The following is a 121,076-nucleotide window of genomic DNA, read 5'->3' as shown; positions in this document are numbered from 1 at the left end:
TTGCATAAGTAGCTATTCAAATCACACCCATATATGGCTTCCCAGTAGACAGGACCACCTGAAGACTAGAGGGGGTCGGGGAAGGGCAAGGGGATGGAAAAAATGAAGAGAAAGGAAATGAAAGAGTAAGACAGAGAACCAATATAGCAAGTGAAATCACAAGGGTGTGACATTTTACAAGCCCTGTGAAGACAACTGCAAAGCCCCTGAGTGAAAAATAGCCTAGATTCTAGGCCCTAGAGAAATGAGGCACACACGCCTCATTCCTCAGGGAAAAAGGAGGGGACAGCCGTCTGACCCATATGTTCCTAGAACTCAGAGGGGAAAGTCCAGCTATGTCCAATATTCCCCAAACCATAGAAGTAGGGACGAGATGACGCACAGGCTTGGGCCTTTAACCTCAGTGCCCAAGGTGTATGGGGGAGAGGCCCTGGGGGCTCCAGGACCTCAGCGACTGACACAGTCAGAGGTGGCAAGGGGAAGATGAAGGTGCTAGTGGGGTGAGGAAGGAAGGACAGATGGGCAGTGGGTGATACCTGTATCACAGACTGGCAGGAACACTAAATGAGGTCACGTGTGATCTCCTAGCGCAAAGCGTGACAGAGGTTTACGTCCCTTGGATGCCATTTTAACGCTTCCATCACAAACTCTTTTGGCCATAAAACCAAGGCTAGTCATGGTCATTATTCACCCCACTTAGCATGAACAGTCAACCGTCCTGCTGCAGAAATGCTGCACTGGACTGCGGTTACTACCCCAGCCCCGTGAAGGTGTCTTGTGGTGCTAGTTCCTTCCCCAAACCTGAAAACTTCTCAGTTCTAAAATTCACCTGACCCTGTTTCAGATCCTCAGTTCCTGTTCCCCTTCCTTCTCTGCATTGCTTATCTCTGTGAAAGAAATAAACTTATCCTCTGCGGAGAGGGGAGAAGGGACGTGCCAATTAGCTTGTACGCTGTGAACAGGGCCGGAATGTGGGCACCTTTGAGTACAAGTGTGTGAATGAGAGGCGGGTGGCTGCACGCTCAACGCTGTATAAAAGAGGCAGGCGTACATGGGTTACATTCTTCACGGGCACCAAGCAGAGACGGAAACGGAGAAGCTGCATGTTGGGGGGGAGGAGGGGGGTGACTTTGAAGAGCAGCAGGTCTTCTGACAGAGTTTGCCCTTTAACCACTCTCCCCAGCACCCAGCACGCAAAAAGGGTGGAGGAGTAAGAGGTTGCTGCTGTAAAGACAAACAAACAACAACAACAAAAAACAGTCACAGTAGAGCTTCAACTGCCACCAAAAGTTAGCTTGCCACCTGAAGCAGGACTACACGGAGACCCGCAGCTGCTGCCCGGGAGGTGCAAAGAGGAGGAAACGGCGCCCAGTGTAGAGGCCAGCAGTTAGCTTCCCGGGCAGGAGCCATGGCCTGGCCACCTTCCTGCTGGCTGTGGATTCTGGGGGCTCTGGCAGGGCTCTCAGCTACCCCAGCCCCCAATAGCTGCCCAGAGAAGCACTACCGGGCTCAGAAGGAACTGTGCTGCCAGATGTGTGAGCCAGGTAAGAGAGGACGCCTTGCCAGGGGCAGACTGATATGGGAGAGGACTGGGATTGGGGGGAAGAGAAGCAGAACGTGAGTCTGCACTCCAGCAGGGGGAGGAATCCTGCAGTGCCCCAGGCACCACCTTGCAGAGGGCAGAGAAGCAGCCTTGACCCTGGACCTCTGCTCACAGGAACGTTCCTCAAGAAGCACTGCGACCAGCAGAGAGCGGCCGCTCAGTGTGAACCGTGTATACCGGGGGTCTCCTTCTCACCAGACCACAACGCCCGGCCCCACTGCGAGAGCTGCCGGCACTGTCACTCTGGTGAGATGGGCAAGCATCCGGGGAGCAAGGTGGCAGAGCTGGGTGTGGAGGAGCAAAGAGGGGGTAGAGTTCAAGGCTAGGGCAAGGGAGCCAACGCTGGGGAAATGGGGCACCTGGGAGCGGGGAGCAGGGATGCTGATGTGATGAGAACTCGAGTGTTTAGGGGAAGAGTAGGCAAAATCCGAGGGACTGCTGAGAATGGGTCCATGGTTGGCATCAAGACACTAAAAAAAAGGAGGTGGCTCTAGAACCCCTGATTTCAGCCACACACACAAATGAAATTTCGTAATTTCTTTTATTTTTTTAAAGTAGGAAGTGTAATACCTGTGGCTGTGTTAGGAATCCTTTTATTATTCCTCCACAGTAGCTAGGATTTCAGGAATGAGGAGGTGCCAGTGCACAAGGAGTGGCAGGTTTTAACGGGGACCCTTTGAACAGGTGCCCTGCGGCATGACACTTGTGAGGACGGACTACTTAGCTGAGCTATTCCACTACTTGCCTTTGAAATGTGTTTGGTTTCACTGGGCTTTTAACACTGTGTTCTTTAAAAAAATAACTAAATAAAAAAGGTTTTGCCATTGCAAATCAAACAGCAACATCTTGCATACACAAGAAGCATTCCCCAGTCCAGGTAACTTAAAAATGTGACTGTTAACAGCCGTTTTTCTCTTCTTGACCGCAACACCAGCAGGGTTGGACTTTTAAAATTCAAAACCTGCCCCAGTCCCTCTGCAGGCCCCACCAGAAAGCCTTCTCCCAGCACTGAGCCAGCCTGTGTTCCCTTCGCTATGTTCCAGCCCAGCCCAATCCATGATCCTTCTCTCTATGAGACACAGGTATTCCCATCTGTAAGATGGAGAAGTACCAGATAGCCTAGAATTTTGTGCACATGTTACACATGGTGGGAAAAAAAACCTCCAGATTTCTGGATACTCATCACTGAAAACAATGGCATTTCATCCATTTTTACCCAATCCCAGCCCCTTCTTTTTTTTTAATATACATTTTTATTGATCTCAGAGAGGAAAAGAGAGAGAGAGAAACATCAATGATGAGAATCATTGATTGGCCGCCTCCTGCACATCCACAACCCGGGTATGTGCCCTCACAGGGAATTGAACTGTGATCTCCTGGTCCATAGGTGGATGTTGAACCGCTGAGCCAGGCCAGCAGGCCCAGCCCCTTCTTTAGCCCTTCCCTTCTTTTGAACAAACAGCTGCATGATCACCCCCTACTGGTCATCTTCTGTTTAACCTGCTGCTGGTGATACTTGTGAGACCAACTGGTACCAAACTTCTCTATACTACAATCCAATTGTAAAAATCTCAGACTTTTCCTACTCTTCATAGTGTCTCTTTCTGAATCATAAATTTTCTAAAAGGTCCAAGTTTTTTTTTCTTAATAACAATAATACTAATGGCAAAGGGACTGGGTGGTGGTGAGAGAGAGGCCAGCCTCTGTGCGGGTGGGGTGGGCCTGGGGGAGAGGATTAAGCAAGGGGGGTTTGCAGGTCTCTGAGGCCTGAGAGTCTTGTATTCCTCCCGCCTCCTCTGTCTCCAGGTCATCTCATTCGAAACTGCACCCCCACCGCCAATGCCGTGTGTACCTGCCCCACGGGCTGGGAGTGCAAGGACAAGGAGTGTACCGAGTGTGATCCTGCTAGAACCCCCACGCTGACCCCTCGTCTATCATCGGCCCCCGGCCCACAACCCACCCATTTACCTTACACCAAAAGTGAGTTCCAGGGAACTCTTTGTCCAGTTTGGGGTAAGGGTCACTCTCAAGTAGCACCCCTCTGAGCTCACCCCCCACATGAGTTGCCTGGTCGGCTTGTCTCTGCTTTTCCATCTCATCCAACTCCTCCCAGGCCCCTAGGCCTTCAGCCTGGTCTTTCCCTGCAGGCTCCCTGCTGTTGCTCACCCTGTGTCTGTTTTTTCCAGAGTTGCTGGAGGCCAAGACAGCCAGGCACGTGCAAACTCTGGCTGACCTCAGGCTGCCTGCCCCAGCTCTCTCGACTCAACGGCCAGGTGAGTTTTCTCCACATTCTCCACTCCAAGAGAATATATATGGGAGAGTCCAAGAGAGAAGCCAGCTCCTAGGAGTGGGGAGAAGAGGAGGAGGAGCAGAGTCTAGGGATGAAGAGAGGACTTGGTCCAATGATAGGGGGGAGGAGAGGAAGGCCGGGAGGAGAGAGGCAAAGATGAGGGGAGGGCTGGGGTGAGAGGAATCTAGGACTGGGCCCTTCTCCCAAACCCTGGTGTGGCCCCTGCCTATCACAGCCCAGAGGTTCCTATGCAACTCAGAGTGCATCAGAATCTTCGTGATCCTGTCTGGAATGTTCCTTGTTTTCACCATGGGCGGAGCCCTGTTCCTCCATCAACGAAGAAAAAATGGACTAAGTAAGAGACAAAATACAGGTCTCCAATCCTGTTTCTGACCCCACCCCACCTCCGCAGCCCTGCCACCCATGCCTGGGACGTCCTGGAAGCCTCCCTCGCTCCATCTGTATCCACCCTGGCTCCTGCCTCGTCTTCCTCTCCTCTTAGCTGAAGTCCTCCTGACAGCCCTCCCCAAGCTTTCCTTATCTCCTCTTCCTTCACCTCCTCCCCTGACCACTGGCCAAGAGTCATCTGTTTCTGCTTCTGCAGACAAAGGAGAAAGTCCGGCGGCGCCTGCTGAGCCTTGTCCCTACAGCTGTCCCAGGGAGGAGGAAGGCGAAGCCATCCCCGTCCAGGAGGATTACCGAAAGCCTGAGCCTGCTTCCTACCTCTGAGCCGGCACTCCCCAGAGGGGGCCCTCACTGCAGAAAAGGCCTGGCCTCCACCTCGGCCCACTGCCCAGCCAGAGGCAATGAGACCCAGCAACCGCAAATTCAGTGCCATGCCCTAGGAGGGCCCTTTCCTGTGTGCAGACTTGAGAAAGTACCTTTTGAGGCTGGCGTGACAAGGACAGTGGGAGGTGGGGGGTGGGAAGCGGGATGTGTCCTGGCCCAGCCAGCTTCACCTCCGTGCGGGACGAGGGCTGGGGTTCCAGCTGTAAAATACACTTAAGCCCAGGAAAGCCCCACGTGCTGTATTTAGAAACTCAGCAGAATAAAGTGACAGACTGACACATGCCGCCTCTCTGAAATTCCACTCACAGCGCAGGCCACTCCCAGCCTCATCTCCATCAGGGATCGGAGGGAGGAGCCTTCTCCCCTGCGGTCTGGTGTTGGGGCCTGCCCAGCAGGGGAGGGAGGAGGTGTGGCACCAACAGAAAATGAGAAAAGGTTCCCAGACTCAGGGGGTTCCTGCTTTTAGCTTCGGTATCTTCCTTCCTCCTCCCACCTCCCTTTCCCTACAGCTTCACTTTCTTGGGGCGGGTGGGGAGCAGAAGGGTGCACGCAGTGAAGTCAGGTCTTGAGATCGCCAGGGGATGACGGGGGTGGGCAGTGGGGCTGGAGAGGAGAACAGTGAACAGGACTCTGGCACCAGCAAGAAATGGCTTCACCCAGAGGCGAAGGCAGCCGCAGTGGCGCTTCCTCAAAGTGAAAGTGAAAGAGAAGTAGGCGGAGGACCGGAGAGAAACTCACAAGCCGTTGGCCACCAAGGAGTATTGAAAGGAGTGTTGAGAGACCCCTCTTCTCCAGCTGGGACCTTGCCAGCAGGGAGCCGGTGGAGACGGGCAGCGGAGGGGCCTGAGAGCAGCCCCCATGGGCACAGAGGGCTGGTGGCTGCTGCTCTGCTTGGCTCTGTCCGGAGCTGCCGTGGACACAGGTGAGTGGGCGCCGGCCGGAGAGAAGTGTGAGGCTAGGGAAGCTCCGAACAGCCACCCTCTGGATTACACAAGGGGAGAGGAGCCAATCGCTTCTAAGCCCAAGGGGAGAAAGGCTCAGTGGCTGACAACGGAACCAGTTGTGCTGGGGAGAGAGGCGGAGACCCGGGAGGAAAAGCCAAATGAAAAAGAGGGGCCTTCACGGTGAATGTGGTGGGAGCGCTGTCCTTGGGAGAGGGGACACCTTCGGAAGAGAAAGGGTCCCCAGCTAGGAAGTCACCAGGAAGGTGATCAGGAGGTGGGAGGGGAAGGCTGCATGTTGGGGCAGAAAGCAGAGCAGACCTGTTGCCGGCTGGCAAGTGGAGAAGATGGCTGCCAACACCCTGGGCTGCACGATGGCCTGTTGTCTCTCCCCCTGGCAATTCTGCTCACTTATTTGCTTTTGCTGAGAACTCCTTTGCCTGAAAATAGCTTTCATTCGATGGTTGGAAATGAAAGTAAAAGCATAAACCCTTCGGAGCAAGGCAAATCCAGGGCTTTAAATCACTCGCATCAAGAAGTACCTGGAAAGGCAGGTGCTTCCCAGAAAGCTGGTCTGGAGGGTGACAAGATAGGGACAGAGACAGCTGGGCCTCTGGAACACAACCTTTGCCCCTAGTGACTCCGCAGTTGGGGCAGGGAGTGGGCACAGAAGTAACTTTCTGGGCGGGAGGGTGTGGCTGCAGCCCACTCTTTTCCCTGCAGCAGAAAGACAGTGGCGGGCCGTGGACGTGGTCTTGGACTGCTTCTTGGTGGAGGAAGGCAAGCACCATGGAGGCTTTGCCAGCGAAAAGAACATGGTGAAGGCCCTGCTGGTGCTGAAGCAGGTGCCAGTGCTGGATGATGGCTCCCTGGAAGGCTTCACCGACTTCCAAGTGAGCACACTGTCCAAAGACAACCCACCTGTTACCTTTGAGGCCTCAGGTAAGAGCCTCCACCCCGTGTCCTGCTCTGCTCCCTCCACTGGGACAGCCCAGTTCCCAGTGCACCCACCTGCATCTGCTTCCCATGTCCTCAATCCAATCCACCCTGTGCCGTCCGCCCTTCTCCCCTAGTGAGTCCGGTGCAGATTCCCAACGCAGAGGCCTTGCTCCATGCTGACTGCAGCGAGAAGGAGGTGACCTGCGAGATCTCCCGCTATTTTCTCCAGGCCAGACAAGACGCGGCTGTTGAGACAGCAGCTTGGTTCATCACCAACTTGCAGGTCTCTGGAGGGGGACCCAGGGTCTCTATCCTGATGAAGACTCTCAGGGATGCTGAGAACAGGGCTGTCATGCCCCCCACACTGAACCTACCCCTGGGCCCCCAGGGGACTGTGCTGACTACAGGTAAGAAAATGAAAAGTAGCAGAAAGTTTTGTTTTAATATATTTTTATTGAGTTCAGAGAGGGAGAGATAGAATCAATGATGAGAATCATTGATCGGCTGCCTCCTGCAGGCCCCACACTGGGGATCAAGCCCACAACCCAGGCATGTGCCCTGATTGGGAATCAAACTGTGATCTCCCGGTTCACAGGTCAACGCTCAACCACTGAGCCACGCCGACTGGGCAAGAAATAGAAGAAGGGAGGGAACAAGTCCACCTCCATCCACATCAGTCATCTCAAGGTGTCCCCTCGACCTCAGTCCTTTCTTTCGAAAGGTCCAAAACGGGGATAACTTTCTCCTCACTGTTTTGCCTGAGGAAATGACATGTGGTGCTCTAGTCATGTATGCTGTTCGTAGTAGGCTTACTGGGCCAAGCACCAGTTTTCTCCCAATGAAAAGCCATCCTGGTCTGGTGTTTGATGAGAGCAAAGCACAGGGATTCAGAATTTGTTCCTTGTCCCTTATTAATAATATTAGTAAAACCCAGTTCCTGCCTTCTCCAGCACATCCCAGAGGGCGCAGGGAATTGAGAACATGAGGATAAGTTTCTCCAGAGTTCATTAAATGTACTATTTTACCTCCAAAAAGAGACACCCAAGTCCAAAGATTAGGGAGCTACCCACCTATCCTTAGAAAGCCCCAGAACATTCGACCTTTCTGTGGTCCAACCTAAGTGTATCCTGCTACAGCAGAAAAGAGGAGTCCTCATAGTCCTGGTATAGCTAGATAGTCCCTTTTTATTTTGGGATATTTTAAGCCTACAAAAGGTGAAAGAATAATGTAATGAACACCTGTATGTTGTATACCTAGGTCCCATCAACTGTTAGCATTCTCTTTATAGATATTCCTGAACAAATTGAGAGCTGCAGAAATCCCAGTACTTCACCCCAAATACTGACATGTATAACATGTGGTTTACAGCATTTGGTTTATAACCAAAGACAGGGATATTCTCCATCATCACAGAACCAGCACCTCAGCAAACCAAGGTGGGGTGGTCTACCATGGTGCAGACAATAAGGGGGAACAGTGTGTCAAGAATTTAAGAACATATTTGCCAGGGCAGTCCCCCTTGCTACACCACTGAGCATCATACTTAAGGTCAATACTTAAAAACTGATAACAATAATACTGTCGAGTATGAAGTCCAAATTCAAACTTCTCCAATTACCCCAATAATGTCCTTTGTAGCTCTCTGGCTCTTGTAGAGTCCAGGATTCAAGCAAGGACCACACACGCATTTAGCGCCTTTACTCCAGAACTGTCTTTCATAGCCCTGACGGCTTTGAAGAGCCCTAGGCCTTGTCTGGTAGCATATCCCACTGCCTGATTGTTCTCCTCATTAGATTTAGGTTTAGCATGTCTGGCACAAATACTAAGTAGTGTGCTTTTTATTTTAGTTTTTAATCCTCATGCTTAGAGAGGGAGCGAGAGAGAAACAGCGATGTGAGAGAGGAACACCGATCGGTTACCTCCCGTACATGCCCCGACCGGGGATTGAACCCACAACCCAGGAATGTGCCCCCACCAGGAATCGAACCGGCAACCGTGCACAGGACGATTCCCAACCAACTGAGCCACAGCGGCTGGGCGTACAGTGCGCTTTTTAAACTCTTACTCCTACTTAGACTTCACAGCAGCCTTGCCTTCGGCAGGTGAGCTTGGCAACACTAAGTGACTTGTCCAAGGCCACAGAGCGGCCACATGGAAGAATCAGGCTTCCAATATGTTTTATCTGCTCCAGTGGTTCTTACCCAAGAGCCAACAGTAACCCACAATTTTGCATGTGTATCTTCCTAGTGAGAGGCCAACAGCTTTCCTCAGATTATCCAGGGGCGACTCCAAAATTGTTAAGGTCACCTTGTGTGTCACACTGCCTTTCCAAGCCCATTTATTTTTTGTTGTTGTTTGTTTTGTTTTTTAATTAAATTTTATTGGAGTGACATTAGTCAACATGAACATATAGGTTTCATGTGTGGGTGACTAAATTACAAAATCTGCCTCTAGCACCATGTACCCACCACCCAAAGTCAAATCTTCTCCTGTCACCTCACATTAGGACTCCTTTTCCTCCCTCTGGCAACCACCACAATGCTGTTTGTGTTCGTAAGTTTCAGTTTTATATGCCACATGTGAGTGAAATCATGTGGTTCTAGAGCCCCATTTCTTTGTGGTTCCATCTGTTTGGAAAATGAGCCCAACTGCCCTCACTGTCCAAGAAAGGAGGGGCAGATGTGTACCCACAACATGCCCACGGCTCAGATCAGGTGGTCTCAAGCGGCAGCTGAGCACATCCCCCTCTTTCTCTCACCACAGTGGAGTTCCAGGTGACAACACATACCCCATCCCTGATTTTCCAGCGGGGGTCCTCAGCCTCCCTGCACTGCGGCTTCTCCATGACGCCAGGCTTGGACCTCGCCAGAGTGGAGTGGCGGCTGCAGCATAAAGGCAGCGGCCAGCTGGTGTACAGCTGGACCACAGGGCAGGGGCAGGCCAAGCGAGAGGGTGCTACCCTGGAGCCTGAGCAGCTTCTCATGGCCGGGGACGCCTCCCTCACGCTACCCAGCCTCACTCTGAAGGACGAGGGGACCTACATTTGCCAGATCACCACCTCTCTGTACCAAGCTCAACAAATCATCCAGCTCCATGTCCAAGGTGAGGCCAGAACTCACTTCTCTGGGGGAAAGGGAAAGGGATATGCTTATTGGGAGTGTTTTTCCATAGTGGAGTCCAAATACAAGGGCATTTCCTGAGAGGCAGACTGCATTCCCACAGCCTAAATGTCATCTGCACCCTAGAGGTGCAGAGGGCATCAGACTGCCTTCTGTTACACTTCGGAATAAATCCATCGAGAAACTTCCCAGCCCAGGATCCGGTTGCCCTGCCCTGCTGGCTGCCTCCAATCACACTCCCTAAAGGAGCAGAGCAAGCCCAGGAGGTGCAGTGAGAGTGGCCCTGATCGAGAAGAGGGTTTCATCACTGATACCCTTTCAAGTCACTGCTTATAGTGATGATAAGAAGCAAGCCAGCCGTTAGTTGGTTTTACTAGCGTCTTTCAATTACCTGTGGAAGATGTACCCCTTTATGGCCTGCATCCAGGGTGGACTCCTCACCGCCCCTTGGCACTCCACTGAGGATGAAACTTCAGCCTCCACATCCTAGCTCACTCTCAGCAGGAAGAGAAGGCTTTAGGCCTCTCTGTTGTCCCATTGACCCCTCTGGAATATTATTCTTTCTTCCAGCTTCTCCCAAAGTACGACTGGGCTTGGCAAATGAAGCTCTGCCACCCACTCTCATCTGCAACATCGTTGGCTATTATCCTCTGGACGTGACTGTGACGTGGACCCGAGAGGAACCGGGTGGAGCCCCAGTCCCAGTCGCTGATTCCTCCTTCTCCAGCCTCCGGCAAAGCGCAGAGGGCACCTACAGCATCTCCTCCTCCCTGACGGTGGAACCTGGCTCTGCTGGTGCCACTTACACCTGTCAGGTGACCCACATCTCCCTGGAGGAGCCCATTGTGACCAGCGCCTGGGCTGCCCCACCAGGTACTGGGGTGCCCACCTCTACCCTGGGCTTGTGGCTCTCCTACCTCCAGCTCATCTTTGGTCTTGTTCTGCTTCCCACCACGCTATGTTCATTCACAGTCTCAGCTTCTTTCCAGGGCAGCAGCCTCCATAGCTGCCACCACCATCCTGAGACTTTAGTACGCCCCAGGTGCCAGGGCACCAGGCGGTGTGCTGGAGATGAAGGCTGGATAACTCCGGACCCTGCCCTTAAGGAACTTAGTCCAGTTGGAGGGATCGACTACGCAGGCAGGGAAGATGACCGAGGAAGGGGGAGGGCATGAAAACCAAGTTAGCTAGCTCGAGGGGCAAGGAAACACCAAGACAGAAAGAACATGTATGAAGGCCGAGTATAACGCAGCCTAAGAGCACTCGGGGAACTGCACAGCTAGAGCCGAGAGTGTGTGGGAGAACTGGGAAGTGGCCTTAAGCTTGAGAAGTAATTGTATTGACTGAGCATTTACATGAATTGAGCACTATGCTAAGCACTTAGATGTATGATCACATGTCTTAGCATGACTCCCATTGTATTAATGAGTGAACTGGCACTTACAGATGTTAAGTAATTTGCCCAAGGTCACCGACCTAGTAAATGGTAAAGGGTGAAGTGTGAAAAAACAGGCAGCCTGATTACACTAGAACTCAAACCCTCCACTGCTATTAGTGGGCTGACACTTTTTCTTTTTCATCTGCACCTGAGGTGTGAAGATGTTTTTCCATTGATTTGTAGAGAGTGGAAAGGAGGGGTGAGAGCAAGGAGGAGAGAAGAGAGATTGGGGTTGCCTCCCACTCCCAACTGGAGCTGGGGAACAAACCTGCAACCGAGGTATGTGCCCTTGACAGCGAATTGAACCCATGACCCTCAGGTGTGCAGGCCAATGCTCTAACCATTGGGCACGCTGACCAGGGCTAGTGGGCTGATACTGATGGGCCTTCAAGCTGGAACTTCATCCTGAAGCCACAGAATATTATGTAAAATTTTTAAACAGGAAAGAATCAGTACTTAGAATGCAGACATCCAGGAGCACTGGGCATTATTATTTGAGACTGGGGTTTTGTCTCAGCTCACGTCATTCTCCAGCTATTTATAAAATCCTAGCTTAACTGCCAACCGCTATCTAACTTAAATTTCTCTTGCAAAGCAATAAAAAAAAAAATGTTGTCCTGAGGTGGGAAACGGTAGGAATTATGTGTGGAGAAACACACAAACATCCAACAACCTTGAGCAAGTACAAATGCTACTGTGTGCCCAGTTCCTGGGTGAGAGCAGAACTCTTGATATGAGCTCCCCACACAGGGACTCACACACTCACACACACTCCTTTGTCCTCCTGCGGGCGCGGGCTGAGCTAGTTCCTGCGCACTGATTCCTGCCTGCACTCTTCTCACCTACAGAGCAGAGAACTGTGGCCTTTGGAGTCCTTTTTGCCAGCACCCTCTTCCTCCTTGCACTACTGTACCTGGGACTTCAGAGATGGAAAGGTAAGAGTCCACTGCCCTCAGCTCTGCCTGACCCACCTCACTTACAGACCAGCCTCCGCTAACCACCTCCTCACCATCTCCCCACCCAGACCAGGGATGAAGCCCAAGCATCCCAGGTTCCAGCCAGTCCTCCCTACCCCCTCACCACAGCCCACAGCTTTGGGGGTTACCACAGCTGAAACCAACCTCACTCCCTCTTGTTCTCTCCTAGCTACCTCATCCAAGGTCTGCCAAGACTCCGAGGCCCTCTGGGAAACCACGCTCCTGCCTCCAAGTAAAAAGAAAGAGTAGTCACGCTCTCCCAGAAGGACTCTAAGCCAAGCCTCAAAGCTCAAAAATACCCCAAGAAAAGCATGAAGAAAGCACAGATCACTGGGGCACTGGCTCTGAACATGTGCAGGACTCTGCCTTCCTTCTGCGTCAGGGAGGAGATGCTGTAGGTGCCCTCTGGGCTTTGCCTCGGGTAAACAGGACAGAGGACATCAGGAAGGTCTGGGTGGAAGTTAAAACAAGAACCAGATTTGAGGTACAGTGGTAGGAACAGAAAATGGGAAGAAATTAAGAAAGGAGCAAGTGAGGGGCAGTGGGACAAAGGGATAGAGGTTGGGCCACCACACACAAATATTGAACTCTGTCCGAATAAAAGCCTCTTGGGTCCTTGGCGGCAAAGCTTTTCCACTTTCCTATCTTCCCCTGTGTTGGACCCAACTGAGCTGTGTCCCGGGCCTTGCTGCAAAGTGTTCAAGGTGTGAAATAAAGGCCCTCGAAGGCAGCCCCAGGGCCCGTCTCAATTGCTCTGTGTAACCTGGAGCTGTAATTAGGTTCTGCTCCTTAGACTGTTGCTGGTCACTTCAGGATACCTACAACTCCTCCTCACACGACTCAGCTGCCAGGGAGAGATTTTTTTATTCATTTCTCAAATCTGCTAGTCCATACAGTGGAACTCCGCAGGAAGGAAGGAGGTAGATAGGAAATGTCTGAGAAAACCTGCAGTTGTTTATCAGTGTGAGATCCTCACTCAACTTCCTGTTGTCACTTCCTCTCACTGGCACCTGAAGAGTTGGGTTGCGTCAGGCATGAATGCTGAGAGCAGAGACCACTTCCTTTGCCAACACAGAGCTTTAATCTCCGAAGACCATCTGACACACATAAGCCAGCCCTTCCGGCCTAAAGCAACATCAGACTACTAGAAAGAAGGAACACTCCCCGTCTCCCCCTCTCTGCTCAGTTACCCCAACCCAAACAACACCCAAGTCAGTGTAGTTAGGAATTTATATTTTTTGCGCCTTTGTTTAGAATACATGACATTGGTAAATATGCCACATGCCTTTGGTGAAGTACAATTATTATTCTATACACGTATGAGATTGAGGTTAGGGGAAAAGACAAAGAGGTGATGACAGACACACAGTGGAAACGCCACATCGTCTCATGGCAAACCGAAGGGGATCTGGGAAGCTCAGCTTCATTTGACTGCAAAGTCCCAGGGTTTAGTTGCACATTTGCTCATGCACATGGGTGGTGGGAGGGAAAGGGGACAGCAAAGACACAAAAGAGGGTACACAGTGGGATGAGAAAGAAAGTAGAAGGGCTGACATCTCCAAAAGAACAAAGCCAACTATATCTAGTGAGCCTCAGAGGGACAGACACCCAGGAAATAATTCCTGTGACGAGGCTGGGTGGGCTAAGAGGGCGAATTTGCTCCAGGCTTGGGACACATCGAGGACAGTGGTGGCTCTTCTCCAACGGTGACCCCCTGCATTAGGCAAAGAGGAGCCCAGAGGAGAGTGGAGACCTTTGGGAGGGTACACTGACTGCTTTCTTCCAGCTCTTCAGTCCCACCCTGGGGCAGGACAAAGGGAATGTGGGGAACAGGGGCAAAGGGAGAGGAAGGATGGTTTTGCGCAGAGAAATGCTGCTGCATGGAAAGTGAGCATCCAACCCGGCCCAGCCTGGCCCCAGCCTCTTCCTGCTTGTGGGCCAGAGGACAGAAGGAATACAAGCGCATGGGTGTTTCCCCTTCTGTTCCCAGCCTGCCCGCCTCCCCTCACCCCTGGGCCTACCCCACCCAATACCCTATCCTGAAGCCCAGCAGTGGCCCCTGCACAGGCTGAGTAGCTCCCATCCTTAGATTCCACTGTCTGTACCCACAAGCCATGCAAAGAGAAAAGGAAAGGAGGCAAAGTGGAATTCAGATGGGAACACGTGGTTTAGAAGGGGAGTACAATGCAGGAAGAACAGACAGGTGGCTCTAGGTGAAAGGGCCCCGTGATAACACAAACTCTACACTGTCCGCCTCCTACCCCAAGACTGAGTTGGTGGGTATACTGGGCTGTTCTAAAATATTCAGAATCGGCCAGGCCTCAGGAAGGACATCTTGCCTCATCCCTGTCTTTGGCAAGTACACAGGAGTGGTGCAGAGGAAGTCCCTGAAAGTCCAAGGACCCCTCACACTCCTTAATCAACAGGAAGGGAGGAGCAGGACCCTCCTTAACGAGAGGGCAAGAAGTGGCTTCCTCTGAGCTTGTTATTTTCAAATTAGGCCCTTCATTCACTGTTTCTCTCTAACTAATAGACATGCTCTCTGTATGCCAACAATGGAAACCAATCAAGAGCCCCAGACTTTGGCTAGATGAAGTGATTTGGTACTCTCATGAACAGTACAGAATGCCACAGAAAATGTGGACAAGGGACTACCCTTTCCGGTTATGAGCTTGTGGGACTGCTTCTAGGATGGCAATGAGAATTCTGGTATTTTCACAATTAATATGTGTTCTCCAGGTCACTGGAGAACAAAGTAAAAGGCTGTAAGATCCCTGAAGACGTAGAAAATCTTGGACTAACAGATTAGAAATAACTGCAAAAAACAGGTTTTACTCTCTAAGAGGGTATTGCACCAGGACCGAGTTGGACTTTGTGCCCACCCAGGATCCTCTTCAGGCCTGGCATAGGAGAAAAGCTCCAAGTGACCAGGGCAGCCCTGAGTGAGCCACCATTTTCGCAGGTGTTCATGGCCTCCTCCTGCCAGCGGCCTGGCTTTCCTGGAGGCACCACAGGCACTGATACCCTTCTCCTCCCCAAATCTTGACACTTTTGTGGACACATCACTACAGCTACACCCGTCCCCTTCCCTTGGCCTCCATCTCTTTTTGGCTTTGGAGGAATTTGCGAGTACATAAGAAGCAGGTAGGGAGGAGGTGCCAGCTGTTGCTCTTCAGATAGTTGCTTCAAATTGCGCCAGGAGCAGCATTTCCAGTGTTGAGGGACATAGTGCAAATGAAAGCAACAGCAGAGGAGGAATGAGCGATGGAGAAGCCTGGGCTGGGATGGAGGAAGGTGGATGGGGAAGTTCGTTGAGAGAGCAAACAAGGAGAGGAACATGAGTTTGGATGGCAATGGAGAACAGGGAAGGGGTGGCACGTTCTCAAGTAAAAAAGTAGACTGGACACAGGAATCAGGAAGTCCAAGATGGAGAAGAGAGAGAGACAAGAGAAAACAAGAGCACAAATGACATCAAGTTACTAGGCATTCGGGTCTTTCAGTTGTAGGTGTCCCATCCCCATGTCTCCCTCTGACCCACGACAGTGACAAACAGCAGAGGGAAGCCTTGTCCATCAAGGGAGTCCTTTGTCTTTGCCCTTCCTCCCTCCTGAGCCAGGTGACGATTCCACAACAGTGATCTCCATACCTCAGTCAGAGCAGCCCCACTCCTCAGGCAGGGAGGCAAGCAGGCAGGGCTGGGAGAAGACTCCAGGACCTCCCCACCTCTTCACCCCACCAGAAACCTCAGGAATACTTACTTGCAATAACTACCACGATGATGGCACAGATAACCCCCAGCATGATCATCATCTGAGGAGAAATTGACAAAAAATGGGTCCTTGGACTTGGGAAAGGAAAGAGCCAGGAAGAGAACTTACTCTGTCTTTGGGACAATGCAAGAAACACACATCACCCAGGAGATCTGCAGGCCTCTTGGCAAGGGCCCAGCCCCCACGCTCCCCATCAGACAATAACCCCTGCACCACAGGGGAAGCTCCTCAGAAACATCAGAGCGTTTGTAGCTGCTTCTTTTTCCTTAGGTCCTGTCGTGTTGAAAAGAACTGCAATGGATCTCCAGTCAGATGATTCATTTTTCAATGTGAAGTGTTCAGCTCATTCCTCAAAGCTGCATGTATTTAAATACATTTATCTACTCCAGTCATTGTGTCCATGTTGGGTGTTTGAGGAAGGGCCAGGTGAAAAATTTCCCAGGGGTCCTTTTGGCAAAGGCAGCTTGACTAACCATTTCCAAACTCCTCAGGGTGTCCCCGGTGAGTGGGTCTGAATACTCTAGCCTACCCTGGTGGCCAATTCTGGGTAATGCAGCTCAAGGAGGCTTTTAAGACTTCCCTCCCAAGAAGAGTTCTGCAGGGCAATGATCCTGTACCACTAAAGGGGAGGAATGTAAAGGGTGTCCCAAAATTCACTCAAGAAGTAATTTTGATAGAAAACACAGGTTTATAATTAAAAATTGTAAATTTTTTATTGATTCATAAAGTATACAGTATAGGGTTATGTATAGAATAGCATATCAGGTAAATGGCCTCCACGGCTTTGCTGGCACATGCGCACTCTTTTGTTGAAATTTTCCATGACCGAAATGCGGCTGCTCAGGCAATAACAGTTAATGGTGCTTGCTGCTATCGCAACATGATAATCCAGTTTTTTGTGCTGTGGAGGCCATTTACCCGATATGCTATTCCATACATAACCCTATATTGTATACTTTATGAATCAATAAAAAATTTACAATTTTTAATTATAAACCTGTGTTTTCTATCAAAATTACTTCTTGCATGAATTTTGGGACACCCTTTAGAACCGGAGGGATTTCTTGCCTTCTGTGAGTTGTGGCCCAGGAAAAAGAAGGGGGAAAGGACAAGAAAATTCACCTTGCAGTTTTTCCACCAATACTTCCTCTTTAGCTTGGCAGCGCTGCTCTCAAATTGTGACGCTCCCATCTGCAAGGCATCAGCTCGGTCATCTAGCTCTGACAGTATTTCGTCCCTCTTCAGGACCTTGTCCACATTTACGCGCATGATGTCCACCACCTGAGGGGGGCCAGAAACAAAGCTGCTAAGCTCTCCACCAGAGACACGGGAAAGAACAACAACCAGTGGATCACAGGGTTGCCCTGTGTAACTCCAACGGAAACCTTGCCTCCCAAAGCCTTTAGCTATCTCTCTATAACAGCGGTTCTCAACCTGTGGGTCGCGACCCCTTTGGCGGTCGAACGACCCTTTCACAGGGGTCGCCTAAGACCATCCTGCATATCAGATATTTACATTACGATTCATAACAGTAGCAAAATTAGTTATGAAGTAGCAACGAAAATAATTTTATGGTTGTGGGTCACCACAACATGAGGAACTGTATTAAAGGGCCAGAAGGTTGAGAACCACTGCTCTATAAGAAAGAAAAGTTCTAAACGCCTATGATTTGGAAACCCTCAGGGAAAAACGCTCCACCTACCTCCTCTACTTGCGCCTGGGTTTGCTGTAGTCTTCTGTTGCTGGTCGTATTAGGAGGAGGGCCAGGGGGACCCCCACCTGGGGCAGTCCCTTCTGCCCCTTCAGTGGGCGGCTGAGCTGGATCGGACCTGTAGAGAAAGTGGATGACTTGTAGGCATATATGCATAACGCATGGATGGACACAGACAATGGGGTGCTGAGGGCCTGGGGCAGGAGGGAGGATGGGAGTGGGCTGGAAGAGGTTAATGGGGGGAAAAGGAGGGCCTGAATAATACTTTCAACAATAAAGATTTTTTTAAAAGAAAATATAATAAAAAGAAAGAAAGGAAGAAAAGTGGACAGAGTACACAAAGTACCCAAAACAAGAAAGAAATCATGTGCATTCTCAACCCACACCATCAAATTCATGGCAATTAGGTTACGATATGTAATTAGAAGGGGTTCTAGCTCCTTGGCCATACGGAGGGAGATACAGCACAGTGACAAGAAGCAAAAGATAAAAGATGCAGGAAGCCACCCATTGTCTTCACTATCAGAGAAGTGTAAACAAGGATCCCGGAAAGCTGGTGAACCTTGAGCCCCTGGCAAGGGCCAGAGCTAAGCACCGACTGTTTAGTCCAGACAATGAGGGCTCAAGCTATTTCCTGACCAAATTGTCTCGGAGTAAATCCTTCTAATGTTTGCTGACCTTTAAGATAGTCTGTCTGTTAATGCAATTACCTTCCTGACTAAGAGCTAGATGTGTATCCAGAATTGAATAAAAGGTTGGCAAGGCCTGGGCACCCAGTGGAAGTCCTTTCCCTTGCACTGGGCTTTCTGCCTGGCTCCCAATATTTCCAAATTATTATTTCTTGTCTCGTCTCTTTCATTTGCATGCAACCCCTTCTCCAGATCCCAAACCCTGAATCACGCGGGACGTGGGATATTCACAAAAGATCCTGTAACAACATTTAGTGGGCGTCAAGGACGTCCAGGGTGGTATCAAGAGATCTTATTTGGGCCATCTTCTGACCCGAACTCACACACATCCTTTGACACAATGGTTCCAGGGACTAATGTGCCACCTTTGGCCTGAATGGCATTGCCCTGGCTGTCAGAGCCTTTCACATAAAGTCAAACTGGAAACCTCCAATCCAGGTTAGAAGAAATTTGTACACAAGACTAAACCCTCAGGATAAACCTATGGACTAAACAGCCCTTCTCCCCAAAGCCTAAATCTACAAAGAGCAAGCTGACAGATTCTGCTTAAGGGGATCCACTTACTGGTTATGTTTCATTCAGCAATTAGTATATTGGGGCTGTTGTAAGGACAACTTGGAGAATCACCAAAGGCAGAGCCTCTGTAGGTGGAGTGAGTCAGAACAGTTTGCTCCCTTTGTTTTTGGCAGAGAAGATGGGAATTTCACTTAGATAGAACTGGGGCCTAAAACAATTACATTAATTATGAAACTGTTCCAAGAGCATAGACAGGAGGCAAAATGAAGAGAAATGGGCCTCAGTGTACATGCATCTTTGACATTCTGTCCCTTCTTTTTCTAGATTTGGCAACAAATCTCAGGAAACTACCCTGTGTCCCAAAGAGACATGTGTCCCTATGTCCCAAAGAGAAATTTTGGTTTACACTACTACCCACAGTGATTGTCCTCATTCCCTCAGCCTTAGAAGGGATTAACCTGGTATGAGGTGTTCAAGACAAACTCTTTTTCATGAAGTCTAACCTACGGCATGAGATTTTCTCTCCCAAGGAAGACCCTACCCGCAGGAGGGAGGTCTCTCAAATCTGATGGAGAATAGAAATTACAATAAGAACTCCTCAAACAGAAGCTGAATCTCACAAAACATACCTCTTAGGAGCCGTCTAAGAATGAATGATAGAGGGATTAAACCATCACCAAGTCACCACGCAGGAAATGCCTTGACTACTCACAATAGACCTAATACCCAAAAGTTCCTCCTCCCTAAATGAATTTCTTTCAAGTCTAAAAAGATAAATAAGATCTCAGAAAGGAGACACTAGCAGATTACACCTGGCGTATCCCCATTCACTTATCACTTCCTCACTTCTAAGGCGTAAAGGCGCAAAGGGAAGATCCAAAGCCACGGAAGCCATGAGACTCTTGTGCTACCACTGAACTCGGCAGCAATCTAGTTTCTCTGAAGATGGAAAATCCAATGAGTGGGTAGGAGCCACTGTTTGGTCTTGGAAGCAGTCCAGGGTGGCGGCAGCAATGACAAGATTGATGTCAGAGGCCTTGTGATGCCCTGCTGGTCCCCACACTTTCTCCACCTCCTTCGGTGCATCCCACATGGGTGCTCCTGGGAACCAGTCAGCCGAGAAGGATCCTCCTTCCCCAAATGCAAACAAATGGGTTCCTAGGACTTGGCCAAGATGCACAGAATGTCACAGAGTAAAAGCTGCAGAAATCCAATTGAGAAACTGTGACATGGTTATAAAGCATGTGAAGGGACCATTCCACGTACGACTTGTTGGGAGTTGAGAGCACTCAGCAATAAAATATCCAGAACAGTTATAACCTTTATGTAGGATAAGTAAACCTTTTCCCGTTTTTTGTCTAGGACCAGGCCAGGACTCCAGGCAATGGCAAGGAAGAAAGACCTCTATCAAAGACAGTGGTCCTGACAGGGGAGTGCTTCACTTCTCTAGCCATGGTTCTCCCTCGGGTCTTAGGATGGGGGTGATGCTGAAGATGGTCCGAGACTAAATGTAATGCGCTGGGGAAGACGGGGATCCTCAGCTCTATTTCTCTTCCCAGCACTTGGCTGAGACTCAGTGAAGGGAAACACCTCAGGGTGGCCATGGGAGGAAGGCATTTTGGAATCATAGGGCACTGCCCCCTGAGTTCTGAGAACTGGCAGATAAGTTTCTGGAGCTCTGCTCACTGCCAAGGTGGGACGGAGGCAACACGTAACAGTTGGGGTGAGGGACATACAGAAATTACTAACTAGCAGATGCATCTATGACTGTCTTTCCAGAGGAACCAAGTACAGATTCGTTCAGACCCTACCCGATAACTCCATGCCCACCTACGCCCTCTCCCGGGCTCCGCTAGACCGAGACCTGCATGAGGCGCCCCTCGGGCGAGAAGAATGGGTGCAATGAATGTGGGACCCCTACGCCCCTGCCCCGCCCGTGGGGTGCTGGCTGTGGCTAGTGCAGGAGTGGAGTGCTGCCCTCCTCGCTGGGGGTGGTCAGGTCTGGGGGCTGCGCGCGGGGGTAGTTCCCCGCGTCGCTGCAGCTGCTGCAATGCGCCATTTCCATCCCGCAGAGTCTGACGCTGGCGGTGACAGTTGGCATGGAGGGTCGAGCTCCCCACACCAGAGTCAACTCACATTTCTCTGAGAAGTGAGGATCGGTCTCCTCTCCGGAGGCTGCGGCGAGACACCCGGCGAGGGGAACGCTGCGGCTGAAGTCCACGGAACTGCCGAGCTGCACGTCTAGTTGACCACCCGGAGCTCTAGCTGCGGTGGAACTTACTGCAGCTGCAGTTCGGATCCCGGTCTTTATTAGTGCCGGCCACGCCTCCCCAATAAGATTGAGAATCCCGCGGCCCAATCCCCGCCCGGGACAGGCGCAGTCCAGAAGGGAAGCCCGAGCAAATTGGCCAATCAAAGTAGTGGTTTCCTCATTCACTGACAAAGATGACTATAGTTGGCTAATCTGTAACTAAGCGACAGGGGGTTGTGGAAACACGCTTCCACCCTCTGGAGAGGCAACTCCAACATTTCGAGTTAAGCCTTTTCTGGTGCCTGCCAGCCAATTGCTGAACAGTTTCTGAAGCCTGGCCCCGCCTACGGTCCCAGCGCCGGCAGCTCCAGCCAATCGCGCCGCTCTCGCCGACAGCGGCCGAGTGTCCCGGGAGCTCACAGTGGCCGGGACTCTGGAGTCCCGGGGAAGTCGGTGGTTTGTCAGTCCACGCACAGCCCTGACGCCCAGATCTGTCCGGCGTCCCATCCACCTGCCCGCCTCTGACCAACAACTCCGCGGAGGCAGAGTCCGTTAAGGCAGAACGGCAGGCTCTCGGGCCCAAGTACCGGGCGGGGGTTCCGTCACCCCAAAGCAGATTCGCAGGCTTCGTTCATCCGTTTCCTTCCACGCTGCCGACAAGCGCCTCACGCCGGGTATCCGACACTGAACCTCCCGCCAAACCTGCTCCTCCCGTGCCTTCCAGGTACCTTACCCACCAGGTGGCCCAAACGGACACCACCCTGGACTTCCTCCCCGTTCATCCTTACCCCTCCTCTAATAATTCACCAAGTCGAGTCGATTTTTCCTTGTTAGTATTTCAAGAATTCTCTCCCCTTGTCTCACTGTTCTTATCCGTTGTAAAACTCAACATTATTTTAGCTCCCGCTAGGGAAAAAAGGTAGCAAATAAGCTGACTCGATGCTTCTTATCAACTGTTTTTATATTTATTGAAAGTATAGACTTATATAGAGATTTTTATATTTCACTCTGGTGCATATGTAAAAAAAGAAAATACAAAATAACATGGTAACAGTATTCCTAAAACGTCATATTGAGGCTCTTATGATTCATTTTTTTTGACTCAGTCTCAGATGTTCATAACTTTCCACACAATGTAGTAAGTCATCAAGAACTTCGGTGAGACAGCATTTCTCAGTGTTCCTCTTCTGTCTCTGAATTTTCTTCCAAGCCTCAGACACTCATTTGGCTAACGGTTATATTGAAACATCCTAATTTAGATGTTAAAATTTTTTAAAAGTGTATTTTAGAATTAGTGAAATATCTTTGTGTTTCTAGTCTTGCCCTCCCTCATATCCATCCTTTAAGGAACCACCAGAATGCTCTATGCAAATGTCACAACCCTGCTTAAAACTAATAAACAATTGCTCTTAGAAACATAATGTACTGATCATGTGTTTATCCCGTCTACCTCCTATAACCACACCAAAATGACAACTTGTAGGAACTGAAAACGAATCATAAACCCTCAAAGACAAAATTAATGGGAGGAATTATTTTTGGCAGCATGAACACCTAAGTATCCCCACCAACTTTCCCCTGAAAACTAAGTCACTTAATTTTTTTAAAAATTTAAATACTTTTAAAATTAAGAAAATAATACAGCCCTATAGCCCTTCACCTATAATATTAAAACCAGGAAATTGACATTGGTACAACCCACAGAGCTTATTCAGATTTTGCCATTTTTACATGCATTCTTGAGTATATGTGTGTGTGGGCCTGCATGTGTATATAGTTTTATAAAATAGTGTAGATTCCTTTTACCACAATCAGAGTACAGAACTATTACACAAGCACAAGACTCCCTGGAGCTGTCTCTTTATAGCCACACCCACCCCACCCCTAACCCTTAGCAACCACTAATTTTTTTGTAACACTGACTAGGACCTTTAGTACTAAGTTATAATGCAGCAGTAATAGTGGGCATCCTTGTCTTGTTGCTGATTTTTAAAGGGAATACATGTCCATAAATCTATGTTGTTCATCTCCAATATATAATCTTTATCAAATTAATGAAATTTCCCTCTGTTACTAGTTTAACAGGTTTTATTTTAATCATAAAAAGGAGCCCAGCCAGCGTGGCTCAGTGGTTGAGTGTCAACATATGAAACGGGAGGTCACAGTTCAATTCCTGGTCAGAGCACATAGTTAGGATGCAGGTTTGATCCCCAGTTGGGGTGTCTATGGGAGGCAACCAATCAATGTTTCTCTTTCTCTAAAATTGATATTTTTAAAAAGAGCCCATATATAAAGATATCTAATATGCCAGATATTCAACTACTGCAGCAATCAAATATGTACAAGACAGTCCCTACCTTCAGTGGGAATGAGGCTTAACTAATGGGGAAGACAGACACAGACACATTAAACCAAGCAAAATCAAACAGCAAAAATATTATGAGTTCAGAGACTCAGCCAAATCAAAGTAAAGGAACCCTAAAAAGCATTCCCTTGCCTTCTTCCATTTTCCAAAGCAGTGGTACTCGATCCTAATTTAGAACCTCTTGGGGGCTTTTAAAAACATGAATGCTTGGAACCCAGTCTCAGATTGATTTCACTGGTGTAGGATGGGTCCAAGTCTTCTTTTTTGTTGTTGTTTTTTGTTAAAGCCTCTGAGAAGTTTCTAACATGTAACCAGGATTGAACAGCTCTGGTCTACAGGGTTAAAAAAATCTAAGGTCTTCATCCTCGCTAGACTCCTGGTCATTTGGCGCTATTTTTCCTATCTAAAACTTATTTCCTATTATTAGAAAAATATTACTGATAATGTTAATGATCATTAACTTAATCCTATGGACCTGTGGCAGTAGTTGCCACCTTTGCTCACATGTCTATGTTCCCATGACAAGGCTATCCCCCAATCCCCTACCCACCTGAATTATTTCTTACTCATCAAAGCTGCTGCCCATATGTTACCGTTCATAGTTAACATTGATTTCCCATGTCCTTAAGCTGAAATTTTCCAAGACTTAGCTCAAATGTCATCTTTTCAACAAATACCTTTTCTGACTACCCACTCCCCCACCCCAGCCAAGAAAAAACTTAGAAGTCTCTAATTTTTCTATGCAATTACCATATTCAAATTCATATTGTTTACATATATATCTCTTAAGTAGAATGAAAGCTACTGAGAGTTAGGAATCAATCCTGACAGTGATTTATGTCCCTACAAATAACCTTGCACATATGATTCAGTGTTTATTGAATGAAAATGTTACATACTGTTTCACACCTAAAACAAGATTGTTCTGTCCTTGAAAACAAGACCTTTTATATTTTCACAGCAGGAAACATTTTATAAATGCTCACTGAACTGAACTATCAGTTTCCTCTTCACTAATAATCACATGTTCTACTAAAATATCCTATATAATAAAAAGCTAATATGCAAATCGACCAAATGGCAGAACAACCAGTCACTATGACATGCACTGACCACGAGGGGGCAGACGCTCAGCACAGGAACTGCCCCCTGGTGGCCAGTGTACTTCCACAGGGGGAGCACCGCTCAGCCAGAAGCTGGGCTCATGGCTGGCAAGCATAGCGGCGTGGCGGGAGCCTCTCTGGCCTCCCCCAGCAGCACTAAGAATGTCCAACTGCCGGCTTAGGCCTGCTCCCTATGTGAAAAGTTTAGGGTTTCAGAGAAATGGATATGGGTATGTGTGAACATAAATTACGATCCTGGGTCTTATGGAAATGTAGATATTATGTATCGGGGCTCATAATATGGGAGAGTGTTTTCAAAGTGATGGCTGGAGAAGAGCTGGATATAAGAATGGAGAGGTGGGTATGAAATATGAGTGGCTCTGGAATACCTTACATGATTTGGTGGGACTGGAGAGGAGACAATCAAATATTTGAGACTGCTAAGTGCAAGGTGTTCTGAAGAATATATATATATATATATATATATATATACACACACACACACACACACACACTAGAGCAGTGGTTCTCAACCTTCCTAATGCCGTAACCCTTTAATACAGTTCCTCATGTTGTGGTGACCCCCAATTTCATTGTTACAAATTGAACATAATTAAAGCATAGTGATTAATCACAAAACAATATGTAATTATATATGTATTTTCCGATGGTCTTAGGTGACCCCTGTGAAAGGGTCATTTGATCCCCAAAGGGGTCACGACCCACAGTTTGAGAACTGCTGCACTAGAGGCTGGTGCACAAAATTCATGCACTTGGGTGGGGGTCCCTCAGCCCAGCCTGCGCCCTCTCGCAGTCCAGGAGCCTCAGGGATGTCCAACCGCGGCTTAGGCCTGCTCCTTAGTGCTGCCAGAGGTGGGCTACTGTGCTTGCAAACCGTCAGCCCAGCTTGTGGCCAAGCGGCGCTCCCCCTGTGGAAGCGCACTGACCACCAGAGGGCAGCTCCTGCATTGAGCATCTGCCCCCTGGTGGTCAGTGCATGTTGTAGCGACCGGTCATTTGCTGTTCAGTCGATTTGCCTATTACCCTTTTATTATATAGGATAGGCTAGGATATCCCTAACTAGAAAAGCATATGCAGAGAGTAGGTCAAGGATATATTACACATTTTTGTTTCTCCTACAATTTTCTGCTCAGAAAAGGTAACCAATAGTTTTTATAAGAATAGTACAGAAATATAATGCCACTTTTCCATTACATTTCACTCCAGTGTGAATTTTTTAAAAACATATTTTTATTAATTTCAGAGAGGGAGAGAGAGGGAGATAGAAAAATCAATGATGAGAATCATTGATCAGCTGCCTCCTTCCTGCCCCCAACTGTGGACCAAGCCTGAAACCTGGGCTCCTGGTTTATAGGTTGATACTCAACCATTGAGCCACACCAGCCAGGCCCACTGTGGATTTTTTAAAATATATTTAACATTAAGAGGCAATTAAAAATTACCACTTTCAATACATGAAGCCCAAATGTCAAAAAATTCCAACAATAATTTTTCTTTTTTAAAGGCCATAGACATGGCTAGACTGCAAAAGGCAAGTGGTAAAGTCCAAATCTCAGACTCTAAGACTTAGGAATGAGTCAGACTTCATAGTCTATGCAAGTAAAAGTAGCATCTAGAGGAAAATAAAGTGTGTGGATAACAGATTCTAAAGAAGCCTCATTTTATTACAGAGAGCATACAAATTCCTTTCTTCATAGGGAAAAAAGTACTGTTTCCCTCCACCTGGATGTTAGATATGCCTCTTCCACAGTCCCCAGCTTACTCTTCTACCGGTACTTTCCACGTCGGTTAAAATGTTTGTAGAGATAGCTGATGCGTTTGTTAAGGTTGTGCAGGTCATCACTGAACATCCGATTTCCAACCATTCTCTTCTTTCGGATACAACGCTGCAATTCATTCCCCTTCCAGCCTCGAAGCCATTTGGGGCCCCTGATTAGTTCTTTGGGGTGCTTTTCAAAATTTCCTGTGTAATGTGAGAGAACATATTAGTTCCAAGACAACACAGCCTCGACCAGCTGCCAAGCCTTCCGCATACAGTTGCACCGTTCAGAGCAGCCCCTACAGACAAGACACATCACACTACAGTATCAAGAGCACAGACTTTGGAGCCAGACTGTTTGGGGTTCAAATTCTGACACTGCCATTTGCTAGTTTTGAAAAAATTACTTAGCCTCTTTATGCTTCAGTTTCCTCACCTGTAAAGTGAAAACGTTATTATGCGGATGAATGAGTTAATACATGTAGGACACTCAGAACAATGCCCAGTGTAACGTAACTAACCACATAAGTGTTTGCTCTTTGCTACTGAGCACGTTACCATTCCTACACAGTGGGGGGGGAGGGGGGGTGGAAAGGCCATTGTTACAACGTAATTGCCATTCTTAAATTCTGTGCAAGGGAGTCGAGTCTTACCCAGGATCCCGATGTTGTCATACACCCCAAACATGGCCCTCTTCTCGTTCCAACGATCAACCACTTTGGGGGGTGGGACGGTGTGCCTTACAAAATACAAGTCAGGAACACCTAGGGATGGAGAAGGAAGAGACTGAATCCTGGCCGCTTACTGAAAAGCAGTTCTCCGGGCGTCTCTCTCCATCCGCCACTTACCCAGAGAGAAACTTCTGCAGGCCTGGGGCACCCAGCTCCACAGGCGCCTTCCTGCGTCCGCAGCGAGGCACCCTGCCATTGTTCTCGTCTCTCCCCTACCACAGCATACAGCTATGGCAGAGTGCTGGCCAGACGTGAGCTTCAAGGAGATGGCAGGGACCGCTCGTGCTGCCCTCACGTCGGCACTAGGTGGAAGCAGCCATCTTGGGCCTTACCCAGGTAGCTCTGGGCGCAGCGAGCTCCTAAGCCCCTCCTTCCCCAGCCACAAGCCCCGCCTTCCGGGTTCGGGCGCACAGAGGCCCGGGTGTCTGTCACTCAGGCCCTGCCCCGCCTAGGCGCTTCCGTTCTGCGAGCCGGAAGTCTTGGAGCGGTAGTAGAGGTGAGGGAGTCTCTCCGCCGTGTGTCCCAAAACTGGATTTCAAAAAAATTCATTCTTTTGTTTTCTTGGCCGTCCCCCAGCTGCGAGGGAGATGGTCCAGACCCTGGAACCCAGAGCTTCCTTTTTCTATGCCTCACAGCAGTTTTGCGCTGTCGCTTTTTTTTTTTTTTACTACCTCTATTGTACAGGGGAGAAAATCGGGCTCCTGAGTGAAGTGACTTGCTGGACGTCACGTAGCAGAGGAAATGGCGGAACCCGGACTAGATCCTACACCTTCTCAATCCCGACCTGGACTTGGCTCCAGTCCTGGGTTTGACTGAGTGGGTCACTACTCCAGGGGCTCTACCACTGCCCAGCTAGGAACGCAGCATCCCTGGCGGACACTGCCGGGGCCTCCTCCCCACCGACTGAGGGCAGAGGACCAAGCAGGGAAGGCAGCAGCCGCAAGATTAGGGCGCTGGAGTCCAGATTCTGTAACGAGGCCCCGCCTCTCTCTAGGCGGCGCGGCCCGGCTTTCCGGATCCTGCGCTGTGATTGGTCGGCCTCTGCAGCGAGCGTCGCGATTGGTCCCCTTGCGGCCGTTGGGATTTGAACTCCACATTTGTGGCTTTGCCCGCGCGTCGCCTGGCTCAGAGGCAGGTTTTTGCCTCCGCCTGCTGGGGATTGGCCGGTTCCTCCATTTTTTGCACGCCCGGTTTTCTCCATTTCAGCTCCACTACCCGAGTCCCAGGAACGACCGGTGAGGTTCTCGGGTAAGGTGTGGTGGTAATGGAGAGCGGATGATGGAAAGACTGGGAAAATAGGGTACCGGGGGCACGGGTAATAGGACGCGGTGTTAGGCGGCCTGCGAGAGGCAGGGAGGTCTAGTGGGCATATCCTGGGGGTACGATGTGGTAGAAACAGGCTGATAGGTCTGCGGCAGAATTTGCGTGAGTCTCTTGCCTTCAGGCTTAAGCTTTCTTAGCCTCATTTTCATCGTCTGTTAATTGGGCTGTGTTATGTACTCCATGAGAGCGAGATCTGAAGAATTAAATCAGATATGATCTATTCATATAGCCTAATAGGACCTGGCATACAGTAAACATGTAATAAATATTAATGCTCTTCCATTCTGGAGCCAGGAAACCCACATGCCAGGCCATTGTTCTGGTCTCAGGCGAGACATTCTACTTAATAAGCTTTGTCCATAAAAACAAATAATAATGCAAACACAGGGGATTGATAGGCCGCTTTACAGTTCTTTACACACTTTAATACCCCTTGACTCAGAGCACCTATGTAAAGTGACCAGAAACTAGTAACCCCATTGTACATATGAGGTCCATGACATAACCAAGTGGCAGAGTCATGAGTGAAATGAGATCCTACTCCTGGGTTGATCTCATATCCTCTAAGATGTTACCTGCATGATGTAAGACTAAAAATCACTCTATATTGGGAGGGAGAGGAGAACTAGAAGAAAAGATAGGCCTTAGATATTTTCTGTTTGGTTTCCAGCCCTGTGAGCCAGTGGGAGAAGGATGTCTCCCCAACTGTGTGAGTTCCATCTGCCCTTAACCCCAGAGGAATTGTTGAAAAGTGGAGGGGTGAATCAGTATGTTGTGCAAGAGGTACTATCCGTCAGAAATCTTCCCTCACAGCTTAAAGGTAAGACTCCATAGCTGGCACTGTGCCTAGCACTTCACAACAACCATTCCACGTGTAATCAAATTGTCTGTTCCACTACACCACTAAGCTCCATAAGGGCAAGGAAACTTTCATTTTCCCTAATATTTCCTCAGCATTGCATGGGATGCATTACAGGAAGAATGCACTCATTGACCACCTTATCTCAGTTATTCAGTAAACATTCTTAGTGTATATGGGTGGGGGGGGGGGGGTATTTCAGGTCTTTACCTCTTTCCATATGCCGAAATAAGTAGATTTAAGGGTTACGGGAGAAGATAGCTTTCTCAGAGTGTCTGGGACTTTATCTGACCTGTTTCAAGTAAAACTTTTTTTAGAGTCTAGAACTCTTGTTTCCAAGAGTGTGCAATAATGGAAAAAAACTATTATGTATGTACAGCTGCAACACTACAATATATGTGCAATGCAGTTACCCATGGAAACCTATAGATGACCGAGAACAATATTTATGTATTATCAAGCAAGACCCATAGTGTCACTGGAAGTGGTTGTGCATCAGTTAGATTGCTTTGGAGAGGTTCACAAAGTAGAGATTCAGACTCTGGAGCCAAGTTGCCTGAATTTGAATCCTGGCTGTATCACTCTGACCTTGGACAAGTTACTTGGTCTCTCCATGCATCAGTTTTCCCCATGTGTAAAGATAAAAATAATAACCTACTTCACTTACTATCTTCTTCAACAGGAGGGTCAGTTAATGCAGCGTCTTGATAATCTGATAAACTCCAGCTTATCTCCTCTTAGCCATCCCATTTTAGTTGCCAGGTGGTAGCTCCTTCTTCTTTTTTCTTTTTCTTTTTTTAATATATTTTATTGATTTTTTACAGAGAGGAAGGGAGAGGGATAGAGAGTTAGAAACATCGATGAGAGGAGAAACATCGATCAGCTGCCTCCTGCACACTCCCTACTGGGGATGTGCCCCCAACCAAGGTACATGCTCTTGACCAGAATCGAACCTGGGACCCCTCAATCCGCAGGCCGACGCTCTATGCACTGAGCCAAACCGGTCAGGGCAGCACCTCCTTCTTCGAACGACCAGAAATAGAAAAGGGAATTTTCCATTTTGTGCCTTTTCTTTCTCTTTAAAAATTTTTACCAGAAACTTCCCAACAGATTTAGCCATAATTGGATCATGTGCTATTTCCCTAACTACTTACTAGTAAGAGAAATGGAATTACTAAAATTGGCTAAATTGATCAAGATTATTACCTAGGTTTGGTCTCCCTAAACCTGAACATATCGCATTTGATAAACAAGGAATAAGGTGGAGTGTGGAGGTCGACTGACTGATGGGCGGCCAATCAATAGTGTCACAGACTGTTCTGTCCTTATTGCGTAGATATATCTATCACCAATTGCACATGTTGCACACTATAGCAAACTGTTCTTCAGTTATTATAATGCATTATTGTTTTTAAATGGATGGCTACTCTCGTTAAGAGTCTTTAAATAACACTTGTATTGCTTTTGGTGTTTAAAATTCTCAATATAAGTTTTATAAATATCCAAAATCAGATCATTTGATTTGCTCAACAGGTATATACTAAGGACATGCTATGTGCCAGGCACTGTTCTAGGCAACACAATAGTAAACAAAACAGACAAGATGACAGTTTTCTCAAGGCTCTCAACAAGTAATCAGCAAATATGGAGTATGTCGGGTGGTTGTAAGTGCCAACAAGAAAAGTAAAGCAAGATAAAAAAGATAAGGTGTGCCATTGGCAGGGACTGGCATTTTTTGTTGGATGATCGGAGAAAGCCTGCTGATAGGTGACATTTGAGCAGAGACCTTAAAAGTGAGGGAGTGTGCCCTAACTGGTTTGGCTCAGTGGATAGAGCGTTGGCCCGCAGACTGAAGGGTCCGAGGTTCGATTCCGGTCAAGGGCATGTACCTTGGTTGCGGACACATCCCCAGTAGGGGGTGTGCAGGAGGCAGCTGATTCATCGATGTTTCTCTCTCATCAATCTTTCTAATTCTCTATCCCTCTCCCTTCCTCTCTGTAATAAATCAATAAAATATATATTTTTTTTTTTAAATGAGGGAGTCATCTATGCAGATCTCAAGGCAGGGCATTCCAAGCAGACAGAAAAGCCAGTGCATAGTGCGTCAGCCTGAGAACTAAAGAGTCAAGGATTCCATTTCCAGTCAAGGGCACTTAACTCTGTTGCACCTGCTCTGGTTAGTGAGCTTGTGGGAGGCAACCAATTGATGTGTCTCTCTCACATCGATGTTTCTCTCCTGCTCCCTTCCACTCTCTCTAAAAATCAATGGAAAAATATCCTTGGGTGAGGATTAACAAAACAAAAATTAAAAGGTTTACTCTGTTGAACAGAGACTCTCTGTAAAGGGCAAGGGAAGAAGCAGGGAGAGTAATAGGCTATTATAGTAATAACAGGTAGCTTGCCTGGGATGATAGCAGTGGAGGGGATCATAAAGGGTTAGATTCTGAATATTTTATGTGTGTGGTTTTGTTTTTTTTAATATTTTTTTTATTGATTAAGATATTACATATGTGTCCTTATACCCACGTTACCCCCTACCCCCCTCTCATGCCCTCACCCCTCCCGTTGTCCGTGTCCATTGGTTAGACCTATATGCTTTGTGTGTGTGTTTTTTTAATTGATTTTAGAGATAGAGAGGAAGGGAGAGAAACACTGATTTGTTGTTCTGTTCATTTATGCATTCATTGATTGGTTCTTATATGTGCCCTAACGGGATCGAACCCAAAACTTTGGTATATCAAGATGACACTCTAACCAACTGAGCTACCTGATCAGGGCCTGAGTATATTTTGAAAGTAGAGCCAATAGGATTATTGTTGGATCAGATTGGATTTATAGGGCTAGAAAAAAAGAAGGGATTGCAAGGCTTTTGACTTGAACAACTAGAAGAATGGAGTTGTCATTTATTGAGACCAGGATGTGAGAAGAGCAGATTTAGACTGTGGAATTCAGGGGAGAGGTTCCAACTAAAAATATTTGAGATTTAATTTTCAGCATGTAGAGGGCATTTAAAGTCGTGAGATTGGAGTGAAAGTAGATGGAGAGAAAAAACAATTTGAAGTCATAAGACCAGAGACAAGTCCAACATTTAAAGGCTGCAGAACCCGGCCATCATGGCTCAGTAATTGAGCATTGACCTATGAACCAGTAGATCACAGTTCACTTCCCTGTGAGGGCAAGTTGCAGGCTTGATCCCCAGTAGGGAGTGTGCAGAAGGCAGCCAATCAATGAATGATCTCTATCATCATTGATGTTTTTATCTCCCTCTCCCTTCCTCTCTGAAATCAATAAAAATATATTTAAAGGCTGGAGAGATGAGAAAGAACATGTAGAAGAAACTAAGGACCAATTATTGAAGCAGAAAGTGAATTAAGGCGCTAAGTGGGAGCTACATTAAGAGAACATTTCAAAAAGGAAAGGAGATCAACTGCAAATTGAGATTACTGGATTTAGCGATTTGGCAGTTGCTGGCAACTGTGATAAAAACTGTTTCAGAGAAATGGTGGTATAAGCTTATGAAAAAATGGGAGGAGAGAGATTAGAGATGGTGGTAAGTTTAGATAACTTTTTGTTTTGCTTTAAGGGGTATCAGAGAAATGGGATGGTAGCTAAAAGGGGAGGTAGAGTCAATGGGGGATATTTTTGGTAAGATGGGCAGCATTACATGTGTCTGTGCTGAATGGAAATGATCAGAGAGGGAAAAGCTAATGATGCAGAAGGGAGAGGAAACAATTATTGGAACAATATCTTTTAGTAGGTAAGAGTATGTGAGCTGGTACATAGGCGGGAAATGGTTTTATTAGAGCATGGACAGTTTATGTGCAGTAGCAAAAGAGAAGGAAGGCAGTCTATGAGCACAGATGCAGGTAGTGCGGTGAATACAGAGCTTGGGGCAGCTAGAAGTTCTCTTCTGTCCCAATTCTGTTTTCTCCGTGAGATGGGAAGTGATGCCTTTAACTGAGGGTGCGTTAGGAAAGGAGGTCTTGATGTCATAAGCAGAGGAAAGTGAAACATTGCCTAGAAGAAAGTGAGTAACCTTAGGGATTTGTAAAAGGCTTAAGAAATAATCCTATATAATAAAAGGCTAATATGCAAATTGTCCCTTCCACCAGGGGGCAGGGCAGGCCCGCCAACCACCCAGGCCCCTCCCCCCGGCTGATCAGCCAGATCCCGGTGGGCCAGCTGGATGGACGGACCCCACCTGTGCACGAATTCATGCACCAGGCCTCTAGTAAATCATAAGTTTAAAGTGAAAATAGCCAGCATGGTGGTGTGTTTGTTTGCTTGTGTTGTTTTGGTGGGGTTTTTTGTTTGCTTGTTTTTGTTAATCCTTCCCTGAGGGTATTTTTTCCATTGATTTTTAGAGAGAGGGAAAGATCAATGTGAGGGAGAACATCAATTGGTTGCCTCCCAAACTTGCCCCAGCCAGGGCCAGGGATCCAGCCTGCAACCCAGGTAACATGCCCTTGACTGGGAATCGAACCTGCCACCCTTCAGTGTGTGGGCCAATGTCTAACCACTGAGAACACCAGCCAGGGCAGTAAATTTATTTTTTATAAGGTGTGGGTTAGTAATTCTAAAACTGCTTTATGTGTTTACTAGGTTAACTAAGCTAATACACAAATGAACTCATGTATTTAATATAGACAGAGATAAAATAGATATAAGTGTGTGTGTGTACATACATATGTATATATCCTGCCTTTCTCTACTGAGAGGGTCTAAAAGCAATGATACTCCAATAGCAGTAAGCCTAACAAGTGCCTAGACCAGGGGTGGGCAAACTTTTTGACTCGAGGGCCACAATGGGTTCTTAAACTGGACCGGAGGGCCGGAACAAAAGCATGGATGGAGTGTTTGTGTGAACTAATATAAATTCAAAGTAAACATCATTACATAAAAGGGTAGGGTCTTTGTTTTGTTTTGTTTTGTTTTATTCATTTCAAACTGGCCGGATCCGGCCCTCGGGCCGTAGTTTGCCCATGGCTGGCCTAGAACTTGCTTTCTACATACCATACTCTCATAAAAGGAACCAGAATTCTGTTGAGAATGTTGATGCCAGAACAGGGTCAGTGAAAGTATAAGATGGGCTGGAACATCATGTGGCACAAAAAAGTACAAGAGTACAAGTGCAGGAGGCATGTCAGGACACAGGCCAAGTTGAAGGAGCTACCAATAGTCAAGTTTGGGATGATTTGAGCAACAAAATAAATAGTAATAGGAATGGATTAAGACACAGAATAAAAGAAATATCCATGAATCCACTCTGATATAAATAAATAAATGAGGGGAAAGGCACAGCTCATCCTCGTAGTGGCATTCCCATTAGTAAGTGTAAAAGGAATGATGGAGATAGAAAAGTCACCATTTAGAAAATACCACAATAATAATTGTGGCAGGCGAGAACTATTAATAGATGCTTAGATTAGTGGGTGAATATGATAAGAAACAGGATATTTGCATAGTTTCTAAGTATCTCCCCACAAGATACTTATTATTTGCAAAGGGTAAAATAGTAACTTTACAGTGGAGACACCTGACAAACACTAAGTAATCAAAGTTAACATTACCAATACTAAGACATTGACATCACACACTTGTTTGTATGATGCATCTGAAGGACCCAACCTCCCTTCCATGGTAATTTACTAAAAATGCAAATTAATCTAACCTCACTCTAATCATGAGACAATATCAGACAAACCCAAACTGAGGGACATTCTATAGAATAACTGGCTAGTACACTTCAAAAGTGTCAAGATCATGAAAGAAAGATTAGAGGAGACAACAGCTGAATGCACTGTGGTGTGCTAGATAGGATCCTGAACCAGAAAGGGGCATAGCTACAACTGGCAAAATTCAAATAAGATTTGTAGATTAATTAATAGCATTGAATTAATTAATGTTAGTGTCTTGCTTTAGAATAGATCCCTATACTATGTGACCATTATCTGGGGGGGAAAGTACAGGAACTCTGTACTGGTTTTGCCGTTTTTATAATTTCAAAATTAAAATTAGTTCACTACTAACTACTGTAAGCTGGACAGGTCACATAACTACTTTTTGACCATTTCTTTTCCCATAAAATAGGCGTAATACTGTCTGCTTTGTCTAGCTCAGAAATATGATGAAACTCAAGTAAGGCTTTACTTATAAAACAGGACAAAATGTAAGATATTATGATAGGTTACATTGAAATGAACTATTTTGTGATTCTGCCAATAAAAGCAATTAACTCAATTTTCTGCCATGAATAGAATGAACCAAAAGTGCCTCTCCCCTCTGTATTGATCAGATTCTTTCATCTTTATAGCTTTTCAGGCTGCCTTCCGAGCTCAGGGGCCCCTGGCCATGCTGGAGCACTTTGATACTGTCTACAGCATTCTACAGTAAGTAAAGTACTCACTGGTGTTTTAAAAAGAACTGGTGGCGCCCTAACTGGTTTGGCTCAGCGGATAGAGCATCGGCCTGCAGACTGAAAGGTCCCAGGTTCGATTCCTGTCAAGGGCATGTACCTTGGTTGCGGGCACATCCCCAGTGGGAGGTGTGCAGGAGGCAGCTGACTGATGTTTCTCTCTCATTGATATTTCTAGCTCTCTATCACTCTCCCTTCCTCTCTGTAAAAAATCAATAAAATATATTTTATTTATATATATGCACACACACATATAACCACACATACACACACTAGACGCCCAGTGCATGAAATTCATGCACAGGTAGCGTACCTGGGCCTGGCTGACAATCAGGGCCAGTCAAGGCCTTCTGGCTGCCGGCCAGAGCCTTCCTTCCCCAGCTGCTGGCCGGCCGGACCTTCCTTTGCTCCACGCTACCCCCGGTGGTCAGTGTGCATCATAGTGAGCCATCAAACTCCTGGTCTCCAGGTCGAACACTTTGCATATTAGCCTTTTATATACATAGATATATATATATATAGATAGATAGATAGATAGATAGATAGATGTAGATATAGATATAGATATTTGTTTAAAAAAAAAAAGAACTGGTGGCTGTTTGAACTAACTTTGCATGTTAGTCCTGAAATTCTAAATTATGTTCATTGATAAATTGTTCTGGGTGCATCCTAGCTGGTTTGGCTCAGTGGATAGAGCATCGGCCTGCGGACTGAAAGGTCTCAGGTTCGATTCCGGTCAAGGCCACATGCCTGGGTTACGGGCTCGATCCCCAGTGTGGGGCTTGCAGGAGGCAACCGATCAATGATTCTCTTTCATCATTGATGTTTCTATCTCTCTTCCTCTCCCTTCCTCTCTGAAATCAATAAAAATATATTTTAAAAAAATTGTTCTGGGTGCTGATATCTCTACTGATGAGCATTTACACCAACTTGCCACCATATTTTTTCAGTTGAGCAATTTCACATGTATTTTTAGCCATTAGTTAGATCTTCAAGTTAGATCTGATCTGTTAGAATGGGCTCTGCAGGTTCCTGTCTCAACCCTTGCACTTTCTTTCCCTCATAGTCACTTTCGAAGTATAGATCCTGGCCTCAAGGAAGATGCCCTGGAATTCCTGATAAAAGGTGTGTATGGGGGGTGCGGGGGTGGTGGCAAGAATGGGATAGAAGGTGTTTGTTGTTTGTTTACTACATTTTATCAGCCACATGATGATATCAAGGCTTTGGTGATTCAGTTGGTTTGGCTAAGCCCAGGGACCTTTGATCTATTAGGTTTGTAATCTTGGTGGGCAATACAGAGTTATGTGTGTTCACTGTAAGGGCAGACCAACAAGAAATTCTTCCTGCTTTTGAACTATCTCTCTCTCATGGAGATATTTCTTCCCAGTTGCCAGGAAGAAATTATGGTAACTGGAGTGAGTAGGGAGGGACAAGGCATGTTCATGGTATCAGGGTCAAGGGTCCCAAAGGACTTAGCTGGTGTTGTGGCCACTGAGAAATGAAACACAGATCTTTGGTAATCTGATGGCTGCAAGTGCAGGGTGTTTAGAGGTTGGGGTACTATGAGGAAAGGGAATGAAACTGACTCCGATTCTGACCCTCGCAGTGGTATCCCGCCACGCTCAGGAACTTCCAGCTATCCTTGATGATGCAACTTTGAGTGTATCAGATAGAAGCGCCCACCTAAATGCCCTCAAAATGAACTGCTATGCTCTGGTACGCCTCTTGGAATCCTTTGAGACTATGACCACCCAGACGAATCTCGTGGACCTGGACCTTGGTGGGAAGGTAACTTGGAGTTCCTGGCTCATTTAATAGGAAGGATGGGTGAACTGATAGGAAAGAGGGGAATCCAATGATTCTGAAACTCCTTTCTGTTCTTATTTAGGGTTTATGCTCAAAAGTATCACAACATACCCTTCCGTGACAATCAGCTTTTCTATATTTTGGAACTTATTATGTCTCTTGTGTATTTCCTTCTATCTTGTCTCGATACTGGTTAGCTTAGGCACTCAGACTAGCAGATCTTGACTTTTTTCCTTATTCTTTTTCTAAATGTATACATGATTTTTTTTTAGGGCAAGAAAGCCAGGGCCAAGTCAGCCCATGGCTTTGACTGGGAAGAGGAGAGGCAACCAATTCTTCAGCTTTTAACACAACTGCTCCAGTTGGACATTCGTCACCTATGGAACCACTCAATAATTGAAGAGGAATTTGTCAGGTAGGCAGTTAAAACGACTACAGATGATACTGAGCTATGTGGATGAGGAACCTACCTTGTAAATACTTCATTTCATGCCTCAGTTGTATCTGTAATATACTAGAAATATACTCAAAACATTAAGTTATTAGGAAGTAGATAATGAATGTTAGAAACTGCTGTGGCCGAAACCGGTTTGGCTCAGTGGATAGAGCGTCGGCCTGCGGACTGAAGGGTCCCAGGTTCGATTCCAGTCAGGGGCATGTACCTTGGTTGCGGGCACATCCCTAGTGGGAGATGTGCAGGAGGCAGCTGATCGATGTTTCTCTCTCATCAGTGTTTCTAACTCTCTGTCTCTCTCCCTTCCTCTCTGTAAAAAATCAATAAAATATATTTAAAAAAAAGAAAAAGAAACTGCTGTGAATTTCTCATCTTTTTTTTCTAATTTCTCATCTTTAATACCCATGTATTCATTCATGAAACATTATTTACTGAGAATCTCCTAGGTGCATAGTTGGTATCATTATAGGCACCAGAAACAAAAATTTTTGCCCTCAGTTTATTTTATAGAGCAGAAGCCAATTTTTAAAATGAGAATATATAGTATATTTTATGGTTTATTACTATGGAGAAAAATGGGGGGGGGGCATTTAATAGAAGAAGGTTGTGATTTTAATTCAGTCGTTCTGGCAAGATCTCTTCGACTCTGACATTTGAGCAAAGACCCGGAGGAAGTCATCAGAGCCATGAGAGGGCAAGGACCCTGAGGAGGGAGCGTGTCCAGTGTGTACAAGGACTAGCAATGAGGCCAGAGAGAGGGATGGCTTATAGGTCAGGGCGGACATGGGGGAGCCAAACTGCAAGTGCTTGTAGGTCTTCATGGTAATTGGCATTTCTTAGAGTGAGGTGGGATCCCTCAAGGGTTCCGAGCAGGGCAACAGGTGTTCTTTTCTTGGTCTTTAACAGGGCCATCTTGGCTGTTGTGCTGAAACAGACTATGGAGGGAAAGAAGTGGAAGACCAGTTAGGAGGCTATTGCAGTAACTTGGGCAAGAGATGATGATAATTTAGACCAGAGAGTGTTAGTGGAGATAAAGAGAAGTGGTTGTAGTTCATACTTTATTTTCTTAAGGGTAGAGCTTACAAGATGAGGTGACAGATGTGTGTGAGGTTTGAGGGAAGATGATGAAATCAGAGCATTTGGAAGAATGGGATTGTCTGTAACTGAAATATAGGGAAGGCTATGGGGTTGTGTTTTGGGGGAGACCATTAGAAGTTTTGTTTTAGACATACAAAGTTTGAGGTGCTTATTAGATATCCAAATAATGTCAGATTCAGATGGGGAATGTACAAATCTGGAGTACAGGAGAGAGGTGTGGCCTAGAGGTACACATTTGGGAATATATGTTTTTATAGCCATAAGACTGAATGAGATTATTAATCAGTAAGTAGCCACAATAGAGCAGAAATCCAAAGACTATACCCTGGGACACTTCAGCATTAAGAAGGTGGGGTGATGAGGAGGGATCAGACAAAGAAACTGAGAGGAGACTGGCATTCTGGAAGCCATATGAAGCGTGTTTCTTTTGGAGAAAGGAGTGACCAACTATGTCAAATGGAGCTGAAAGGTCGATTAAGCTGAGGACTGAATTGACTTATGTTTAACAATGAGAAGTCACTGGTGATTTTGTCCTAACTTTTATCATATACAGGGGTGGGCAAAGTAGGTGTATAGTTGTTTGTATGGTAACTAGTGCAATAATAAATAATACACGAATAAACTCTTTCACATACTCACAACTGTAAACCGGACTTTTGCGCACCCCTGTATTCAGGTTCTGTACAGGCATCCTAACTGGTTTAAGGTTGGTAATCTCAAAGGACCAAGTACCTATCTGAGGTCAGCAAAGCAACTTGGTATGGAAGGTGGTAGATAAATGAAGAAAACTAGAAGACCTTGACTTTGGTGGCAGTAGAAATAGAATGAATGAGGCAGACCCCAAAATAATTGACTCCAGATTTCGTCCTCTCACTTTGTTCCTTTCTCAGTTTGGTTACCGGTTGCTGTTACCGCCTTCTGGAGAACCCCACCATTAGTCACCAGAAGAACCGCTCTACCCGGGAAGCCATAACTCGCCTGCTTGGTGTCGCCTTGACACATTACAACCATATGCTCAGTAAGTTAGCCCTTCATTGTGCCCCTACCCTTTTCATTTTGCCCATAATTTCTCATGTTTAGTACTTCCACAGGTGCCACAGTGAAAATCATCCAGATGCTGCAGCACTTTGAACACCTGGCACCTGTACTGGTGGCGGCTGTGAGTCTATGGGCCACTGATTATGGAATGAAGAGCATAGTGGGAGAGATTGTAAGGTAACTCTTCGCTTCTACGTTTCTAATTCTCATTTCTCTCAGGGAAAACATAAAGAAAGATGAGAAATACAGTATATTCTCTGTGTAATACTAGATTCCTTCAGCTATTAGATATCAGTCTTACCTCCTCTTACTGGGAATTGAATTATCTTGCTATGGCTGTTTTTTTTCCTGCGTAGAGAGATTGGACAGAAGTGTCCCCAGGAGCTGAGTCGGGACCCTACAGGGGCAAAGGGCTTTGCAGCCTTCTTGACAGAACTAGCAGAACGTATCCCAGCCATCCTGATGTCCAGCATGTGCATTTTGCTAGATCACCTGGATGGAGAGGTAGGTGGTACACTGGGATCTCAGGTTTTCTGGGGATTTATGTATGTTTTTTTACCAAGGAGGTAGCTTTCACATGAAGTCGAGTTGTCTGGTCTTATCAATGTGGCACTTCCTTGCTGTAGAGGCAGATAAAGTTTATTGAATAAAGAGCCTATTTCAGTGTCACAGTGGTGTTCTCCAGGTCTGGTAGGTTAGGTGACAGTTCCACAGCTTAAGTTCAGAGAGAGTGACAGCTGTGATTCTGAATCCCATCCGTTTCTTTCTCAGGATGACGCTTCTTCCTACCATCTGGCTTGCCTTTCTTCCTCAATACAGTAAACTTTCTCCAATCAACCCATGTCATCTCTCTCAATTCTCTCTTTTTAGATATATATATATATATATTTTTTTTTTTTTTTAAATTGATTTCAGAGAGGAAGGGGAGGGAGAGAAAAAACATCAATGGCAAGAGAGAATCATTGATTGTCTGCCTCCTGTACTAGGGGGTTGAGCCCAAAACTAGGCATCAAATTGTGACCTTCTGGTTCATAGGTCGACATTCAACCAATGAGCCATACCAGCCTGGCTCAATTCTCTTTTGTCCCTGAATGCCAACCTGGCCATTTCCCAAACTAATGCAGGGCACTCCTAGGTGAATAATATCAAGGACAAAAACGGCCAACTTGTTCATCTAATTTATTGTTAACTTCTTTTTTTTTTTTAAATATATATTTTATTGATTTTTCACAGAGAGGAAGGGAAGGGGATAGAGAGTTAGAAACATGGATGAGAGAGAAACATCCATCAGCTGCCTCCTGCACACCCCCTACTGGGGATGTGCCCACAACCAAGGTACATGCCCTTGACCGGAATCGAACCTGGGACCTTTCAGTCCGCAGGCCGACGCTCTATCCACTGAGCCAGACCGGTTACGGCTATTGTTAACTTCTTGTGCAAGACCCCCTTCTCTGGCTCTTGGCCTAAAAAATAACCCTAAACCCTCTTCTCTACCAGATTCTGTAATGGACTTGCTGGCACTATAGGACTGATTTCTATTTCTCTGTGTTTCCTTTTCTGTCAGTAAAATAGGGGAGTGGGAGGGAAGGGCGTATTTATTAGTAAAGATCAAAGGTGGTGAAAGGTAGTCATTAATGCTTTTCAAACATATATTGGTGGATAGATTCAATTTCATATTCGGCTACCACCATGATTACCTGGATGAACCTTAGGGGGGAAATGGTTTTTGGCTCTTGTTTATTTTGTCTCTACATTCTTCTCTGAGCAAACAAAGCCCCTCTGGGATTCAGCTTTTTCCAGGGAAAGTTATAGCTAAGACAAGCAAGTTTAACCTTGACTAAAGGGCCTTGCCCCTTCTGAGTGCCTGGACAGGCTTAAGAATTAGGAAAGGGAAAGTGAGTATGGATGCAGAGGCTTATACCAACTTCATTTCTCTCTCAGAATTACATGATGCGCAATGCTGTGCTCGCAGCCATGGCAGAAATGATACTGCAGGTTCTGAATGGTGATCAGCTGGAGGAAGCAGCCCGAGACACCAGAGACCAGTTCTTGGACACCCTGCAAGCCCATGGCCATGATGTCAATTCCTTTGTACGAAGCCGTGTTTTGCAACTCTTCACCCGAATCGTCCAGCAGAAGGTGAACAGCCTTCTACCTAATAAAGATACATGGTACCACTCAGTGTATAGGCCAGAGAAAAGAGGAATCGGTGTCAAAAAAAAAAAAATCTGTCCCAAACAAGAGTCTAGAATTCAGGTGGTTACTACCAGTAAAAAAGGTCTTCATCTACCAAAGGGCAAGGATGCCTGGCTCCATTTAAGGACTGTACTGTGTTTTAATCACTACAAAGAGTACTCCTTAATTATTTTATATCCCACAGATATAAGTAGGAATGAATAGGTAGCTCTTTTAAAGTTACTTCAAGAACATCTTGAGCAGAAAGGATGATGTGGGATGTGAGCTGATTCTTTTTGTATCCCACATAGGCTCTCCCCCTGACACGATTCCAGGCAGTGGTGGCCTTGGCAGTGGGCCGTCTGGCAGACAAGTCAGTGCTAGTATGTAAAAACGCTATCCAGCTGCTGGCCAGTTTTCTCACCAATAATCCCTTTTCCTGCAAGGTAAGTAGAGTTGGGCCATCCGAAAGAGAAGGGATTAAAGGAAACAAGGGATGGAATTCTGTGACTTGGTGACCCTGATGCTCATTTTACCTTGATAGCTTAGTGATACTGACCTTGCTGGACCGCTGCAGAAGGAAACCCAGAAATTACAAGAGATGAGGGCCCAGAGGCAAACTGCAGTTGCTTGTGAGTAGGAATCCCACCCCAGACAGTCCTCCCTGCAGCAGAAACACCAGTGAAAGAGTCTAAGTGAGGCTTTCTTATTCAGCCGCAGTGCTGGACCCCGAGGAGGAGTGGGAAGCCATGCTGCCAGAGTTGAAGTCTACCTTACAACAGCTGCTCACACCTCCCCAGGAAGAAGAAGAGATTCCTGAAAAAATTGCTACTACAGAGACCACAGAAGAGGTGAAAGGACGCATCCGTCAGTTACTTGCCAAAGCTAGTTACAAGTATGTGAAGAATGAGATATTCTCTAATGGCCTGTTTAGGTTTAGTGTTTAACCTTTGAGAAACAATGTTTCTTTAAAATAAACTGTACTTAGAGTATGCTGCCACCAGGTGATGTTACATGTTTTCACTGTAGTAATGGTCTGAACATCAGATTTATACCAAAGGCATAGACCACAATTAAGCATGCTTTTCAACTTTTTTTTTAATCCTCACCGAGGATATTTTTCCACTGATTTTTAGAGAGTGGAAGAGAGAGGGAAAGACAGGAGAAATACCAATGTGAGAGAAAGGCATCCATTGGTTGCCCCCTGCACAGGCCCTTCAGGACGTGAGCTAGGGAGGAGCCTGCAACCGAGCTATGTACCCTTGACCAGAATCAAACCCAGGACCCTTGGATCCACAGGCTGACACTCTATGCAGTGAGCCAAACTGGCTAGGGCTACTGTTGGACTTTTACAAATGCTTAAGAGAAACTACTAAAATTACTAAATATAAATAGCATTATATTAAGGATAACAAAAGTCCCTCTTTGAGGAGAAAACCTGTAAATATAAGTATGTGCCCTGACCAAGAGGGAAACATCCATCTGCTGCTTCCAGCAGAGACCACAAGAACTTTGAAGCAGCTTTGCAAAAACAGACCTTAGAGATATCATCAGGTATTCTTAAACATTGGCCACAGTTATTTATTTACTTCTTACTTAATTAGGCTGTTCAGAAAGGGCTAAATATGAATAAAATGTGGCTACATATAATCCCATTGTATTGAAAGTTAATTTTTTCCACATTTTCTCTTGGCAAAATTTTTAAACAGATGTTTGTGATTTTTAAAATTTAAAGGCCTTATTTGAGCGTTTTGAAGACTATAGTTAAGCCTTATCACTTCAGAAATAAGTGTTTGAGCTCTACCCCTTCTTATATGCATAAGTGTGAGAAGTGCTCCTTTTCCTTGGGACAGTAGGTCTAGGTGCTTGATGGGATTATCATGTAGCTTCCTTAAGTCTACAGTGACACTCTTGTATGTCAATTATACTTTTTTTTTCAAAAGGCTGCAGTGATGCTTTTATGGGTGCTAAGTTGGTGACAGTTGATGTTCTTTTAGGCAGGCCATCATTCTCACTCGAGAAGCCCTGAGCCACTTCCAGGAGTCTGAACCCTTCAATCATATGGACCCAGAGGAGTCGGAGGAGACCAGATTTCTGAATCTCTTAGGAACTATTTTTAAAGGTAATTCCCTTTCTTCCGTCAACAAACAGAACATTTCAACTAGTGTTCATGGACCATTTACTTTATGCCAGACATGGGCCTACCTAACAGAACCTGGTGCTAAAAGAGGCCCAAGGGGAGTTGGCAATGCTTCTGCTCTGTAATGCAGGCACCCAGGGGTCAAGATTGATAGTCACAGGCTGTGAAAGGGTATTTCCAAACCACTGAGAACTTCAGGAATCTTTTTTTGAGAAATGAACTAATATTTTAGAATAGGTTCTAAACTTGTACCTTTTTTTGTGAAAAGAAATATCCAGGATGTTATAGATGTTGAATTTCCTCATCTTGAACATGCTCTAACTCCTAGGTGCATCAGCTTCCACACAGGAGAAGAGTCCCCCAGTGTCTGCAGAGAACATGGACCCAGGACAGACTGACTATAAAGACAATCCCAGTGTGTCAGAGCTTGAGAAATCCAAGGGAAAGGATGAACTGGTGAAGCAAGAGATGCTGGTGCAGTATCTGCAGGATGCTTATAACTTCTCTCTGAAGATTACAGAGGCCATTGGCATCATCAGCAAGATGATGTATGAAAACACAACCACAGGTGTGGTATACCAAGTTCCTTTCTGTAAGGATGGGTCTTGAGGTTGGAAAAATCAGTCTTGTCCATATATTGATACCTAGCTGCTCCTTTAAAAGAAAGGAACCCTTGCCCAGCCTGTGTGGCTCACTGATTGAGCATTGACCCATGAACCAGGAGGTTACAGTTCATTCCGGTTGGGGCACATTGCCTGGGTTGTGGGCTCAATCCCCTTTTGCGGGGTGTGCAAGAGGCTGATTGAAAATTGTCTCTCATCGTTTATGTTTTTATCCCTCCCACTCCCTTCCCCTCTCTCTGAAATTAATAAAAACATATTTAAAATTAACAAATAAAAGGAAGGAAGGCATTCTTGCCCTGGCCAGTGTGGCTCAAAATCAATTTTTTTAAAAAATTCTTTTTTTTTTTTTTTTTTTGGTTGTTTGCTATATATAAGGAATTCTTTTTTTGTTTGCTTTGTATAGCCCCATGGAGCTTACCTTTTTTACTGCATATAGTATTTCATGATAAGGCATTATAGGAGACAACAGTCTCAGGGAAAATGAGGAAGGTCTTGTGTGTTACTACATCAAGAAAGTTCTGTCTTGATTTTGGAGGATGTTGAATTTCCTCATCTTGAACATGCTCTAACATGTTCCTCATCAGTTTTGCCAAGCACATGGGTGACATTCGTGTGTTCTCTCAGTGGTACAGGAGGTGATTGAATTCTTTGTGATGGCATTCCAATTTGGGGTACCTCAGGCCCTGTTTGGGGTACGCCGCATGCTGCCTCTCATCTGGTCTAAGGAGCCTGGTATCCGGGAAGCTGTGCTTAATGCCTACCGCCAACTTTACCTCAACCCCAAAGGGGACTCTGCCAGGTATGTGGGGTACTTTTGCCTTTGCTGACTTTTCTAAGGTCAGCTTCTCAATATTTCTAGTCTCCTGAGAACTGGGGGGCATCCTTCTAGAGGAGTTCTGAATGTGTAAGCAGTAGGTCTATAGAGTGGGCTCAGAGTGGGGCTGACCTTTCAGTGAAACCCATCCTAAGCACTATTGGCCCGGGGGGTCGGGGAACTAATAGCCCTAATCACCTGTTTACGGGGTTTGATGATCAGTCTTCTAATGACCCCTAATCTTTGTTCTTCCCACAGAGCCAAGGCCCAGGTTTTGATTCAGAATCTCTCTTTGCTGCTAGTGGATGCCTCAGTTGGGACAATTCAATGTCTTGAGGAAATTGTAAGTCTCCTCACTTCCTCTTTATTCATTCAACAAGTACTAGTGATTACTGTGTGTTCAGCAATTTATTCAGCCCCACAAAGGATAAGACTATTTGCTTCCAAGTTTCCAAATTAAAAAGAACCAACAGTCTAGTTAGTAGCAAAATACATAACCACTTGTCAAACAATGCAGCCGAGGCAATGGTTATAGTAGCAATCTTATATAATAAAAGGCCAGGACCATAAACGGAACGACCAGAATGACCGCTCGACCAGTTGCCATGAGGTGCATTGACCACTTATCAGTCCCTCCCCACCACCACCCCCCATCCCGCAGGCTCCAATTGCAGCATGGCGAACCGTGGGGTGGGGGGGTGACGACTGGGGACTGTTGAGCTGCGGTGGGCAGCAAGCAGCAGTGAGCGTCACAAAGCTTTGCGGAGCTGCAGCAGCAATCATCGCAGAGCAGGGAGCGTCACAGAGGGACGGGGACATGGCCCTGATTGCAGGCTAGGCCTAGGGACTCTACTCAGGCATGATTTCGTGCACTGGGCCTCTAGTAGTAATATAATAACACTGTATATTCTAAGCATTATTAACACTTTACTCATATTAACGTGTTTTATCCTCACAGCAATCCTGTGTGGTAATTCTATTATCTATATTTTACAATGAGAAATCTGAGACACAAAGAAATTAAATAACTTGGCTATATATAGCTAATTAGTGGCAAAGTTTGAGATTTGAACTCAGGCAGAAGAGCTCCAGAAAACACACTCATAACTTGTATGTTACACTGATGAATGCAGAGTGGGATAGAGCAGTGTGAGGTGGAATGGGCAAGGAAAGCTCCTGAAGGCGGTAGGACTCGAGTTGGGTCTTGATAAGTAGAATTTAGAGAATTAGAGAAAGGAGGGAAGCCTTCCAGACAGAAAGCCAAGAAAGGGCACAGTCTATGTTGTAAAATGAGGAAGATTATGTTCCGGCTCAAAATTGTTATCTGGAAAAGACGATAAAGCTGGTATGTGAGTTGAAACAAAACTGTGAAAGTCCCTGGATGCCTTTCCAGAGTCTAGGACTTTAATCTTGTTAGCCAGGAACCCCAGCATTTTAGACAGAGCTGCCCTGAAGCATTTGGATTGTGGGAACAAAAGGTGGAGGTGGTGCGGACCACCAGCTTCCACTGGCAGGAGCACTAACTACTGCCAGCCACGTTTGTCTCCCTGCTGGAAGAGGAAAAGAGCCTGGTGGTGGCGACTGGCCCAAGAGCCCATGTTCTAGCTCTTGGTCCAAGCCCCTAAAGTAGGCAAAGGAGAAAGCCTTCTAATTGGCAGCCATGGTATGGCATTAGGAAGTGGAAACTGGTCCAACAGTAGCATACAAGCAATCAAGTTGGTTGGAGCAGAGACAGGGATAGGAAGGTCCCTGGAGGCTGTTTTGGTGTACAGTGACAAGGTAGGGCTAGGCCCTGGGAGTGGGAGAGAAATCTATAGAATTGAACTTTGGAAGACAAATGTTGAAGAATAGGTAGGACTAAGTGACTGATTAATAAAAAATTAGGTAACTGCCCTGGCTGGTTTGGCTTAGTGGATAGAGCATCAGCCTACGGACTGAAGGGTCCCAGGTTCAATTCTGGTCAGGGGCCCATGCCCAGGTTGCAGGTTTGATCCCCAGTAGGAGGCGTGCAGGAGGCAGCCGATCAATGATTCTCTCTCATCATTGATGTTTCTATCTCTCTCCCTCTCCTTTCCTCTCTGAAGTCAATAAAAAATAAATTTTTTAAAATTAGATAACTGAAATTTTAAGCATATGGGACTAAGAGAGTATTGGTACCAATCACTGGCAAAATGAAAAGGCAAGGAAGGCTTCCATTTTAGACATGTTGGGTTTGTAGTAGCAGCTAGAAAGTAGTCAGAACTATAGAGCACATGGAGCTCAACAAGGTCAGCTTCAGTATGTCATCTTAATGAACGTAGTTTTGATGACATGAGAGTAGAAAAGTAGCAGAACAGGAAGTACTTCCCCAAACTACTTTACATTTTGAGCCTCCTTCCATTTCCATTCCTGAGTATTGCTTTTCCCCACTTCAGGTTCTCCATATTCTCTGCAGAGAAGTGGACCAAGGACCAGGGCAATTGTTACCTTTTAGCCTCAGCCCTTTTTTTTCTCTTCAGCTCTGTGAGTTTGTGCAGAAGGATGAATTGAAACCGGCAGTGACCCAGCTGCTTTGGGAGCGGGCAACTGAGAAGGTCCCCTGCTCCCCTCTGGAGCGCTGTTCCTCCGTCATGCTTCTTGGAATGATGTCACGGTAAGGCTCAAATCCAGACGGGCATTCGGGTGGGAGAGGAAAGGGAGGTTCTGAGAAGACACCCTATCCTTCAGTAATAGTAGTTAAGCCCCGCTGAGCCCTGTTTGAACTGGCCACCTACATGGAAAATAAGATAGTGAAAGTACCAGCACCCCCTGCCTGGAGAAATAGTGGCATCTGTAGAGAAAGAGGGATTCCGAGGGGGTGGCCTGAGTCAGAGCCTCTGTAGTGTTGCAAGGCTCTGGAAGCCCTGTGTGGGGCATAGGTACCTACCTACCCCTGGCTTTGTCCCACACAGAGTCCTGTCCGTGACTAGCTTTAACTATGGTTTCTTCCCCTAGAGGAAAACCAGAAATTGTGGGTAGCAACTTAGACACACTGGTGAGCATTGGGCTGGAAGAGAAGTTTCCACAGGACTACAGGCTGGCCCAACAGGTGTGCCTTGCTATTGCCAACATCTCTGACAGGAGAAAGGTATGTAGATGTAGGGTGGCTACATCCAAACTAAGGAGTCGGGGGGGAGGAGGGGTCCTTTTATCCACCTCCATACACTCACATGCTGTCTTTCTGTTCCCAACAGCCTTCCCTGGGCAAACGTCACCCTCCCTTCCGGCTGCCGCAGGAACATAGGTTATTTGAGCGACTACAGGAGATGGTCACAAAAGGTGAGCTATCAGGAAGGGCCTTGGGCAGAACTGAGTCCTTTGTCTGTGGTGGGCAACTTCTCTCTTCTCCTGTGCAGGCTTTGTCCACCCAGACCCACTCTGGATCCCCTTCAAAGAGGTGGCTGTGACCCTCATTTACCAGCTGGCAGAGGGCCCCGAGGTGATCTGTGCCCAGATATTGCAGAGATGTGCGAAGCAGGCCCTGGAGAAGCTCATGGAGAAGATCACCCCCCAGGGTGACCCGAGTAAGTGGGCAGGAGGGTCGATGGGCCCAGTGGCCAGAAGCCACTGCCACCACCACTTCCCACAACAACTCCTGACCCCTCAGCCCACACTCGCTTTTTTGTCACTCAAGTTGGACCAGTCATCACCACTATTCCCCCGCCCCACCTCTTGCTTCACTAGTTTGTGTAGTACCTGAGCAAGGAGAAGATCGGTGAAAACAGGAGGCAGCGTCCTGTGAGACTTGATTATGTCTTTTTTTTATATATATTTTATTGATTTTTTTACAGAGAAGGAAGGGAGAGGGATAGAGAGTTAGAAACATTGATGAGAGAGAAACATCGATCAGCTGCCTCCTGCACACTCCCTACTGGGGATGTGCCCGCAACCAAGGTATATGCCCTTGACCAGACTCGAACCTGGGACCCTTCAGTCCGCAGGCTGACGCTCTATCCACTGAGCCAAACCGTTTAGGGCTTGATTATGTCTTTTTCTCCCTGCCTTTCCTCCCCTGCAGAGGAGACCCCCATGCTCCCCACTTTCCTGCTGATGAACCTGCTGTCCCTGGCTGGGGATGTGGCTCTGCAGCAGCTGGTACATTTGGAACAGGCCGTCAGTGGAGAGCTTTGTCGTCGCCGAGTTCTTCGGGAAGAGCGGGAGAATAAAACTAAAGCGCCGAAGGAGAAGGTAAAGGAGCGCCTGGGCATTTGGGTTCATGTTCCAAGCATTTTCCAGACTTGTTTCATGACCTCAGGTCATTCACATTTTCTCTGGGAACTCTGTTTCTTCCTACTAATAAATGAAATGAAGACAACACTGCCTCCTTTCGGCTACTACTCTGAGATGAGTGAGAACAAAGATGGAACAATGTGACCATGATCACCCGAGAAAGTTCTGTGTAAATACAGAGCACTTAGATCCTCAGCATAAAGTAGAGGCTCTGCTTGAGGCAGTGTTTGTCAGAACATTCACATGCCCATCAGCTTTCGTGATTGGGGCCTGCCACCTGACGGGGACCTTGTATTCTCTCCACTAGAGGCAGTGATGTCTTGCAAACATGTAAGACACAGCCTTGCAGCAGTGGGGTAAGGTCTGACCTTCTCTATGACCTTGAACCATTGTCTTGCGTGATCCATCTATTTGCCATTTACAGGAAATCAGTTACTTTATGAGGATGAGTTAAGAGATGTAGGAATATGCTTTGGCAATTTAAAAACACATATAGGGGACCTAATTCTTTTCCTCTTAAATTCAGGAGTCCTTCCTCTACAGATAATTCTATGAATGGTTTTGCAGAATTCACCTTTTCCCAGATATTTGTGCAAAATGAAGGTTAGGCTGGAATAAAAACTTGTCTCTGATCACCCATAATCTCTGGCTTCTTTCCCATTAGAATACAAGCACTGAGACCACCATGGAGGAGGAGATGGGACTGGTTGGGGCCACTGCTGATGACACAGAGGCAGAACTAATCCGCAATATCTGTGAGATGGAACTGTTAGGTGGTAAGAAGAATTGCTGAGTGACCTTCTCCCCAACTGAGATAACCTCTCCCAAACCTAGAATTTTTCTTCCAATAGGCGAACAGATGTTGGCTGCCTTTGTTCCACTTCTGCTTAAAGTCTGCAACAACCCGGGCCTCTATAGCAATCCAGAGCTCTGTGCAGCTGCATCGCTTACCCTTGGCAAGTTCTGCATGATCAGGTAGACCCTGGTGTTGGTACGCCTTCTCAAGGAGGATGGAGATGGCGTGAGCTCCCTGATGATCATCTCCTTGCCCCTAGTGCCACTTTCTGTGACTCCCAGCTTCGTCTTCTGTTCACCATGCTAGAAAAGTCCTCGCTCCCCATTCTCCGGTCTAACATCATGATTGCTACTGGGGATCTGGCCATCCGCTTCCCAAACCTGGTGGACCCCTGGACACCTCATCTGTATGCTCGGTAAGAGATCCTTCACAATGTGTGAGCAGTCCTGCCAGCTCTGGGAGGGTCTAGTTAAGTCAGTATGAGAATCACTGAAGCTGTATTTCCCTAGCCTTTAGGATCACCCTGGAACATCTGCTTTGTACTTGACCTGTATAGGCCCTGGCTACGTATGACCTCAAAGGGATTGACAAACTAACTGTTAAAGCCTTGGCTAAAGCTTGACCTCTTTCCTCAATTCCACCTTTCAGCTCTAGACAGCTTTCTAACTTCTTCTAGAATCAGTAAGAAGGGGTACTAGTTCCTGTTGAGGGCTTTTCTATTAGTGTCGGGGTGTAGCCCATGGTGTTGGTCCCAATGACAAGGTTTTATTCCTAGTCTCCGGGACCCAGCTCAGCAAGTGCGGAAAACAGCAGGGCTGGTGATGACCCACCTGATCCTCAAGGACATGGTGAAGGTGAAAGGACAGGTTAGCGAGATGGCTGTGCTGCTCATTGACCCTGTGCCTCAGATCGCTGCCCTGGCCAAGAACTTCTTCAATGAGCTTTCCCACAAGGTGAGAGGCAGGGAGGCAGGGAGGCAGCTTGGGGTTTGCTGCCGAGGGAACATGTAGGTCACTTCATATCTTTAACATGATTCTCTCTTACAGGGCAATGCAATCTATAACCTGCTTCCAGATATCATCAGCCGCCTGTCAGACCCTGAGGGAGGGGTGAAGGAAGAGCCTTTTCACACCATCATGAAGTATGGTTCCCTGGGCCTTGGGGCATATTTTTTCACCTAGCACAGGCTTAGCAATCAAACAAACCTGCACGGTCATGTGCCACCTAACAGGAATACTGGCTGAGAAATGCATTGTTAGGCAATTTCATCGTTGTGTGAAATGAACATCACAGTGCACTCATAGAAACCTAAATGGTATAGTCTACTGCACACCTAGGCTAGATGAGATAGCCCATTGCTCCTAGGCTACAAGCCTATACAGCATGTTCCTGTGCAAACCACGAGAGGGTAAATCAAGCACAAGAGAAAATGGTACAACCAAGTACATGGTAAACACAAGAGGTATGAGGCTGCTGCCAGGTAACAGCATTGTGTTTTACAGCAAACTTTTCTTTAATAAATAGAGTATACGTTAAAATAATGATTAGCTCTAGCTGGTTTGGCTCAGTGGATAGAGTGTCGGCCTGTGGACTAAAGGGTCCCAGGTTTGATTCCGGTCAAGGGCCCATGCCCAGGTTGTTGGCTTGATCCCCAGTGGGGCACATGCAAAAGGCAATCGATCAATGATTCTCATCCTTAATGTTTCTATCTCTCCCTCCTTCTCTGAAATCAACTAAATATACTTAAATAAATAAGTAAAATGATTAAAAGTATAAGTACATAAGCCAATAACAGGTTATTATCATCACGTATTATGTACTGTACATAATTGTATGTGTATGGTATACTCCTGGCAGAGTAGTGAGTTTACACCAGCATCAACACAGGCTCAGAGTGATGCGTTGTGCTTCAACGTTGCGACAGCTATAATATGTAGGTGGTAGGGATTCTTCAGCTCCCTTATAATCTTATGGAACCACCACCATACATGCGGTGGTTCTCAAGAAGATTCGGTAAGATAAGTTCCTGGCGTGGTAGGCACGTAGTATTAACTAGATGGCAGCTGTTTTTGTTACAAATTTACATTTACAGTGAAAATTCCTCAGGAGAGTAGGATGGAACCTTCTCTGGGGTCTGGGAGAAGGCAGAAGGAATGAATAATGAGGTAGGCTTGGGCCACAGCAGAGAAGATTCTACTAAGGCAAGAGATTGACAGGGGCTAGTGCTAGGGGAGGGGTGGGGCTGGTGGTGGTGGTGGGTATAGAGCTGCCCCTGTGATAGCTCATCAGCATCCTACCTCCCTGCAGGCAGCTGCTCTCCTACATCACCAAGGACAAGCAGACCGAGAGCCTGGTGGAGAAGCTGTGTCAGCGGTTCCGCACGGCCCGGTATGCTCCCTTCCTGAGGCTTCTTGGTGCTGAGGAGGGGCCCTGCAGTAGAGAGCATCCTGGGCTGAGGGAGGGTGAGGGTGGGCCTTTACTTCCTCTGTCTCGATGGTCCTCACAAGGCCTTTCCCGTCTGCAGAACCGAGCGGCAGTACCGGGACCTGGCCTACTGTGTGTCACAGCTGCCCCTCACCGAGCGAGGCCTTCGCAAGATGCTGGACAATTTTGAATGCTTTGGAGATAAACTGTCAGATGAGTCTGTCTTCGGTGCTTTTTTGTCAGTTGTGGGCAAGCTGCGCCGAGGAGCCAAGCCCGAGGGCAAGGTGGGCCGCTTCCCTGTGTTCCAGGCTAGTTCGAGCAGCCTGGCCTTCTGAGGCTCTTCCCCCACAGTGCTGCCTTCCTCATCCCCGGCGTGATTCCACCCCAGTAACCAGGGTGACCTGAGACCAGATCTTTCTGTCTCCAATTCCTGTTTCTTTTTCTCTTTGTCTTAATAGACTTTATTTTTTAGAGCAGTTTTAAGTTCATAGCAAACTTGAGTGGAAAGTATAGAGTTCTCCCATATGCCCTCTGCTCCCACACAGGCACACAGCCTCTCCCATTATCAACATCCCCACCAGAGTGACACATTTGTTACAATTGATAAACTTCCATGGACACATCACTGTCATCCAAAGTCAATAGTTTACATTAGGTTCACTATTGTTGCTGTACATCTATAGTTTTGGACAAATGTATAATGAGTCTACCATTATAGTATCATACAGAATAGTTTCACTGCCCTAAAAATCCTCTGTGCTCCCCATGCACCCCTTTCTCCCTCCCCCAACCGCCAGCAGCAACCACTGATCTTTTTACTTCCAGTTTTAAGCTTTCACCATGTCTTCATGGCCTTGTTTCTTTTTAATTATAGACATAACTATTTCCAAGCCTGATCTCAATCTCTTCCCCTCCAGGCTGTAATAGATGAATTTGAGCAGAAGCTTCGGGCCTGTCACACAAGAGGGTTGGATGCGATAGAGGAACTTGAGATTGGCCAAGGAGATAGCCAGAAAACCCCAGCAGCCAAGAAACAGTCCTCCGGTATGTGAGGCCGCCCCATGGGTGGAGAAACCAGCCCAGCCCTCCTCTCAGATAGAGGTTCTTTTTTTTTTCTTTTACACTCATGCTTCTGCCTTTTCTAGTCTCTAGGCACCAGCATCTGGCTTCTGCAGCCTCAGACAATGACTTTGTCACACCTGAGCCCCGCCGCACTACCCGCACTGCTCGCACTGCTCGCACTGCCCGTCGGCAGCCAAACACCCAGCAGCGAGTTAGGAAGAAGAAACCCAAAATTGTCTTCTCGAGTGATGAGTCCAGCGAGGAAGGTATGGCAGGCCTAGGAGGGGCACAGCCTGGGGGTTGGGGACTGGTTTCCATGGGGTCCTGCTGTGTAGATTCTCCAACCTCTATCTCTCCCCCTCCCCCCAGTCGTCTTCCTCCCTGTAGTTTGGACTTTATTCTGTAGTGTGGCTGGGCCTGTCCCATTTGTTCTGAGATCTATTGCTCACCACCTTTGTGACTCAGCTTTTTCTCGTTCCTCCAATTATTGGAATAGAGCTTTCAGCAGAGATGACGGAAGATGAGACTCCGAAGAAAACTACCCCCATCCGCCGAGCATCTACTCGCAAGCACCGGTCCTAGAGGTTGGCTTGCCTGTTCCCATCCCTGCTGTGTAGGGTATCTTGTGGGGTGACCTTGAATTCCGTTCCTCTTGTAAAATACTTGTTTGCCTGTCTCTTTGGAATTTTAATACGTAAATCGTTTTTATATGTAAGGCATTTCTCTTAAGCCAGCCTAACTAAAGTGAGTTGAGCTGCTTTCACTAGAATGTTTGCCGGTCTCCTGTTTTGTAATGAATAAATGTTTTTATACTTTTAGACATTTTTCCTAAGCGTGTCTTTGTTTCATCTTTCACATTAGCCCAGATGCAGGCAGCAGGTAGTGTTATTGATCCAGAAAGAGAGATGAGCCCAGGGGTACGGGGCCCACCTCAAGGTCTGATAACTCATGCTCCTCAGTGCCTCCTCTTCCCTTCTCAGCCTCCCACCTGCACAAGTGACCACATTGCTCCACTGTGCAGAGCGTGCAGTGTCCAGTCTCCAGCTCTGTGCTTCTTAACCTGAGGGTGATTTTTTGCCCTCTAGCAGGCATCTGGCAATGTGTGGAGACCTTTTTTGTTATCACCAGCTAGAGGGGAGGGGTGCCGTCAGCATCTAGTGGGCAGAGGCCAGGGGCGATGCTAAATACCCTACAACGTACAGGACAGACCTCACAAAGAATTGTTTGCTCCCAAATGTCAATCAATAGTGCTGAGCTTGAAAAACCCTACTCTAGGCCAAAGGTGGCTTCCTCTGTGTCCTGGCCCCACCCCCACTTGTGCTCCCTAGTCCTATCTAAAGACAGGTGCCTGGCCTGGCTGATGGAAGGTCAGGTCACATCCCCTCCAGCTTAGACAATCTTGAAACAGTGTCTGTGTACCTGGAACTCCTCCCCATGGTACGGGGTCTGCAGGAAGTCAGCCCCTAGGGTGCAGATGTTGCTAGTGTGCAGCCACCTGAAGCCTGTCACCCCTTCTACCTCCCCAATTATCTGCTGAGTCACCTGGAAATGGAGGCTGAGCTTGCTGTCATGACAACAGACTGCGTCAGTGGGCACGGAGGCACTGAGCTCCCTTTGTGTGTTTTTTAACAGGAGACAGTAATAAAAAATGGAGGCAGCGGGGGAAGCCAGTACCTCGGACACATGCTTTGGGCAGTGCAGGAGCAAGGAGGGCCTCCTAAAGCCCCTGTCAGGAAGGGTTGATGGGTCCTGGCAGAGCAGTAGCAGCTGCATCTCCACCACCCAGCCCACTCTGCAGTGTGGGCTTCCCACCTCCTCTCAGCATTGGATGCCCCCTGGCCCTGATCTGGTCATGAAAAGCCTGGGCACCACCCATGCTGATGGCTGCCTGGACACAGCCTTGGCTTGCCTGGAGGGCGGGCAATCCCAGAAAGGGAAGGAGCTGGGGCTGGAGTCTGGGGTGCAGGACAGCATGCTCTCTGCCTTTTAAGCAAAGGTTATCACCAGCTAAACTTAGATCCGGGCTTTTAGTTAGAAAAGGGGGCTGGTGTCAGGTTATGCTGGGCCAGCAAAGAGGACCCAGATCCGGTCCCCCCCACACCTGTTGATGGGCAATGTCCATTTACCCCACCCCCTTCTAAACCCTCCTTCCTCTCAAGTGCTCAGAACCAGCCCTCCATCTTCAGCCCAAACCTGGCACAGCCTGGGCTACTGACCCACTGGGCTCCCTTCCCCTACCTGTTGCCGCCAGGTGCCCAGGACCTCCCCATCTTCCCCCTCTTCCAGACTCCTCACCCTGCCCCCACCATGGCCGGGCACCGCCAGGGAAGGAGAGCCCCTGGCTGCGGGCTGGTCAGCACGTCCCAGGACGGGGAGGGACTTCCGCCCGCACGTCCCGCTCTCTGCCCCGGGCTGGAGTGGGTGAAAGGGGCATTGTCTCCCGGCGGCACAGCCCTCCGGTTTCCCAGGAGCGACCTTGTGGGTGGCCCCTAAGCAGTGGTCCCTCCGCCCTCGGCCGGGCCAGGCCGGGGGGGAGAGCCGCTGGTGCACACAGGGCGGCGTGTCTGCCCCAGTGATCAGGTCTCCCTGCTGCCCGGGCTGCAGGGCAGCGTGACCTTCAGCGCTGATGCCTCCCCCGCAACCTTCCCTTCCGGCCCCGCAGCTCAGCGCCCAGGCCAGGCCCCCGGCCCAGACAGGCCCGGAGCCAGGGGACGCGGAGGGGAAGGGGGGCTGGGAGAGGGCCCCGCGGCGGGCGCAGGGGCCCCTCCCGGCCCTCTCCTCGGCTGTTCCTGTGTCACTACCGAAGAGCCTCGAGAAGTTCCTCAGCCCTCGCGCTCTCGCCTTTGAGAGAAAGGGGACGGGGTGGCCGCGTGCAGCCAGCAGCCGCCCCGGCTCCATCCAAGTCCCCATCCCACCGGCTCCCAGCCCTGCGGTTCCATCCGCGCTGCCACCTGGACGCCCTCGCCCCCGGGTGGACTCGGGCCGCCCCAGGGCTCCGTCCCCGAGGCCGCCGTCTCCGCGAGCCCACAGGCACGTCCTCGGTTCCATCACCATCACCTCCTCCCGGGGGCCGCGCTCGGTCCCCTCCCCCTCCGTCCCCAGCCCACACGCGCGAGGCGTGCACGTGCGAAGAACCCGGCGGGCCCAAAAGAAAAAGAGGGGCCCGGCTACTCGAGATTTTACGGGCGCACGTAGCTCAGGCCTCTGCGCCCTTGGGCTGGGACTGGGCGAGCGGCGGGAGGGGAGGCGGCCCGCGTCACCCCCGCCCCCGCCACGCCTGCTTCCTATAAATTGCGGCTGCAGCCTCCCCCGAGCGCTCTCTGCTCCCCTGTGCGTCAGACAGCCTCTCCTCCTCGCTGTGCCAGGTAAAGACAAGCCGGCGGGCGCCGCCAGGGCCGGGGACATTCCAAAGGGGCTGCGCGCGGGCCGGGGCGCAGCGGCGGGGTGGGGGCGCCCCGGGGTGCAGGGGGTGCGCCTCGGTGCGATGGCCGAGGGGGACGTGCCGAGGCGCAGGGAGAGGATGGTGGCTAGGGAGGGGGAGGGGGAGACGGGAGAAGGGACCCGCTCGCGCCCGCGCCCTGATGCTCACCCTCCTTCCAGCAGCCACAACCCTGAGACACGATGGTGAAGGTCGGAGTGAACGGGTGAGTGAGGGCGCAGCAGGTCCTGCCCTGCCTGAGCCTCTGCAAGCGCTGGGGGACGTGGGGGATGGTCGGGGCCCCCCACCCCCAAGGAGAGCTCAAGGTCAAAGCTCGACCTCAGAGGACCTCCGTCCCCCACTTCCCATTGGTTGCACCACCTCCGCCCCAGATGAGCAGGAGAGCCCTCCAGTTTGGGCTTTGGACTATTCCCTTAGCCCCCTCGCTGGGGTTTCTTTCTCTCCTTTCGCGCCCTGTGGGGTCACGTGCTGGGAGGAAGCCCCCTCCCCCCTCCTTGGCCCCACCTGGCCGCGCAGTGGGGATGCAGCAGGCGCAGCTCGCAGCCGGGCGGGCTCCTCTGCGGTCACCTCGCCGCCATGTTGCAACTGGGAAGGAAATGAATGAATCGCCGTTAGGAAACCTCCCTTACCTCCAGTCCTGCTCCCTCCCTGGCGATGACTAACCCTCCTGCCTCGTTGGGGTGGAGCCGCCTTTATTCGGTAAACCTGATGAGGCAAGGCTTTCCCGAGCTGCTCTCCAAAGAGCTGGACCTCAGCACTCGGACCACATTCGCCCTAAACCATCCTTGACCTGCCCCCAGAGGTGCCCTTGGAGAGGGTGCTTGGCCCAGCTGATTCTCTGGCGAATCAGAAACGTGGTTTGGGGAGCCTTTTGTGTCCCTTTTTCTCTTTTTCGGGGGAGGTGTGGTAGCTGTGGCTTAGAGCCATGCGAGGGCAGCTGAGTCATGGTAGCTAGAAATTTTCCGCCATAAAATGGCTCCTTGTAGCGCCAGCCCCTCTCCACACCAGCTCCCCTCCAAACTCCTCTCGCCCACGCCTGGAGCGCACACAACCCTAAGGACCAGGCTGTAAAGGTCACCGGGAGGATTGGGTGTCTGAGAGCCTTGGGAACCCTGCCCTTCTCCCCATTCCATCTTCCGGAAACCAGATCCGGACTACCCCAATCTGGGGTTAAATATAGCACCTGACCTTTCTGCGCTGGGGGCCTGGCTGCTGCTATCTCACCTCCTTCCCGGCATATACACATCTGTTGCTCCTACTGCCTGATTTCTGCAAGAGCTAGGAAGGACAGGTAGCTTAGCAACTAGAACCCGGTTCCTGGGGGTTGAAACAGCTCCTCCCTTTTGTAGGAGGGGCTTAGAGAAGAGGTGGGCTTCCCCCCCATCCAGTTAACTTCCGACCTTTACTCTTGCCCTTTGAGCTTGGTGATGCTGAGTATACAGGTCTTTGCTCCATAGGGGTGTGGCCTGAAGCTGGACAGATAGGAGCAAGCATTGCCAGGGCGCAGAGAGTGGGGGTGGCAGTAGGAGGGCCCTGCACTGTTGCTCGCAAGATTTCATTGCCTGGCGGGGAGGGGGGTGTCCATGGGGGGAGGACATTTGTAAGACTTTAAACAATGAAGAGAAATAGAAATTAAAGATACTCTGAACATTCAAAAACATTTATTTCAGAGGACTAGGGGTTGGGCAAGTTTGGGGGCCTAATCACCTCTTGGACAAGATAGAAAAGCCTTTACAGTGGGGCCTTGACTTACGAGTTTAATTCCTTCCGAGACCGAGCTCGTTAAGGAGCTCGTTAAAGAGCTCATTAACTCAAATTACTCTGTCAACTCAATGCAAAAAATCGGAGGAGAGACAGCTGGTATCTCAAAAAATTCGTTAGTCGGGACACTTGTAAGTCAAGGCCCCACTGTAATTTGAGTTAAGCTCGGTCTCGGAATGAATTAAACTCGTAAGTCAAGGCCCCACTGTACTTTGTGGCCATGCTGAGGGGTCAGGGTGGCTGGCAGGATTGCTGGAGGAAGATAAATTAGACCTTCTGGGGCTTTCTGGTGGCAGGAAAAGCACTATCTTCCTTTTGAAAGAGGACGAGTGGGCCACGGGCAACTTAGACACAGAATTCTCCAGTACCTCCTCCTCATGCCTTCTCACCTCTTCATCCCTCAGATTTGGCCGCATTGGGCGCCTGGTCACCAGGGCTGCTTTTAACTCTGGCAAAGTGGATATTGTCGCCATCAATGACCCCTTCATTGACCTCAACTACATGGTGAGTGTTGCCTTTACGGCTGGGGTGGGAAGCAGAGGCTGATGGATGTGCAGCTCCTTGAAGCCCGCGCTTGCCCCTCCAGGTCTACATGTTCCAGTATGACTCTACTCACGGCAAGTTCAAGGGCACAGTCAAGGCTGAGAACGGGAAGCTGGTCATCAACGGGAAGTCCATCTCCATCTTCCAGGAGTGAGTGTGGAAGAACAGTAATAAGTTTGCTTCCGGGGAGGTGCTAGGATGGGGTGACCACCTTGGGTACATGGTACTCATGTCCCTGAGCTTTGTCTCGTCTGCCCTTGTAGGCGAGATCCCGCCAACATCAAATGGGGTGATGCTGGTGCCGAGTATGTTGTGGAGTCCACCGGTGTCTTCACTACCATGGAGAAGGCTGGGGTGAGTGGCAGGGAGGCTACAGATAGAGTTGGCATCATAAGAAGACGGGGCGGGGGCGGGGGTAAGCTCTCTTAGACCGAGAAAGGTACAGTGGGAAGCAGAGGCTGCTGGATATGCAGCCCCTTGTAACGCCGCCTCTGCTGCAGGCTCACTTGAAGGGCGGAGCCAAGAGGGTCATCATCTCTGCCCCTTCTGCGGATGCCCCCATGTTTGTGATGGGTGTGAACCATGACAAGTATGACAACTCCCTCAAGATTGTCAGGTGAGCATGGCAGAAGGGCGTGGAGACGTGGTTGGGTAGTGAATGCTGCGGTTAGAGGAGGGTCACCTTTGCCCCTGACTGGCCTGCCTCTTTTCAGCAATGCCTCCTGCACCACCAATTGCTTGGCCCCCCTGGCCAAGGTCATCCATGACAACTTTGGCATCGTGGAGGGACTCATGGTAAGTGAGGGAGAAAGGGACCTCAGCACATTCACTTCTCACCCAGGATTGGTTCCTTCCTCCTCCTCCAACACAGCCCTGGGCTGGGCATTAGCTCGGGTCACTATATCCCTTTATTTCTCCTAAAGTTGAGGAGGGAGGTGGAAGGGTGGGTGGTGAACACTATGCAGGGCCCTCACTCTGTCCTCCATGTTTCCAGACCACAGTCCACGCCATCACCGCCACCCAGAAGACCGTGGATGGCCCCTCTGGGAAGCTGTGGCGTGATGGCCGAGGGGCTGCCCAGAACATCATCCCTGCTTCTACTGGCGCTGCCAAGGCTGTGGGCAAGGTCATCCCTGAGCTGAATGGGTGAGACTTTTTGCTGCTTTTCTGGACTGGAGTCTGGGGGAACCAGGAGCTGGTACTGACCCCACATCCCTGTGCCTACAGGAAGCTCACCGGCATGGCCTTCCGTGTCCCCACCCCCAATGTGTCGGTGGTGGATCTGACCTGCCGCCTGGAGAAAGCTGTAAGTGTGGGTTGGAGCAGCTTTGGGCTGGGGGCTGGTCTCCGGTAGAATGGTGGCAATGTTGGAACCTGAATAACCGTATCGTTTTTTCACCTTGTTAGGCCAAATACGATGATATCAAGAAGGTAGTGAAGCAGGCATCAGAGGGCCCCCTCAAGGGCATCCTGGGCTACACTGAGGACCAGGTACTGATGGGGCAGGGAGCTTGGGGTCCACAGCCCCGCTGACCAAGACTGGGTTCCCATACGTGGCCTTCTTTCCTCAGGTGGTCTCCTGCGACTTTAACAGTGACACCCACTCCTCCACCTTTGATGCTGGGGCTGGCATCGCCCTCAATGACCACTTTGTCAAGCTTGTTTCCTGGTATGTGGCTGGGGGCGGGACAATGCTCGAAAAACTGATTATGGGTCTGGCGCCCTCTAGTGCCTGGCTCGGAAAAATAACACCTCACCCTCCTCCCCTTCCAGGTATGACAATGAATTCGGCTACAGCAACAGGGTGGTGGACCTTATGGTCCACATGGCCTCCAAGGAGTAAGAGTCCCCTGGACCACCAGCCCCAGCGAGAGGAAGAGAGGCCCTCCGCTGGTGGGGAGTCCCTGCCCCAGATCGAACCCCTGACACACTGAGAATCTCCTGACCACACACTGAGAATCTCCTGACCACCATTTCCATCCCAGACCCCCTGGAGAAGGGGAGGGGCCTAGGGAGCCCTGCTTTGTCGTGCACCATCAATAAAGTTCACTGTACCCAGCCAACTCTTTGCATATTTATCTTATTTCAGGGTCTAGGGTGAAGGGGAAGGAAACGAGGCTGGTACTCAGGTGAAACAGCTCTTGTTGAGAGTAGCAAAGGGCCTTGCTCACCCCAACCAGGCACATCCTCGGTGGTGGACTGAGAGCTGGTGTGACCGAAGCATCCTTCACCCCCTTACCAAGTGTGTGCCCGGGCGTCGCTGGGGAGGGACATCTATTCTCTCTGGCTGTTCCCCTCCAAGGCCTCTGGGTGCTGTGTCCAGCACCCCCACTTCGAGGACCAGACCTTTTCCTCGCCATACTCCAGCCCGATCTGTTAGAACCTCACCTGATACACAGTAAGGACCCTTGATTAAATCGGGGAAGCGTGGGTGAGGCACGTGGGACACAGTGCCTGCCACCTGGGAGACCCTGGTTGGCCACGTGAGGCTTACTTAGGGCAAGTTACTTAGAATAATAACCATCAGGTGCCTTTGCACCCGCTGTTGGTGAAATGGAGATGAAACTAGCACATACCTCCCAGGATTGTGCGGCTACCACCAGAAAGGATTCAGTCAGTGACGCCAGGCATTCAATAAATACTCCAGTTTCATTCTTAATAAAGATTCCATTCACATGTCAGCTCGGCACAGCTCCCGGCAGTTAGCTAAGGCCTCAATCCCGTCTCCCCAGTTTCCCCGAGGTTTTCCAAGTGCGGACATCTTCCTCGGCCTGTCGGACTCTGTGACAGACGCGGAGGAGGCACATCCTCGGAGCCTTGACACCGAGACCCTGAGCACGCACACACCTGTGCACACACACATCTGTAGCTTCACCTTTCTGTCACTCAGCAGTGACTGGGAGACCAGAGCTTCCAATCTCCATGACACTGCACCCAGTCAGACCCAGAAGCCACTGCACAAGGGGCACAGAGACCCCTTCAAAATGGCATTTCCATGAGGGAGGGGCCATGCCACGTCCTTACAGTCCACAGGCAGGTGACCGGAGCACGTGGACAACGGAGGGAGGACTTCTCGCCCTGCCCTCCACACGGAGGGCCCCCTCTCCCACTGCCTGTGTTGCACATGCCCGGGACGTCCAGCCTGACCCACTCGTACCAGTGCCTGGGCCAGTTAGCACCAGGACAGAATCAGACGTGAGCTGGCGCTAGGCCACAGGGGTGGGGGGATCTGACTATCACATTCCTTATTCAATGGAGCAGTTGCGGGGCCACAGACGCACTGGCAGCATTTTAAAGATGGGGAGGAGCCGGCGCCCACGCATGAGGTCAGGAGAGCCCCAGCTGTGGCAGGAGTCGCCTGGGAAGGGCAGGCCAAGCCTTGCTCCAGACCCTAGAACCTGGAGAGGCCCCGGACCGAGGGAGGAAGCCCGAGGGAGGAGCGGCCCTGTCCCGGGGCCAGACTTGGTGCAGCCCCGACAAAGGCAGTTCCCTTCTGCGAACCCAGACTCTGCGAGGAGATGCGAAGAGGTGCGTTCCCATGGGGGGACCAGAGGCAGGTCCCTATCTCAGGGAGCTATCAGATGAGACATCTCGATCGGAGTCCTCAGTCTCGCTAGGCGGCGGCGGCGGCGGGTCGCTAAGCGGGACCGCAGGGAAAGCAGGAGACTTTCTAGAAAAGAACACCAGTTGTCACCTTGGGGCAGGCAGGACCCTGGTGAGGCTGGCACTGCCCCCTCGGCAGGCAGGACCCTGGTGAGGCTGACACTCCCCCCTCGGCCTCGTTCTCTGGTGAATGGCATCTCGGCCAGGGCGGGAGGACCACGGAGAGGGTGGGTGCCAGGCGAGGGAGTGGGGAGGGGACCAATGGGGGAGCCGTCCCTTCTTTATCTTGAGGACTTGGGGAGGCTCAGGGTTCAGAAATACTTGAAGTAAAAGATGCCACCTGGGCCGAGTGCACTGACTGGGTGGCCTCCACTTTCTGTCTGTTTGTAGAACTTTCATGACTTTTTTCCTTTTTTGTTGTGGTGTTACTGACATGGTCAAATGCACAAAGATGGCCTTGACTCTCGGTAAAAATCTACCTCGCACCCCTTCTGTTCCTGGTCAGTTTTTAGCTGCCTCTCACCAGGGAACCATCAGAGTGGGCGGCACTGGGAGGTTTCAGCTGCCCAGCCACAAATGGACATCCACTGGGCCACATACCCAATGACCTCCACTGAGCGCCCACGGCCAGATGTGAGTCACTGTGAGGGTCTTTAGGGCTTGCCCGCCAAGGAGCTCCGTCCACGCGTCCTCCCGGCATGGGCCCTCGGAGGAAGCATGAGGAAGGTGGGAGCGCCCTACGCTCTGGGGGAGGCCCTCACCGGTCCCCAGACTGGGTGATGAGCCGGCGGCAGGTCTCCATCTGCACGTCCAGGCCCCGCTTCATGCTGCACATCTCCATGTACTCATGCAGGTGCCGGTTCATGTCGTTCTTGGCCGTGGCGAGCTCCAGCTGTGGCCGGGATAGGCAGGGACAGGCAGGGCCGTCAGGGCAGCAGGGACCCTGCTCCCAACCCCCAGGAGGCAAACGCGCCAAGAGCACCACGGGGTAGAGGGTCCAGGCAGCTTAGCTGAGGGCTCAGATTTAAAAATAAATCAGCCCTGGACGGTTTGGCCCAGTGGGTAGAGCATCAGCCTGCGAACTGAAAGGTCCCAGGGTCGATTCCAGTCAAGGACACATGCCCGGGTTGTGGGCTCAATGCCCAGTGGGGGACTTGCGGGAGGCAGCCAATCAATGATGCTCTCTCATCATGGATGTTTCTATCTCTCTCTCCCGCTTCCTTCCTCTCTGAAATCAATAAAAATATTAAAAAATATAAATAAATCAGACCCAGCCAACATGGCTCAGTGGTTGAGCATCAACCTATGAATCAGGAGGTCACGGTTCCATTCCCAGGTTGCGGGCTCAATCCCTTGTGGGGGGCGTGCAAGAGGCAGCCGATCAATGATTCTCTCTCATCATTGATGATTCTATCTCTCCCTCTCCCTTCTCTGAAATCAATAAAAATATATTTTAAAATAAAAATAAATTTGATCAAGGCGGAAGGCACTCAATAAATATACTGTCGTTCCTTCTAGTTTTCCAGGCAGTCTTTGCCTGCAGAGGAATGCGAGAGCCTGAGGACAGAATGTTCACCCGGCAGGAGGGAGAGGAGGGAAGTTCCTTGGGCGGGAGGGGACTATCTGTAAGTGGCCTTACTCTCCGCCTGGGGTTCCTGCATGGCCTGGCTCATCCCTCACTCCCCACAACGCTGCCTGTGTCCCTCACTAAATCGGAACTCCTGTAAGGGCCGGGCCACAGCCTTCCTCATCTCCTCAGGTGCAGGGCAGGTGCTTGGATGGGAAATGAATTAACTGTGAAGTATCTACAAGACTTCTGCATAGAGGACACCTGTCCACACTGGTGAAAAGGGTTCAATTCTCTTACCATCCATTTTCTCATTCTTTTCTATTTATTTATTTACTTTTATCCTCCCCTGAGATTTTTATTTTATTTTACTTATTGATTTGAGAGAGAGAGAGAGAGATCCAGTTGTTGTTCTTACTTATGCACTCATTGGTTGATTTCTGTATGTGCCCTGACCAGGGATCAAACCTGCAACCTTAGGGTATTGGGACATGGCTCTAACCAACTGAGCCACCAGCCAGGGCCATTTTTACTTTATTTTCTCACTTTTAAGCCATTTCGGGGACTAACAGAAAGACCTGTTGCCAATACTGAATGGCCTGCTGGTATAAAATGTATCCCAATGGAAGAAATGTTACATGTGAAAAAGCGTGGGGCTCCAAGTCCAAGAAATACGGCCTCCCTCTCAGAGTCCAATTCTGCGCCACAGTCAGAGCTGAGAGGTGGTGCAGAGGCGCAAGAGATCTGGGCCAGAGACAATCAGCTGCCTCTTTGTTTGGGGTACAAAGGGCAGGGCCTGAAGCAAGGCAGAAAGAAACTGCCTGGAGGTCATTTGCTTGACTGCCTGAGAGCAAAGAGAAAGGGCAGGAACGCAGCCGTGAATAATGTGACCGGGCAGAGGAAACTACCCATAACTAATCTGAGCTGGACAGAGGGCGGGAACTCGAAGAAGTAAGTGGGTCACAGGCCGATGCAAGAGATGGTCAGGACGGTGACCTGGATGAGAGGATGGCCTGGTGGGTGTGGCTGGAGCAGCCTTGGTTCCAGAGCTGGGGTTCCAGCTGGGGTTCCAGCTGGGGTCCCGAGAGCCAGAGCAGGACGTGCCGCCTGCTCCAGCCAGGGAGGGGTAGGATCCGCCCGCTCTCTTTAGGGCGTGGGCAAAAGCAGGTTTACAGTCATTCTATGGAAGGTAATACAGTAACAACACAAGAATAAACTGTTTCTCGTACTCACAACTGTAAACCCACTTTTGCCCACCTGTATATTGTATCACCAATATATATTCTATCACAATACAAGGCTAGGACTGCCACCTGTTGTCTCTACATGTCTGCATGTCCCCCGTAATTCACACAATTCAAACAGAGATGAGCCCAGTTTAGGAGACTCCGGCTCCTGGGAAAGCCGAGGGCTGGGCTAAGGCTGGGAACACGTGGGGAGAAGGAAGGAGGGGAGGGAGCAAGAACTCTTTCCCACCCTCCACCCTGGGCCCCGGCTTGACCATCCAATAATGGGACCTGCCTCCATCTCACGGACCCTGAGAGATCAAAGGTCACAGATAAAGGGACCTGGGGTGGCCCAGGTGGATCACCAGGAGCAACACTGCAAACAAAGCCACCATTCCGACTCCCTGACTCCCTAACATCCCCTGATGGCATCCCCCTGGGAGAGCTGGGAGAGCGGAGGAATCGGTGACTCAACAACATCTTCAAAAGCATGTTTCCATTTAGGGTTTTCATTTCCTTCTTTTCACATCAGGTTGTAAACTAAGCCCCTCTGGCCCAGGGGAAGAAGCAGGCAGGAAGCAGCCCAGCCCACTGCTCCGAGGCCCCTGCTGGTGAAGGTGCAGTGAGAACATCACACCTTAAACCCACACTCACAACGGGGAGGGAGAGCAGGGGAGGGAGTCAGGCAGAGAAGGAGGAGGCGACAGAGAGAGTGTAAAGGGGAAAGTGAACGCCAGTTCTCTGCATCCCCTGGGCTGGCAGCATACACCCCGCTGTGGCTGTGAGCCTTAGCACAGCCCCGCCGGCCGGGGCTCAGGTGGTTGTGCTGGTCAGGGTGCATACAAGAGGCAACCGATCGATGTTTCTCTCTCACATCAATGTCTCTCTCTCTCCCCCTTCTCTCTCTGAAATCATCACGTGAGGCTTAAAATGAAACTAAAAACACTTAGCAGCCCTAGCCGGAGCATCAGCCTGTGGACTCAAGAGTCCCAGGTTCAATTCTGGTCAAGGGCACCTGCCCGGGTTGCGGGCTCGGTCCCCAGTAGGGGGTGTGCAGGAGGCAGCCAATCAATGATTCCCTTTCATCGTTGATGTTTCTCTCTCTCTCTTCCCTCCCGTCCTCTCTGAAATCAATAAAAATATATTTAAAAACAAAAACTAAAAACCCTTAGCATTTGTCTGCCTGGGCAAAAAACAAAAGCAGGTTTCGCTTAGAGGAGCAGGACCATTTGGTGTGAGGTGATAAGAGCATCAACATGCCACATGGGCTTGAAGAGGTGGAGAATTACGGAAGTCCGCTGGCCTCATCCCCGGCCTCATCCCCACATCAGAGTCTGCCGGCCTCATCCCCACATCAGAGTCCGCCGGCCTCATCCCCGGCCTCATCCCCACGTCAGAGTACGCCAGCCTCATCCCCGGCCTCATCCCCACGTCGGGTGCTCAGAAAGGACCCCTCACCCGGGCAGGAGGCTCACGGGCATCACCTCAGCCTCCGCTCCCCACAATCCCCTCCCTCCCAGGTGCCCCAAGTCCTTCCTGGAGCCCCTCCTGGCCTAGAGTTTAAGTGAAAGCACCAGCTCCCCTGCCACCTCTAGAAGGCTCCTCGAGGCCGGGGAGTACGAATAGAGATCCCTCCTTTAGCTCAAAGGCTGAGCTGAAGAAGGGGCCAAGTCAAGCCCACCTGAGTGGGTTCCCCTGACCAATACTAACTACCACAGAGTGTGCTTCCTAGCAGAGTGACACTGCCCTGTGCTCCAAGGTGTGTTATTTCATTTCATCTTTGAGCAACCCTATGAGGGGGGTATTATTAAGATTCCTATCCTATCTAATAAAGAGGGGATATGCTAATTGACCCTCACGCTGTCCCAAAGATGGCAGCGCCCACAGCCAATAAGGAGGGAATATGCTAATTGACCCTCATGCTGTCCCAAAGATGGCGGCACCCACAGCCAATAAGGAGGGAATATGCTAATTGACTGTCACACCCTCAAAGATGGCAGTGCCCAGTCCTCACAGCCCCACCAGGGTGGCAGGCACATGCCTGCCTCCGGAGTCCCCCAGTCCCCTCAGCCCCCCAGCCGCCCAGGGCCAGCTCGAGGCACAGGTAACTAGGGCCGGCCGAGGCTTGCGCTGCCGGCAGTGGCAGCAGCAGAGGTGTGATGGGGCATTGCCTTCCCCTGATCGCCGGGTCACCTCCCGCCCCTGAGGGCTCCCAGACTGTGAGTGGGGGCAGGCCCGGCTGAGGGACCCCCACCTCCCGTGCATGAATTTTCATGCACCGGGCCTCTAGTTTTACAAATACAGAAACAGGCTTAGAGAGACTAAGAAGGCTGTTGAAAGTTGGAGTAGTAACAAGTGAGAGAGCTGAGACTTGAACCCATCTGTCTGCCTCCCTCCTGAGGTCTTAAGTACCCACCAAAGGTTCAACAGCTGGGCGCTCACACCTCCCCCCAAAGGGAAGAGAGGCCTGGTGTCTGGGTTCGCAGGATGGGACCCCGCTACCTGCAGCCCCGCCCACACCCACGAGGAACCTGCGCTGCTCGGCCTCCACTCGCATCCTTACCTCTATCTGGTCAATGGTTTCCTGATACTCTTTCTCCCGGGTTTTGAACAGGGACTCGGTATCTTTAATCACCTTCTCCAAACTGTCTTCCTGTTGCTGGAGAAGAAAGGGAAGCAAGGGTGGGGGGGGGGAGCAAAGGGAAGGGATGGGACCGGGCGGGAGGGGGGTTCATTTCACAGGGCCAAGGAGGGGGAGAGAGAGAAAGTCAGGTTAAAGGAAACCAACAGTCATGAAAAAGGAAAAGGGTAAAGAAGAGGGGGAGAAGCAGGTGAAGGATGATGGCCACAGAGGGGAAGCAGAGCGAGGAGAGGCGGAAGGCAGGGAGGGAGGGGAGATGGCAGTGAGCTGCAGGGGCAGGACTGGGGGGCCCTGAGGCCGGGAGGGGAGGTTACCTCTCCCTGGGCCTCTGCCGCTGCCATGGCATAGCCTGAGAAATCCTCCCACAGCAGCAGGGTCTCCTCAGTCTCCTCCCAAGTCAGGCTGTCACAGTCGTCCTCAAAATCATACTCCCTCCTAGAGACAGGGAGCCCGTGTGTCAGGGGGGGCTCTGGCCTCGGGCTGGGGGGCTGCGGGGGTTGTGGGGGCTGGGGACCTGTGGGGCCTGCGGGACTCACAGCTGGTTGAGCATGCGCTGCATCTCCTCGTTGATGCTGAGGGCTGTGCTCTCCTCCTCATCCCCCTGGGGCTGGCGGGGCCCGTCACTCTCCGACAGGGAGGGGTCCTCCTCGGTGGCAGCCTTGCGCTCCCGCTTCCGCCCCCCCATGGATGGGACCTTAATGGGAGACAAGTGCAGAGACTACAGAGCCGAGGCCGGGTGCATGAGGGGAAAGGGCGGTGGGAGGAGAAGCGGGACCAGCGGGGGGGGCGGGGGAGCGGACAGAGAGAGAGAAGACACAGTTACAATGACAGGAACAGGACACCAGTCACCAAGGGACAGGCACACAGACATGACAGGCACAGGGCTGCGACCGAGGGGGAAACAGGAAACACGGAAAACAGCGGTGAGGGGAGGCGGACAGGGCTTGTTGTGACCACGTGAGGATGTGCACAATGGCTAATGAGGATTTTTTTCCTAAAAAAAAGGTCTTTCTAATGAAATGACTGAACAAAAAAAGCAAGTTGTAGGTTGCAAGGAGGAGGATACAGTGTTCACAAAGGAGAACCTAAGCCGCATATCCAGATCTGGAAGCCGGAAGAAGGGAGAGAGAGAGAGAGGAGGCAGAGAGGAAAAGAGAGAAAGGGGGGGAGGGCGGGGACACTGAAAGGGGAGAAGTCTGCGCGGAGAAGCCCAGCAGGTCAGGACCGATGGCCAAGGCCTGGGTGATTTAGAAACAGGGACTGGGACGTTAATAAGCTGCGTGAGAGCAAAACTAACCAGTTTCTTCTGTGGGGAAAGCCAGAGAAGATGAGAGGAAGAGAAAGGAGAGGAGGCAGACAGAGGAGAGAGGGGAGAGACGGGTTAGAGACAGCTTCCAAAGGCTGCTCCTGGCCCCCCAGCCAGTCCCCCGGGGGCCCCTGGGTGCCAGGATGCGTCCCCCGAGGAGGAGAATGGGCAGCAATGAGGGAAGGCTCTTCGCCTGCCCAACCCTCCCCTGAGGCCCCCGGGTGGGCACGGAGGTGTGGGCGGGGCCGGGTGGAGGCCCGCCCTCGGCCCTCACCTGGAACATCTGGATCATGTCCTCACAGTTGCGCTGCTGAGCCACGTCGCAGAGCTTGGCGGTGATGTCGATGCGGCGGCAGATGTCCATGTCTACCTTCATGGCCTTCTCCTGGATCTTCGTGTCCAGCTCAGTCAGGTTCTGTCCAGGGAACGCGGGGAACGGTGAGGAGGCAACCCGCATGCCACACAAGGGCCAATGGGCCCTGGCAAGATCCTCCTCATCCGTCTGGTCACACGTCACCACCGCCTCCCGCACGAAGCCATCCCCAACTCCTCCAGCAGCACGCGTCCCTCTGGGTGCCCTCCACACACACTCGGCCCAGGCACTGACTTCTCCTGCAACTGGCTCCCTGCCGGATGGGGGACCCCTGGAGGGCGTGGCCCAGAGCCTGGGACATGTGGGGGGTCCCTCTTGGCACTTATGTTCCCAGAGAGAAAGAGACTACTGGGCGTTAGGAGAGTGGAGAGCCAGTGCAGAAGGATAACAACAGCTAACACTTATTTGGCGCCAAGTATGTGCTAGCCCTGTCCTCAACGTTATGTCATCCTCGTGCTGCAAAGCACACGCCTTTATTTCCCCTCCAGTGAGGAGGGAGGCAGGGTGGCTGAGGAATTCGCCCGCGGCCACACTGCTGGCGAGGGGCAGTGCTGGGGCCCTTGCTCTTAACTTCCTGCAGAACAAGCTTGGTGACGGTGACGGTGACGGTGATGGAGGCAGGCGTGCTGCCTCTCCAACACAGGGGCTGTGTTCCTTCTTTTTCCCCCCGGGTGGCAAAGGAAAAAACGGAAGCAGAGCAAAGTGGGGGGAGGGGTGGTGGAGCGGAAACCAACAGGCCACACCTAGCAGGGCTGCTGGCCTGGCTTCGGCAGCCTGGTTGGACAGCCTGGTGATAAGCCCGCCGGGGAAGAGTGTGAGGGGTGTGCTGGCTGCACTCACGTTGCTCATAAGCCCTTTGAAGACCACTAGCTCAGCTTTCAACTGCTGCACCTTCAGCGCCAGCTCCTCCTGGCAGGCGTCAGCCTCCTGGGCTTCCTACGGCCAACAGAAACCCTGGCGTCAGTGGGACTGCCAGTGTGGGAGGAAGGTCAAGATAAGGAAGGAGGGACCAGGAGCGGCTCCAGGACCAAGGGGCACAGGGGGGGACTGAGGGAGGCCCAGGCGGTGGGGCGCCCTCACCTCCTGGAGCTCATGCACTCGCTCTTGCAGCTGCATCCGCACCGTGTACTCCTCTTCCCACCTGGCAGACAGGGAAGAAGGCAAGAGCATAGGGACGGAGTCCCTCCCTGCCCCTAGCTCCCTGCTCCCCACGTGTCTGGCTCAGGCCTCAGCCCCTGGGTCTGGTTCCCTAGATGAGGAGGAGCTGTGGACAGGAATGCCTGGCGGGCAGGGCGGTGGCCGGCTGCAGCTGTCGGGCGGCTCCACGCTTCCTGGCCAAAGCCGAGTGCACCAGCTGCCTTCCCGGCACCTCCAGGCCACACACCAGTGATTATATCTAAGAGCAACTGCAGTTGCTCTGGTCCTTCACACGCCCGTCCCATTCAGGCCCCGGCCCAACCAGCTGTCCGCTGGCCTCATCCCCCACGTCCTGCCCACACCAGACCACAGGCCCACCCGGCCCAGTCTCCCACCTTCAGCGGCACAGATCCGGTCTCCCGCCTCCTGCCTGCACCAGAACAGAGCTCCTCTAGCCTGCTGCCCTGCCTCGCACGGGACCATTTAACCCTGTAAAAGCAGCTGCAGGACACACACCGCGTCAACAGAGGAGACACTCGGTCCATCCCCGCACGCCCGAGAAACTGCCCACCCAGTCCCCGCTAAGTGAGCTGGGGGGAGGTGACAGTGGAAAGCAGGAGACTGGGGCTACTAAGCACCCAAACCCAGAGGGAGGGGAACCTGGAGTACGAAAGTGTCTCGTGAGTTAGTGGGTGATACCACAGGTGGCATCTCCTGGGTGCAGGATGCGGAGACTCAGACCACCAGAGGCGACAAACACTCTCGCCACAGGCAGGGTCTCTGTCCGGGACCAGGCTTCTCACACAGGGTGGTCCCCGGGAAGCCAGCGCCTGGTCCGCTACATCTCTGAGACGGAAGGCTGGCGGTGGGGGCAACACCGCACCCTACAAGGCTGACTGGAATAGCGGGACTTCTCGGACCCCACTCACATAGCCTATCCCTTCTTGCCACGTTCTTTAATATATTTTTATTGATTTCAAAGAGGAAGGGAGAGGAAGAGAGAGATAGAAACATCAATGATGAGAGGAAATCATTGATTGGCTGCCTCCTGCACACCCCCCATCCCCACCAGGGACTGAGCCTGCAATCCCAGCATGTGCCCTTGACAGGAATAGAACCCAGGACCCTTCAGTCCTCAGGCCGATATTCTGTCCACTGAGCCAAACCGGCTAGGGCCTTGCCACATTCTGGGAAGACTTCTTCCAGTCTGAGAAAGGAGGGGAACTGCACCGACAGAAACCTCAGTATAAGAAAGGTGGTTAGGGAGTAGCAAAGGGGACAGTAAGAAAATGAAAACCCGAGAGAACGTATTCTGTAGCCATGGGATTCAATCCTTCCTTCCCCTCCCTCCACCTTTTTCCCATCTCCCTGTCACACTGTTCCCCGGCTCCCCATCCAGTCGCGCCTGGCTCTCATGTTCCGCACTCACATCCGCACTGCAGTATTCCTAAGAATAACTTCTACATCACCAAAGCTGCCCCTCCCAGCTGGGCAGGGAGAAGGCAGCCAGCCCGGCCACCACCCTGCTGGCTCAGCGTGCAGCCCAGACAGAGCACAGCCTTTTTGGTTCCCCGCTGCCCAAGTCCTTCCCCTTATATATTGTCTTATACAAGATCCTTATCTTTCCTGGCCTTGTTTTCTTCATCTATAACATAAAGGCTTGGGAAGTGGTACCCTCGGGCCCCTGGAGTCCATGAGTCCCTGGAGGAAGAAGGCAAGACTGACAAAGGGACATTAACCCTGGACACCATGCATCAGGAAGGGGGGGAAGCATTGTTTGATAACAAATTCAACAAATTCAGGTGGAAACTTAAGTAAGGAAGTTATGTAAGGATTAGGGTTAATAAAATCGTACAGGGTAAAAAAAAAAAAAAAAAAAGAAATCGTGGAAGCTCACTAGAATTCTATTTACACTCCAGTCAGACTTTTCCACAAATAGGTTCATTTTGACCTCCGTTCAAATCTGTCCTAAGGACGTTTCCTTAATATGTAGGATTTGAGCAATTTCTGTGTGTTCTGTTTACCAACCACCTCTCTTCCAGATAAACGGTATCCCTGAGTCAAGTGAGGAAGCGGGGGCCATTCCTGTCCGGGGAAAACTGAGGCCAGGAAAGAGAACCACCCCCCTCCCCGCCCCCCCAAGGTCACACAAGGAAGGGGAACTGAAAGTAGAGCCCAGGAGGCTCCAGCTCCCTCCCAGTTCAATGTTCAAGCTCTGGCCAGGCCTTGCGGGCTACAGACAGGAGCCACAGTGTTGCTATAAAGAGAACAGAATGAGGGCAGGGGATCTGGGGGGGAAGGATGAGTAACTGGCAGTGTCAGTACCATACAGCTAAGCTGCGGGGCCCTCTGCACAGCAGCCTGCTGCAGAGTGATGAGCTCATCAGTCCCCAAGGAATAACTCTTTGCTGCCTGGACAGCTGGACCAAGGACAGACACTCTTTCAGTTAAAAAAAAAATGGCCCTAAGAACAGCAGTTGTTCCTGTGGTTGTAGATGGATTCCAGAACTGTCCGTGTTGCACTGCTCACTGTGTTAATGAACTCGGGCTGGGACTGGGTCTGGGCGGCATCTGAATGATGACTTTAGGATAACCGGGATTCCTAAAGACACTCATAACATGGCCCACAACTAAGGAAGCCAGTATGAGGACAAAACTCAGCCTCAGAAAGCATGCTGATCTGTCATCAGCTAGACTCCAGCAGGTTACAGATGCCTGAAGGTCGTCCCTGGGTAACTTCCCAGAACATTCAGCCAATCCCCACCAGACAAATCTCTGCTACTCAGCTGCAAGGGTAGTTCCCGGGCCTGCCCACTAGGGGTCAGAGTAGCTAATTAGGAGGTTACACCTGAAGGCCCCAAACCAAAGTCAGTCACCTTCCTCCTTGACCATGGCATCAGGCTGGCTGCCCTGGTGCTCCTGTCCCAACAGCCTGCTAATCAACCCTCTAGGGCAGCCACTTGGCACACAGCCAGTGCTCTAGCATGGCATCCCTTCACCTGGCCTTTTGTGCTACCCTGCCAGGTTCCCCGCAAAAAGCCAAATCTTCATCCTCAGAAGGTACGGAGCCTGCCTTCAGCTGCCCCCAGCTGCCATATATTCACAGGGAGTGTCCACGTTCCCAACTTTCTCCTCCCGGCTCCTCTGCTGACTGTTCTCTGTGCCTCCGCCCTGGCTCTGCACTTTCAGATTCCTCATCTCCCACTAGCCCTACAACTACCACTCCCTCCCCTTTCCCTAGGGAGCTCCCATGACTCCTTCTTGCCCCATATTTTTGACCTCCTCCAAGCAATGCTCTGCTGTCCCTGAGCCTTTAAACCAGCGCAGGGACCCAGCCTCCACTCCCAGCACTGCTTGGGAAGCTCTGGGCAGTGGCAGGATCACCCACCGCACCGGGCAGCCCTCCCTGGCCACTCCCTTCTAATTTCACATTAGACTCCCAACTGAAACTGCTGCCTCTTACTTTCCATCAGTGTGTGGAGCTTATATCACAAAACCACCCGAAGGCTGAGACTGATGGGGATAAGCAGTACCCCAGATGTGACTTCGCAGACCCCTGTCCCTGTCACACCTCACGAAACCCCAGCTACACCCTCCTCCAAACACTGCAGCCTAGAGGAGACAGACAGACAGACAAGTCAGAAGCAATTGATGAACTCCCCTCAGTATCCCGCTCCCGGGCTCCTTCTTGTCACGGGTCTGACTTCTGCATTCTCTGTGGATCGTCTTCCGGGAGCCAATGCCACCCAGCCACTCCCGAGCTTAACACAGCAACTTACTCTGGTGCTAGTCCTCCCTGGTTCCGGGGCCCCAGCTGCCCTCCTCCCCGCACCTCGCCCTGCCCGAGTGCGGCAGGACCCTAAGCCAGCCCCCGCCGGCAGGTCCCCATCCCTACCTCCGCTTGTACTCGTCCCGCTCGCGCTTCACCTTGGCCAGCACGTTGTAGAGGGCGCGGATCTCGGGGGTGATGGTGTCGATCTGGACGCCCACCCCGTCGGGGTGCACCCACGACAGGCCAGGCCCCTGCACCAGCATGGGCTCCAGTCCCGGGCCGAGCCGGCGGGCGTGGGAGAAGGACCAGATGGTGCCGGGCATGAAGCGGGCCGACGAGGAGAAGGCGGCGGAGGTGGAGGCGGAGGGCGAGGAGTGGCAGGCGGCGGCGGCGGGCGCGAGGGGGCCGGCGGGCGAGCGCGCGGGCGAGCCCAGCACCCGCGCCGACGGGGTGCAGACGGCGGCCGGCCGGGCGCCCAGGGGCAGCCCCAGGGGCCGGATGGGGCTGACGAAGCCGGTCTGCACGGCCTGGTCGCGGCGCGCCGGGCCCCGCCGGCCCTGCTTGCCCTCCTCCAGCGCCTGCTGCAGCTGCTTCTCCAGCAGCCGGTTGCGGCGCTCCAGCTCGTGCACCTTGGCCAGGAAGCAGCGGAAGCGGAGGTTCAGGGTCTTGAGCACGTTGATGTTGGAGCCCAGGTCGTTGCGGAGGGCCATGGCGGCGGGGGGCGCGGGGCCCGGCCCGGGCGGCGAGTAGGCAGCCGGGCCCGGAGGGGCGCGCGGCGACGGGGACGCGTCCCCACCCCCCGCGAAGCGGTCGCCTCCCAGAGGGTCCCCCGGCGGCCCGGCCAGGCCCTGCTGCTCCTGCTGTAGGAGGAAGAGGTTGGGCCCGAATAACGGATTCATGGCTGCGCCTTCTGCTGGGAGATGGAGCCCGGTGCAGGGGCAGGGATGCGGGGCAAAGGAGAAGAGCCAATGAGGCGCCCGGGGTATGCAGGACAGCCAATCAAACGGCTCGGCAGAAAGGGCAGAGGTCAGGGGGGCGGGGGAGGGCGCAGAGGAAGCCAATGAAAGGCTCAATGTGAGGTTGGCACCTCAACTTTTGAGGGTCTGAGGCAGAGCCCAGAGCTGAGCACCGCACGAGCCAGCGCTTCTCTGAGCGCCAGACCCGTCTGTGCCCAGACCCCAGCCAGGGTTCCGAAACCCCAACCCTCCAATCCGCCATGGGTCCTGGTGTCAGGAAGCCCATCTCCCCACACCCCTATCGTCCTCCTCTCCCAACACCCTAACTCCAACTCCTGGGCTCTCCTTTCCGGGTCCCTGGAGTCCCAGGGGTCCCAGGAACCTAACACTGACCCGATTTCCGTGTACCACTATCCCCTCTTAGGAGGATCCCTGTCCCACCCTCCCATCTACCCTTAAAGGAGCAATGCCAGTACTCGGCCCCCTCAAAAAACACAGCGACCAGAGATTGCAAAATGTATATTAAACTTCATATGCACAGTGGGAAAGCCATCCTCACAGAGGCAAGAGTTCCAACCCAGGGACAACAGCAAGGAGCACCCCAGTCTCGTTTCACCCAAGTATCTAAGACAGCAGTGGCCGGCTGCTGCCTCTGGACTGAGATTTTCTCCTCTTTGCTGGTGGGGGCCGGCTGGCACTAAGGGGGGACATGGTAGGAGTCTGGGGTCCCTCGGAGGTGCCATTCTGTTTCTGGAAGGCAGCTTTCTTGGAAGGCTTCTGTGGCACCTGCTGCTTTGCCTTCTCAGCCCCTTGGGGCTGAACACAGTTCTCAGGCTTCCAAGTGGCCAGAGGCTTGGAGAGGGACAGCCCGGAGGGCATCTCTGTATCCATGGCCTTGAGAGGAGCATTCTGCCTCCAGAAGGCAACTTTCTTGGAAGACTGCATTTTAGGTGACTGTTGCTTTAGCTTCCCAGTCACCTTGGGTTTCCTGGTCACTACGGCCTTTTCAGCTGGCTGCCTGTTACCCTGGAGCTTGGAGGCTTGGACCTTTGGGACAGAAGGTCCAGTGGACAATTCAGAGTCTGCCCCTTTGGGGATACCATTCTGCTTCTGGAAGGAGGTCTTCTTGGGACGTTGCCGTTTCTGCAAGTGCCACTCTGCTTTCACAGCCCCTTTGGCCTTCTTGGCAGGCTTGCTGCTGCTCTCAGGCTTGGGGGTCACCTGGCCTTTCGGGTCAGGCACATCTGGGTTTGTAGGGGTGGATGCTGAAGGATTTCCTGGGGCTAAAATTAAACAGATTATGTGAGAAAAAGGACCTCGTCATTGGGTCTTGATCATTAGTGGCATTAAAATAAGGCAACTGCCTGGGTACTATTTCTTGGCCAAGTGTTCCACATAACTGAAAGAGTGCCTTAGAGTAGACTACCTGGTTTCACATTACTTAATATCACCTGGCTTCACTGAAGTCCTATTTGAACCCTGCATTAAAGAGAAGGGTTCACTACCCATCCTTGGGCCAAAAAGTTTTAGAGGAAGCTGTGCCCCACTGAGGACAGAAGATAGCAAGACATTCTAACACACAACTAGAAACAAGCTATCCTATATAATAAAAAGGTAATATGCAAGTTGACCCTAACGGCAGAATGACTGGAAACGACAGGTCACTATGATGCGCACTGACCACCAGGGGGCAGACACTCAATGCAGGAGCTGCCCCCTGGTGGTCAGTGCGCTCCCACACGTAGAGCTCCGCTCAGCCACAAGCTGGGCTGACAGTTGCAAGCACTAAGGATGTCCAACTGCAGCTTAGGCCCACTCCCCTGGTGAGCAGGCCTAAGCCTGCAGGTGGATATCCCTCAAGGGGTCCCAGACTTCGAGAGAGTGCAGGCCAGGCTGAGGGACCCCCACGAGGGCATGAATTTTTGTGTACTGCACCTCTAGTTAAGACATAAATGAGTACAGACATTTAAATACATACTTTTAAAGTTACAACAAACTAACTATTTCTTAAGGTTTTTGTTAACATTCAGATGTGACTTTTATAAGGGTCGCTACTGATAAAGAAAAAACCCAACTCAATAAACCATGCAGTTTGTATCCAGAGACGCTCACTTCTCCCTCTTCCAACTAAACCCAGGTTATATCCCAGCATGCAGAGCCCAGCAAACCCCACGCTTTCCCTTGAGATCCAGGACAGACGCCTCAGATGGCTGAGAAAACAATCTGTAATTAGTGTGATGGGCTCAGAGAACGGACAGTTCTGAGGAGTTTTATTGCCAACCCAGTGCTGACAATGCTGGACCAGCAGAGGTCCATTACCAGTAAGGTGACCCTGGGCCAAGAAGGAAGAGAAACCACAACCCGCATTGGGAACATACTTAGTGATGAGCAAGTGCAACCACTTGGTAGATAAAGGAACAGGCTGGCATCCACAGGAGCACTCTAACATGCTCCAACGGGGTCCCGGCTCAGGACCAAGCCTAGCTGGATGAAAGGGGTCTCTTATCCAAGCAGGCTAAGGCTGTGGTAAGGATGGCAGAAATCCTCCCTTCCCCACACTCACACTATAATGAGTCTTGAAAGGCAGAAAGAGCAAAGGCAGTGATGATGGGTAGAGAGATCACTTACCTGTTTGGGACTGGGGAATAGAATTGGAGAATTTCTTGAACTTGGCAATAAAGAAACCATCCATATTGTGGGTGTGGGGGTAGAAGCGGCGGGTGGAACGCAGAGTGGGGTGGAAGCGCCTTTCTCGAAAGCGGGTAAAGCCCTCCTGGCCAAAGTCTAGACCTGTGGGCACCAGCCGCACATTCCTCTTTTTCAGGGCATAGTCTACCACCCACTCGTTCTCTTCCACCTGGATATGTGGGGGAGACAAAGATGGAAGGACGAGCAGAGCTGAGCTGAAGGGAGCTAAGGGGCAGTCTTCCAGCCCTCCCCTCCTGCACTGCCATGCAGAGCCCTCACCATGATGGAACAGGTGCAGTAGACGAGGTAGCCTCCTGTCTTGGAAGTGGCATTGACAGAGTCAATAGCACTCAGGAGCAACTCTTTCTGAAGGTGAGCACAGCGCAGGATGTCCTTCTCATCCTGCACCAGGGCAGAGACCCAAGAGTGTCAGAATTTCAAAAGGCAGCCTCAGGAAGAGAGGTGAGCTGCTGGGTGCCCCGGGTGCCCTTCCACCTCCCACTCCTGCTCTGCAAGGCCCAGCCGAGACCTCTCAGCTATTCCCACCCCACCCCAGCTCCTCACCTTGTTAGTCTTCACAGCTGGGTCCTTGGAAATGACTCCAGTGCCACTGCAAGGAGCGTCCAGCAGTACTCGGTCAAAGCCCCCCACCACCTGGAGAAAAAGGGTAGGTTAATCACCGTTTTTAGTCACCTATACCGCACCATTTATTTCCTAGAGGCAAGTCGAAATATTCTGATGTCAGGAAGGGGGCAGGTGAACTGGAAGACACCCAGGAGAGATGCACAGAAGGGAGTCCCACCTTGGGGAACTGACGCCCATCATAGTGGCTGATAATGGTGTTGGTGACTCCCAACCGGTGCAGGTTACCCACAACACTCTTGAGCCGCTCCGCATTGGCATCATTGGCAAGGATCACACCTGTGTTCTTCATCAGCTGGGCTGGGGGGAGAGAGGTAAGTGCTCAGCAGCCAGCTCCTCTGCCCCCACACTTGCTAGCACCTCCAGCCCAGGAATCCACAGGTAAAGTCTCAGCACTTCAAGGGAAACTTCACCCCAATCAGCCTGCTCCCCACTGTCTGCTGCATGGGTCTCCCCAGTCTGCACTGACCCCTGGTGATGAGTACACTCATCAACATGGGTTTTTCCATCGTTACTGAACATCTCTCTGGTCCCACAGACTAAGTTACTTCTTTTAAGCGTTAACAGCTTAGTAAGAAATGGTTATGACTAATTACTATGCCAAGTATCTCTATATGTATATCTCAACCCTTATCACCCAGGCATAATATAAAAGCCAGCCCAAGCACAGTTACCACCCCATTTTACAGGTGACAGAAGAAAGTCAAAGGCTTGCCCGAGGTGCTAAGTGTCGCCCACAGGGCTGGAACTCAGGCTGGATCCAGAGCCTGTACTCCTCACCACCCTGCTAGCTGTCTGTGCAGTTTCCTGAGAACTTGCGAGTCTCCAACCCCATCTACTTTCAAAAGCAGAGAACCAGACAAATCCTACTCCCGCCTGCATTTCTTGTACCTATGTAGCTGGTCTTTCCTCCAGGGGCACAACACATGTCCAGGATCCGCTCGTGTTCCTGGGGTGCCAAGGCCATGACAGGTAACATGCTGGAGGCCCCCTGTAGCATGTAGTGCCCAGCCAGGTACTCAGGAGTAGCACCTGCAGAGGAGGACCTGTGTGTGACATGCTGGGAGAAGGGCAGAGGCAGAAGGGCTAGTGGTCAGGGAACACTCACCAATGGGCACTGAGGAATCATATACCACTAGTCCGGTCTTTGACCACTTGCCCAGGGGATCCAGGTTAACCCCACGATTGATTAGCGCCTGAAGGTAAAAAGAATGAAAATTTTTAATATATATTTTTTATTGATTTTTTTTTTTACAGAGAGGAAGGGAGAGGGATAGAGAGTTAGAAACATCGATGAGAGAGAAACATCAATCAGCTGCCTCCTGCACACCTCCTACTGGGGATGTGCCCGCAACCAGGGTACATGCCCTTGACTGGAATCAAACCTGGGACCCTTCAGTCTGCAGGCTGACGCTCTATCCACTGAGCAAACAGGTTAGGGCAAGAATGAAAATTTTTAAAGCCTTATAGGTTACCATGTCCAGAAAACAGATGGAGATATGAAAACCTGGTCCTATCAGGAAGTCTGTGACAACTCTTAGACCTCTTAGAAAATAATCCCCACACTCTCTGAAAGCAATTTATCCTCTCACGTCCCACCCCACCCCATCCTCTGGTGTCCTTTTCCTTAGCCTGAGGCTCTAATTCAAGGTCTGAACTCCATCCCACTGAAGCAGACTGGCAGCTCCTGCTATTTCCTGGAAGGGGACTCCAATTTTCCAAGAGGCTTAGCCCTTTAACATACCAGAATTTAATCCTATTGGTCAGAGCACATTAAAGATAATTATCAGGTTATCTTCGTACCAGGAAATATAACACACACAGGTGAACTGAACTTTAGAACAGGGGTCTTTAACTGGGGGTCCTTGAGCCCTTGGAAACATGGTTTGTGCCCATGCGCTCTCTTTCTGGTTCAGGAATCAGTTTCACCAGCTTCTCAATGATCTAAAAGGCAGACAAGTCCCTCCCGTTTCTGAGGCAGCACTTTCATCCTTATTTAGGTGTCTCAACTGTCACAGGGAGCAGAGGCTAAAGGGCAAGTTTTCCACTTCACAGAGGTCCTAGGTCCCCAGCCAGTCAGACAGACCAGCATGACACCAGGCCTATATAGGTTTGCCTCCTGGAATCATGGTTATACCAACAACCAATACCAGTCAGGATGGGATAGGGAGTCTCTGTGGTTAACAGAAGTCAGTACCTCGCAGAGACAAGCAAACCTCAAAACCTACCCCTCACCTGAGCAAGGTCTCGACGCCGCGTTTTCAAGGTGTTGGTCCTGAGGGTGATGGGCCGAGGCACCTCATTAGCTTCTAAGAACTCCACCAGCTGGTAAAGCAAGATGGTAAGGAGCAAGTCAGGCTGGCCAAGCTCAGCCAGAATTGAACAAGGGAGCTGACCCCCTTCCTTACTCAGGGTAAGGAGAGAGGTGAGAACAGGAAAGCAGAAGGAGCATTAGACTGGCAATTCGGTACCTCAGACAGAGGGAAGAGGTCCATGAGCTTGCCAAGCAGAAAGTCTCCATAGGAGTAATAAGTGGCCAGATCCCGCTGAAGCCGGTGCAGATACTCAGCTCGAGACCGGCCTTCCTCCCGCTGAGTCCCAAAGTCACGCAGCACTCCCACTATGTCTTGGATGCGCTTGTGAATTCGTTGCAAGTCTGGAGCCTGGGCACGTGGGCCTGTTAAGAAACTGTTCCATAATGGCCCAGGGCCTGGAAATCCCCTTCAGCAAGCACCTTCCCCCACCCCTCACCCTTCACTGGAAGGATATCCTGCTCCATCTCCCCAGCAGGGGGCAGCACAAAAGGCTCCTCTTCATCCAGGTTGATCTGCAGGCCCCCATCTGTCTCTTCCTTTTGGGAGCCTGACTCAGGGGACACTTCCTCCTCTTCATCAGTTTCCTCCTCACTCCACTGGCCCCTAGAAACAGGTCCAGGAACAAAGTGATTCACAGATCAAAACAGACACCACTTCCTTCCTCACCTTTTCCTTCATCCCAGCCGCTAACTATTCTCCCTCCTAAAGAGTTTCCAAAACTCACCCAGCAACAGCTTCCTGGGCCTTCTGCTTCCGAGCAGCCCTTTCAATGGGCAGCAACTGAAAGAGGAGAGGCTGGTGATGCAGAGCTTGCCCTCCCACCAACCCACCAGCACTTTGTATCTCTGTATTTTATTTTTTCCTAAATACAAACATAACACTTGCTCTCAGAAGGAAACACAGACCCTAAAGACATGAATTTAACATCGGCACAATATTGGCAACTGTTGAAACTAAAGGATGGATTCAAGGGTTCCTTATACTGTCCTATCTACTTTTGCATTTCCCTTTCCATTAAGAAGTTAAATCATGAATACACACCACATGTGTACAGGAAGGACAAAAACTGTCCTTAGGCATCTTTTCTGCCATATTTTCTTCCAGACTTCTTTTTTTTTTTTTAAGAGAAATTTTATAAGAATTTATTTGAGCCAAAATTGACAACAATTGCTGGGAAGCAAGATTTCAAATGCTCCCTATTCTACTTTTCCTACAGTTAAAATCATGATTCGTTTCCATATTTGTTTCCTGCTTTTTCTCACTCACAGAGAAAAGGCACATTCGGACACGATGGCCAAGTGTTATTTAGCATATGTCTATTGGGTAGTTTGAAATTTTTCAGAGCTTTTCACATTAGAGTGCATGTGGTACCTCAAAATCTCATAATAGGAGCTCTATAGAGAGATGGGGATTGTGGGTGAGGGGTGCAAATTGGAACTTGCTTTTTCTTTTTCAATTGATTTTCAGGGGCTTTTTAAAAATTCTATATAACTCTATATTACTTAAAATTCTCTAATAACACACTCATATACTAATTGTAGAATACATAAATAACTTCTTACACCTCTGTAAATAAATCTGTCCACATTTGGATCATTTCCTAAATGGAATTACTAGGTAAAGAAAGTTTCTAGCCCTGGCTGGCATAGCTCAGTTGGTTGGGTATTGTCCCGTGCACAGAGAGGTTGCCAGTTCGATTCCTGGTCAGAGCATGTGCCCGGGGCTGTGAGTTCATGAAGCAGCCAACTGATGTTTCGCTCTCACATCTTTCTCTCTCTCAAAACCAATAAAAAATATTTTAAAAAAGAAGAAAGAAAAAGTTTCTAAGGTTCTCAGCAAATGCTTTATAAAAAATGTGTGTGCGCCCTAGCCGGTTTGGCTCAGTGGATAGAGCATCGGCCTGTGGACTAAAGGGTTCGCTTCCAGTCAAGGACACATGCCCGGGTTGCAGGCTCAATCTCCAATAGGGTGTGCAAGAGGCAAACGATCAATGATTCTCATCATTGGTGTTTCTAGCTCTCTCTCCCTCTCCTTTCCTCTCTGAAATCAATAAAATCAATATATTAAAATGAACTTATATTTTAAAAAAGTGTGCATTTTTATTTCCATCAGTGGGGTACCAAGTGTCCACACTACCACATCCTCATCAGCACTGAGCATTCTCATGCTCTATCAAATAGCTCACTTAAACATGCATGTGCCCTGGAATGATGTAAGGCGATAGGAAAACAGTGTTAAACCACTAAAATCCCTTTTTGCTACTCGGGGTTATCCCTGTCTCAAGGATCTGGAAAGACTAAAATGCAAGGATCGCTTCCTGAACAACCAGAGAAATAAACTCACCTCCTCTTCATCTTCGTCCTCTGAGTTGGAGTCTGTTCCATAGTCATCTATCATATCAGCATCACTGTCCTCAGAGCCCCAAGGGTCTCCCTGGTTTACCACACCATCCTCTTCAGAGTCTTCCTCCTCCTCTTCCTCGTCACTGCTATGGGCTGGTGCTGGGCGCTTCTTGCCTCGAGCAGTGTTAAGTAAGGACTGGGCTCCCTTCTTACCAGGTGTCTGGAGAGCTCCTACAGAGATCCCTAAGGGTTTGAAGAAACCTAAACTAATGGTAGCCACACACGGCCTGTACTTTCCACCCCCAGGAATATCCTCTGACTGCTCCTTTCACTCCAGAAATGATCAGCAAGCCCTTCCCTTCCCAGGCCCACAGGACTCTTCAAGTAGCACCCCGCTCCTATTTTCACTCACCTTTTGGAAGCTTTCCAGGCAATGGTTTGACCCCAGGACGCTTATTCATCTCAGAGGTTTCAGCAGAGCCCAACCTCCTCTTGGCTGCCCTGAAAATATATGAAAACATATAAGGACTGAGGAAATGGAATACACCTCCAGGTTCTGACATTCCCATCACAAGGAAGTGTGACAGTCCCCAAACAACCCTTTCACCAGCATGATCACGTGGGGTCACGTGGCTGAAGATGAACAGCATCAACTTAATCTACGTAAGTCTGGACATCCACACTCACCTCTTTCGAGCACGACTAGACAGCCTTTTGGAATTTTCATCACCAGCTGTAAGAGAGAGAGAGAGAGAAAGAACAGGAAGTTACAGGGAAAATAAAAAACAGCAAGGACAGAGGGAAGAAGTGAGGAAAGAAGTGGGGAAAGAAAGTTAATGAAAGGGGGTCAATTCTAATTCACTCCACGGTGCTTTACCAGGAGCTGGGTAAGAAATATAAAGATGATCTCCATCTCATTGTTCAACAACCAAATCCAAACTGAGCCTCCCTCAGACTTCTGATTTCAATAAGGAGCACCATCACCATTCTGATAACATAGATTTAAAAGCTAGAGCTTCTTCTGCTCTTTCCTCATTCTCCATTTAACTGGTTATCAACCACTGCGGATTTTATCTTTACAACTGCTGTTTTTCATACATTCTCCAAGAAATAAAGGGTTTAAATCCCAACCCTTCACTTAGTAACTGTATGCAAGTAATTAACCTCTCAGCATCCACTTCCCTAACAGTGCCTTTCTCAGGGGGCACCAAGAGAACGAAGCATAACAATGTGTCCAAAGGGCTCAGTATAACGCTCAGCTCAACTAACTGCATTTTGTCTCCAACTACCTGTCTCCTCTGCCAGTCTTCCCCGCAGCGGACTACTCACATGTGGGAACCAGTTTTCTGTGTTCCCACCTCCATCCCCTCCACAACCCAGTTCACAGGGACTGGCCTGTCCCCTTCCCAACTTCCACTTGCTAGAACGTCACCCAGCCCGGCCAGTGGCTCAGTGGTTGAGTGTTGACCCATAAACCAGGAGGAGGCAGCTAATCAATAATTCTCTCTTATCAGTGATACTTCTCTCTCCCTCTCCCTTCCTCTCTGAAATCAATAAAAAAATACATTTTCTTAAAAAAATAAATAAAATAGCTTCCATTCTTCAAAACCCAGGTTCTGAAAATCTAAGTTCTCTCACTGCGTGAGGACACCTCCTTCAGGGTTAAACCTCTCCTTGTTATGGGTACTCGTGTCCCCGTCGCCTCTTCCCTAAGCTCTAACGCTGATGGCGTGTTTCATTCATACTTATTCCTAGTAACTCATACAGACGAGATTCCGCTTCAACGGGAAGTGGAGGGAATGAAGGTTCTGAATGCACATGGAAAAGCGGCGCACAAGCTGGAGAATCGGAGGCATGCTTGAGCCTCACCTGCAGGCAAGAACCTGGCGAGCTCGGTCTCAGCGCCCTTCTGTTTTCGGGCCTTTCGGCCGGGCCCGCGCTTCTCCTTCTTGGTCGGGTCCAACTTGCGCCCCATGATACTGGGGAAAAGGAAAATGGGAGTGAGTCGCCGTGTCGGAAAGGGAACGGCGGCCCGCAGACTTAGCGTATCTGAGCGGCAAGGGGCATCATCTCTACCAGAACCTCGACTCGGCACCCCGACAGCCAGCCCCTCGAGGCCTGACCAAACTCCTCCCACGACGAGACCCGGACTCCACGCCATCTGCACCGCGTCCCCGTCCTCAAGCCCCAGCCCAGGTCAGTGCTCCCTTCCCCGACTTCCTCCGGAGTCCTCCGAAGCCTCGGCTCACCTGAAAGCGGGTCGGGGCCCGAGACGCGCCCTCGGCACCAGGGGCAGCAACCCACGTGCAGTCTGAGGCTGCCGCTCTGACGCCTCTCCCAGGAAATACTCTACGCCGACGCGGGGCGCGCTCGCCGGGTGACCCCGCCTCTTCCGGTCGGACGCGGAACCCGGAACGCGCGCCTGGCGGTCCGCGCTGCGGCCGGGGGAAATTCGGGAGCGGACCGCCCTACTCAGACTACCAGAGGGTAGGCAATGGCGGGGCCGTCCTCAGCTCCCCCGCCCTTCCCTCCTGGCCTGAGCGTGTGACCTCACTGCAGGTTTCAGTTGGGAAAATGGTACCTGAAGGCCTCCGCCTCACCCCAAACCAAGGCAAAATAGCGGGGCCCTCCTCCTGGCACCTCCTCCCTTCCTCGTCGAAGATCACGGCATCCCTGGCCCCTGCCTGCTCCCAACCCTGTGATTATGAACCCTCTTCCTGATCCCACAGACGCCTGTTCAGCCCATCGGGTAGTTTCATGCTTAGGTTCACATCTGGGGATCGGGTGGATATCTTGCACCTTGACTTCCCACAAGTGAGCAAGGAAAAGCTATTTCAGCCTCCCTTCTTACAAATACTAAGCTAGTGCTGGCAGCTCTTAAACACTGTCCCAAGCACGTTCCTGGATTTATCGTCCCGACTTTCTGATTACTTCATACATGGGAAACCTAAGCCCATGAAATGGCAGGTGAGCCCAGGTGGTTGGGAGCCTCTCACCTTCCAGGGGAGGAGCCCTCGCCCTTGGTCTGCAGCACAAGGGCACATGCACGCAGGCAGGAGCGCGTTTGCCAACTACCAGAACCTCGGGAAACCTTTCGTTTCCATTACACATTTCCCAGGGCTCTGGTCACACACATGCATCCCTGCTCCTACAACCCACACTGAACCAGCGCACTAAAATACAAGGAAACTTTTATTTTCAATTTTCATCAAGAAATTTTGCTGTGGTTTTTATGCTTTTGGTTCTTTTCCTTTTTTTTTTTTTTTTCCAAACTTTATTTCATTCTAGTCGTGGCTGGAGCCGCTGGGTTCCTGGTATTAAAAAGATGCCAACAGAGGTAGCTGTGTCTCACCCAGGGGCCCAGCCCACTCCAAATACCCCAAAAAAGGAGAAAAGAAAACACAAAATAAATCAACAAAATAAAACCAAAAGAACAAAGAAATTCAGATCGTTTTCTTCAAGCCTGGCAGGAACCCACAACAGTTTGTGTGTAACAGACGTTACAGTGGGGAAAGCCAGGGCCCAGAAGAAGGCCAGCCAGCCCGCCAGCTCCCTGCAGATGGCGCCGGCGCTACTGCTGCATTCTCTCCAGCAGGAAGGGCACCACTGCCCTCACTCCCTCCCCTCCCCCAGTGGACTGGGGGCTGTTCCTTTACAACATGGAAGATGGGCAGAAGGAAGGAGAGGGTCTCTCAGGCCCCCAAGGAAGAAGCTGGGCAAGGGAAAGTGAGGAAGGTCATTGCTCAGCGGTGAAGGTGGTTATCGTCAGTCTGGATCTTCACTGCTGCTGGGCAACCTATAGCAAGAGAGAGACATGGAAGTCAGAATTCCAAACCGGTATTCACCAGATCCCCAGAGAACTCCCTGGTAGGAAGGCCCCACCTGCCCAGTTAGGGACAGAGAGTGAAAGTTACAACTTCCAGAATGGCTCTGCTGGGACAGAGACCATGAGAAAAGGTCCTGCCCTGGCTAGTTTGGCTCAGTGGATAGAGCATCGGCCTGTGGACTGAAGGGTCCCAGGTCCGAATCCAATCAAGGGCACATGCAGGGGTTGCAGGTTCGGTCCCCAGTGGGGGGCATGCAGGAGGCAGCCGATCAATGATTTTCATCATTGATGTCTCTCTCTCTCCCCTCTCTTTTCCTCTCTGAAATCAGTAAAAATATTTTTTTTAAAAAAAAGAAAAGAAAATGGTCCTACCTGCTGTGGAGTAGGTTCAGGCGCTCGGTTTGCCAGGCGGCTGAGAATGTTACGCTCTGACATCTGTAGCCTCACAGCAACTGGGGGAATCCGGGCAATAGTAGCTGGGAGTCGAGTCACATCAGCTTTCATGTCACTCAGCAGTTCTTCTAGCTGTTTCAGAACTGCAAGGGGGAAAAGGTGGTGAGCCGAGGTGAAGACCCAGCTCCTGCTTACCATAGTGGACCTGTGTCTGCCCATGACTTCTCAGTGACCGAGCGACTGATGTGCTGGGTGCTGTCCTTTATCAGTCTCCCGACCTCGCCTCCACCACGCTCAAATTCCTACTCCTCATATTCCAGGTCCAACTGTCCATGATGCTATGTCTTTTTTAAATGTTTATTTAATTACAGGTAACTTTCAATATTATTTTACGTTAGTTTCAGGTGTACAGCATAGTGGCTTGATGATCATGTACTTTCAAAACTGATACCCTTGACAAGTCTGGTACCATCTGACACCATACCTGTCATGACAGCATTACTGACAATATTCCTTATGCTGTACTCCACATCCCATGGTTATTTTGTATCTATGCCTCTTAAAGTCACCTAACCCTCTCTGCCCTTTGCTCCCTATTGTCTCTACTTCCTCTACTTCTTGAGAAGCTTATTCCTATTGTTTCCTTTTCTCACTATCTTTCCTCTCCACCTTTTGGAGTTGTCTCCTCCTTTATTTATGCCTTCTTTTCATCATTTCACCTTCCACCTCCCTCACAATGTTTTAACTTTCATTAGAAAGGGGTCTAAATTTGTTGGGATCTTAAATCACCTTATGTTACCTCTTAAGTATCCCAGATGACATTATATTATTCTGCTTTGCTTCCCACCTCCAAGAACTTGAATATATTAAAAGAGGCAAAGAACTACTATCCTTAATTGCCTCTAAGACAGTGGTTCTCAACCTTCTGGCCCTTTAAATACAGTTCCTCATGTTGTGACCCAATCATAAAATTATTTTCGTTGCTACTTCGTAACTGTAATGTTGCTACTGTTATGAATTGTAATGTAAATATCTGATATGCAGGATGGTCTTAGGCGACCCCTGTGAAAGGGTCGTTCAACCACCAAAGGGGTCGCGACACACAGGTTGAGAACCGCTGCTCTAAGATAATAGCTTCCCAAGGAGGAAGGCACAGATCCCCAGTACACCTTAAGCTCCCAGACAAAAGGACCCTGAAAAAGGTTTTGGAAACAAGAAATGTGTACTGGGGAGGGGGGAGGGGAGGGGGGGAGGGGGGGGGAGGGGGGGGAGGAGGGGGGGGGGGAAGGGGGGGAGGAGGAAGGACTCTGAGCCAGCAGGAGGCAGGAGAGTCACTGGCTACCTTTGTGCAGGACCGCATTGGCAGGCTTGTTTCCTGCCATTGACTCCTTGGACAAGTGTTGATGACTCTCTGCCAAACACTCCACCTCAGCAAAGCGGGTATTGAGGGCCATGGAAGGGTGAGAAGGGTCCTCTGACATGTTCAGGTAAGCGGCCCGCCGAAGCTGTTCCTCAATGACCAGGGCTTGTTCTAGAAGCTGGACAAGGGATAGAGAGGAGATGGGACTTAGAGTGATACTCACTTTGCTTTTTTCTTTTGTTTTGGTTAATCCTCACCCGAGAATATTTTTTTCCATTGATTTTTAGAGAAAGTAGAAGGAAGGGGGAGAGACAGAGAGGAAACATCAATGTGAGAGAGACACATCAATTGGTTGCCTTCTGCACGCACCCTGACCAGGACCGGGAATCAAGCCTGCAACAAAGGTATGTGCCCTTGACCGAATCAAACCCACAACCATTCAGTCCGTGGGCCAACGCTCTAACCACCGATCCAAACTGGCTAGGGCTACTGCTTATTTCTGATGGTCTCAGAATGCATAAAAAATTAGAATCACAGCCCTAACCGGTTTGGCTCAATGGATAGAGCGTTGGCCTGCGGACTGAAAGGTCCCAGGTTCGATTCCAGTCAAGGGCATGTATCTTGGTCACAGAAACATCCCCAGTAGGAGGTGTGCAGGAGGCAGCTAATCAATGTTTTTAACTCTCTATCCCTCTCCCTTCCTCTCTGAAAAAAATCAATAAAATATATTATTTTTTTAAAAATTAGAATCACAAATAATCCTACCTCCTAGAGAGAGGATTTTTCTTTCCATAGATATTTTTTACATAATTGAAACTATATATACATATCTATATTATGTTTCACTAAAAGTTACATAGTAAGTATCTTCCTTTGTTCTTTGCTGCACTTCATAAAAAACGATTCTTAATGGTTTGCATGGTAGTCCATCCCATGGGTATATCTACATCGTATCATTTAAGTTGTTTTACTCTTTAAAATTATTTTTGGCCCTGGCCAGTGTAGCTCAGTTGTTTGGGCGTTGTCCCGTGCACCAAAAGGTTGCAGGTTTGAAAACCAGTCAGGGCACATGTCCAGGTTGCAGGCTTGATCCCCCATAGGGCCCCTGCAGGAGGCAGCTAATCAACGTCTTGCTCTCACATCGATGTTTCTCTCTCCCTCTGCCTTCCTCTTAAAAAAAAAAAAAAATTCTCGAAACTTTTTGTTGCTTCCTTTGTCTCATATTTCACTTCCATTCCTTCCCTTCACCAATAGGTAACCCTTCTAATATACTTACTGTGTGTCTTTTGGTGGGTGTTCTTGAAGTTTGTGCACATTTCTAGTTTACAGAATGTTCTGTATATATAAAATGCTTTCCTTTCCCCACTACGTATCTTCTTAAAGTGTCCATTTATGTTGTTTTATCATATGCATTTTGTTGCTTCTAGCTGTTGCTTAGTGCTCCATGATGTGAATCCATATTTTATCTATCCACACTCCCCATTTCGAACAGCTAGGTTGCTTCCAGGCCCCAACACCAAAAATCATACTGCAACATACTCTTGTAGCTGTTGCCTGATGGGAGCTGTGTAAAAGGGTCTTTGAAACATATTTCAAGAGACAGAATATTGATTCAGAAGTTATGAGACTTAATTTACTCACGCATCCACTGGTAGAGAGAATGCATTAGGGGACAGGAAAAAGGACAGTATGAGGATAATGCGCTGCTGTTTCTTCCACAAGATCTGGCTCCAGCAGGGCCTACTAATTTACCTCCAAACAGACCAAGCATCCACTTTCAAGCCATATACCCCGTCTCCTTCACCAACTACCTCTTCCTGCCCCAAACTGAGCTTTTTCTAGGATTAGCCCTTGATTTGCTGCTGTTCTTTCAAAGTATTCTCCCAACAGATCTCTTCCTCTCCTAGGTCAGCCAGAACATATATGCAAATGATTTGATGCTTTTCAAACCTGCAGGTCAAGCACTGGTTGTTCTGATTCCACCCATGTATGATGATCACTCTTTGATCCCACTTGTTTATGGTGGCACAGGTAGTGGGAGGGTTATTTACTGGTGAGAAACACCAACTGACTTGCCTAAAACTGAACTTCCTCTTTTCTACAAACTGTTCCCTCTCCTCCTCACTTCCTTGATCTGCCAATGATAATTTAATTTTCTCAGTGACTCAGGCTCAAAGCTTCAGTTATTTCTGAAGGCTTACTCCTTTGTATCTCAAATCCAGTAAGTGAGGGGTCAGCAAACTATGGCCTGGGGGCCAAATTTGGCCTGTTGCCTATTTTTGTATGGCCCAAGAGCTAAGAAATTTTTTTAACATTTCTTAAATGGCTGAAAAGTGAAAATAGTTTGTGACATTTCATAAAAATTATATGAAGTTCAAATTTCAGTGTTGACAAATACAGTTTTATTGGAACACATTCATACTTATTTATGACCCGTGGCTGCTTTCATGCTACCACAGAGTTGAGTATTTGCAACAAAGATCATATGTCCACCAAAGCCCAAAATATTTACTTTCTGGCCTTTTAATAGAAAAGGTTTACTGACCCCTACAATAAATCAGTAAATTCCATAAATTCTTTGTTTTATTTCCTTTACTATATCCTTTTCATTTTCCACAACCAGCATCATAGCTCAGCCCTTACTACCTCACAATATGATAGTTCTATAATTTCATGAATGTTGTTTTCATTTCCCTTGGTCATATTAAAACTCTTCACAAACCTTTAATGGCTACCCATTAACTATAGGGTAAAGTCCATACTCTATCCAGTGCCAAAAAACCTACCTACTGACCTCTAGCCCTTACCTACAACCTCCCACAAGTGTTTTCTATAACCCAACTGGGCCAACTTGCTTCCAAACACCCTAAGCTCTACTGCCTCTATGTCTTTGCTGGGCTTAATCCATTTTAGGTTAGCCTTCTGTTTCTATCCATTCCAATCTCCATATTACATTCATCAAAACTTAATTCCCCATGCAGCCATTTGTGAACTCTCTCCTCACTCCCCAAATTCCATCTGGAGAACTTTCTTATGGATTCAGCACTCTCCCTCCCAATACCCAGAATGGCATTCACTTAATCCCATATTTGCCTCTACTTTAAACTGTAAGCACCTTGAGAACAGGCACTATGCCTTATTTGTCTTTGTATCCCTGTGCCACTCATTGCTTGGTACATAATGTTTGAAGTTTTATTAGTATACATTTCTATTTTTATACATATATATATATAGATATATTTTGTAGAGGAAGGGAAAGGGAGACAGAAAAATCAATGATGAGAGAGAATCATTCATTAGCTGCCTCCTGCAAGCCCCCTACGGGGGATTGAGCCCGCAACCCGAGCATGTGCCCTTGACTGGATTCGGACCTGGGATCGTTCATTCAGTCCGCAGGCTGAAGCTCTATCTACTGAGCCAATCAGCTAGGACTATTAGTGTACACTTCTTACTCCCCAAATTGTACTTGGGCTTAGAGTCACATGTCTTGTCTTCATGGTATCCCACTTTCCCATGTTGATGGTCTGCACACAAGTATTCTCAATACATGTTTGCTAATTTCCGAGTAAGGCTTCCTCCAGTCCTGGGCTTCTTAGCCCTAGTGATTCTGAAAATAGAGCTCTCTACTTTGCATCTTCTTTTAGTATCCACTCCTCCCCTTATCCACACAGGTACTCTCAGACCCAGAATAAAGTACTACCAGCCCAATGACAGCCCTGCCTCCTTGGAGAGCCAACTCAATCCACCTCTGTACCTTTCCTGAACACTCCAACCTACAGTGTTCCCCAACACACCCACTATACTAGAGTCTGCGTCATTCATTAGACAATCTTCAGCCCTTGAACAGCTGGTTAATTTTCAAGTCTGTATGTCTTGATCTTTAACACTGAAGATACTTAGAAACAAAGCCTTTCACAGAATACAAAAGTTCAGCACACACTGCCTAACCGGTTTGGCTCAGTGGATACAGCGTCGGCCTGCGGACTGAAGGGTCCGGGTTCCATACCGGTCAAGGGCATGTACCTTGGTTGTGGGCACATCCCCAATGGGGGATGTGCAGGAGGCAGCTGATATGAGATGTTTCTCTCTCATCGATGTTTCTAGCTCTCTATCTCTCTCCCTTCCTCTCTGTAAAAAAAAATCAATAAAATATATTTAAATAAATAAATAAAAAGTTCAGCACCCAGAACACAATGAACAGTATGGTTGAATGAACAGACTCCCTCCTTTACAGTCCTTTCTGTACTTTAAGAACTGTAACTTCAACATGGTATTCCTCCCCATCCTGCTCACCTTAAACCTTCGTGCTAGAAATTTATTCTTGATCTCTAAGAAATTGCCACGGTTCATTTCACCCTTGAAAGGCTCATTGAGGATGGCATAACGTGGGTCATTCTGGATGTCCTGCCACCGGGCATAGCCATGACTATTGGAAAATTGCTCAGGAAAAACAAAACAAGGAAAGTAAGAACCTCAGTCTATGGAATCTTCAGAACCGTCACTAAGAATCACAACCCTGACTCAGGAAAAGGATACTTTATGATGCCAGCCAGCAACCAGTAGTCATGCCGTCGATGCCAGATCTCGTAAGTCTTCTTGGTGACTGTGGCTGCACGCTCTTCATTCTGCCAAAGGGAGTGCAACTCTAAAGAGGAATTTAGGGAAGGTTGAGGAGAAAAAGAAAGGCACACAACTGTGAGAATTCAAAATACTATTTATTCCTGTCCCCCTGATACCATTTTAATACTATGCCTGTGACTTTCTAACACGGAACCCAGAGGAGAATGCAATCAACCTGGCTTTCCTCATCTACTAGAGGTTAAATCACTGTACCCTGGTTTCTAACAACCGTAATTTCATATCAGATCCCTCTAACCTCAGTGGGTCCCTCATTTTCATACCAGTAAAACCACCATCTGCAATGTTGAACATGAATCGCTGTTTAATGTTTTTTTTTTGCTTCTCATCAGTCAGGTCCTTGGGAGTCTCTCCATTCTGAAGCATCACCTCTTTTTTCTCTTCTTCTTCTTTCTTCTCTTCTACAGGATATGCAGGAGAAAAATGTTAGCTCCAGACACTGTGGCCCTTATCCATAGCACTATGTGCTACAAGATATCATCCGCCTCCACCCTTTTTCCACACAGGTGTTTCTCAAACCCAGAAAAGGCACTGCTAGCCCAATGACAACTAAATATGGGGCCAAATGGAGCAGTCACTTGGGATAATGGATATATGGGTGTAGATAGGAAGGCTGGAGGTTGGAAGGGGGTGTCCCAGAGATAAAGTCCTTGCTTCTAGTTTTAGAGTCCTCCCAAACTACAATAGGCTTCTTCAAACACCAACCTTTGTCCTCCACCACAATGGGAGTCAGATCTATTGCTGACTTCTCCTCCACCTTCTCCACATCAGCAACACCTGGAAGGAACAGATGGCATTGAAAATGTATCTAAAGAAGAAGGTTCTCCACTGTTCCACACTATATCCAACTGGAACAATCCTAATCCGGAATCTTTATGATTAAAATCTTAAAAGATGTCATAGTGGGGTATGGGATTCTTCAGTGTGTTACTTCCTCCTGACATCCTACAGCCTGGCTGCAAGTCCATGAGCAACTTATTTACACAGGGATCTGTAGTGCTTGAAAATGTGGATACCTTTGGATTCTGTCTCCATGGGTTCCTCTGTCCTCTCCTTCACCTCTGCCTTTTCTACTTTCTCCTCTCCCTCAGGAGGTTCAACAAGGACCTTTTCATCCTCCAAGGCAGGGGCAGGGGGCTGTGGACACTGAAAGGAAAAAAGACAGAAGATGAAGCAGACAGGCCAGCAATGAAAAGGAGGAGTGGGTTTATCCATCTGCTTTCCATATGGCATCCAGTTACAACCATCTCTTACCTCAACAGCGGCCTCGGGTGCTGCAGATTTAACCTCCTTTTCTCCTTCTGTACTCTCTTCTTCTTTGAGGCTGTTTTCCTCTATTTTTACCACATCCTCTGCAACCAATAGAAGACAACTTATTAGGAAGAAGGTCCTAGATCAGAGAGAATGCCATATCTTCTCAGTCTGGCTTATCTTTTTTTTTTTAAATATATTTTATTGATTTTTTACAGAGAGGAAGAGAGAGAGATAGAGAGTTAGAAACATCGATGAGAGAGAACCATCGATCAGCTGCCTCCTGCACACCTCCTACTGGGGATGTGCCCACAACCCAGGTACATGCCCTTGACCGGAATCGAACCTGGGACCCTTCAGTCTGCAGGCCGACGCTCTATCCACTGAGCCAAACCGGTTTCGGCGAGTCTGGCTTATCTTAAATTGTCCTCTCATGCCTTTAAGAGCCAGCCCTATACTCAGGACGGCCCTCCTAAAGTGAGAGGGAGGTTGCTGTGTGTCCTGCCAGACTCCCCTGTTTTACTGAGCACAGGTGAACAGAGAAACCATAGGCCAGGACAAGAACAGAGGAACAGAAATGACAGTACAGGCAGACTTACCAGCCGGTGGGGCAGGTGCAGGAGTATTGGGTTGTGTGTCCCCTGGAGTAGAGGGTGTAGGTGTCTTTGGGGAAGGTGACCCTGGCTGGGACATTTTCTTGTTTTCCTCTACTTCAGCGAGTTCAGGCATACTCCAGCGCCCATTAACATGCTCAAACTCCTGAACCTGCAGCAACAGGACAAGATGTTGAAGATCCAATTCCAGCTCTAGGTTCCTTTCCTATGACCCTTCAGTTTCCCCTAGAAACCCTGAAAATGGAGAGAAGTTCAGGGCTTACCTTCTTGCGAATCAAGGACATGACACCAATCCTAGTAAGAACATGCTGGCGAGACAGGCCTTCTCGGGGGACACCATCAGCAAAGGTCTCAGCCCCATCTGCTCCTGGCTCACATAAATGCCGCATAAAAAGAGAGACGTAAGCCCTGTAGTGAAGAAATAGAGAAATGAGTTAAACAGCGATTATGTCAGCTCCTAGACCAGGTTTTTCCCCACCACCAATTAGGTACTGTCCCAGACAACTATGGCTTCATCCTGAGGTAAAACCCATCATCACTGTGAAGGCTGGTCTCCAAACTCCATGCCATGTCCCAGATAGGAACACAACCTTATTACTAAGAGCTTCACCTGCCAACTTCATCAGAGAAAACAGCCCATTTCCCTGCACAGCTGGACTAGTGCCATAGAAGCCCTTGCACTAAGTCAATCCTATTCCATCTCTCAACTTACTTGAACTCTTTCTCCGATTTGCCTCGCAGATCTCTCACAAGCCACTGAGTGGTAAAAGCATCCTGAGGTGGCATCCCATATCGCATAATTGCATTAAGAAAGGCTTTTCGCTGCCGAGCATTAAAACCAAGTACCTAGGGGGAGAAGGAACCTAGGTGAGAGGGAGCAGGTCTTACTCCACCAAAGACCCAATATCAGCACTAACCCACCCCTCCCTAGAATCATACAGCACTTACTTCAATATTCCCACCCACACGGGCCAACAGAGGAGGCAATGGCTTATCTTTATCATTCCGCAGGCCCTTGCGACTGGGCCTGCGGGGAGCTGCAAGAAGAAAAGAATGCATGAGTGATACTGGTAGGATATTAGACAACGCAATATTTAAACAAGAAGAAGAGAAGCATAGCCCTCACCTTCTGAACGTTCATCAAAGTCTTCATCACCTTCCTCTGAGGCCACTGAATAATCGGACTGGTTGTCGGACTGGTCGTCCTGCCAATCTGGAGGGAGAGAGGGCAGATGAGCGGGGCCCACTGCTCTAGTGGAACGGCCCATGGGTGGGGGGCGGGGCCGGCCACACACACCTCGGTCCTCCTGCGAGCCATCATTGTAGTTGACCTGTTTACGGATTCTTTTTCCTTTGCCCAGATTTCGGGCCAAATCTTCTTGCTGCTGCTCATAATGGTGCCGCAGCAATTTTTCCCAGTAGTCAGGATCCACACTTTCTTCCTGTTTTATGATTTCCCGTTCTACCTCCTCTTCCTCCTGGGACAGAGGGAGGGCCAGGACTCAGGGGTGCTGAAGTCAGCACCACCAGCTACCCCTGGTCCTCACAGTTCCCATTCTGCTAGCTCCTTTTCATGACTGGATTCTGAAATACTTGGTGTGCCTGCTTGAACCTAAGAACTTAAAAGAAATTGAAGTGACACAACATGGCTCCTCATAATTATGTGTAGATCAGCAGTCAACATAACCAAAGAAAAACATGGAATGGAGCCATTATCACAAGAGAAAGGTGAAGAGATAGTGTTTCTTCTACCCTTTTTATTGACACATACACAGTTGGGAGACAGCAAATGTAGAAAAGAGGTTAGAGCCTTAGCAAGACAGAATGGAGCCACTTCTGAAATCCTGCAAAAGATTTTCATAACAGATAAAGTAGGACGGTTATGCTCTTCTAAACTTCATACGTGTGCAAAAAACAGAATTACACATGTAGGGTACCCCCAAAAATTGTATGCACACTTTAATAGTTGACAACTCACTTAATTATACTCCTTTTCAGGTTTAACTGGTTTGAAATAATGGATAAAGCCAGACTAAACTTTAAACAAAGATGACTTATCAAAAAGTGCCATTAGACTTTTTTTTATGGGGATACATAATAAAGTTTATGGTACAAAACTGGCACCAGTCATCAGCAGTGCCTGGACCAGAATAGAACGGTCATCAGTTTGAAAACAGACATTGAAAAAAATTATTCATTTCTGTAGATTCTTTTAAATTCAAAAGTGAACTATATGTTAATAAATACTGACTTTGGAATCATTCAAAGTGTGTATACATTTTTGGGGGGACAACCAGCATATATCATCTTATGTCTCTGTAACGGACATAAACATTTTTATGCTCCTCTGAAAGTCTTGTTACTTTTTCAGGATCACTAACTGATTCCAAATCCCTTATGTTAGAATTAGAGGCCCGGTGCACAAATTCAATGCATGGGTGGGGGTCCCTTGGCCTGGCCATTGATCATTGGGGCCAATCGGGGCCATCTCACCCAGTCCCGATCGGCCTATCAGGGCCAGTCGGGGAGGAGAGAGGCGGGTAGGGACCACAGGAGGTTGGCAGGCCGCAAGAGGTTGGCTATGGGAGCGCACTGATCACCAGGGGGCAACTCCTGCGTTGAGCGTCTGCCTTCTCTGGTGGTCAGTGCACGTCATAGCAACTGGTTATTCGGTCATTCGGTCACTTAGGCTTTTATATGTATAGATGGCTCAGTGGTTGAGCATTGACCTATGAACCAGGAAGTCACAGTTCAATTCCTAGTCAGGGCACATGCCCAAGTTGTGGGCTCGATCCCCAGTGGGGGGCATGCAGGAGGCAGCCAATCAATGATTCCGTTCCATCACCGATGTTTCTCTCTCCCTCTCCCTTCATCTTTGAAATCAATAAAATTAGATTAGAAGTTTTAAAATGTTTTAAACTGCTGCTACTAGCATAATATTAAAAACAACCTAAATATCCATTATTATTAAATTAATAAATGTTGGGGTTTGGGGTGGATGAAGGGGGTCAAAGGTACAAACTTGAAATTATAAAATAAGTAAGTCAATGTACAGCATGGTGACTATAGTTAATGATACTATATTACATATTCAAAAGTTGCTGAGAAAGTCAACCTTAAAAGTTCTCAGAAGAAAAAACATTTTGTAAGTATATCGCAATAGATATTAACCAGATTTATTGTGATTTCACAATACATATGCAAATTATCAAATTATGATGCTGCACACCTGAAACTAACATTATATGTCAATTATACCTCAATTTTTTAAAATAAATAAATTATGGTACTTTCAAACAAGAATATACTATGCAGGTGGAAAAAAGTTGGAGAGTTTTTTTATGTGCTGATTTAGACTGTATCTTCAAGATTTAGTAAGTAGATAAAAGCAACGTAGAAAACATTATGTATAAGAAACTACTTTCACCATAGCCGATTTGGCTCAGTGGATAGAGCGTTGGCCTGACAAGTCCTGGGTTCAATTCCGGTCAATGGCACGTACCTTAGTTGCAGGCTCAATCCCCAGCCCCGGTCAGGGAGCGCATGCAGAGGAGGTAACCAATCCATGTGTCTCTCTCACATCAATGTTTCTCTCTCTGTCTCTCCCTCTCCATTCTACTCTCTAAAAATCAATTGGGAAAAAACAAACCAGGAATAAACAAACAAACAAATAAATAAAATTCAATAGAAAGCGCAGCAGGCGTGGCTCAGTGGTTCAGTGTCCACTTATAAACCAGGAGGTCACGGTTCAATTCCTGGTCAGAGTACATGCCCAGGTTGCAGGCTTGATCCCCAGTAGGGGTGTGCAGGAGGCAGCTGATCAGTGATTCTCTCTCATCATTAATGTTTCTATCTCTCTCTTCCTCTCTGAAATCAATAAAAATATTTAAAAAAATAAAAATCAATGGAAACATATTCTCGGGTGAGAATTAACAACAACAACAAAAACCAAACAGCTATTTTTGTGTTTAAAAGAAAAAGAGAAAATGTGCTTGTGTGTATGTTTATGTGTGTGCATGGATGAATACATATGTAACGTCTATGTACATATAACACTTTTAGAAAGACATATAGGCAACTGAGCTTGATCAGTGGTTGAGCATCAAACTATAAACCAGGAGGTCATGGTTTGATTCTTAGTTAGGGCACATGCCTGGGTTGTGGGCTCGATCCCCAGTAGGGGATGTGCAGGAGGCAGCTGATTGATGCTCTCATTATTGATGTCTCTATCTCTCTCTCCTTCTCCCTTCCTCTCTGAAATCAATAAAAATATATTTAAAAAAAACAAAGAATTGAAAAAAAAAAAAAGAAACTGGATACATAAGTTATCCCTAGGGAGGGAAGGAACTAGGTAGCCAGACAGGGATGAAAGAGATACTTTGTATCTTTTGAATCTTGAACCATGTGAATTACAATCTAATCTATAATAAAAAAAAGGGTAAATTGCTAATTAGACTGGACGTCATTCCACATGTCCTTCCTGATGAAGCCGGCCCGGAGGGAAGCAGCCCGGGTCCCAGGTGCTGGAAGGAAGCCGGTGCCAGCAGCTGGGGGAAGGAAGGCCTACTCTTGCACAAATTTTCGTGCATCACGCCTTTAGTCAAAAAATAAAATTTTAAAATATTATAAAGTAAACAGCAGCTACAGCCACTAATAAGAAGGCCATTTGTATACCGGTGTAATCCTTAGCAGAGGTTATCAATGGGAGGGAGAGTACCACCCCTCCCTCCCAACCACGTGCTGTCCCAGTCAATCACTTCTATATGTAGTCCCTGCCCTGGCAGGAATGTGGAGCACCTTCAGGAGGGCCGTTTTGATTGAATATGGTCTCGAGACCTATGTCAGACTTTTCAACCAGTTACACATAACTAAGGTTAGTAGCATCACCTTCAAGGACAAAGACAATAGATACATATCAGAAAAACACAGCAAGAGGAATAGTTCTGAGTTAAAGTCTGAGAAAAAATGGTAAAGACCACAGTAACCTATGTCAATTCAAAGAACCCTGAGCTGAGTGGTTTAAAGAGGACCAATGGAGAAGGCAAATTTTTTTTTTCATTTTACACCCAACATCATTTGGGAGAATAAATTATTACAGATGCTACACATTTTATTACTGTTTTAGTATTTTTCTGTTTTTTGTTTTCTTTTTTACCTAAAAAGACAAAGAAAAGGAAGGGAAGTAGAAAAAAGGGAAAACAACAATTCTAATGTTTTAAAAGGCACAGAGAGACAGGCTGTCTAGGTATGTATCTATTTCCTGTCTTTTCTCCAAATAGACTTAAAAAGAGCAAACAAGCCCTGGTCAGTTTGGCTCAATGGTTAGAGCATCAGCCAGCAGATGAAGGGTCCAAGGTTTGATTCCCAGTAAAGGGCACATACCTCCACATACTTAGGTTGAAGGTTCACCCTCACCCTTGCCCATGTGTGGAAGGCAACCAATCGATGTCTCTCACCTCTCTCTACCCCCCTCCCTTCCTCTTTCTCTCCCCCCTCTCTAAAAAAATTAAAAAGTCAATGGGAAAAATATTCTTAGGTCAGTGATAGCGAACCTTTTGAGCTCGGTGTGTCAGCATTTTGAAAAACCCTAACTTAACTCTGGTGCCATGTCACATATAGAAATTTTTTGATATTTGCAACCATAGTAAAACAAAGACTTACAATTTTGATATTTTATATATTTAAATGCCATTTAACAAAGAAAAATCAACCAAAAAAATGAGTTCGCATGTCACCTCTGACATGCGTGTCATAGGTTTGCCATCACTGTCTTAGGTGAAGATTAAAAAAAAAAGCAAACAAAAGTTTACTTGTAGGATTAACAAAATACCTAAGAGAAAATGAGATTCTGATAAAGAACTAATATAATTGCATTGAGTGTGAAAACTGTGGGTTTCCTGACAGCCACAGCAAAAATAAAAATGTGATTAATCATGTTATAGTATTGATTTTCAAAAGAAGACATATATTCAACTCATCAATGTACTAATTTGCCTACAGATATTTTCTTCCTGTTTCAAATACCATCCTGGTCTCAGTTCCAATTTTGGATCAACCACCAAGCCAAGCAATGCCTTGGACTCATACTCACCCCCATTTCTTCTTCCCGCACTACATACTGGGCCACTTTGAATGAGCTCAAATATTCATTCATGCCCTGCAATTCTGTGTCTTCAGTCTCATCCTGGTTACGGTCCAGCAGTCGTTCAATGGCCTTATCATCATAGTGGATAACACTGCTATCCTCTCCTTCTTTGTTGTCTCCTCCTATAAAGAATCAAGGGTCCATATGCCCAAAGTCAGCTTCAGCAGCTGCAGCAGAAAAAGCAAGTTCCACAGGACCCTAGGTCCAAGTCCCAGGACCCTAAGTATCAAATATACACTTTAGAGAGGCCAAGCCCCAAACCAAAACAAGTTCCTGACTAGCTCACCTCCATCTGTGGCTTCATCCTTGAATAATTCCTCAGTGCCAAACTTGAGGATGTCATCAAGCTCCTGTTTGGACATGGATCCAGTCTTGGAGCCCAGCCCAGGCCGAACCACTAGATGCGTCAGCATCATCTTCTTTTTAGCCACCTGCGTGATACGCTCCTCCACTGACGCACGGGTCACAAACCGATAGATCATCACCTTCTTATTTTGCCCAATACGGTGAGCTCTGCTAAAGGCCTGGAGTAGGGCACAGAATGAAGCCAGAAATTGAAGTAACCACACTTTCCTGCTTTCACTCTCGCCGAGAGTTCCACATAAGCAAAATCTAGCACTAGGCAGGAGCTGCAGCTTGCCTTCATACAGAACTTCCTTTTACACCACTGTCCCCCGACATCACCCTCTATCATGTTACCCAAAATAGAACCACAGATAACCCAAAATTTCTGGCTTACAATTCAGTAAAAGACATAAAAAGAATCTATTGTTTTCCCCTGAAAACAACTAATTCCAGATGGTGGAGCCCTCACTTCTGGTAAATTACTGTATACCAATGCTGCTACCTCTGCTCACCTGAATGTCATTATGGGGGTTCCAGTCAGAGTCATAGATAATGACTGTGTCAGCAGTGGCCAAATTTATTCCAAGGCCCCCAGCTCGAGTGGAAAGCAAGAAGCAGAACTGTTGAGCACCCGGTGCTAAGAAAAAAACCAAAAATATCATTAGAAGTGTCTACTGAATTCCAATTAACAAATGTAGAAGGAATTTCAGAAATATAAAACCTCATGAGCCAACACCACAGAAATAATCATTGTAAGCAAGGTCCACCGATGGATACTAAAATCAGTATGAAAGTTTAAGGAGAAACAGGATATCACCATAGTCTCAAACACCTCTCAAGATATTTATCAACTACAATGGGGAGAAAAGTAACTTTACAGTGGAGAAACTCAGCAGACACCACCTGAACAAGTGGTCAAAGTTACCATCACCAACAATGAGACATTCACATCACGTCCTCCCCCTCAATATGACGCATTGAAAAGGACACAGCATCGCTTCTTAGTATTCTTGCCCAACATGCCTCATCTCAATCTAATCATGAAAAAACTGACATTCCACAAATAGCTGACCAGTAATCATCAAAAGTATCAATGTCATGAAAGAAAAGGAAAGAATGAAGAACTGTCACATACAGGAAAAGAATCAACAACTTAATCAATGTCGGCTCTGGGCTTGGATCCTGAAATACTAAAAGGACATTAGGGGGGAAACTGGTAACATTTCAGTTAGAGTCTATAGTTTATTTAACAATATAATACCAGTGCTAATTTTCTGATTTTGAGAATTGTACTGTGGTTATATAACTTGTTATTAAGAGAAGCATGGTGAAGAGTATACATGAACTCTCTGTACTATTTTTGAAACTTTTTGTTAAGTCTAACATTATTTTTTTTAAAAGAAGAGGTAGTGCCCAGATAAAGTAGCTCAGTCGGTTGAGTGCCATCCCGTGCACCAAAAGGTTGCTGGTTCAAGTCCCGGTCAGGGCACATAGCTGGGTTTCAGGTCTGAAGCCCAGTCAAAAAGTGTATGGAATGTTTCTCTCTCAGATCAATGTCTCCCCGCCCCTACCCCCCCTCTTTCCTCTAAGTATGTCCTCAGATGAGAATTTAAAAAACACAATAAAATAAAAAGAAGTGGTAGCTACTGAGACAGGTCTGCTACTAACTTGTGATAAGTGCTTGGATAAATCCTGGTCCATCCTGGGCCTCAAGATAAAATGAGGACGACTAAAGAAAATGTTCTTTCCAGAGAAAGAATGAAGACTTCAAAGAAAAAAACTTCCTAGGAATAGTCCAATACACTCTTCCAATCAAAACATTTTTAAAACTTTATTTTTCATATGAATTGACAAAGACCCAGAAGAACTATACAGAAAAGCACATGCACAAGAAGAGCAAGTGACTGGCCCAAAGACACAGTGAATGAGGATGCCTAGAACTATGCCACTCCTTCCCACATACCGTTGAAGCGGTCAATGGCCTCTTGACGCATGTTCCCAGTGATTCCACCATCAATACGTTCATATTTATAACCTTCATGTTCCAAAAAATCCTCTAGCAGGTCCAGCATCTTGGTCATCTGGAAAAGGAGCAAGTTTAATTATGGAAAAGTCAGATGAAAATTCTTTCCCTCATGTCACTGAGGGTGTTTACTGCTATCTCTTAAAGGTCCCAGCTCAATCCACATAATACCTGGGAGAAGATGAGTACACGGTGCCCACCCTCCTTAAGGTTCTTGAGCATCTTCTGTAGAAGCAATAATTTCCCAGATGCTCTGATTAGGGCACTGCCATCATACATGCCATTAGGCATCTTAGGGGCTTCCTGAGGAGAGAAGCAAAGAAGAAAAAAACATTGAAAGAAAGCCCAACAGAGCAGTTCCAACCCAGGGAAGAACAAGAGTGGCACAACATACCATTGCAGCCACGGGAAAGAGATATGGGTGGTTGCAGCACTTCTTAAGATCCATCACCACATTCAGCAGAGAGACCTGGTTGCCACCACCTCGAGCATTGAGTGCTTCAAAATTTCGAGTGAGGATGTACTTGTAGTATTTCCTGCATGGGCAAGGGAGGAAGATAAGTCAGCTCAAGTCTTCACGTGCCTCAAAATGCAGTCCTACGATCTGAGATCTTCCTTCCAATATATCTCACTTTGGGTCTAAGGAAACCTAACAAGCACTACCACCACCATCATTTTAAATAAGGTAAGATAGCCAGCACCGGTTTGGCTCAGTGGATAGAGCGTCGGCCTGCGGACTGAGGGGTCCCAGGTTCGATTCCGGTCAAGGGCATGTACCTTGGTTGCGGGCACATTCCCGGTAGGACATGTGCAGGAGGCAGCTGATCGATGTTTCTCTCTCATCAATGTTTCTAGCTCTCTATCCCTCTCCCTTCCTCTCTGTAAAAAATCAATAAAATGTATTTTAATAAATAAATAAATAAGGTAAGATATAATTAACTACATAAGAACCAAGAGAAAAAAACAATAAAAAGAACCAAGAACTCCAGCTGCCTGGCATTAGATGTCTTTAGGCCTTGCTTACACCTGTCACCAGATGCCTTGAAGCAGAGTGTGGTGAGGAATAAGAAACACTCTGCAACCCAGCCAGTGTGGCTCAGTGGTTGAGCATCGACCTATGAACCAGGTCATGGTTTGATTCCCCGGTTCAATTCCCCGTCAAGGCACATGCTCAGGTTTCAGACTCGATCCCCACTTGGGGGCGTGCAGGAGGCAGCCTATCGGTGGTTCTCTCTCATCATTGATGTTTCACCTCTCTCTCCCTCCCCCTTCCTCTCTGAAATAAATAAAATATATTTTTAAAAAAAAGAAAGAAAGAAAGAAACACTTTATAGCCGGGCTGATGTCTAACAGTATTTGCAAAATGGAGTCAATATTTCGTTCCTTCTGACTCACTTTTGCATAGGGCTCAGTTCCACACGCACAATCAGCTCTGTCTTAGATGGCATATTCTTGAACACATCAGCTTTGAGCCGCCGCAACATGTGAGGCCCCAGCATGTCATGCAGTTTTTTAATCTGATCCTCCTTGGCAATGTCAGCAAACTCCTCCAAGAAGCCTTCCAAATTGCTTCAAAAAGAGAAAGGAAAACATTGTTGGAGAGGGAGAAGGAAAGCGATATAAGAAATGGACAACAGGAAGAGCAGAAGCAGAATTGAGTCGATTATACATTAACACACACTTACTGGAACCTCTCAGGGGTGAGAAAGTTGAGCAGATGAAACAGCTCTTCCAGATTGTTTTGTAATGGAGTCCCAGTCAGCAGCAGCTTATGCTGGAGTGAGTAACCATTTAAGACCCGGAAGAACTGGTGAAGCAGATGGAGAGAGGTGAAACTCAATGAAATGAGGGCTCCAGTTTATCTCTGCAGAACTCCCAAGCTGTTTCACTGACCAATACTTTGGTTTCCTACCCCCAACTCCACCTCTCTTTTAAGGCCTGGCCACCAAGGGGTATCAGTAAGGAAGAAAAGCAAAGACCGTTTTTCCCTTTCCTCTCCTCCTAGGTCTCCCCTTATGAGTAGATGGTATTAAAAACTAACATTGGAGGCCATAATCTCCCTCCCTTCCCCCTCACCTTAGACTGATTGTTCTTGAGCCGATGGGCTTCATCCACAATGAGGCAGGCCCAGTCAATAGAGCCCAAGATAGCCATGTCAATGGTGATCAACTCATAGGACGTCAACAGCACATGGAACTTCACAGATGCCTCTTTCTGCACAAGACGGCAACCTGGTTACTAATGTTCAATTTTTCCAGCATCAGCAAACCCAAGGGACTTATGGGGCTTTTCCCTCCTTCCAGCTGTATTCTTTTTCACCTCATCCCAGGAACCCGGTCACAAGGAGGCAAACAAAGCCCGTAACAACAACTCCCCCTTGAGAGTGATCTCCCTTCCACTGAGATACCTTCATGCGAGAGGCCTTCTTGCCACCACGAATGGCGTTGTCTTCAAAAGAGAACTCATTTTCTCGGATGATGGCCCGGCTGTCTTTGTCGCCCACATAAGTCACCACATACATATCTGGAGCCCACATTTCAAACTCCCGCTCCCAGTTGATGATGGTAGAAAGAGGGGCACTCACTAGGAAGGGGCCTTTGGAATGACCCTTTGAGGAAGAAACGAAGAACAGAGTAAGGACAAAGGGCCCATTCCACTACAACCCCAGAGCCCACCTCTACCCCAAGCCCCAGAAACTATCCAAGTATTGGCATACACCTATTCCTACCCTGACCTTCTCTATGTATGAAAACGCTCTGCCCACTCCTTTCCACAAGGTCATACCCACCATTATAGAGAACGCAAAACCTTACCTCTTCCATTAAGTCTTTCTATACTAATTCCACCCACAGTTCCGCTGATCTCAACACAAATCCATAGAGGCTCTATGTACCCACCACTAATCCTACCTATGGCTCCATGCCCCCAAATATTTCTCTGTGTACATGTGTCTTATCTTACTGTCATTCAAGGTTAGCAATCATTTTTTTCTTCTTCTCTCTCCCCAGAGTTTAAGAGAAGACCATGAACACAAAATACCCCCACAAAGAAATAATAGGCCCAGCTTTCCTACCTCCTTGTAGAGAGAATACAGGAAGACTGCTGTCTGGACAGTTTTCCCAAGGCCCATCTCATCAGCCAAGATGGTATCTGTGCCCTGAGCCCAGGAGAAGCGCAACCAATTCAAGCCCTCCATTTGATACGGGTGCAGGGTTCCACCTGTGGCATCCAGGTACTCTGGCTGTCGCTCATACTTCACTGTTGGCTGAAGGATGAAATAAAGAAGTCGAGAGCTAGCAAGGGATTCCCTTGCTTTCATAACAGAGCTGCCTCCTGCTCACACATTTTCACTATATCCTCCTTGGGGGAGCCACAAAAAATTGTGGAGAAAAAGATCCTCATGAATTATTGTAACTTTGTGTTTGATAACAACCTATCAGGCAGATGAAGGTCTTGGGATCCCACAGATCTTTGAGAAAAGACATATCATAGCCTCCCTAGCAATACATTAATTCTGCAGTCAGGATCCACCAGATAATCCTATGTCCCCATCCCCACTGCTGCCCCCAAGATTCATCTTTTTAACCTTAATCGTCCTCACATCTCACACAGACACACACCAGAGGAAATAAGCCATGAATTAAAGATCAGAAGACCCAGGTTCCAATGTTTCATAAAAGCTTGGTTGTATGATCAACCCATCCCCACCCCCACCCCCATAACACTTCCTCAGTCATTTAAAACACCACCTCCTGGCCCTAGCCAGGTAGCTGAGTTGATGAGAGCATTGTCCCAATACACAAAGGTTGCAGGTTCCATCTCCAGTCAGGGTACAAGAAATAACCAATGAATGCATTAATAAGTAGAAAAAACAATGTGTTTTTCTCTCTCTCTAAAAATCAATTAAAACAAAACAAAAATACCACTACCTCCTATGCTTTTATTTTTCTGACAACGAAAAGATTTGCAAACAGACTTCATGAAGCATTCTCAGCTATAAACTTACTACTTGCACCATCACTAGATCGGAGCACACAGATACATTGTCCTACCCGGTAACCTGTGTCCTCCCGCTTCTGCCCCAACTCACATCGACTGTTGGAGTCTCAGGCGGCCGCTCCAACTTCCTCAGCTTCACCTTCTTGAGCTTCTTGCCTGGTCGCCCTTCTTCGCCCCTCATTAACTCCCTGAAAAAGACAGACATCACACCACTGTCTAGGGTCCTCAACAAGAAGCAACTCTACTCCACACCAAAGTGACTCACCTGTGATTCCAATAGCTCTGCTTGAACAAGTCATAGTCCTGTATCTCCACATCCTCACTCTCCCAGGATGCCTGGTCATAAGGCAAGTCCCGCCACTTGATCAAGTAGTGGACATGGCCCTTCTTGTCCACACTGCAAGGTTAAGGAGAGAAATCCTCAGAGCCAGAAGGCTACCTCCTCTCCTCTTACGTCAGCCTTCCTCTCAAAAACTGCCAATAACATATGTTCCAACCAGACCTGGAGGTGGGCCAGATATATATTCAGAGCCTCTACTATACCAGTCTTTGGACCAAAAATTATCTCTAATATATAGTCTCCTATGGCTCAAATACCAGGATTCAGTCAGTTAGTAACAATAGAATGGGCATCTCTTCCAAGTGTAAGTTACTGGTGATGTCCGTTTTCATAATACCTTTGGCAGCAATCTCCCAGTGGATATGCTGCCTATCCTTGCATATGCCCGACAACCACAGTCTGGCCCAGCTCCACTGGTACCTGTGGTTGAGAATTCGGTGGATCATCATCCACTCAGGTTTTATCCCATAGCGATAGAAGCGTTCCTCCATCTCTGCAAATTTAGGGTCCTTGTTCTTTCGCTTTCGGCTCTTCTCTTCATCACCACCAAAATCCCCAGAAGGTGGCTCGTCCATATCATTCTTCCGCTGATAGTTTCGGAACATCACTTGACAGTGCAGCTCCAACTGCAAGCAGAAAGAGGTCACCAAGGAGCTGTAGTCACTCCTACCCACAAGACTGTTCTCGAGACCCTTTTTGTTGTAACCCCCACATCTCTGGCCTATCCGGGTTTACCTGCAGTTCAGACACCCAGGAGCAGTGCCAATAAGACATGCCTTGCCATTTCACAAAGAACTGTCGCTCTGGGCGCCCCTCCAAGGGCTTAGGGGAGGGAGTATTGGGATCCGCATCTGGAGGCCGAGGCACTGGTGTGGGAGATGGTGGCTGACCCCACTTCCAGATTAGGATCTTCTGGACTTTGCCCTTAAGAGCTGGACACTGAAAGAAAAAGAGATGATCCAACACCAAATCATTACCATGGGGAGGAGATAGTATAGCCCACAGCCTCAACCTTATCCAAGAATTATTAAAATCTCATTGCAAATAAGATCTAATCCAAGGACTCTTCTAGGGGGAGAATAATAGAAATCCCTCTTCACTTCTGGACTTTGCCCAGGACTTGTGTGACATGATCACTACTCCCTGCTTAACAGAGCTAATAGCTAGACTTCAACAATAACCTGGCCGGGTAGTGTAGTTGGCTAGAGCATCGTCCCAATTTGCCAAGGTTGTGGGTTTGATCCCCAGCCATGGTACATAAGGATCAACCAAATGAGTGCATAAATAAGTGAAACAACAAATCAATGTGTGGGCTGTTGTTGTTTTTTTCTTTCTCTCTCTCTAAAATAAAAAGGGGGAAAAAAAAAAGCAATAACCCAGAACGAGGAAACAGAAAATCCACAGAACCTACAGCCCAGAATTCCTCTGAAGCAATCCAAAGCAATAAGTGACCCTTTTAAACCATTTTAAACTACCATGACCCCAAGGCTGAGTAAGTGGCAAAACCAGGATGGTCTAGACTAGAACACTGCACCATCCCCCTCAAGAGAGCTGACAAACCATCAATTCCTCTGTTCAAAGTTAGTCAGTCATACCTTTTCCCAAAACTACATGAGGAAGGAAAACGCCTGTCTCAGGGCTAAAAGGTTTACAGTTCTCCAACAACCTCTACTGCACCTCAGCCTCACGATGCCTACACACAGAAGGGTTTGTAAAACCCTCCCCACATCCTTCACCCTGGCTGGGGTCAGTCACTCACCGTGCAACGGGGACAGAGCCACTCGCCATTGGGGATCTCTGGAAGGGGGGGGTTGAGGCAATGGATATGGTAGGAAGAAGGACAGGTGTCACAGCAGAGCAGTTCCCCACCATCCTTGCAGACCCGGCAGAATTCCATATGGTGGTCATCCTCCTCTTCAGGGTCTCCCCCAACTTCTTCCAGGATCTCCTCACCCTCCGAATTATCCTCTTTAGCCTCCCACTGGATGCCTTCCTTCTCCTGCAGTAAAGAAAAACAGAGTCAGATTATTGCCACCCCCCCCACCCAAGGCTGAACCACATCTCATTCCATCAAATGCTTCCCAAAGCCCACACCAGCAACACCACCATTACTCCCACCAAGGCCCAAAAAAGCTTTATCCATCCCACCCTTTCCCTCGAGGGTCCCAAAGGGCCACAGTGGCCAGGTACTCACACAGTGTGGGCAGCTCCACTTGCCCTCCGGAGCCTTCTCCATATCCGGATCCAGGCACACCATGTGGTAAGCTCGGGGACAGGTATCACACAGGATGATCTCGCCGCCTTGCTGGCACACCTCGCAATAGTCCTGGTGGTCTGTCTCATAACCATCCATAGCAGTCACCTCCTCCTCGCCTGGGCAAGGAAGAGGGAAAGCCCAATTATTAGAAAAAAACTACCTCCCCCCTCCCCCCACCCCCTACCCTAAAACTAACCCACCCCTATCTCCTTAGGGAGATTCTTCCCCGGTCATTCCCTCCCCATCAAATCACATATAGATTCAGAAAAGAAACACACCTTTCTTTTTCTTTTTAGTAGTTCGAAGTTTCTTGCGGCTGCGGCTACTACGGCTGGTGGAACCATCAGAAACAGAATAGCTGTTGATACTGGCATCATCGAAGTCAGATTCTACATCTAAGTCGTCATCCTCACTCTGGAAGAATAAAAGGGAATAAGGTTAGAGGTTCAACCCAAGGGGAAAGAGAGGTAGAAAAGGACAGCCTCTCTTACTAGGGGTACTAGAATCCCAGCAAGGATTGTACATGGAACCTAGTCACCTGTTCGGTGGCCAACGCCCTACATCCTATGCGCCTACTGCATAGGCTATATCCTGATCTAAGGTAACATCCTCCCTATTAGATATGGCACCCTCAACCAAAAGGATGGGCTGGGCTCTCACCGAGGATCTCTTACGCTTAGAACCAAAACCTCCCAGCTTGATTTTCAGGGGAGCCACTTTTTTGGGTTTAGGCTTCTTGGCATCAGGTATCCGAGGACTGCCTTTGGGCTTCCTCCGAGCATTGGGACCTAAAATCAGGAGAGAGCAAAGTAAGATGATACAATCCAAATACACATCACAGGGCAGAAGATGAGGAAAATAAAATGTTCTCCATCTAAGCTGGCTTCCCCATGTTCAGCTTCCCAAATTTCCCTCCTAAATCCAAAAGTAATTCCTCCCTCTTATTGTCTATCTTTGGGCTGACAGAATAGCATTTCCATATTTTGTCTGTCTTCGCCAACCCTAAGCCCACACTAGTCGCCCACCCACAAGTCCCACTTTACCTTTGCCCTCCTTGGTCTTGGCCTTGCGGATAGGCACCTCCACCGGGGGAGGAGGTGGTACAACTTCAGTAGCAGTCACCATGCTCTCCACCACAGCCACTGCTGCAGCTGCTGCTGCTGCCACTGAAGCCCCAGAACTGCCTTTGAAGGGGTTGTTGGTGCTGAATTCCCGCCACTTCGCACCCAAAACCATCATCATCTTGGAGACAGCAATCTTGGGGTTTTTGGCAGCAATGAGAGGTCTGGTGGAGAAATGAATGAGAACAGAAAACAGGGCAAAATTTAGTAGTAAGAGAGGGAAAGAGAAGTGAGAAGAGATTATAGACACCCTCTCCTTCCCTTGCCCCCGACCCTCCTGTTTACCGGACAAACTGGCTGAAGGCCTTATAGTTGGTGAGGGTGCGATAATCCTCCTCGGAGAATACATGGTCAATGTCTTCCATGCCCCAGTCTTCCAGAAGCTGAGCAGATGATTTAGGCTCCTGCAGAGAGAGCAAAGTCAAAGACCTGACTCCTAATGCCTACACCTGCTAAGGGAACTGGGTTGAAACTAAGGTTTGCAAGACCAGAGTAAGAGAGCTAAGAGGAAATCTTTAGAAATAGGTGGGGAGAAAACGTTCTAATGGGCAGAAAATGTCCTTTGGGAAACAAAGGACAAACAGTACTGAGGATGGAGGTCAAGGTACCTTTGAATCATCATCATCGTCATCCTCCTCCTCTTCCTCCTTCCGCTTGGATTTGCTTTTTTTTTCTTTCTTGGGTCCAAGCTTCTTTTTCTTCTTCTTGCCAGGGGTATAGTCGCTGCCCTCACTGTCTGAGCGCAGAGCCACCTCTTCCTCCTCCTCCACAAACTCTGGCCCCTCCCCAGAGCTGTCCCCCAGCTGCCGGCATAAGAGCAAACGCTGGAGCAGGGAAGGGAGGAGAGGGAGACAGACACACACACGCTACACACATGCTGACCTCAGGATTGCCCTAAGGCTTGTCCCCAGGACCTGTGGCCTGCACTCCAGAGGAAGTAACAGATGCCCCTGCCCTTCAACCCTCTTCAGAGCTCCTCCCTTCTTCCTCTTATTCCCCCATCACATCCAGTCACCCACTCACCTCCTTTTTTTGGCGCTTGCTCTTAGGGATTTTAGGGTCCCGAGGTTTCTTAGGTTTCTTCTTCTTCTTGAGCTTTGGAGTCTCTGCTTCTGACAAATCCTCTTCTGGGTCCTCTTCGTTTTCTACATGTATTTGGCAAAGAGAGGAAGGTAAGGAAAAGATCAATAGCAAAGGTTAGCGCCTAATCCAGAGGCTTTAGACATTATTCCCCCAACTCTTGTCCCAGATTCCACTGAAGAGACTGCTATACACCCCACAGAAGGAAGCTGAGACTCAGGACAAAAAAACAGACAAAGAGAGAGCTGGATAGACCCGAAATAGGCCTGCCAGGCCAGACCAGACCCACCTTGGGCAGCTGTCCAGACCCCTGCCTCCTCTCCCTATTCCTAACAGGAGTCTTCTATATGCTTATCTTCAATGCAGTTAAATCAATCTGCTTAGAGTTAACCAAATAATACAAATAGGTCTAGCCCTCCTGTAACTGCCTACCAAGTACTCTATAAATCAGGGAATGAGAATGAAAGATCCTACCCAGATGGCAAAAACTAATCCATATATCTCACCACATTCCCAGAACAGTATCAGTTCAGGGGTCCCAGAAACCACACCTTTCAACCATCCTTTTGGGTCATCCCAGATCAAAACAACCAGAACCTCCAAGTCCCAGGTTCTGTTGCCAGCCCAATCCCAAATATAATTTCCTTTTCCCATCTCCAGCTCTACTATTCCCAGCTTCTCCTGGGTCAGTAGTCTCTTCTCCCCAGGGGCCCAAATCAGCCCAGCTGTCACCATCTCCTCCCCCCACCCCCATCCTCCTCCCATCTGGCTCCACCTCCTCCCCTGGCTGGGAGCACACACAAAGCCTTGGGTAATACAGAGAGCTCCTGGGCAGGGATAGGTGGGAAGGGGCACAGAGGGGGAGGAGAAGGCCAGGAGGCAGCTTCCTTTGTAACAGACATTCAAACCAGCACACCAGCTCCCTCTTCCCTCCTCCCTCCTCTTTCTCCTTCTTCCCAAGCCACCCCCGCCCAAGGAGGGGGGTAGTCGAGAAGGGAGTGGAGAGAAGGAGGGAGTGCCTCACCCACTGAGGAGAGGGAAAATGGCTCCTGACCGCAGAAGCCAGCCAGGGCACCCAGCTGCCAACATAGGACAGACAGGAAGTGGCAGGGGAGGGGGATGGGTTGAGAGAGGTAGCTGAGGAAAGACTACCCGGATGGAAGACTTCCCAAATTATTACCTGGTCAAAATGCCACCTCTCCTAACAACTCCTCTGGGATGACACAGTTCTCAAGCGGCTACCCTAACATCCAAGTCAAAGAAACCCAAGACAAGCATGAAGGTAATACTATGAGAGGGACTGGGTTACTCCCTCAATCCTAACTATTTTTTCAATCATCAGAGCAAAGATTTAATAAAGGTTCAGTGGAACTGTGGTCAGAGCATACAACCTTCTCCTCAGTTTCTGATACCCAAATGACTGACCATGCGGCAGGGGAGCCCACAAGAAGTCTCTGAAACTCAGTTTCCTCATCACCCCCACCCCGAGTCCAGGGCACCTCTTGCCACCTATCCAATATTTGGGAGTCATGTCCTCACCAAGAAAAAAGGACAGTCCCTAGATGGTGGTGGACAACAATATGCTTCCTTCAATCCTACACATGCTCTTAGCAACTGACCCTCAGAACTAGCCCTAAAGTGCCTCTGGCTCCACCCTTCCTGAGAAGGCAGATACTAGGGAACATGAGACATTAGGCTGGACAAAGCACCATCAGCCTCCCCCCACTCAGCCCAGGATCAGGCCAGGCACAAGAAAGCCCCTCCCATTCCCTTGGGAAGGGAACACCAGTCAGGATCTCACCAGAAAGAATCATTTTCTTCAAGGGCTTCTCAGCAATCCCTATGTCCCCACCCCCCATTCAACCAGCTACACCCCTGGGGTTTTCCTCTTCACTGCCTCCATAAATGCTGCAAGTGGAGACAAGGACAACCCATGCAGGCAGAGGAGACACCTTCCAATCCACGTAAGACCCCCAAACTACTCAGGCAGATAAGGGCTGACACTGGCGTGGCCAGCAGCAAACTGCTCAGATATAGAGGAGGATTTGGGAAAGGGGCAGGAATGGGTGTGGCAAGTGGGAAAACTGGGTCATGCTACAGCTTGGGGCACAATTCACCTGGGCAGCCCGCACATCTCCCAATAAACATGGGGGCAACCCCAGACCAAGGGGCCAACGGGAAGCTAAGATGTGCAACCAGCTCTACTCTGGCGGGATGTCACTACTTCTCAGGCCCCTCACAGAAAAGATGGAATCGTGACTACCACTCCACCACCACCCTGGGCAATAGCACAGAAACCTGCCACCCTGCCCTGCAGTGAGGAGACTAAGCCTAAGTTTTTTATCCCAACAGCTGAAGACTCAGTAACAAGACTGACCACTCTCCTAAGTGGCCTCAGGTGGAAGTGAAGATTTCCAACTCAGAAAATACCAGATGTAGAAACAGCTCTCTCCCAGACCACCTCAACTTGCCACTAGAGCTGAGGAGAGAGGAGGCAGAAGTGAAAGATGGTCCATGGGAAACAGAAACAGGACCAGCAGGCTCCAGAATGAAAAATAAATAAATAAATGTAAGTGGAGAGTATGAAGAAATGGCATGTAGGAAAAAAAAATTAAACTAGAAAAAAAGAACAAGGAAACAAGCAGGTGACTTAGCTGGGGGTTCTGAAAGAGAAACAGACCAGAGAGACATCCGCTTAGAAGCATGACATCAATCATCATCTGGGGATAGACAAGGGCTACTCCAATAAGGCAAGGTGGTTATAACCATACAGGTTTGGCCAGTTCAAGGAGCCACCCCAAAATACAGACAGCACAACCCCCAACACACCTACACAAACACTTCACACCATCAGCCCAAATCCCAGGCTACCTGCAGAGACAGAAATCTCTAGGGGGGGAAAGCCTGGATTATGTCCATTTGCCTGGAGGACGGTGGCCAGAGTGTCACCTCCCTTCTCTTACACTTCCTAGTATGTGGGTCAGGCTGGTACATGCTGCCCCTCACCCCCTCACCCCCACCCAGCTCCAAACGTTCCCGCAGTCTGCCTGGCTCACAGAGCTCTCTCTCCATCTCGGCTAAGGAGCGCACTTCAAACTTCGCACAGTTGAAACAGCACAGAAAACTGGTAACTGATCAGAAGCTAAAAATAATCAGATAGAGAGTAACCAGCGACTCCCTCTTTCCTTTCCACAGCAGCAGCAACCACAGGATCCCAGCTAGCGGAGATGCCCAGCTGGTCTCATCAAAAGGCCATCCTCAACCCCCTCCCCGCCACCACGCCGCCTCCAGGGGCCCCAGCTACCTGCATTCCTCCAAGAACCCACACACCGTCATGCCTGCCGGCCCAGAGAGCTCCCTCACCTGGGAACTGCAGAGCATTCCCGAAGACAGACAGTGCAGCAAGCTGGCATCTCTGTCCTCGGGGCCCAGGAGGCACATGGCTCCCCCCACCCCCAAGAGCTCCGCAGAAGGGAGCCACTCCCTTCGGGTGCCCTCTACACCTCGGGCTGCACGGAGAGAGAGAGAGAAACTCAGCCCGGTCTCACCGGAATCACTAGGGAGGGCCCACATGCCTCCTTCCTGCCCGGGGCCCTTGGGGAAGACTTACCTGGGTGGGGTGGGGGCAGGCTGTTGTTCAAAAGTGCATCCATATCCTCCTCTTCGCTGCCCGCGGAGCAGGGGGACGGAGAGCCCAGGCCCGACGCCATCCCCTTCCGCTCCCGGCCAGGGAACCGGCCCAGCTGCTGCTCGTGCCTGCGGCCCGGGGCCCTCGACACTGGCCCGAGTCACTGTGCGGGGGAGGGGGGAAGAGAACAGTCGGTGACGCGCAGGCCCCCTCCCCCACGCCGCCCGCTCCTTCCGCCCACCAGCGGCCCCGCCGGCCCCCCCACCTCGGCCACCCGAGCGGGGCACCGGCTCGCTCAGGCTGAACTTAGTTCCACACGCCCCGGGGGCGGCCCGCAGGCCGGCACCCCCACTGCAGCCCCCCCGGGGAGAGGCAGCGACGCCCCCGAGAGCAGAGCGGTGCAGGCGTGGGGAGGGGGGAGCCGGGCTGGACCGAGCGGGGTGACGGGGGAGGGGAAGGAGGGTCCGAGTGGCCGCGGCGCGGGCGGGGGAGGCGGCCGGCGGGGGAGCGCTCGGGGACACAAGGTCACTTGGGGGTGGGGGGCCCCTCTCTGCGCCCGGGGAGGGGCCCGTCCCCAGGCAGGGCAGCTCTCGGAAGGCTACCCTCTGGGACAACTCGGGTTCGCCCGGGCAGCGGCTGGACGAGGGGGCGTGGAGGCTCGGGCGCTCCGGGGGGCTGCCGGCAGGAACCTGGGGGCGCCCGGCTCCCATCCGGCGGGGGTCGGGCCACGTGTGCCGGGGGGCAAGGGAGCAGAGTGCCAGGGGGCGGACGCCGGGCATTGTGGGAGAACCAGCCCGAGGTGGGAGTCGCGGGGAGCCAGACTCCGGTCCGGGTTGGAGCGGGGGGAGGAAGGGGGGGAGGTTGGCGCCCTGCAGCCGGGGCAGAGGAAGGGTCGGGTCCTCCTTGCAGGGGGCGGTGCGCGGGTCTGGGGGAGCCTGAGGAGCCGGCGATGACCCTCGGGCTGGCCGGCTGAAAAGGGGCATCCCTTGGGGAACCTCGCGCTCTCCTCACCCCGGAGCCGCCGCAGGTCTCGCAGGGTCCGGCCTGGTGTCACTCCCGCTCCGGCTCCTCCTCACCGCGGCCGAAGGGGGGAAAATGGCTCCGGCTCCGGCGTCGCCTCTTAAAGGGCCCGAAACACCGGCCGGGAAATCCCACCGCACAGGCCCCGCCCCCCCACGGACAGCCCATAATAACCTCAACCAACTCCAACCCCCCCTCCACTACCGCCACCCTCCTCCCTAGGTCTCCCGGGCAACCCCCGCCCCCTCGTCGCTCAGGCAACCATTGGCCACGCCCCCTTCGAGCGCGCGCGCGTGTCACCGGGGCAACCACCCACCTCCTGGCCATCCCATAAGACACTCGGACACCACCACCACCACCACCCCACACACACACATACTCCATACACATATATACCAAGGCTGTTGACACCTGATAATATTACAGACCTTTTGCAACTAACCCTTACCCCCCAGATATCCCATAATAGGCATTCTTTGCCAACTTCTTCACAGTTGGCTCTAATGCTAGCATCCCATAATAATTCGTCCGTCACCTTTCCCTCCCCATGGCCATCCCATAATAAGCACCCGCCCAGCACTTCAGCCTCACAACCCATAATATTCATCCCCAGCCCCCACACACATCCCATAATAACCACTCTTCATCCACCCCAATTTGATATCCCATAATAGTCAGACACTCACCCCCCCACACTACAACGGACACTTCGGCCTCCTCCCACACTCACCCCTTAATAATCAGTCTGCCACTTTCTATACTGACATCCCATAATAACCAACCCCCTGGAGCTGCCCTCAACCCCTGCAGGCTAGGGATCCTCACACCACCACCCTCAACCTTTACACACTCACTCCAGCTCCACAGCCCATAATAACCACTCCTCTCCTGTCAAAGAGATAGCCCATAATCATTACCCGTCCTACTGTCACCCTACAGATGACATCTAACCTCCTTTCCTTTAACACTGGAAAGATAGCTCATAATTTTTACTCCCCTACCCGTACCCTGACATCCCATAATAATTGCAGGGAGCTGGTGGTCAACCAAATATACCATAGTACTCCCAGCACAACCCATAATGCATCCCATCCCATATCCTTCATCTCCATTCCGCCACCCCTATACCTTCCCAGCCATGCATCCCATAATATTCATATTCATACCTCCCCCATCTCCAGATGCTGAAAGTGTCTTCGAACACTTACAGCAGCCAGGGTGAAGTAGGCTGCCCAAATACCTCGTCCCTGCCCCAGCTTGTACACACCTTCACCCCTTCTGGCCCAGAGTAGTATCCTGGCATAAATAAAGCTTCTTGATGTCTAGGACAGACCCTAGCTTCCCTTATCCCCTCATTTCCAGACACTCAGGAACTGAGAATCAACTCCATCCAAGCCCACCAAAATTCAGATATCTCAAGACACTTACGTACAGGACTTAAGTTTTGGGTAAGGCCAACCAAATACCATACTGACCAGATGAGCTATTTACATAAAGTTTAATTCATCCCAAAGCATCCCCAAAGAAGTCCAAAATCCCATCTAAAGACTATTTCTCAACATTCCAGCAGTGCTCTCCCCACCTAACTCCACCTCCCCAGGTCACTAACACCCCTAGGCCACTCCCATGGGTGAACATCCTATCATGATGTGAACTGAGGATGCTTCTATATACACACCAAGAGTCAAGGCCTACTCTGCTACTCAATCGCTACTCACACTCATTCAAGAGATGTTGACAGAGTTACCTAGCAAGACACAGAGCTGGGAAATTCAAGGACCACAGGTACCTCCTTCCAAGAAGCATAAACAGCCAAATAAACTATGAGACCAGATAGAATAACTGGTGTCAAGGGAGAACAATTGAGTGCTAGTTCCAGGTATCTTGTTACAAAGAATAAAACAAATCCCAACTAGTCTCAAGGGAGGTCACATCCCAGTAGAGGTTCTTGGTGGTCCTTGTAGAGGCTAGATTCTAGAAGGTATTCCTAAATGGATGGATGGTCAAGATAATCTATCTGTTCCCTACACACTAAGGGATTTTGATTGGAAAGTGATGTTCATCCAGCCAGTATTTCTAATACTAAAATTCTATAATATCCTCATGTGCTTCCTTCTTGAGTGACTCGTCAACATGCCAGAACTGTTATCCTCATTCTTAAGTACCAAATTCTGCTTACCCTCAACATCTCATGTTTTTTCAGCCACTTTCTCATTTTGTATCGTGAAGTCTCATATTACTTTCAACTGCCCCCCATCCTCACTTCATTGAGGCCCCATTTTCCACCCCCCAAAAAACCCTTTGTTGTATAATATTCACCATCTTCCCCTCTTCGTGTACATGTCAACATTCCAGGATGCCTTCTTCATTCAATTATGCCACAAGGTAGCTCCCAATGTATCCACCCCCTTCCCTAACTGTGCTGGAGAGTCCAATCT

The 121,076-nt window shown here is 49.1% G+C and overlaps 9 protein-coding genes and 2 non-coding genes across 25 annotated transcripts; 5 read left to right on the top strand and 6 right to left on the bottom strand.

Moving 5' to 3' along the window:
• The first annotated feature begins 890 nt into the window (after positions 1-890).
• On the top strand, positions 891-4,954 carry CD27 (CD27 molecule). Its single transcript, XM_070410821.1, has 7 exons — positions 891-947; positions 1,184-1,544; positions 1,718-1,849; positions 3,410-3,583; positions 3,790-3,876; positions 4,129-4,248; positions 4,498-4,954. The coding sequence occupies exons 2-7, from the start codon at positions 1,409-1,411 to the stop codon at positions 4,620-4,622; spliced, it is 774 nt and encodes a 257-aa protein (XP_070266922.1). The 5' UTR covers positions 891-947; positions 1,184-1,408; the 3' UTR covers positions 4,623-4,954.
• A 204-nt stretch (positions 4,955-5,158) lies between these two features.
• On the top strand, positions 5,159-12,723 carry TAPBPL (TAP binding protein like). Of its 2 annotated transcripts, none has more exons than XM_070410817.1 (7): positions 5,159-5,604; positions 6,350-6,565; positions 6,697-6,969; positions 9,326-9,664; positions 10,252-10,554; positions 11,968-12,054; positions 12,266-12,723. In XM_070410817.1, exons 1-7 carry the CDS (start codon positions 5,541-5,543, stop codon positions 12,343-12,345), a joined length of 1,362 nt encoding a protein of 453 aa, XP_070266918.1. In that variant the 5' UTR covers positions 5,159-5,540; the 3' UTR covers positions 12,346-12,723. The 2 variants fall into 2 exon arrangements, with proteins under 2 accessions (XP_070266918.1, XP_070266917.1); XM_070410816.1 differs by having other exon boundaries at positions 6,347-6,565.
• A 111-nt stretch (positions 12,724-12,834) lies between these two features.
• On the bottom strand, positions 12,835-21,042 carry VAMP1 (vesicle associated membrane protein 1). Of its 3 annotated transcripts, none has more exons than XM_070410818.1 (5): positions 20,919-21,042; positions 17,569-17,695; positions 16,989-17,147; positions 15,855-15,906; positions 12,835-13,221 (listed from the first exon to the last, which is right to left on the bottom strand). In XM_070410818.1, coding segments are annotated over exons 1-5 (465 nt in total). In that variant the 5' UTR covers positions 20,921-21,042; the 3' UTR covers positions 12,835-13,096. The 3 variants fall into 3 exon arrangements, with proteins under 3 accessions (XP_070266919.1, XP_070266920.1, XP_070266921.1); XM_070410819.1 differs by lacking the exon at positions 12,835-13,221 and adding an exon at positions 13,246-13,810; XM_070410820.1 differs by lacking the exon at positions 12,835-13,221 and adding an exon at positions 13,720-15,495.
• Positions 21,043-26,165: 5,123 nt separating this feature from the next.
• MRPL51 (mitochondrial ribosomal protein L51) lies at positions 26,166-27,350 on the bottom strand. Its single transcript, XM_070410815.1, has 3 exons — positions 27,130-27,350; positions 26,935-27,045; positions 26,166-26,485 (listed from the first exon to the last, which is right to left on the bottom strand). Exons 1-3 carry the CDS (start codon positions 27,206-27,208, stop codon positions 26,289-26,291), a joined length of 387 nt encoding a protein of 128 aa, XP_070266916.1. The 5' UTR covers positions 27,209-27,350; the 3' UTR covers positions 26,166-26,288.
• Positions 27,351-27,487: 137 nt separating this feature from the next.
• NCAPD2 (non-SMC condensin I complex subunit D2) lies at positions 27,488-55,105 on the top strand. The gene is made up of 32 exons (XM_070410808.1): positions 27,488-28,260; positions 29,006-29,155; positions 35,508-35,583; positions 36,676-36,734; positions 37,216-37,397; positions 37,688-37,830; positions 39,858-39,985; positions 40,059-40,182; positions 40,362-40,509; positions 41,947-42,144; positions 42,492-42,626; positions 42,725-42,812; positions 42,895-43,075; positions 44,178-44,302; positions 44,649-44,888; positions 45,568-45,742; positions 46,016-46,100; positions 48,256-48,389; positions 48,731-48,863; positions 48,970-49,054; positions 49,132-49,299; positions 49,794-49,963; positions 50,670-50,781; positions 50,857-50,980; positions 51,061-51,216; positions 51,577-51,754; positions 51,848-51,942; positions 53,109-53,189; positions 53,326-53,509; positions 54,143-54,269; positions 54,371-54,553; positions 54,784-55,105. The coding sequence occupies exons 2-32, from the start codon at positions 29,029-29,031 to the stop codon at positions 54,867-54,869; spliced, it is 4,230 nt and encodes a 1,409-aa protein (XP_070266909.1). The 5' UTR covers positions 27,488-28,260; positions 29,006-29,028; the 3' UTR covers positions 54,870-55,105.
• Positions 36,811-37,139, top strand: LOC139007947 (small nucleolar RNA U85). Its single transcript, XR_011471070.1, has one exon. It is a non-coding gene; the product is annotated as a small nucleolar RNA U85 (small nucleolar RNA).
• A 2,508-nt stretch (positions 55,106-57,613) lies between the features above and the next one.
• GAPDH (glyceraldehyde-3-phosphate dehydrogenase) lies at positions 57,614-62,093 on the top strand. Its single transcript, XM_070410814.1, has 12 exons — positions 57,614-57,652; positions 57,891-57,931; positions 59,892-59,991; positions 60,074-60,180; positions 60,294-60,384; positions 60,531-60,646; positions 60,744-60,825; positions 61,025-61,176; positions 61,258-61,336; positions 61,438-61,521; positions 61,602-61,699; positions 61,804-62,093. The coding sequence occupies exons 2-12, from the start codon at positions 57,909-57,911 to the stop codon at positions 61,871-61,873; spliced, it is 1,002 nt and encodes a 333-aa protein (XP_070266915.1). The 5' UTR covers positions 57,614-57,652; positions 57,891-57,908; the 3' UTR covers positions 61,874-62,093.
• A 567-nt stretch (positions 62,094-62,660) lies between these two features.
• IFFO1 (intermediate filament family orphan 1) lies at positions 62,661-76,554 on the bottom strand. Of its 5 annotated transcripts, XM_070410809.1 has the most exons (9): positions 75,779-76,554; positions 71,827-71,887; positions 71,587-71,682; positions 70,648-70,788; positions 69,604-69,761; positions 69,382-69,502; positions 68,990-69,085; positions 64,395-64,525; positions 62,661-63,700 (listed from the first exon to the last, which is right to left on the bottom strand). In XM_070410809.1, exons 1-9 carry the CDS (start codon positions 76,552-76,554, stop codon positions 63,592-63,594), a joined length of 1,689 nt encoding a protein of 562 aa, XP_070266910.1. In that variant the 3' UTR covers positions 62,661-63,591. The 5 variants fall into 5 exon arrangements, with proteins under 5 accessions (XP_070266910.1, XP_070266911.1, XP_070266912.1 ...); XM_070410810.1 differs by lacking the exons at positions 69,382-69,502; positions 69,604-69,761; XM_070410811.1 differs by lacking the exons at positions 69,382-69,502; positions 69,604-69,761 and having other exon boundaries at positions 68,990-69,079.
• Positions 76,555-77,115: 561 nt separating this feature from the next.
• Positions 77,116-87,024, bottom strand: NOP2 (NOP2 nucleolar protein). Its single transcript, XM_070410807.1, has 16 exons — positions 86,848-87,024; positions 86,468-86,577; positions 85,286-85,331; positions 85,011-85,099; positions 84,600-84,841; positions 82,981-83,036; positions 82,711-82,859; positions 82,413-82,612; positions 82,177-82,266; positions 81,050-81,137; positions 80,833-80,973; positions 80,102-80,241; positions 79,864-79,953; positions 79,579-79,701; positions 79,240-79,468; positions 77,116-77,894 (listed from the first exon to the last, which is right to left on the bottom strand). Exons 2-16 carry the CDS (start codon positions 86,571-86,573, stop codon positions 77,236-77,238), a joined length of 2,448 nt encoding a protein of 815 aa, XP_070266908.1. The 5' UTR covers positions 86,574-86,577; positions 86,848-87,024; the 3' UTR covers positions 77,116-77,235.
• A 994-nt stretch (positions 87,025-88,018) lies between these two features.
• Positions 88,019-118,757, bottom strand: CHD4 (chromodomain helicase DNA binding protein 4). Of its 8 annotated transcripts, none has more exons than XM_070410800.1 (40): positions 118,630-118,757; positions 117,601-117,781; positions 113,934-114,055; positions 113,519-113,734; positions 113,196-113,314; positions 112,833-113,074; positions 112,450-112,577; positions 112,068-112,203; positions 111,727-111,905; positions 111,292-111,531; positions 110,268-110,471; positions 109,953-110,158; positions 109,458-109,589; positions 109,284-109,380; positions 108,267-108,458; positions 107,601-107,801; positions 107,270-107,407; positions 106,879-107,000; positions 106,589-106,762; positions 105,588-105,729; positions 105,365-105,496; positions 105,134-105,251; positions 103,683-103,807; positions 103,112-103,349; positions 102,772-102,947; positions 97,978-98,158; positions 97,807-97,893; positions 97,629-97,717; positions 97,393-97,526; positions 96,944-97,088; positions 96,666-96,831; positions 96,070-96,167; positions 95,832-95,961; positions 95,521-95,592; positions 95,079-95,216; positions 94,714-94,822; positions 94,471-94,603; positions 90,157-90,355; positions 88,797-88,960; positions 88,019-88,394 (listed from the first exon to the last, which is right to left on the bottom strand). In XM_070410800.1, the coding sequence occupies exons 2-40, from the start codon at positions 117,698-117,700 to the stop codon at positions 88,377-88,379; spliced, it is 5,742 nt and encodes a 1,913-aa protein (XP_070266901.1). In that variant the 5' UTR covers positions 117,701-117,781; positions 118,630-118,757; the 3' UTR covers positions 88,019-88,376. The 8 variants fall into 8 exon arrangements, with proteins under 8 accessions (XP_070266901.1, XP_070266903.1, XP_070266906.1 ...); XM_070410802.1 differs by having other exon boundaries at positions 97,978-98,155; XM_070410805.1 differs by having other exon boundaries at positions 111,727-111,866.
• LOC139007914 (small Cajal body-specific RNA 11) lies at positions 96,489-96,627 on the bottom strand. Its single transcript, XR_011471040.1, has one exon. It is a non-coding gene; the product is annotated as a small Cajal body-specific RNA 11 (non-coding RNA).
• Positions 118,758-121,076: the final 2,319 nt, after the last annotated feature.

Source organism: Myotis yumanensis, unplaced genomic scaffold, assembly GCF_028538775.1.
Source record: "Myotis yumanensis isolate MYYU_CA2020_CCGP unplaced genomic scaffold, mMyoYum1.0.hap1 SCAF_3, whole genome shotgun sequence".
In the NCBI taxonomy this organism is placed as follows: domain Eukaryota; kingdom Metazoa; phylum Chordata; class Mammalia; order Chiroptera; family Vespertilionidae; genus Myotis; species Myotis yumanensis.
The sequence above is the reverse complement of the archived record's forward strand: the minus strand, read 5'-3'. Positions and strand labels throughout refer to the sequence as shown.

What these genes read in the sequence shown, in the direction of transcription:
- CD27 (XM_070410821.1), top strand. Translation starts at nt 1,409, where the DNA reads ATGGCCTGGCCACCTTCCTGCTGGCTGTGGATTCTGGGGGCTCTGGCA. An exon ending in CTGCCAGATGTGTGAGCCAG is followed by an intron (nt 1,545 to 1,717) that starts GTAAGAGAGGAC and finishes CTCTGCTCACAG; the next exon opens with GAACGTTCCTCAAGAAGCAC. An exon ending in ACGAAGAAAAAATGGACTAA is followed by an intron (nt 4,249 to 4,497) that starts GTAAGAGACAAA and finishes CTGCTTCTGCAG; the next exon opens with ACAAAGGAGAAAGTCCGGCG.
- TAPBPL (XM_070410816.1), top strand. Translation starts at nt 5,541, where the DNA reads ATGGGCACAGAGGGCTGGTGGCTGCTGCTCTGCTTGGCTCTGTCCGGA. An exon ending in GGGGACTGTGCTGACTACAG is followed by an intron (nt 6,970 to 9,325) that starts GTAAGAAAATGA and finishes CTCTCACCACAG; the next exon opens with TGGAGTTCCAGGTGACAACA. An exon ending in CATCCAGCTCCATGTCCAAG is followed by an intron (nt 9,665 to 10,251) that starts GTGAGGCCAGAA and finishes TCTTTCTTCCAG; the next exon opens with CTTCTCCCAAAGTACGACTG.
- VAMP1 (XM_070410818.1), bottom strand. An exon ending in CCCAGGCGCAAGTAGAGGAG is followed by an intron (nt 17,148 to 17,568) that starts GTAGGTGGAGCG and finishes GGCCCCCCTCAG; the next exon opens with GTGGTGGACATCATGCGCGT. An exon ending in ATTGGTGGAAAAACTGCAAG is followed by an intron (nt 15,907 to 16,988) that starts GTGAATTTTCTT and finishes ATTTCTCCTCAG; the next exon opens with ATGATGATCATGCTGGGGGT.
- MRPL51 (XM_070410815.1), bottom strand. Translation starts at nt 27,208, where the DNA reads ATGGCAGGGTGCCTCGCTGCGGACGCAGGAAGGCGCCTGTGGAGCTGG. An exon ending in CTGCAGAAGTTTCTCTCTGG is followed by an intron (nt 27,046 to 27,129) that starts GTAAGTGGCGGA and finishes CTCCATCCCTAG; the next exon opens with GTGTTCCTGACTTGTATTTT. An exon ending in TGACAACATCGGGATCCTGG is followed by an intron (nt 26,486 to 26,934) that starts GTAAGACTCGAC and finishes CACATTACACAG; the next exon opens with GAAATTTTGAAAAGCACCCC.
- NCAPD2 (XM_070410808.1), top strand. Translation starts at nt 29,029, where the DNA reads ATGTCTCCCCAACTGTGTGAGTTCCATCTGCCCTTAACCCCAGAGGAA. An exon ending in CTTAGGAACTATTTTTAAAG is followed by an intron (nt 44,303 to 44,648) that starts GTAATTCCCTTT and finishes TCTAACTCCTAG; the next exon opens with GTGCATCAGCTTCCACACAG. An exon ending in ACATCTCTGACAGGAGAAAG is followed by an intron (nt 48,864 to 48,969) that starts GTATGTAGATGT and finishes TGTTCCCAACAG; the next exon opens with CCTTCCCTGGGCAAACGTCA.
- GAPDH (XM_070410814.1), top strand. Translation starts at nt 57,909, where the DNA reads ATGGTGAAGGTCGGAGTGAACGG. An exon ending in TCCATCTCCATCTTCCAGGA is followed by an intron (nt 60,181 to 60,293) that starts GTGAGTGTGGAA and finishes CTGCCCTTGTAG; the next exon opens with GCGAGATCCCGCCAACATCA. An exon ending in AACTCCCTCAAGATTGTCAG is followed by an intron (nt 60,647 to 60,743) that starts GTGAGCATGGCA and finishes GCCTCTTTTCAG; the next exon opens with CAATGCCTCCTGCACCACCA.
- IFFO1 (XM_070410809.1), bottom strand. Translation starts at nt 76,554, where the DNA reads ATGAATCCGTTATTCGGGCCCAACCTCTTCCTCCTACAGCAGGAGCAG. An exon ending in ACATGATCCAGATGTTCCAG is followed by an intron (nt 69,762 to 70,647) that starts GTGAGGGCCGAG and finishes TCTCCCATTAAG; the next exon opens with GTCCCATCCATGGGGGGGCG. An exon ending in CGGCAGAGGCCCAGGGAGAG is followed by an intron (nt 69,086 to 69,381) that starts GTAACCTCCCCT and finishes TTTCTTCTCCAG; the next exon opens with CAACAGGAAGACAGTTTGGA.
- NOP2 (XM_070410807.1), bottom strand. Translation starts at nt 86,573, where the DNA reads ATGGGGCGCAAGTTGGACCCGACCAAGAAGGAGAAGCGCGGGCCCGGC. An exon ending in CGCCAGGTTCTTGCCTGCAG is followed by an intron (nt 85,332 to 86,467) that starts GTGAGGCTCAAG and finishes TCTCTCTTACAG; the next exon opens with CTGGTGATGAAAATTCCAAA. An exon ending in GGCGTCGAGACCTTGCTCAG is followed by an intron (nt 81,138 to 82,176) that starts GTGAGGGGTAGG and finishes TTTTACCTTCAG; the next exon opens with GCGCTAATCAATCGTGGGGT.
- CHD4 (XM_070410799.1), bottom strand. Translation starts at nt 117,700, where the DNA reads ATGGCGTCGGGCCTGGGCTCTCCGTCCCCCTGCTCCGCGGGCAGCGAA. An exon ending in GGCTCTGTCCCCGTTGCACG is followed by an intron (nt 110,472 to 111,291) that starts GTGAGTGACTGA and finishes TTTTTCTTTCAG; the next exon opens with TGTCCAGCTCTTAAGGGCAA. An exon ending in TCTTTCCCGTGGCTGCAATG is followed by an intron (nt 105,497 to 105,587) that starts GTATGTTGTGCC and finishes TTCTCTCCTCAG; the next exon opens with GAAGCCCCTAAGATGCCTAA.